Genomic DNA, 144179 nt, shown 5'->3' on the forward strand with positions numbered 1-144179 from the left:
ACTGCTCACCGTAGAGCTGGAATCACACATTTTCAGCATTAAATTATCTTTTCCTGTTGACCCAAGGTCAAAGGAAATACCATTTTGCTCATCTGACTGAGACATCAAACAGATAAAGCAGTCATTTTTTTCCAATGCGATTTCATTTAATTGTTTTGAAAATCTGCACTATTAACCATATTTAAAAAAAACTGTTAGAGGGTGCGAAGTAATGTTCGAAGAATAAATTGAGCAAAAAGTATAGATTCTACTTACATTGCTTATATTTAGCTCCCCTCCAAGAATAAAATCTGTAATATTTATAGCATGGAGGATAAGAAATAAATATCTTAGAAATATGAAAATATGCTAGTTTTAGAACACACTTACCATGGATTATGGTATGGTATACCAGTTCTACTTATAAGTAAAGGTCCAGATCTTCCAGATAGATCTGACTGTTATTCTAGGACTTTGTATTGACCAGAGCGATATGGCTAAAATTAATATCTAATAATAATAATCCTTGCATTTGATTTATATCATGTCTTCAAGACATCTCAAAGCACTTCACAGAATATACTATAAAGTGGATTGACTGTATGAGCCTCTTCACTAGTTGTTAACTCTTTGATATTATGAGTATAGAAAACTTTATAGGTAAGCTATGTATATTGCAGACCACATGTTAATTATTCATCTGATCCTTACAAAAATATATGTATACAATTACCATACTACTCCATATTTTGTTTCTAACCACTAAAGCCACGAACAGCTAAACTGACCAATCACTGTATACAGTCGATTGCAACTCAGATTTCCTTTTGTGAGGTTGTTGATGGGTTTCATAAAGTCCTTGTGAATATCAATATTTTTATTAGGCTGCATCTGTTCAGTGAGTCCACCTGAGCTTGGGTTCCCTTTGTGCAGGCTGTAATCTTTACAGAATAATGTCTAGCAGCAATAGCAACCTAATGAATGTAGTTAATGTAAACTGTATGGATAAACCTTGCAGTTGGATTCTAGCCTCACAGCCACCCATGTCTGTGGTTGTTTTTTTTTATCATATTGTGCTTTGAGGGTTTTTTGTAAAGTGAACTATTGCAGCCATAATCTCTTGCCTGTAGCACAATACAGGTAAGAAGGTAAAGCTGTACAGAGGCATACTGCAGCACACCTACATATATGTATAACTAGTTTAATGTGGTTTTTATGTTGATGAATAAAATATCTTATCTCTTCGTTCACGGTTATTACTTGAGCTGTGTGGTACTGTGCCGAGGTTTGAAGGCACAAGGTGGATCAATAGCACATCTTTGTCTATGATACTCGTTTCTTTGCAACGCTTCTCATAAAGTGCAGATGGACCACAGCTTAAGTGAATATCGCTTTACTGTGGGTTGGGATGTGGTGATTTCGCTAACACTTGAAAATACCTGCCTATTTGGACCACTTTTACTAATCTACCATCAACATCATGTGACACATCAACAGTAACTCCAAGTGTGGACCAACATGGATGATCTACGTTCAGCTTAAGCACTTTTAAAAAAAATTAACAACAACTTGTATTAACATAGAACCCTTTGTGTAGAGTGCTTGACACTCCCAACTAATAAGAGCAAGATACCAATTTGATACCCAGGCTTGTGCATCTCACTTAACAATCAATTAGTCGATTTCGCAATGCTAATAGATTCTTAGTGGACTCAGGATTCTCCGAGCCTCTGAAGACACCAATGTTGTCTCTTGGAAGAGATGTGTGATAATGGATATAAACCTGGAATCGGAGGATTCCATTCCCAATTTAAAGTACAAGTGGATAACTAGTGTGAGTATGAAGCAGCAACATCACCTTGAGATAGAATTTACTTGAATTCATATTATTATGACAGCAGAAGTATCCTCAGATAACAGACTGTAAAATCTGTAAGTTATTATAACAGCAGCAGTGTTACTGCATGACTGAGGAGAGTGAAAAGACACACTGATTTTAATACCCAGACACACCAAAGACCATCAAGTGATTCATATGGCGGTGGATCAATGATTTTTGAAGTGGTTTACCAAATTATTTTGCAGTTGGTATATGTTACAAAATCTTAGTTTCACTGTACAATATGCAAATACAGATTTTCCCTACACCCGCTAAGTAACAATGTTTAGGCACTTTTGAAAAAAATAAAAACTTGCATTAATATAGCACCCTTCATGTAGAGTGCTTGACACCCATAATTAAATTAGGAGCAAGTTCTGCCAATTTGATACCTTTAGGGACTTTCAACCAAAGAGATTTTGCTTGTGTATCTCACTTAAAATCAATTAGTCAATTTCATAGGACTAATAGAGTCATAGGGGACTCGGTCATAGTCAATAGCAGAGCTGAGGAGAGTGAAGAGACTTAGCTTAATGTCTAAATGTACATGAAGGTAAATTATAGCTTTGAAGATGCTTTATGATAGATCTTTCATAAGACCCCAAAACCCGAAAGTTAGGAAAGATGTGAAGGAAAAAAATCTTCTGTGGTAACACTCTCTATTCTAAAGAAGTGAATTTATTTTTATTATGTGGACATTCTTATTATATATGTTCTGGAGAATGTCATGTGATTCGAGTCATTATGTGATACTTGAGCGGCAGTCAGATGACACTTTTACTTTCACTGTAGTTATTTTACATTCTGGGTCAATGAGAGTATTAGCAGTACCCATATTCTAAATCTGTTGTCCTAAAACAGGTTTAATTAGCCACAGTAACTGTAACGTAAGCGTTCTGAGATGCCATCCAGCTGTATAAATGCAAGTTGTTGTAACCACCAACAGTATGTATCTCTCAGAGCTATTTTTAAAATGCATATTTTTAAATGCAAGGCTCAAAATTGAATCTTTATCAGATTTAAAGTAGCAAGCGAAACAAAAATGAAAACAGAATAGGTAAAGTGTCAAACCATACATCACAACAACAAACATAGTTATTGTTCTGGTGGTTTTGCAGCCATGTAGAGCCTTGTGCAACATTTGGGTGTAATTCTGCCTGCCTTTCTTGTAGAGTCTGTAAAATAACAACAAAACATACACTATTCACTTAATATATGTGATACAATCTCTGTGCCTTTTGATGACTGTTTACTGCAAGCTTATTATTCATCAGAACTGCACAAAAGCTGTCACACACGAATAGCTTGCCAAGCAGAAATCTTAAAAAAATGTGAGATCCACTTCAAAAACAAACTCCTGGAATAGGCAGACAAATAATCATTTACCTCAGCTGCACTTTCTGATAAACAGAGTAACTTCAGTAACACTATTCCTTCCCCATTTCTCTGACCTCCAAAGCCATTACTCTAATCCTGAAGCATGCAACAGTCTCATGTCACTGTGTATAAATATGCCAATATATACCACAAAAGCTGTTGGATTGAGATGAAAGCTCTGTGATACTATACAACAGAAATGTATAGGTACACTATTGTTCCGAAAATGCAATTTTTAAGAAAATTCTCAACCAGCAGCTTTATCACAGGATAAAGGCAGGTTAGACAGGAAGTATACATTAATCAGATTAAAATAGTCACAGACAGTCAGTGTCACAAAACAATAAAACTGATCATTGGAATAAAAGTTGTCAATCACGTTTATCGCCTATTGTAGTGTGTGTGCGTTTGTGTGTTGGGGGTGTGTTGGTGTGGGATGGGGAATGAAATAAAAACAATTATGATAGGAAATTAAGAGCTCCAACAAAGTTCTGTGGCAGCATCTACCGTACAAACCAACCAACACGAGGCATAGTTTCCAGGAAGTGGGGGTTCTGAGAAATCTGCTGTATAACAGATTGTTTTCTGAAAGGTGAATACTAACTGCGCTGCACTGGCTCCAGTGTGCAAACGAAGACCATGCTGACTGTATCTGGTTTGGTTGATAAAATGAGCGAAACATGCAACAAGTCAACGCACCAAGCCAAGAGCTGTGAGCACCAGCCCTCTTTATCTGTCAGAGTCTTAATATATTTTATTGCTGCAATGTTGCTGGCGCACATGATTGTGAGTGCCTTCCTTTATGTGTTCTTCTCCATGAAACTCAATCAAAAGGTAAGAAAACACCGGTAGCTTTCATGCCCTGTGTTTCATTTGCTATGCTTTGAAAATGAATTTAGAAATGTCTTTAGAAATGTCATGCGTTGCTTTATCCCCCCCCCCCAAAAAAAAAAATTGCCATAATTGTCATTTTGAAGGTCTGGTTGCTTGCAATGTTGAAATTAAGATCGTCAAAGATATCGCACTTAGGAATATGTGCAGAAAGAATAATAACAATGTATTTATTAAAGGTCGGTTGAAATTCAAAAGAAATGAATTTGAATTCAGCATAAAATAGCACTGTGGAGATGCTGTAATTTTAGAAATGCAAATACCTATGGGACCTAATTTAATGATAATGTTTGCAATCATTATAGTGCCTTTCATGTCCGGAGGATGTCTCAAACCTCTCCACAGGATATACAATAACACACAGTGACTGTGTATTGTGTAAGGGAATTTGTGATGATAAACTGGATTCCAGATACGTTTCTACTATTTTCACATCTATTTACATGCAACAGAGAAAACATTTTAAAGCAGGACTCGTGGTCCTGACTTTGGCATGTATTTATGCGTTTTTTTGTGTGCCTTTGTGTGTACCAAATATAGAGTAATATAATTGAATCCAATGTTTTGAATAGTTTCTTGGAATCCAGCTTAACACATAAAATGAACAACAAAGTGGGAATGGCTAAAATCCTGGTGTCACCAGATATTTGTACTTTCATTTCTCCTTTATAATGATGGATGGATACCCTGGATAGCCTTCCTCTGCTTTCTTGAAAAGTTCACGGAATGAATCCAACAACTGATCCAGACTATTATCTCCTTCAAATAATGCACAAAATGTAAAAGAGAAACAGGAATGCAAAATATTTTTTGCGATGAAAAAGAGCTGAACTGAAGCAATTGTTTCAAAAGTAACAGATTGAATCAGCTAACAGTTTTGTATCGTTCAGTACTAAGTATTAGTATAATTTCTGTGTTAACTGTAGTCATGTTCAAGCAACTAGACCCGTTAATTACAATTAATTCAATAATAATTGTTTTTTTCTCTGCAAAACAATGCTACAGTGTTACAGACCATATTGTTAAGTCCCAGTATTTTGTAAAGTTGAATAAATTCATAGAATCATAAAATTATACAGCACATCTAAAACGTTGAAGGACTATTTGAAATGAGAGTATTTTATTTCCCTAAAAGAGTAAGAAATACCTGGAATAGTCTCTCGCTAAAGTAGTTAATGCTCTTCTGATGAGCAGGATTTTTTTTAAAAAAAGTTGAACAAATATCCTGTTAGGATTGGAGGAAGGCATAAAAAAATAAGTGAAGAGCAAGGTCGCAAAATGATGTGTGAAATCCATTTTTTTTGGTCGAGTCCATATCTGCCATATGAAAGCTTGTTGCAATAAATAACCCTTTCTCATTGTGTGCTGCTGTCTTTGATTCTTATCCTGAGTTTAGATGTTAATTGTTTGACATTTTAATTTTTCAGTATCCAGGACAAGAAGGAAAAACTGACATGCATAAAGGTATGGTAACACATCATCTATTTATGTGTATTATTTTCCACATGTTTCGAAGTGGCTGCATTTGGACCTCATTTTCATAGACTGAATCCTGCACATAGTCTAAATGTGTCTTGTGTCAACCCGCCAGAACGCCACTGATTTCATTCCTGATTTCTATGAGATCAGATTGTGGCTGAAGGAGGTTCCCGATACCCAGCAGGGAATTGGCACAGATTGGCACCCAAACAAAGTTCTATCGGGTCAGTGTGAGACTGTCAGGTGTAGCTGTAGGGTTCGATATTTGTGAATCCTTCTACAAATCCCTATAAATAGATTGCATTTGCATGTAAAAGGAATGCAAAGCCAAATTCTTCAATACCAGTAGAGACAAAGATTAAGGCTTCTGTAGATTTTGGACAGATTACAGTTTTATTTTGAAGCTTAAAATCATGACGAAGATCCCTCTTTTGAAACTGTCCAAAAAATATTTGTGAAAATAAGAGTCTACTCTGCCGGAAGCCTTGCTTTGAACATGTGGACACTGTTCTTTTCATAGAAGCTTTAGAACATGACTTGGATGCTTTAACATCAAAATAACTATTGCAAATTAATCAAATTGCATTTATTTTATCAAACACAGTAAAGTCTTACATCACACATATAATAGAAATGGTGAGACAAAAATGATCACCGGTAATAACTAACACACCTCAAGTCTCAATTTTTTTTGGCATACCACTGGATTTTACAGAACAAATACGCCCATAAAATGCTAACCTGATTTCAGGCATTAATCTGACTGGCATTTTGCCCGAAGTATTTCATTACAGAACAATTAGCTGCAACCTAGATGTTAAAACAAAGTAAAAAGCCACATCCAGTTGTTTAAGATGCAGTTGAATAGACTTCAAAAAGATAAAGCAAATACCACAAAGCATTTTCGTATCTTCAGGAGAAACAAGATGCCCATAAATGGTTGTACCCTGACTTAAAACCACACTGAAACAAAGAAACACACTGCAACTAGATTGAACATGATACAAACAGATAAATGCAGGAAATATATTGTCCTGGGGTAGTTGTTATATCAAGAAGATCATTCATTTTTAGTAGCAAACAAACATGATTATCTACATAAACCGATGCAGAATGGAATATTTATACTTATTCAAAGAAAACTTGCAGGAGCAGATGGGAGCTATGTTACATACGTGCAGAACTTGTATTACCTAAGAATGATAAAGCCAAATGCTGGACATCCTTCCTATCTATTTATTCAAATTCTGGTACAATAATCTTCCAAACATTTAGAAAGGTTTTGATTAAATCTTTAACTGTGTCTTTAACTATTAGGTCACTTTGTAAACAACATTTCTACAATGTGCTTAACTTTGACATAGTCAGGTATAATCTGTAGCATATTTCTGACAGATATACAAAGGAGAAAAGTGCTGGGTTAATTTTCAATTTGTTAATTGATGTGTTTGAGTCAATTTCCTTCTGTAGTTATCTCCTACCTCCTTTCACAACATTACCGTTGCATGAATATTCTGTTACAACCCAGGATTCTTCCACTGTTATGCCACCACTTGCTGCCACTTGCTTCAGTTGGGAGGTCAGATCAGAGTAGGCCAAAGTGCTGTTGCACAATCAGCTGACAGCACTTGCACTTCTGTGGGAAGAGCTAATCAAGTGCAGAATGGTTTCCTCTACATGAGTTACAAGTACTTTGTTTAACAGAATAGTCAAATACTAATAAGTGTTACCATTCCAACATACTCCAAATGTTTTAAAATCAGTCAAAACAAAGTTCTGATCTTTGGTCCTCAGTTAACTAAATTATGTTTTGGTTTCTAAGTATTTTATGTAGACAAGTTCTGAATGGAGATTTAATAGAGAGTGTCTGTTTGTTGGCCATTTCCTCATTATGGTTGCACATTCTGCATAGCCCTGTTAATGTATTTACATCACCTGATCCTTGTGTTTCCACACTATGAGCTAAGCATTATACATTTCTGTGCTGGCTGAAATCAACTGGCTGTTCCAGTTATATACAGTAATTAAATAAGGTAAAAAATACTAATAATTCTTACATTTGGTATAGCATCTTATCACATTGGAGGGACAGCTCAAAAGCATTTCACAGGATTTACTGTGAAATGGAGTGACTGTGTATTTGTAGGAGAACGCGGCAGCCAAATGCGCACAGCAATGTCCCACAAAATGCTGTGGAGTGAGTGACCAATTTTATTTGGGGGATTTGTTTGCCACCCAAATAGTGACATGGGATCTTTAATGTCCACCTGAACAGGCAGATGGGACATTGGTTTATACGTCTAATCCAAAGGGCCATCGAGTGTGGATCTTCTGCTTAATATTGCATGAATATCTATTAATCCCGTGTTTTTTGATGTTCAGGTGACTGGCCTGGTTTGCCAACTAAAGGCAGAAACACCGTTCACCATGCAGCTCATCTTATTGCATGGCCACCGACAAAGAAAACTGCACATGAAAATGGACCAGGTAAATTCTAAATTGTGCAACGGTGATGACAATGGGAAAGGAATCGAATTACATCTAGGATAAGATTATAAATTAAAACAAGTTAAATATTTTTTTCCCTAAAACGGTAACATTTAGGCTAAAGTTGCAGGTTTGATCCTTGTACTGCAATAAAATATCTAATCTCAGCCAGGATTGCTACAATTAACTTCTTCCCTCTTGCCATCAATTTGAGAAAATGAATTATGTTTTCTGCACTTGAAATAACACCTGATGGAAGGTTCATACTGAGTGTACGAACAGGATTAGGTTGAATTGTGATCCCCACATAATTGAATAAATTGGTGATGATTCACTGTCTAAATTCATACATGATAAAAGGTCATTTGAGGAAAAAGTGCCTCAAGAAAAAGAATATAAAACAATACAACTGTGAGGTTATACCTATCAGGAAAGGCTGAACAAGCTTAGACTCTTCTCTTGAAAAGAGAAGGGGGGTGACCTAATAGGTCTTTAAAATTATGAAAGGTTTTGATAGGGTAGACATAGAGAAGATGTTTCCACTTGTGGACCAAAACCAGGGGCCATCAATATTGGCAGTCACCAATAAATCAAATCAAAGTCAGAAGAAACTCCTTTACCCAGAGAGTAGTGGGAGCGTGGAACTTGCTACCTCAAGGAGTAGTTAAGGCGAATAGCATAGATGCATTTAAGAGGAAGCTGGATAAGTACATGAGGGAGAAAAGAATAGAAGGTTATGCTGATAGGTTTAGTTGAGGCTCATGTGGTGCATAAACCCCAGCATAGACCAACTGGGCTGAACGGCCTGTTTCTGTGCTACATATTCTATGTGATTCTATATAGGGAAATATTAGGGAATGGGCTTATAGCAGATTTCTCCAGATCACCAGATATCTCTAATGTAGAGCTAGTACAAGCACAGGCACAATTATCTCCTTTTGCTGTAAAAGTTCTATGATGCTATGAGTCCAGATCTTCACAACGAGGTACAAAGAGCCAAACCTCAGAAGGAACACCTCGGACCACTGTGATTTTCAAAGAGTTGTCATCTGTGCAACCTCTGAGTGATTATCATTCTTAGTGGTGAATCAGGAGCAGTTTTCTGTTCTGAATCAACAGGCATTAAGCAATTGGATTCAAGAGTACACATTCACATCACAGGGGAGAATTGGATTCAACAGGAAATGGGGACTTGCATCCATTAGGTCTGGTCATAATTAGGACATAGATCCTATGAGAGAGGAGAAATCTGATCAAATGGCATCCAGACCGCTAAAGGGACATCAAGCATTTTGAAGTTTAATGTGTTTAAAGGTTCTGCGAAAAAAAACATTTTTTGGTATTAGTATAAGTCCTTAGTATAAGTCAATTAATGTTTCTGCTAGCTTCTGATTGTGACTTTTTGTTTACTGGTATTTTCTTGGATCAAATACAAATATGTTCTTAGTGGTCAAAAAAGGTCACTGTTATATTAATGCTTCTCTATAACGGCTGATTATTTTCTTTAACTAGGGAATAATTTTCCTTGTGAGAAAGGATCTCCGATAAAACAGTGGTCTACAGGATATCCTGCATTTACAAGGAACATGAATTACACCAGTGGCAAACTGGTCATTACCAAGCCTGGACTTTACTATGTTTACTGTCAGGTTAGTTTTCGACTGACCAGTGAGAAGAATTCCGACGGCAAAACCATAGTCCCATTTGTTCAATATATTTATATGCAAAGAATGGCCGATTTATCGACACTGCTGATGAAGGCATCAAAAACACCATTGGATACCAGCAAAAGATCAAGTTTCAACTCTGTCAATCAAGGCGGAGTATTTCAGCTCAAAAGAGGAGACCAGCTATTCGTATCTGTGACTGAACCAAAGGTTGTGAGCAATGATGAAGCAACGTACTTTGGTATTTTTGAGCTCTGATTTCAGCTCTTTAAACCTGAGTTAAGGGAACGAAGCGTCTGCTGTCAGATAGAAGAACAGTTCAATTTTTCAACAGATTTCCTAATCTTTTCACAAGAGCACATTTTTTTTGAATTGCTCTCCTGCAAACCAATCCCAGGACCCAGGATCATGAAAATCTTCAGCCTCGAAGCATTGCACATTTGCAAACGAAAATGTAGTTCAATTCACATTAAATTAACTAAATGCCAATATTTTGCAACTTTTATCTCAGATTTTAATTATTTATTTCATTGGCAAAGCAATAATATTTTAATATCCCAACAATTGAAAATATTTTATAATTTTATAATATTGTCTAAAAGATTGAGAAAGGACCAATGGAACAAGTTCAAACTCCTTGGGATTAGTTCAATAATGTACTCAGCTTTAATGATGAATACATTTCTCAAAATAATTGTGTAGATTTGCTTACAGTTAGTTTCCTCTTTGCAGGAAACTTGTTTGTGTGTAACTGTTTCCCTTACATTCTGTAAATTAGACTTGCTGTGGAAAAAAAAACTGTTCTATTTGTGATCAGACTGACATGTCTCACTTAAAGTTTAGATAGTGCTGACTTTTGATGATTTACAAATGCATCCTGTGTAGACCTACAGGAAGAGATCCTGCAGCTTGTAAACAGCAAACCACAGTGTGCAAGAGCCTGAGGCAAAGCTGGTTGTGAGTGAGTTAGCATCCCGTGCATGTATCCTCAGGTTTCTTTAACACTGATCTAATTATCAACCAAAAGCAGTTTTTTTTAAAAAAAAACTGAACATACACATTAAATGGAAGAGCAAATAATATCAGTGAGAAAACCAAAAGAAAATTGAGGCTGTTGGGAGTTTATCATGCAATGAATATTTTGGTCCTACCACAATGAGAATACAATTACCGCAGGGCCGATCTTGAAGCTGAAGTTTATAACATGAAGACCATTTCTAAAACTGGTTTAAAATCATATTTTATTATTTATGGCATTCATAAAATAATTGCAAAAAGTTAGTTTAACTTTCCTTTTAGTCATTTTGCAGTAAACTGTTTTTAAAGAGGTGCAATTCACTGCTCTCTCTCTCTCTGAAGTGGTTCAACAGCAAAAATACCAACTGGTGCTGAAGATTATATAGTTAAGAAGTGAGGCTTTTAAATCTTATAAACCATTTCAGTATTTGTGATAGTATTTGCAATTCAGCCGAAACCAAATTTTTTAATATTGCAAAAATATTTTTTCCTAGTAATGTTATTGACTTTATCGCATAATGAAAATCAAAGGTCAGTATTCTCATATAAAGCAGTACATTGTATTGAACCAGACCCTGTAAGTTCTCAGTATGCAAGGAGGGTTTGCACTAAGCAGTATTTATTTCCGATTAGCTCTTTCGGGGCAATGTGTGTTCTGTAGTAATAATTACAAGTGTTATTGTGAAACAAGCACAAATGTTTGGAAGAATGCTAAAATGATACTCGGATGCTATAGCTTGATGTTAATTTCTTAAAGTTTGTCTATATTATTTATCATATTGCAAAATAGGAGAACAAAATTGCACTTGTCAAGTTAGTAATTATCAATTTTAAATCAAACTACTTTTAAAATTGTTTGTTTTATCTGTTGTTTAATAATATTTCAGTTAAGCTATTTATTCTATTGAGTTGTTTATTGATGCATCCATATATTTAGAATTGTTTGAACTGTGACCTAAATAAAGGTTTTCTTTTTTTCTTGTATTTTTGTTTTCCTTTTTTTTGTGTTTTAGTAAAAGTAGAATGAGTTGAATCTATACAGCTAAACGTATACACAAGAGTCACTTGCAATGCATCAGTCACCTGCATATACAGGAAGTGTGTCTTCTTAGGGGTCAATCTATATTCAACAGCATGTCACTGAAGGGAGCACTTTCTTCTTTCCGCTGTGAATAGCATCTGTCATCTGACAATCAGATTAATGGACTGAAATTCTGGTTGGCATTACGCTTTGCTCCTTTGGAGAAGTACAATTATAATGTGGTTTACATCACAAAAAGGGCCTATGGTTCACAAACAGAAATGTCAGACGACAGTTTCGAGTGTATCTCTAATCTGTCCCTTTACTTGCATGCCCTAGATCCCGAATGTTCCTGCTCTGGACAATATATCAAGTGTTGGGACCACTGTTTTGACCAGCCAATTGATGGTAAGAAGTGGAAGTGCCTCATGCGAATGCCCTGATGTGCTTATCAAGCTCCAGCCAAGCTTCCTTGCAAGAGTAGAAACAATAGAATGGTAGCTTGTCAACATAAGTTATTAAACCTCAGAAATGATTTAATAGACTTTACACTTCCATCTATTCGTCTACTTCACCAGCTTGCTGTTGGAAGATAGTAACTTTCATCCCCTAAATAATAATTCTTACATTATAACGTTAAATTCCTACACAAGTAATTTCTGTCAAGTGTAGTGACTGTTTTTGTAGGCAAATACAGCAACCAGTTTACACAGAGTATGGCCCCACATTGGCCAAGAATAATCAATTATCTGGAGGATTGTTAGTCAAGACACCAAGAGAAATTTCCTTTGCTTTTCGAATAGTGTTACGAGTTCCCTAACATCCACCTATAAAGGTAAAAAAAATAACAGAATGAATAGGGAAGTGTTCAATGAAGCAAAGAAATGCAACAACAACAAAATTATATTTGTATAGCACCTTTCACATCAGGAGGACATCCCAAGGCGCTGGACAATCAGTGTTTCGGACCCGAGCTGGAGCTCGGGATCAAGGAGGGTGGAGGGAAGGAAGGTGATCGAAGGCACGGTCGAAGAGGAGAGTCTTGAAATGGGTCTTGAAGGAGGCAAGGGAGGGGTTGAGGTGGAGGGACTGCGAGATGGAATTCCAGAGGGTGGGGCAGAGTGGCTGAAGGCTCGCCTGCCAATGGTGGGGCAGGCGAGGCAGGGGACATGAAGCAGGCTGGAGCCTGCTAAGCGGAGGGAGAAGGCAGGTTGGTAGGGGGTTATAAGGTCGCAAAGGTAGGGGGGAGCAAGGCCATGGAGAGCTTTGAAGGTGAGGACCAGGATCTTGAACTGTATCCTTTGTGTGATGGGAAGCCAGTGGAGTCGGGCAAGGATAGGGGGATTAGGTCACGGAGTCTGGTGCGGGAGAGGACACGGACTGCAGAGTTTTGGATGATCTGCAGCCTGTGGAGGCAGGAATTGCAGAGGCTGACAAGCAATGAGTTTGCATAGTCAAGCCTGGATGTTATGAATGTGTGCATGAGGGTTTCAACAGCATGTGGTTTGAAACAGTGGTGGACCAGAGGATGTTGCAAAGGTTGGGGAAGGCAGAGTGAGTCACAGTATGGATGTGGGGGTAGAAAGGATAGTTGAGGGATGGGGTCGAGGGAGAAGGTGTTCGATTTCATGCGGGTTATAGTAGTGGTGAGAGAGGAATGGGAGACAGGTTCAAAGGTGTGGAGGGAGGGGTGGGTAGGGGCCGGGGTGTGAGGGGGAGATGGGGAAGGGGTAATAGTCGGAAGTGCAGAAGCAGCTGAGCAGATTTGGTTTTGAGGAAATCCAGCATTGCCTCGTAGTTGGCATTGGAGGAGAGGATGAGCAAGGCATGAGAGAGTGGGCGGTGGAGCTGGTTGGTGATGGAGAAGAGGAGCCTGGGGTTGTCCTTGGCCTCCAAGATTGTCTTGGGGTAGAACAACCATTTAGAGGAGGCCAGGGCGGTAAGATTTGATAAGGTCCAGCTAGATCTGCTGATGGATCATTAAATTGGATTTGAGCCAGGTGGGTTCAGCAGCACACAACTGAGCCTTAAGGGAGCAGAGATGGCTGGCAAACCAGCTTGAGTTTCGTGAGAAAGAAGCAGTTTGGGAAATGAGGGGAACAAGGGCAACGAGAATGGTGGGGAGGGAGTTGTGGAGGAGAGTGACCGAGGAGGATAGGTCATTGCGGGAGGAAGCCCAGAGGGGAGGGAGGAGTTCAGATGACTCAAAGGCAGCGGAGAGAGAGTGGAGTGGTGGTGGGGGGTGGGGGGGAGATTTTTTTTCAGGCAGCGGTAGGAGATGGAGGTGGATTGGATGGCAGTGTGGAGAGAGATTGAGGAGTTAAGGGAGATGAAGTAATGGTCTGAGATGGCTTTGTTGGTGATAGCAAGGTCTGAGACGGTGAGGCCCCGGGTGATCACAAGGTCGAGGGGGTGACTGCAGATGTGGGTGGCGGAGTGGATGTGGAGGAAAAGGTTGAGGGAGGAGAGGAGGGAGGGGGAGTCAGCAGAGGTAAAACAGGAGGGGGTGAAGTGAAGGTTGAAGTCACTTCAAATAGATAATTTCCTAGCTGAAGGCGGAATTAAGGCACGTCATCCACAATGGGTAATGGTGAGGCCACAGAAACTTACAAGCTTATCTGCCGATTGGTTCAGATTGTTTTTGTAACTGAACTGCATGCTTAAAAACGTGCTCGACATTAAAACTTGGCATAGCTGAGAAACTAGGACAGAGCAATGTTAACATGAGTAGAAAGAAAATTTTAAAGATCATGGATCTAGCACTGCAGAATATAGGAAATATTTCATGGCAAAAATAAAGTGATACTGTGCTATCCACTTATCTCAAACCCGTTTATATCGACATCCTGTGTATTGTCGACACAAATCAGAAGTCCTGTACCCTTCCCCGTATAGGAACACGTCAAACTTACCATGTATGTTGACATCAAATCTCAGAATGTTTATATGAACAAATTTTTCAAGTCCCCAACAACATTGTGTTCTTACCGCTTTTGTCAACAGGCAGGTTATTTTAAGAACAATAATAATAATCCTTGCAGTTAATATATTAAATCTTTATCACATCTTTGGGACGTCTCAAAGCACTTCATGGAATATACTGTAAAGTGAATTGACTGTATACTTTGTGGGTGAAACAACCTGAAGCCAGGTTATTTCAACCCTTGACTCCCCACGCTGAGCCTAGCTCTCTGATGTAGCTCCGTCTCAGCGATGGTGACATAAATGGATAGCACTTGTATACAATTTAATGCACAGAGCCACAAATCTCAGTTTATTAATGATGAGCGGCAGAATTGAGGTGCACTACTGGTGGAATAATAAGGAGATCCACTAAGATTATGTTCGAAAATGTGTGGGGTCTATCCACCCACGCCCGATTTATTTAAAATTGTTTTATTTAATTCCACTAAGTCTGAAAATATATTCTCGACTGTTGCTGTGTTTGTGTGTGTATAGAGAAGGTAGAGGGGGAGCATGACTCATATGTTTGTGGAATCTAAGTCACTAAGTTCAAAGTTTGTTGTTTTTCGAGTTATCATGACTGCAACTCGAAAATAAGTGCAACTGATTTTTCAATGCGTGTATTGAACAAATGTAAACTTTATTTCTTTGTCTGAGAATAAAAGAAATTGAAACTGTGAAGAAACAGTTACATGGATGCTTAGCAGCTACCTCAGTTTTGCTAACTAGGCAAGTCAAACTGGAGTTTGCTGCAAGTTGTGCACATGCACAAACTTGGACATGTGCCAACTAAGATTCTCCCTAACTAAACTGTGTGGGTTTAGGCAGAATCTTTGTGCACAACTTGCATTTTACATTACATCTTTCACATGAATCATTTAGATTGTCTCAAAGCTCTTGACAAACAGATGTGGAGCAGGGATACAAGAGATTTAAAGACATCAAAGGCATGGTCGAAGAGACATCTTTTTTGGGTGATTTTGAAGGTGGAAAAGTTAAAATAATTTTGGAAGAGTTACAAGATATGGGGGTGGGGTGGGGGTTGACAGGAAGATGATAACTGAAAGCTCTGCCTCGCTGGGGAGTGAGAGGGACTGAAGAGTGAGAAATACAGATTTGGAAAAGCAGAGGATACAAGCTAGAATGTAGGACAGGAAGAGATTGCATAAATAGGGTGCAGCAAGACAGTGGAGGAATTTGAAGATGAGCACACAGATTTTAAACTTGATCCTGTGAGATATTCTAATAATAATCCTTGCATTTGATGCAGCACCTTATCATGTCTTCGAGACATCTCAAAGCATTTCACAGAATATACTGTAAAGTGAATTGACTGCATATTTTGTGGGCAAAACGTGGCAACCAATTGCGCACAGCAATGTCCCACAAACAGTCGTGGATTGCGTGATCAATTTCTTCTTTTTTTTAATTATTATCCACAAAATAATGATCTGCCAATCGAATAACAACTGGGTTCCTACTTACTGCTAGGTAAATAAAGGTGTGTGGAGTAAGAAAACCTGCCCAAGGTTTCACCCTGCTGGGAATCGAACCCAGGTCTCACACTTGCGAGGGGAGTGCTCTAACCACTGAGCTACAGGACTCCAATTGGGAGTCAATGGAGCTTGGTGAGGCCATTGGTGATGGGGGTGTTGTGGATTCTTTTACTGGAGAGAACTTAAGCTACAGAATTCTGGATCAGCTGAATGTAGTGAGGAAAGTACTCAAAAATATATCCTTCAAGTGACAAAGCATAGATAAGCTTCCAACATATGGGCACCATAAATATTTCCTGAAAGGAACCTCCAAGTTTGGTGTTCATAATTTGTACAAATAAGAGGGGCATATAAATAATATACGATAAATCTCTCAATTGCAAGCTTTTTGTGTCACCTTTGTATTTCTAAAATAATGACATCTGTTTTTGAAGCAAAAAGCTGTATTGGGAGTAAAATCCTTCCCTGACACTTTTTCTGTTATTCGTTGCTTATTCCACACTGGTGAAGGTTACATAACCTCATTCTTGTTGGAAAAATTATTTTCACACATTTCACACATAAACCACAGGAACGAAAATACAAGTGTACAGTCTGCAACAGCAGCAATTTTTGTACAACCGGTTTGATTTTATTCAAGGAAGGGAAAAAAAAGTCGATGCACTGATACTGGGTGATTCACATGCTCCTGTTACTACTCATTGCTTTTTTCAATGGATTCTGAACCATTTGGATTTATAGTAACCGTTGCAGTTTAGAGACTATCAGGCATACACTTGAGGGGACTTTTGCAGTGAAGTACCCTATAAAAATCTGGAAACTAATAAAGAAACAAGATACGCAATGTAATCACTGACCTTTGTAGATTTTTAACATCCCTTTAGCAGGATTTCTACATTTCAGCACAATTACTCGCAATTAAAAGAAATGATGTTTTTTTTGACATTTTCACCTTCATGAGTGAATTATTCTGACCATATTTGTGGTAGAAAAATCAAAGAGGTAAGCCAAAGAAGTTCACTGAACTCAAAATGAGCTTTTAACACTTTTAACCCTCTGAACTATTTAAATTGCAAATTAAAGATTTTCTATTTATTTCAAAACCTTATGCTTTTGTTTAAAACAAACACATTGAACTGATGTCCATAATGCACGCTTAGTTATCGCATTACTACATTACAAGACAGATGCTTTAAATTTGTGATTCTGTACAGCTGGACCAAGTGTGGTGATTGTGGTTTTCTTCACACAACTTTCAAAGTAGGCCATTTGTCCATAAACGTACATAAGTTAGGATAAACAAAAGAGAATGCACCAATTTACTTTGCAATCAGAATGAAAAGATAATTAATGTAGAAGAAAACAGGTTGTTGACATTTTAAAAGCAAAGGTTTCAGTTCTGGACCATAATTGGAAAGCAGTTTCCATTAACATTGCAACAGCTGTTTGCTTGATTCTGTTTGAAGGCACTCTAATCTTTGGGTCCGAAAGTTGTGGGTTTAATCTCCACATTGGGACATTGAGGTCAAGGTGCAGACTGACTCCAGTGCAGTACTGAAGATGCACTGCATTCTGTCCCTAGATGAGACATGAAATTGAGACCTGTCTGCCTGCTCATGTTATAGATCAGCAAATTTAGGAAAGAGAAGGGAGTTTCTCTCTGTGTCTTGGTCAAAATCCTCTGGATAAATTGGTCATTCACTTTATGGCTGTTTGTGGGATATTTTTGTATGCAAAATGGCAACTACAATCGCTGCATTTACTGATTTTTGAGACATTTGAATCCTATCGCTGCAATATCAAATGCAAGCAATATTATCATAAAATTGTTTTTTTGTATTGCAATCTGCCTTTTACGTTGTATTTTGAATATGCTCATCAAAAAGAAAACTTGATGACAAATGAGACAAAATGGACTTCTAGTTTCATATGCAATTGAGTATCAACTATAATTTCCAGATGAATAATTTTACAATAAAATCAATGGGAAAATCTTATTGTTTTTTGCAGTGACATTTGCACTATTTTGAGAAATCTGAAGAGCGCTATGTAAATAGTTGATTCTCTCTGATCCTCAAACACAATCAAGCTAAAACGCCTCCAAAATTCTACGTGACTCGATTATAGCATCTAGCTTTTCCCTTACAAGTAGTTCATCTGTAATACTGCTTCTCAATACATACACATGCTTATGTTTTGAAGGATTCTTTTTTAAAAAAACTTGGTGTCAATAGGAAGATGGGTTGGCATTCTTGGAGGATGAGAATAAAAGGGCTAAATGAGACTTCTTCATCCAAACCTCTTGTGTATCCTGAGTTAATCAACTACTTTTGTTCCGAGTGTTCCACATATCCACTGCTCTGTTGGGCGGCGATCAGAGAGGGGGAGGTGGGGAAGAAAGGGAAAACAATCTTGCGAATCTCTGGTCTGGTTTCAGGTTTGTTCATTTTAAAACCTACCTCATCAGGTTCTACACTAGCAAGAGTCAAATAGCCTGCTCTCTGGACTACGCAGAAGAATTGCAAGAAAGCAATGTGCAGTTCAATTGGTCAATTACAAAAAAACCCAATTAGAATGTCACGGGTAAATAGAAACCATTTAAACAAAAAGATAAGGAATGAGAAGAAATAAGAAACGAGAAATGGAAATATTATATAAAGGTACAAGGGGTAGAAAGATAATAATTTGACTGCTTGGAGTCACACACAGGATTTTACGCGTCTTAGGGGAAAATGGCTCATCTCTTCCCATGTCAACGTCAAAGCTGCATCCCAGAAATTATGGATTTCAAATGCTGTCATTTCATTACTGATTAGAGCCTGGGTGGTTGCCCTCAATACACAAGTTCTTAGAACAGGAAGTCGCATTCATTACCATCTACGGCAAGCGGTAGTGACACCACCACCCAGAATACTAGGTAAGTATTCCTAGTAGAGCCTACAGCATTGCTGGTTGAAAGAAATATAAAAATAAATTACAATGGCAAACACTTTATGAGCAGGGCCAATAGAAAATAGCAGAAATATTTGCTAAAAAATCCAAGGGGAGTTGATTGGTGCTATTAAAAGGTACATTTCATTGTCAAATTACATTTTGACTTTATTGATAAAAACTAAACATAAAGAAATAACATCTTTGCAAAAAAAACGAATGCTTTCTTTAACATAAACTGGGTGGCCAACTCAGATGTGTGTGTGTGTGTATATAAACACCAGAGCAGGCCGAAAGGGCCGAATGGTTCGTTTCCACCACACATTACATTTAAAGGCCTGGAGTGTTCTGCCTGACAACACCTCCTGTCTCTTGGGGCGGTCACTACACACAGACAGAGACACACACTAACAGAGACACACTCACAGACATAGAGACACACTCACAGAGAGTGAGAGGTTGTAGCGGACGGGGGTGTTTGTAGCGGATTCCGCGGACAATTGCAGTTGCACTTCTCTATTGGTCATCTTATGATGACCAGTCTTACTAACCCATCTTATGAGTTAAGTTGCCAGTTGCCCTCAGGCAGCAGAATTCTACGTTTGTTTGCTCTTCATCATTTCATTTGTATTTCGAAAGAAAAAGGTGTATTTGCATAACGTTTTATTAATACAAAGGTCTTTGTTACTTGTTTTGAAATAGAAGCATTGTTCTGTATATCGGAGATTTCCTGCTGAAAAAGAGAGGCTGCTAACAGTATAACTAAAGTTGCTTGTGCTTATTTCTCAAACTGAAAGGGATTAAACTGACCTGGAGAGATTTACAGACAACTAAAGGGAATAACTTAATATGCCCCCAGACTAAAAATTTCCATGATTAGTTCTACGTGACAATTTTTTTGTGTCGTTGCTGGAATTTTTTGAAGTGTGTAGTTACAATAGATAAGCGTTCTTTTTCAAAAAAAACTTTCATATATACCAGCACATAAGATTTGCTACAGCAAAAAAAGTCCAGGTTGCCCGGAAATGACAACATCGAGAGAAATGATGAAGTTTAATCACCTGGTGTGACATTTCAGAGCCCAAATTCTGTGGAAAGAATTGACCACACATTTCAGTTTCACATGTAGAATTTTACCATACCTGTCTCCTGGCTCATCCTTGCACTTAACCTGAACCAAACATGGACAAACTACAGAGTATGATTTAAGTCATGATATAGTATGATTATTTTACATTATCCAGTTCATGGGATTTCACTACATTATGCAATCCCCATTTCCCGTCTGAAACCCTGCCAGAAATGAAGGTGAAATCACCTTTCACACCTCTATTGAGTTACTTAGAAACACAATATTCAAATGAATTCTCACACAGCTTATTAGTTTATTCAGCATCCAGCTGAATTGCTCCCGAGATGTTATCCTATGTGAAGGGGTTATATAAATTAAGTTGTTGCAGTTGTAATGAAATTCTCACACAATTGACCAGTTAGAAGATTAATTTAAACATCAGTTAGTCAGCTAAAATATAAGTAAATACTGCATATTGCTTACAACCATTACGATAAATAGGTTTTTGTACGGTTTGCTTACGAAAGTTGGTGATGACAAGAAGTAGAATGTGTGGCTGGGAACTTTTTTTCAAAAGGGTCTTTACATGAAATGGAAACAAAGTCGCAATGATGTCAGAGGTAAACTTATGAAATTTTCAGTCAGTATCCTGCATTCTCAATGGTTTGTTACTGTCCCACCAGCCTTCGCACAAAGTAAACTTGACTAAAATACATGGAATGGAGTATTAGTAATACATTTGCCTCAACTATCCTCACTGCAGGAAGAAAGATTTTGTACAATGCTACAATTTTCTTTGTAGGATCAGACTCCCTTCTCGAGTTTGCTGTTCAGATGTTGGACACTGGATCGATTGCAGCAATGCGTAACACCAGATTACATAACAGAAGGATGTAATTCAAAGTCCTGTCAGTTATATTTATCCAAAAAAGCATAACTGCTTAATGACTGAGTAACTATTACTTTTGCATGGTTTGGATAACTACAATATCACTTAAGACCATGACATGCTCTCTTGTAATTAATTTCAGTGGAGGGGTTGATTTATCCTTCACTAAACTAAGGCACTATGACCAATTATATTATCTCTACTGCAGGCCAGGTGAGATTAGCTAACCTCGCACAGAGCAGTGACCTTTGTGGTATGGATATCTTAGCTGCTCACCAGAAAGGATCATTGAGCCAACAAGTAAGTTCACTTTAATTTTATAGATTGGTCACAGTTCTTGCTCTTCAAGGATATTAATAAAAAACGTGATGTTTGGTGCCAACAAGTAGACCTCTGCAGTTATACTTAGTAGTACATGTGCCCCAAATGTGCCTCAATACGCAGAAAGTGAGATTTTGTACAACGAGCAGGTCAGTATAATCCAGATATTCTACTCTGGGTATCCCTACTGCTGAAAGTAATGTCTACTGCTGTAAATAAACTTGGGAGGGTGAAGTATTCTCAACTCACTTTAGCCTGAAATTTCTAGTTTATTATTACCAATATTGAAAATGCAGACACGTGGAAAACCAAGTGCCACATATAAATATCAAGTGGCAGCATCTGCTACTACAATAGCTGTGGAGTGCAAGAGGCTTTTGCTGAAAACTTTTTCACGCTCCCTACAAAAATCTTTACAAAGGTTCCATTTTCAACTTATTGTCCAGCACCCAGTCACGTGCCTGATGAAAAAAAATCATCCACTGCAAGACCTGCACTTTGTTATATCGTGCCAGAGGCTTCCTTTGCTTCAACCTAAAAATACGGTCAACCATGCAACAGAAAACTCTATGAAGTGTTGAGACCCTTTGACATGATAAGACACAAAATCAAAATGCAAGGATTATCTCATGGCAGGAACAATTGGACTTTGATCTACATGATCCCATGATTTCTAAAAGAAATGAAACGGACCCAACTTTCTGTAGCATTTCCATAACTTTGCTTCAAATGTCAAATCCATGTCACAAAGAGCAAACTAATTTTACATGGTCATCACAATCAGATACATACAACATTTTCCACAAATTGTGAAATTGGATTATGGTGGTTTGCAAATTAATACCACTCTTAGTGCTACTCAGTTAATGAGTCACATATAGGATAACAGTTGAATCAGAAAGAGCTACACAGCTGTAATAGTTCTAAGTATCCCAGACTCTTAGGTTCACACCGTCCAAGTATTAACGTTATTGAATTCAGCTTCAAAGTGGAAAAAACAGGACAACATCTAAAAATGTGTGAGCAGACAGGAGACTGTGATGGTCAAAACTCAATCTACAATTCCATTTCTGAGATAATGTGCTGAAGTTTGACATGGAAATGGTGGCAACCAATAAACCAAAGGACGAAACAATACAGGGATATGTTTCCTGAAGCTTCATGGGATTCAATATTCAACGGAGATACGCAACTACAACGGTGTAATATTTCCTTTCATGTTAGTTCTGATTTATACATATTCACAATTAGTTCTAAATTTATAAAAGGCTCATCAGCATAAATTGGAACTCTTAACAAATCTCGAATTTGGAAATATTTCACATTATACTTAAGAGCTGTTGAGAAAATCAATTTATTTGTATTGAAGCCAGCAGCACAAAAATACAGTCAACCATGTAATCATTTTCTACAGGTACAAGCTGAAGCACGATCCCTGCCAAAATATAGGAGCTGTTTATTTACAAGGGGATTGAAGTACAACATAAAGGAAGAGTAACTTTACAATACTTTTTAAAAACATTACTCATTGCTTATTTTTAAAAATAGTATCTTGTTCTTCTTGGTATCAATGTCCTGCATTTATAGGAGCAATTTTCCCCACAAATATCAGCTGCAGGAAAGAATAAATGACAGCAATAGTGATAGTTGAAGATAATCAGTTCTATCATTTAATCTGAGCCATGCTTATTTACAATTCAAAAAGTAGAGCAAAATCTCAAACAAGTATGTGCATTTTTTCCAGCTTGACCCACGGTAACATTCGGAAGTTGCTTTAGTAAATTTTTCATTACATTTTTGCTTCTGCAGTTATTACCAGGTAATTCAGTCAGTTGAATCCTATATTAGTTGCCAGGTGTCACTTTACTCATCAAAAACAAAGTGGTTCTCCCAAAAAATTATTCCAACAGTTTAGTTTCAATAAATGTTTCAAGAATATTTGTCGAGAAGATGTACCATGATAAAACAGAATCAGTGAACATTGTTTCGGTGATAATAAACAATACAGATTCCCTGCCCAATAATGTTAATATAAGCAGGAAATTCTGCTTTCTGTATCCTCGATATATTAAACAAAATCCTGTAATATACAGGAATGTACTTAAGCAATAACCAGTTTATAAAAAGGACAGCCTAATATGTACACACACTACTGTTAGAGACTACAAAAGAGCACCATGATAGCTTACATGCATTGGATGCAATATCAGGACATGACAACTATTGACTCAGCCAACAGTAGAGTATAGCAGGAAATGTTATTTGCATGCTACAGCAGGATGTATTAACATAGCAGAACATAAATAAAGTATTAATCGAGACTGGACCCTCTCTAGACCTGATTTACATTTGGAAATACAAGTATATTGTTCAAGGCTCTGTCACTTAAACAAAAACTATGGATAGTTTACATCTGAGTTACTTTCAGTTTTAAAAAAGACAGAAAATAGTCCTTGAATCTTATTTGTGCTACCTGGTACTCCCAAAGCAAGAACTCGCGTCTTCTTCTAAGATACAGAGGCGAAGACAAATGCTTTAGGATGCTTTAGGAAAAGGCAGAGCAATGCTTGTTTTTAATTAACAATCAAGAGGTCATTGATAGGCACCTTTTGCTGATGGAGTAATGACTGCGATGATGGATCTCCACTGTACCAAACAGCTGGACCAACAGCAAAATTGAGGTAATGTTTTAAAGGATTATTCCATGTAACAAGGGACCATCTCAGTCTTTGCTGTGGGTACATTTTCCCCCAGATTCATACATAAACTGGTCCTTCCCATCAAGTGTCCTCTATGCTGTTCATTGGTAACTTGCTTATCCACAGAAATTAACAGATTAGGTCATAAGACCCTGCGTGGTTGAGAATTTCTCCAGGAATACTTGCAGCATATTAGTCATGTAGGTCTGGAAGCAGTTTTCACCATGTTGTGAAAGCAGGAAGCTGATGAGCTAATGATTTGTATCATCCCACACAGACTCGTTCAATTGTTTTAGAACTTTTCTAATCATCTTCTCTAATTCTTTCCTTGATTTCTGCTCTTCTTCTAAACTTTGCTTCATTCTTTTGTTCTCCTAAAGAGATCAAACGTGCATAATTTATCACAAGTAGAGACTTCAAACATAATTAACTTTGTTCTGGTCCGTGAAAGAAAAAAAAAAGACTTGGCTTTGCTTGCACTTCTTACCTGTTTCAATTCTTGGACTTCATCTTTAAGTGCATAAACTGTGTCTACAAGGCTCCTTGGAAACAACAAAAGATTTTGTTATTCATATTATAAAGAAACCAAATAATTTAAAGCTGCTAAATATCTTCCCTTGATTTCTAATACATTTCAGTTCTGAAAGTTAAAAAGTCTTACTTTTCTTCTATTACAGTTTGACCATTACTTTTGGTTTCTTCAACAATTATTTTTTCCTCTTCAGGAAGCAAAACTTGTGGCGTTGACTCTTTTCTACAAACTGTAAAAAGAACAGAAGTAGTTATATATTCTCACACAAGCAGCACTTCCGACACGACGTCCACAAGTTCATGTCTGGGATTGAATTCTGGCAATTTGAACCAGGAGAACATCAATTATACCATTTTGCAAGCTTTTTTTTAAATGAAAGAAAACATTGCCTGATTAAGTCTGCCTTTTCAAAAGTGAAATGGTTTACCCAAACAATCACTCAATTAATTACAGGCATTTGTAAACGGATCATAATATTATGCCCAGAGATAGAGTGTGCTTCTGTATCCCCAAAAAAAATTCTGTACCCTATCTAAATATCTTTACTTGCAGTTATAGCATATATCTTACACAGAATCCAATAAGGTGTTTAAAATACGTTACAATCACAGGAATGCACGTAAGTTATCTAAATTTAAAGAATTAAATAAATCCTAACAGTTTCACAACCACTTTGTAATAACACAGTAATGAACAACAGGAAACACAATTATATAATCTCATGCCAAAAGCTTGGCCTACATCACTTAGGAGTCTGTAGTCTTAATTCTATCTCACATCAGTGTGTTTCAGAAATAGCAACATATCGTACAATGGTTTCCAATCAAAAATGATGGAAATATTTAACTCTCAACCAAATACCAACTGCGGCAAGGAAATGAGTACATGTCTAAGTCCTTAAGAGCCACACAAGCATAAATATCACATTTACATTGCATACTTACCCGATCTATGAGTTTGTTGTAAATTTGCACTTGTACAGTAGGCCTCTATAACTTTTAGTATTTGTGCATCTTCTTCCAGGGCTGCTGTACCTGTGAAAAACAAATAAAGTTACCAAGCAGCATATAATGGGTACCCAGATATAAGAACTCATATAAATGGTACAGAGTGAGACTGTTACTATTACCACTGCAGTTTAAGGAAAGGCTTACTTTTCCGCAGAATAAACTCGTCATCAGATGTTTTACGCTCAGTTTTTCTCTTAGGCAGAAACTTTTTCACTGTTCTGGGGCTCTTACTAGATTCCTATATCCGAGAAGAACAGATGATTAGCAACAGTTACAGGCTTTAATTAAGATTTCTGCTTAAGGATTCAGTAAAAACTGTTCGACACAAATGAGGAGCAAGCACGCCATAGATATGCCAGGTTGGAAACAGCACATTTTAGATGGTTAGTTGCAATGGGGATGAACCTGTCAAGTTTCTTCTTCAATCACAAGAATCATGTTGGCCCAAATGCTGGAACAAAAAGCAAGTGCAACTGAGTTTAAATATAAATGTTAAGGATTCTTTAAATGCAACAAGATATGCAAGAATAGGAAGTGGTTATATAATAATTGCACAATACATCTCAAGCATGCACACCACCATAAGCTAGTTGCAAAGTCGTTGGTCTACCCCTTACCTTAAAGATACAAGACATCCTCTACAGTGTAACAAATGGGGAAAGATAAGATGAAAGTGAAAGAAAAAAATGATGATTGATTATATGAAAAGTTCAAAAGTTCATTCATTAGAATAAAAGAATCATATTAAAATCTCTCTATATTAGTACTAATAGTTCTTCCAATGCACACTTCCAAGGTCACCCAGATTAGTTTCAAATGTTATTAACCATGCAAGTCCCTAGAATAACAGTATCATGCACATTTAAGGTAAATTTCAAGTTGCCACCTTTCGTGACTATTAAAATCAACATTTTTAAAAAAAAGATTCAATACATTGATTACAAGGTGTGAAATAGCCTTTACAGTAACATTTCGATAAACATATATACACTAGTAATTATCAATTTATTCAATTACTTATTACCTAAATGAATAAACCAGTCAAAATATGATAAACGATTAATCTGGTTAAATTTGCAATTATTCTACACAAATCAAAGACTTACCTCCTTATATCCTAATGCAGCAGAAGGCCTTAGTGGAGGTGCAGGCCTTAGGCAGCTCAGCGTCCACGGTTTGGAGATTTTGGGAGGTTCCAGCGGTCCTCGATTTTGCCCTGCGGTGTTGTAAGTCAGGGGTGGTGAATAGGGAGGTGTTTGATGTGATGGAGTTGCTGGAGGCTGTTTACTCTCTCCGTGCTGCTAGGTAGTAATGAGAGATGTGTTCCAATTACTTATAGTTTATGCAATGTATTGGAATACCCTCTTGGGGCAAAATATTCAAGTGTGTAAACTGAATCCAAGGGCAGTAAGGAGGAGGAGGGAAAAAAATAAATTGAGGAACACAGAAAAGCAGTTCTACTCTTAAACAGGATTCAGCTTTGAAAATAAATAGTTTTATTAAAATCTGGTAAACTCCAAATTAGAATGTGAATTTAATATTCAGACCACTAGGGGTTTAAAATGATCTTAACTTCAAAACAGTGATTGATTCTACAACAGAACACATGCACATCATTCGTGTAACTAGCTATTTCAGTAAGTACAATATTTAAGGAAGTGGCTACCACAACATGTCTACCATCCATACACCAAATAGAAGATCCTTACTGACTGTGATGTGCCAGACAGTGGTTTTGAGGTGGCAGTGCCAGATATTGTGCCTTTGGTCAGCATATGTAGGTTTTCAACCCAGTCCTGCAATTCCTGGATGCTATTACAGGATACCATAATGCGTTCTATCATGTTACCTGCATTGAAACAGCAGTGAAAAAAGTTTTTTTTTCCATATAAATAATCACAAAACTTTCAATATCTACATTTTGAGATGAGCATATTCCCATTTGAAGATGACTATGTACATATAACGTAATAATTAGCATGTTTTTTTAAATGTTACATTCACAAGAAAATATTTCATTTACATGATCTCAAAGCAATTTCTGCAGCAATTCTCTTAAATACAGGATACTTGCATTCTTTTCACAAAGGTCAGTGAATTATTTCAGTGCAGGAAAAGGCCATCGTAGCATGGTGACGTATATGCAGATTAAAGATTAATCATTATCCAGCTATTATTAAAGTGTAGAAGACAGAATTATTCTAAAGAACAATTTATACAGGGACAGATATTGCCTCCAATAATTCAAATAGATTAGTGAGGCATGACCTACTCCAATACAGCCTCAGTGCTCTCCAGATCCGTACTGATGGTAGTTCATACAAAGGGAGAAATTTCACCCTTGTCTAGATTTACATACCTGTGATTTCAAAGGCATAATGGAAGTTCTCACTATCTTCTAATTTTGTTACCGTCATTCCTGTCAACGGCAATTTCCCCTAAAATAAGAAAAGTGGTTAGAATTTAGATTTGCTACCAATTTTATGAAATTGGATTTAGGGTATATGTAAATAATTTTCAGACGTTCAATATATTGAACTATACACGACCTTATAAAAATCTAAATCTATTTTATAATTGTTCACTTTACACTCAGATTTACAGTTTCTTTCCTCACCTGATAGAGAAAGCCACTCATGCATGGGCTTGCCGAGAGCATTAGGAGGACAGTTGGAAACAGCATGAAGTACCGCTCATCCTTTTCCTAAGAATCAATTTTTAAAAAAAACAATCATCAGTTTACCAGATTATTGTTCCACATTTTGGTCTCTTAATCTTACTTGAGACTATGCAACACTCTTTTTTTTTAAAAAAACTCATGTTGTAGGTGAAGCTATACCTAAATATGTGTTCATCTGCACCACAACAAGTGGCAGCTGTATCAATGTAATTAGGATCAGGGGACAAAGTCCACAATTACCATTTCATCAAAATATTGTCTGAGTGCCTGGATGAGGATGTTTGAGAAATGTTCTGTACCTGATGCATTGGGTAAGTAACAGTCAGCACCACTGGAACAGGCTCAATGTTTAGTGATCCGTCTCATCTTTAATGACTCAAGTTTTATCTCAATTGCATGTATTAAATATAAAGTACATAATACAAGCTACCCTTACCCATTTCTATGCACCAAAGACATGCATACAATCCAATAAGCCACTCTGACAGTAGGGTTGGATTACTACTTTGCTTGTTGTATTTCTATTAATATTCTGTCATGATAGAGATATCAGTGAAGCTTGCTGGATAAAGTAAATTGAGCAGAACTAGAACCAACATGAGAACAGTTTACAAATAATTTATAATAATAATAATCCTTGCATTTGATATAGCGCTTTTCACATCTTCTCGACATCTCAAAGCGCTTCACAGAATAGACTGTAAAGTGAATTGACCGTATATTTGTGGGCGAAACATGGCAGCCAATTGCGCACAGCAGTGTCCCGTAAACAGTCATGGACTGAAAATGACCAATTTATTATTGCTTTGCTTTGTGGAGTGATTATTAGTAGGCGTTATTACAATGAAATTATTACAAATAATTTCTAAACAATTTAACAAGCAAGTGTAAAGCAGTGTCATGGAGTAGAGCACATTTTGGGCCAGTGTAGAAGAATGTTGATAGCTTGATAGCTGGACTGCCCACGGAGTTTCCAATTTGAGCTACGCTATTAGGAGTCACCAAAGGGAGGCAAAGAACTACCCCACGGAGGAGGAAGAGGAGAGTCGAGAACCATTTATCCTTCCATTTGAGATAAGAGAAGAATCTAAAGTTATATCTAAAACCATGACAAACATGATGTTTTTTTGTGCAATATAATAGTCACAATTTCCCCAGCAGAGCTCAAAAAGATGAATTTGTATAGGAATAGCACACTGCATTCCAAGTTCAATTTCCTTAAAATGTGCATAGTTTGTCGATAGGATTACAGGAAGGGGAGGGGAATGAGTAAGAATAGGGAAATGCCACAAGTGTTCAGAAATGCAGTTCACATGAATTAGCAACAGGAAGCATCCATTTAAGAAGCAAGCACCCAAAACCAGTAACAAACAGCTTGGGTGGTAACAGGAAACATGAACCTTTTGCAACTTTCAGTGTGAATGCGCAATAGTTTATTTTTGACACTTCATATGATCGAAAGCCTCTTACCTCACTTGCCCCACATTGCACCATGACCTGTGACATGTAAATAACTGTGCCTAGACTTTTGATATCTTCACCTTCCCAACCCTGAATGTGCTCTGACAGAATCTGAAGTTCCAGCAACTTCCGCTTTCGTAACTCCTCACACTGATCCTGGAAATACAGACATTTATACATTGCTTGTTTAAAATTGTTGCATACAGCATGGTCTTTAAAAACTGCAAAACGAAACCATAATCAACACTTTGATGTAGTGATTTGCATTAAACATTTCCTTTTTTTATTGCACAAAAATAACCCAGTCGCGATTAGGGCATTAGTTGATTCATGACAGTGTGACACTAATTATTCAATAGCAAGTATAAGCAAACTGGCTTAATATTCAGTTACTGGCAAAGTGGTCAAAACATCCTGAACTACAATTATTTTAGTGTTAGCTTTACTCATATAATGTTTTTCAGCGTCACATACCACCATTGTTAAGCATTGTGAGACACTACTCCACATGAAGTGTGCTTTATAAATGCATTTTATTAACACTCAAACTGATGATAACTATTATATCACAGTTTTCCTCCCTTTCTTCATATTAAGATTCTTTTTGTCCAGGAAGAAAGCTCAATGAATACTTTCATAGTTTGATACATCAAATAATCAGATTTACTGTAATACAGTTTAAAAACATTGCATTTGACCTCTCATGATTTTCACTCACCACTAGACTTTTGAATGATGTCATCGCTTTTAAAATATTTGAACGATCAGGATGCGATTCCTAAAATTAAAAAACATTTGACAAAATGTAGTGTCATTAAAATGATAAAATAAATTTGTATCAGTTTAATTAATATGGATTAACTGTACTCCTCGTGTTTATCCCAGATGCAAAATAAAGGACCAGACCATATCCATTCCAAGCAAGTTGATACAAATTGTTGGGGTAGTTTAAAAAAAATAACCTAGACCATCTAGGTTATATTGAGGGCTCCAGCCATCGCTCTCAAATCAGCATCAGGGACATTTGCTTCAGATTGCTTGTGCTACCTTGACCCACAATTTGCACATCTCTCTGCGGTGTAGAAACCCAACTCTGAAATCAATAACATTCTGCAAAGAATCAGATTATTGCATCATATCAGCTTTGTTGCGGTTGTAAAATGCCTACGGTAGTTGGACAGCGTACGTTTTGGGTACAGATCTAAAACCAAAAGAACCATTTTCATGCCAGTTAAAATAGACATTTCCTCATGTGTGAAGCTATGTCTTCCACAGCTTCACAATGTTAAGTACATAAGAAAAATGAGCTTCATTGTTTGTTATTACATCCCTTTGTACATATAACAGTGGCATTTATACATAATGTTCACTCTTTTTCTTTCTCCCCAGTGTATTTGGTTGTATGACTAATCCATGGCACCATTCAGCACTTTCTGTTAATTGTATTTCCATTGTATTTCTTTACTCCATACGCCTAATAATAATCCCTCCAAAACCAAAAACAATAATAAATTGGTCATTTTCAATGTACGACTGTTTGTGGGACATTGCTGTGCACAATTGGGTGCCGCTTTCCCCCACAAATATAGTCAATTCACTTTACAGTGTGTTCTGTGAAGCGCTTTGGTACGTCCTCCCGACGTGAAAAGCGCTATATCAAATGCAAGGATTATTATTATTATTATTATTCAGCTCCCTCAGTAAAGGATGCCCTTTGAACAGTGGCTTCAATCACCAATTGGAAGCATATTCAGGATATTAAAGGTACAATGGCATTGAGTGGGCTTTTAAGATAAAACTAAAAATACTCACATTTTACCAAACAAGCACCTACTCAATTAAAAACCTTACTAGGCTCAACTCTCAAAAACAGGGGGAGGCACATTGGAATGCAAAAACAAGTTATGATGATAGAACTGACATCATCATTAAGCTAACCAACTCATCTGCACAACAGGAGTCACACAATTGTACCAGTTCTCAAAAGCTGGAATCAAATTTTAGGAAGACATTACAAAAGCAGAGACAATGTTGTTCCCTTTTTGTCAATATAATCAGACACAACTGTGAATGAACAACCATTTAGGCTCCAAAAACAAATATTGTCACTTTCAGGACCCGAGTAGCCGAGGCATAGTGGGATTAACACTGGTGATATAAATGTGAGTTTAATTCTCAAAATATTTATGCTATAAATTCATTACTCTAAGTAATAATATTTAAATACACAAATTACAGAAAAATAAATCAAAATTTTTTTTTCAAAAATTTTTTTTTTTTTTTAAACTTCAGTGAAGTGGAAAGACTGCCATATTCATACTCAAATCAGTGCCAGTACCTCCACATGTCGTTCCAGTTCTTGTAGCAGTGCTGGGTACTTGCCCAGTCTCACAAAGGGTTTGCTGAGGCTTGTCGTTAGGATCAGACTACCAGGGCTGGCAGCACCTTGGCTTTCCATAAATTTATCCAACTCGTCTCTGTACAGCAGACAAAACAATTTGCAACACTTGGTAAAATTCACACAACTGGAATAGTCCACAATACCTCAGTCAAGTTCATTTTATTTATATGTAAATCTCTAGATTTGATTTTCTACTGATACAATTAGGTTGCCATTTGATGTTTTTGACCAATGATCGCATGAAGGCAACCTGCAATCATTAATCAACAACAAAAGTCTCCATTGAATGCCCTTAACTAATTCAACTATATTCAGTTGCCTCCCTTGTTGCCCAATGTAGGTCATGCAGCATCATCCCGCAAGTGTAGAACTGTGGTGGAGTTCAACAACTAACGCTAGAAAATAATGGTAATGAGTACCAAAATACATGCTGATGATGGATTTGGCATGTTCAGGCTAAGTTCCCAACTGACTATGAACAGGCATGCTTTGTCCATGTATGCCAGGGATGTGTTAAGCTAATGCACAAATACACAATAATGTCAGAGACTCTGAACACATGTGACATTGAAGCTGCAATCAAATATTTATGAAAGTGGGATCTGTACTAAAGGTTCTTGTTTGCAGGTTCAAATGAACATCTGCTCTGGTTATTTTTTAACACGGTGAATTAAAGAGTAGACATGCAGTTCATTTTATCATTCATCGATTCCTGCAGCGTATTGGTTAAGAGAACTCGCCTCGCAAGCAAAAGAATCCAGGTTCAATTCCCTGGTGTGGTGAAACCTTAGGCAAGTTTCCTTACTCCACGCTCCTCTGTTTACCTAGCAGTCAGTAGAAACCCGGTTGTTAGTCGATTGGCAGATGGCTTTTCCAAGGGTAATAATCGCTCCAAAAAGAAAAAGGTCACTCAATTTACGACTGTTTGTGGGACACTGTTGTGTGCAATTGGCCACAAAATATACAGTCAATTCATTTTATATTCTGTGAAGCACTTTGAGACGTCTCAATGACGTGATAAGGAACTATATCATATACAAGGATTATTATTATGTAATTATAACCCCTTACTAATGCAGTAAGTGGTTCACAGTCTGTTTGTGGAGAACTATTACCCAGAACTATTACTCATGTTTTTCTAGGAACCAAACATCACTACTGACAATTCTACTTGCCATCACAATTATACAAATGTCCATCCAAATCAATTAAGTCCCTCGTAGATGAGAAGTTCAGTCTGAGGTTCTTGGACATATTTGCCATTCTCGACCTTCTCAACAGCTGTGCTTTCAGCTATTTCTTTTTTCAAAAATCATATTAACAGGTACAAGTGGCAACAAAATATTCCTCCTTTCCTTAAGAAACTAATTCAACCCTCTTCGTCCTACTCCACAATTTTACCCATCTCACAATGAGTGTAGTCTATCCCATTGGCAAGTGATGCAGAACTGTACATCTTTCATTTACCACCCAGCTCTTTAGTCAACATAATGGTGCCAAACACAATTCCCACAGTACATAGACATGTACAAAAAACAGTTCCAATTCAATCAGCAATTTCACAACTGATTAAAATGCTAAAAAAGATATCCTGATCTCCAGATGTGTCTAAGATAATTTTTAATTACTGAAAGCAAATTAAAAGTTAATTAAACCCTAGCAGTCAATTTTTAAAAAATAATCTTACTTTTGTCTCATTTATTTCTCTGCAATGTATCAGTGTCATTTAGTGGTTACTCATCTTGTGTCACTTTGCTGTAGGATTTCTACGGGGATTTCAAATGACGACAGCCTTGCTTAACCTCAAGATTCTGAGCTTTAATACTCATTTTTATGTTAGACTACCACCACAAAAAGGGGGGAGAAAGAGAGGAAAAGATTCATACAATTGAAATGTTTTACTTCTTTATATAATGTCTTTCTCTGCTCCTTCATTAGTAACATCACAGGTAGACATTGAAACCCAATGGTCTGTGTCAGAATAACTAATTCCTGATAAGATGTCAAAGCAACATAACTAAGTAAGTATTCAGTCTTGAACCAGCAGTCCTGAAACAAACACGGTAGTGGAGTATGTTCACTATTACACACATTGGCTGAGATTATCAGAAAAATATAAAAAATACCCCAAAAATGCCCAACTACTAAAAAAAGTTATTTTATAACTGCAATGAAATGTATTACTTTTTGCGTGATACAGGCCTTGGATACTCTACAGCACCCTCTTGTGTGCAAATAATACAATCAACTCAGCAGAAACTAATGCATTATTTCCCAGTCCTAAGGCGTTTTGCACTTGATAGTAAAAATAACAATCCTTACACAAGATAATGAATTTCACAATAAAAGGTCTCACAGCACTTCATAAGATGTGTTGTGAATTGTAGTGACTGCATTTTTGTAGGCAAATAATTCCTATTCTTACAAACCCGAATATAACTTTCAAAACAACCACAGAATGAGGCCATTTCGGCTCATCATGCGTGTGCCGGCTCTTTGAAAGAGCTATCCAACTAGTCCCACTCCCCCTGTTCTTACCCCGTGAACCTGCAAATCATTCCTTTTCAATTACACATCCAATTCCCTTTTTAAACACAAACCAATATGAGCTGCATCAAATGTAAAACCTCTGTAAATATTTCTTGCTGATTTATAGCAGATCTTACCGATGTTGTGTGAGTACACCCACAGCTGCTGGGTGATTGGCGCAGTACGAAAGGTACAGAGATTTCATTTGAGGCATCAAGTTAAGAAAACAACCAGCAACTTTCTGCTGGGGCTCTGGCAACCTGCGAATTAAACAAATAAGAAGTTACCTTTAATAACGAATCTAAATTCAAATTAGACAGATAATGCTAATAGCAGTTCAAATATGATCTTAAAACCAAATAACTGGATGAAAGGAGCAATCTGTATAATAATTGTGACTTATGTCTTATGAGGGGAGGACATAAGCAGAGGATTGAGACTTATTGAAAGGGGAAAGTGCTCTGAATCACCGAGGCAACTCTGACACAGCTAAAGAGTAACATTTCATATGGATTTACCCAATATTTGTTACTAACCTGAAACCATGTAGAGGACTGTTTGTGGGGACACTGCTGTGCGTAATTTGTTACTGTGTTTCGCCCACAAAATATAGTCAATACACTTTACACTATATTCTGTGAAATGCTTTGACGCATCTCAAATATGTGATGAAGCGCTACATCAAATGCAAGAATTATTATTATGTTTAGATGTCCTTGATTCCACCTACATAGAATAGAAACATGCTCAAAATTTCAATAAACGATTATTTTCCAGTGTGAAAGACTTAACTACAATATCCTAAGACAAATGAATATGGGGTAACATTTCAGTCATTAATTTGTCAAAGGTTTGTTTATCTTCAGAGGTTTTCTCTTAAGTGTAGTAGTGACTGAATTTTTAAGGGAATGTGACACCCTATTTGCACACAGCAATGACAAATTAACAGCCATGAAGCGAATGACCATGGAATTAAGATCACTGACTGTAAGATACAGAAATAAAATCTGTGTGGCTGTCTTAAGGGGATCACGTATCACCAGCTCATGAATCCAAATGCAGCGCCGAATCTGAATGTTGCAGCTTTATACGAAAGTGCAGTATTCAAGCTGAATGTTCCTGAAGCAGACTAGCAGGGTTGGAAAATTGACCTGATTAGAACCCAGAACATCTAAAACGTAGATAAAGGTGGACAAGCACCATAAGTCTTACATACTATTATTATTCTACACATTTAAATTCTGATATTAAACTGAATGTAATGAAAATCTTTGGCAGTGATTCAATCTCTGTAGAACTTTTTAAAATCACTCTCTGTGATATTCTGCTATCTTGTCACGTAGGAACATATTTTTGAGGGCTATGGTTCCTATAGCCAGTCTCCTCTTTGCTCTAGTTTAATTGCTTTATCTTAAATGTTTCCTTCATAGTGAATTCAGTTCAATACCCTTTGGTCAGGCATGATTCAAAAGTCATTTATCTTCTAACAAATAATAATAGACAGTAGCAAATGCTTGGCGTTCTGCATATTTAGGGCCAAAGGCCTCTTGGCATTCAAATTAACTCAAGAGAAATGCTCTCTCAAACTTCCCAGTTAAATGTAGGGAACAACATTCCTTGACAACTTCCCTCATCCAAGTCGTTTGAGATGGAGTCCTCGATCATTTTCAAAGCATTGGACTTTTTCGATCAGATGAAATTTCCTCTAGTGTCCATATAAGTGAGGTCCGACAGTAAGGCAGGGGAAAGTGGAGGTGAAAGCAATTCACCCTTTTCATTGAACATGCACTTTTTCCATCCCCAAGTTTCTTAAATGTAGATTGAAGCCTCCCAGTAACAATGGGAACTATGCCTTTTATCTTCTCAGTGTACACTTTATTATGCGAACAGGAAAAGTGTCAGGCACCTTAGGAGCTCAACTTCTTGCTTGATAATTGTTTTAACTTCTTGGATTTTTCCCCTCCCATGTATTAAATCGGCAGATTCCTTTAATTCCTCCCCCCACAAGAAAACACAGCTCAGGTGCCCAGCCAGTTGAGTTGTGCTTTGAGACATCCTCCTGATGTTATATAAATGTAAATTGTATTGTTGCTGTATTGTAATAATGGCAATTTGTCTGCACACCACAAGGCGGCACTGCGTCTACATGCTACTTTACAATTATTTTAACAAACTCATGGAAGCAAACTGAAGACTGCTCTTGTTCATTTATTTCTGTGATTATTGTCAATATTTTCAATAGTCATTAAAATCTACTACACTTTCTATCCTCATGCAATGCAGTGATTCGTAGTTGCAATAGTACTTATTGAATTGTTCTTCCTGGAAGCAGTGACAGACCTCAACCATACACAACTATTCGAGAACCATACGTCAGTGTCAGTATTCAAATCAATGCCAAGATTTCTGCTGTGCGTCTATGTGGATGTCAAGCACAGATAGGATTTGTCTTGAGTATAATGTTCTTCCTCTCTTTTCTCTCCTCCCCCAATTAAATAATTGACTAGCACTCATTGTTTAGCATGAACAGATTAGGGCAAGATACCATTGGTAGTGTGCCCTTTGGTATTTATATTCCAAGATGAGTCAACACTTGGCAAAACTGATGCGGGACAAAAATAATGTCTCAACATTGAAAGACGTTTCAAACTTTGCTTTGGGTTTACTTCTGGACACCTTATCGATCTGCTTATATTGGTTCAATTTGGTTTTAAGTGCTTTATATAAATGCAGGGTGTAGATTGAAATGGCTAGGTGTAATTTAAATTGTGATTCTTACAGTGGAACTTCACCCCATTCAAAACAATTTATTCCATGAGGTTGCATATAACCTTTGCCTTGTTATGGTTACATTCAGCCCGTGTCAGTTTGCTAGTATCAAGAACACTTGCTCCCCTTGTGCTGGATTTATTGTGGAACAGTGGTCATATTTTAACTAGAGCATAATACAGAGAGCTACATTGCAAATAATAGTTCCAACCAACCAATGAAATGTAAAAAAAATACAGAATTTTGTAATCAACCACTTGTTTTCTCACCTAATGTTTATTTCACTGGCTAATTACTCAATAACTGTGAAAGCAACATTACCCTCCCAAGTGAGAAACCCATGTAATATAACTGGCTGACTTTATGCAGCAAATTCCACCTATTGTCAGAGGATTGTACTGGTGAATTTGCTGTCAAAATATTATCGCTTCACTGATAATTCTGAAGTTTTGCACAATGATAGGATTTTAATTCAATTAAGAGTACTTTGGATGTCCTACTCACCTCTTTTCAAGCTAACTCTGAAGTTCAAAATTCCTCAAATTACATTCATCCCATACCCTGCTCACAATTCTGTCACTGTGAAATGCATTTAATCAACAAGACATCCGGAAATGCACTTTGTGAATTCATAAATTCTTTCTAACACATTCCTTCATACCTCAAATAATATATTGTAAATGATTTTCCACTGACCGTCGACATTAATTCATTAGCAGTTAAGAACTATTTTAACGCCATCACACTTTGTCCCTTTTCCCTAAATAGCCAACCATCTGCTTTACACGGGAGAAATAGTAACGGTTTGAGAATCTCATGTGTCAAAATACATAGTCAAGCACATCAAGTACATCATCAATGACTCATAAAAATTTCCACCATTAAATTGCTCACAAACTAAATGATTTGATTGTTTATAACTTTTAAAATAATTCTTTGATAGTTTTAAAAATAGCTATCTGATAGCTTTAAAAATATCTATCCGGTGCCTTAATAAATTCATTGCAGAAAAGGGAATTATTTTAATTAAAACTGATGATGCATCAGTACGTACTGAAGAATCAAATGTTTCAGAGTGCCAGATTTAAAGTTACTCATACGGAAGCTACCGAGCAACTCCGTTATAATTGGGGATCTGGGTCCATAAACTCAGACCCCGGCATTAAAACAAAATGTGAAAAAGGGTCAACTTCCAGAATGTCAGGTCACTGCTGATGTCATTTCCATCATAAGAATCCCTATTGACAGATTGAAAAAGTAATCCCATAATAATACTTAAATTGACAGGAAGGATGGTTGAGGTCAGGACGCTGTACTCGTTCAAAAAAAAGAAAGAACAATAGGCGGACTGGGTTAGGTGCGTAATCTGGAAGGATGAGAACAGGTGGTCTGAATGGGCTCTTTCATCCAAACCAATCTTGTGACGTCCCTTCCTTCACAAAGTGATATCAGTCCTGCTTCCTATTCATAACTCACAAGGACAATTTGGAAGATAAACCGTTTTTAATAGTTGTGAAAATAGGCAGAAGATGATGTATTAAAGCAAAATTAAGGGTAAAATGGGATTAAGATACAAGGTAGGAGAAAGGATGGGAATATTTAGAAAATGGCAAGATAAAATATTAATAAAATAAATAATNAAAAATGTTTTATTATAATTATATTTTTATATTTTACGGTAAATATAACAACGATCAAAGCTATTTCAGATATCTGATTTTATAAAATGTCAGTGTCATAGTGAAATAGTTGAGAACTGAAACCTGGCCATATTTATACATCTTATCTATCATCAGTTCTTCATTTTATAGTGCTTCACAGGATCAGTTACTAAAGATAAGGTGTACAAAGACAGTAAAGTAATTCCGCATGTTTAAACTTACTTTGCACATTCCTCTAAAGCCTGGTAAAGTGTTTGTTGATAGGTGCAAATTTCCTCTAAGTTTCCTCTTAACGCAACAATATCAACAGCAGATAATCTAAAAAAATACAAATGAGCAATATTAGAATTTCCTTACATGGCTTGATTCTGGCTTGATTCCGACAAGATGCATTAGTCAAAATGATGATGATGCTTAACGATACGAAGTGTGGTGAAAGTCTTAAGTCAAAGGAAAAAAAGACTGCAGCCAAGTAACTGAAACCTATTAACCAAAACAGTTATCTAAAGAAACAGTAGACTCGACCAAACCTGGTTGAGCACCACAATTTCAAATTTGCAAATACATATGCAGGCAGATTTGCTCTAAAGATTTTTAGATTACGTTATACAACAATAATGCAAAGTATTCAGCTGGATTTAGTTTTTTGTCCACTTTAAGATGCATAACAAAGGATTTAAGAGATAGCTATTCTGTTTTAAAAATACATTGGCTAAGTGTTCAACTGAGAATCTCAAGATTTGATAACGTTCATGACAAAACCGTATATTGGATTTTCAACATTTTAGAAATGGTAGTTTCTTACTAACTTGTCATTGGCCTGCAATGACCGCAGGTATGTGCCAAGGAGATTTTGCAGCTCTTTTGAGTAATCTCGTTCATTTTCCACAATATTCTGTATAACCTTCAGAATGAGAAAAAAACATTTAAAATATTTACAGTAACCGAAGAAGTGGCACAAGTATGTTCTAGATAACTGATTTATTTAGATTTACAACTGTGAATAGCAGCTAAAGTCTTATTTATGCAAACCTAAAGATAAGAGTCAATATCTGATTGTACGCACTAACTTTGAGAGAAAAGGTTTGCTGATCCTTTCCATTATTTTGTCAATCTGGAACTGTGCCTAAGAAGTCATGATTATCCTGTGCTAGTTTATACTGAATTAAACTACATTTTTAACAGGTATATCATATAAAGGTAGGCGTTAGTCTTAAAAGTGTACTGTGTCCCCGATATGTTTGCCTTATACCCCAAAAAATAAACTTGCAGAATGTATTCTATTTTATTACTGGAAGATGTTTTGCAAATGGATTATAAAATAAATATTTTGGCACAGGAATTACTGAAATATCATAAGGCACAATTATTCTTCCACTAACTGGAATATGTAATGCCATTTCCTGTTAACATTCCCTGCAACAGTACATTGGTCTTTCTAAACCACTTAGACTATAAATAGAAATGATGCTTCAGCTGTGGCACATGAAAGAGCACAAAACCTATTTGAGACACTAAATCTATTCTATTATTTATGAAATGACATTGCTTTTTATATGTGAAATTACACTGCTAATCAAGAGAAGGATGCAAATGAGTTTAGCTGTATTGCAGCATGAAATATAAACAGCATTTCAGGTTTCTAATCTGTAAAACGTTCCCGTAGAACCAGAGAGAGAGAGAGATTAGGTCTAAATTCCTGTTCTACCAGACATTAATTTAGCATGTCCTGGTGATCTCAAACATGGAGGGGGAAGGGAAGGAATATCATCTCTTCCAACGATCAGCTCAAGAGGAATCAACAGTTGCCCATGTTAATTCATGGTCTAAACTGCCCTCTTTCCTTTCAGGCTTTCTTCTCAGCAGATCTCCAACAGCCTAATATCATCAGCATGTTGCACCAACACACTAAGTTACGTTTGATATAGGATGGCGATTAGAAAAGGCATCCGTAACAAATACATTGACCTTGTAGGTGCAGTAGTTTAAGCCAGGGGTAGCCAACCAATCGATCACCGGTGGCGCTGTTGAGCATGATCAAACAGAAAAGAGGAAGGAGTGATAGAATGGTGTAAATATTTAGCCCAATTGAAAAAAAAGACAGATGCACAAAGTATTTCATGCATCTGAAAATAAACTGTTTTTGTTTAAACTGCAGTAAATATCACTCCTAATTTTTAATTGAGCAGGAGTAAGATACCACAAAGCGGCAATCGACTGGTTGGAGACCCCTGGTTTAAGCAAATACAGCACACAGTTCATTTTGAGTTCATCCAACACAAACAGAACTGGGTCATAATCTGCTGTGGTCACCCCTTTAGAGGAAACCAGATGATGTCTGGAGGCTACTTACTGGTGTCAAACAGCTCAGAATCTAAGGTGTTAAGACAATGCAATGCATTTGCTCTGCAATGTTTCTCATCAAAATGAAGTTGAGCAAAGCACTTACCAAGCCGTAATAATTCTTGCAAACTGAAGGCGGTTCAAATCCTTTCGAACCCTTGGGAGAAACTGGCTTCTCTGTGAATACACAGTTATAAAATTGTTTAGGTTTCAAAGTGGAAATATGCAAAAGGCAAACAGGTAAATTGCTATAAATTGAGACACAAGCTGAAAACGGTGAATGCTAAAATGTACAAAAATCTAGCCAGAAGAATATATACGTAGCAAAGGGCAAAAGGGCAAAACATGGTGAAATCTACAATTAAATACAGATAGAGCTCTCCAGTGAATGAAAGTTGATTTAAATCTTAAAAGTAGATGGTTAATAGGTAATGCAAATCCCTCATTCCTCCAATGACAAACTGTAGTAGTTCCCTTTGCACTACTGGTGGCTTAAAGACTGATCTTTCTCAGTTAGAGTGTACACAACTGGATAGTACATCAGCAAACCTTCAGCAAAAAGTGCTCAAAAAGCTCAGTTTTTTGATTGCTCTATGCATTTTTTTTAAACTGATTAAATCCTGCTTAACACATGAATGGACATTTCAAACCATCACCTATTCTCAATCTTACTGTGCAAACTATCGAAAATACAACACAATAAAGCAAAGAGAACAGACTTGTCATCATTGAAACATTGGTGATTTGATGCCCACTGCTTATTTGAACAATCAGAGCTAAATATTTTTTAAACAAAGTTATTTTTTTTAAAAAACAACCTTCAACAAACATTTGGAATCTGAACTCCATGCAGCTGGACCATTCTAGACCTTCAACAGTGCACTGCAACAATTCTTTTTTAAACTGTGATCAATAAGGCTACAAAGTAAATGGATTGTACTTTTTTGAAAAACTAATGTCAGAAAAACACATATCAAGAGAATTGAGCAATTAATGCAATTGTAAGAAAAAATGTTTTGGATTGTACCTTTCCGTCGAGTAACAAAAGCAACTAAACAAGTTAGAAGAATAAAATGTTTAATTTGGCTAAATGCCATGGAGTATTCAAATGCAATATTATAGAAGTCAGTTTATCCACATGATACCAACATTCAGAGGGCATGAACATATTGTCAGAATTATTACTTCCAAATTATTTTATTTTTATAGTTCCAGTGTAATGATTTTCAGTTTGATAATCCCCCTCCCTCTTCCTCTGGTTCGGTGTCATACGCTATCACTGACTGTCAAGCGCTCCAGGATGCTAGCCCACGTGAAGGGCGCTATATAAATGCAAGTTGTTGTTCGTATTGATTTGTGATTTCTGGGCAATTTGGAAAACATACCTAGAACATTTATGAAGAAAATTAAATGTTTAAGATATCTTATAGACGAAAGAATCTTTACACCATTACAAGTTATTTTAAGAGTTAGGCAATAAAAATCTATTTCAACAGACTACTGAGGCACTAGTTCACAATTGACAATTGCATTCATTGTTCGAATTGCCTCGAGCCTCCTCAATGCTGATAGAGGGAATTTAATTTACAACCTTTTGAAGATCATTTGTAACTAAATCCAATGAAGATACTATTTATAGCAATAGAAAGACGTCAGCTTCAGACTCTGCCTTGATTTTCTGCGTGTTGTTAAGAGCATTGATTGCTGCTGTCTGAATTCCCTCCGATACACAAGCAGAGAGTGAAAATATTGTTTTTTGACAAGTACTTTTGAATGAAGAAACCCATGTGCAATGTTCAGCATATGGCGTGTCAACACTTTGTAATTGTTATTTCAGGAATATGATTTCCCTCCCTAAGTAATATTTAAAACTAAACATATGGATATCTTGGCAGACTCCTCATCACTATCACTGGCAAGTTCTTTTCGAATTCATTTTTAACATTCACCCTCAAGTACAGCAGTGCTTTAATCACAAGCCCAAAAGGAAGATTCCCACTTCAATGATAGAAAGGAAATAGAATGTGCAAACATTACCAAAATGAACGACACACTGTAGTTAAAGTATGAAAGGAAAAATATGGAGGGCAAATATAGGAGTCCTTCCACGGGGGGAAAAAAAGGCTGGTAAAAGAAAAATCAGCAACCTATGGCGCGGGGGGTTGCAGGGGATGATGAGAGCGAAAGAAGGCACACAATAATCTATTTTAGTTCTGATGGCCTGGGAAGATCAATTTAAATCTCTTTCATCAGCCCATATTTGCTACTATAATTGATGGATTGATTGAAGACTTAAAAGATCTGCTTACATACGAGTGGCAATTGTGGCACAAGGCCAGGTGCCAATCAAGACAATTCTGTAGATAATCCAAAACACCCGCAGCCATATCCTGGAGTAGATCAAACAATAGTCATCTTCTCGGAGCATGTCACTTTGGAGGTTAACAATGTTCAGGCGTTTGGGACAAAAGCAGCACAAAGGTCAGCATATGTCAGACATCCCAGTCATACATACAGCCCACCCTCATTGTAGATTAATCTTGTGACAGAGGACAGACATCTCCTATTCTGGAAGAGTGTAGATGCTTTTTACATTTTGAAATGTTGAGCAAAAATTCACTAAGAAAAGATCATCCTCTTGTGACAGGCCTGAAGGCAGAACACGCAGAATTTAAAGTCTAGTAAGGGAACATATTCTTAATTTGCAAGACATGCAAGGTACGTTTTCAACAAAAAACACAAAACAACGCCTTAATTTGAAGGTCGGTACATCTTAACACTGATGTACATACCTAACCTAATCAAGATCAAGAAGACAGTGGAAGTGCAAGTACACATCAAGTTCACAAATTCCATATTGAAAGAACATTAATGCTTTCCTATGTGAAAAGTAACTGATATGATTCTATGAAGAAAGAATTTCCCCTCCCCCTCCCGATCTGAGAAATGGTTTGCGGCTTTTCCTTGAAGTACAAAACTGGGCAAGTCTGCACGAGTCATTACAAAACTCCTGAATTCCTGATATCTCAACAATTTCACATGGTTGAACTGTGGATCAACCACATGGAATGAAATACATTCAACATGGTCTTCTGCAGCATAGTCAATAACCAAATACCAAGTTTATTATAACCAATCCACTCAGGATGAACAATTGGCATCCACAAATTCACTATAAAGTTGAAAAATGTGCCTGAACAATTGATGTTCCAACAAGCTTATTAGACCTTTGTAATTTTTCTTACAGAAATTTATATTCGCTTTAGCGTCTGCCTATCCTCCTTACGTCACATGGTGTGTGTCAACCTTGTGCAATGTTATATGCAATTAGCTCAGGGATTCAGCAGAAACGTACACTCTTTCTCCAAGTTAGCTTTCTAAAACAAATGACAAATGGGTAGTACGTACCACTTGTTTTGAACTCTCTGACATAGTTGCTTGGGAACCAGCCCGTTTTGCCTTTACATGTGCCTTCCCACCATCCTCCATCTTCAACTCTTGTGACATAAACAATATCGCCTTTTGAAAAGGACAGCTCATCCTCATTGGTTTGCTTGAATTGAAACCTTGCCTTCACCACCAGTTGATAACCACAGCTTTCAGTCATGTCCTAACAAACCAGATTTAATACAGAACAATTTAGTTATTATGAATATTTTGCAAAATATTTCAGGAAAGATTTACATAATAACAAAGAATACTATCACTCAATAAAGTAAAACATATTTGAAAGTTCTGGTATTTAAAAGTACATTAGTGGCCTAGCTGATAGTTAAACTTCCAGATTATCAATAAACTTTGAATATACACCTATATGTCCATTTATTTGCCTCAGCAAAGGATTTCAATCAAGATAATACAACCGAGTGTTATACAATGCTACAAATCCTCAGGAAAATGTAAGTATTCAAAACCACTCCGCATTATTTCTGGAGTACAAGCACTTCTAGAAATATTGTAATTCTGTTACACATTCAATTTTATTTTAATTTCTTTAACTAGCTTGACAGATCTTTTTTTTTATTCTTCCCCTCTCGCTAATCAGAACCAATTTTTTCTACATTGATGCCAAGACTTAAGTAAAAAGGTGTGACAGACTAAAACTGTAACACCCAGGAAATACACTGGAGGGGGCAATGGTGGATTAGTCAAAAGGTAGATAATGTACAGCTGTCTCAAATAAGAACTGAGGTCAAAAGGATCGGTAAACAGGTACAACTAAGACAAATACAAGCTGGAGAAAATGCCTAAGGTCCATTGCCAAACATATTTGTCTTTCTGGAGAGTCCTTTTTTTTCTCCTTTTCTAGCAATCAACTAAATTGTGCAACGAAAGAGGTGGAGAGATTGAAAAATTCTAAATGGCTGCAATACTTTGACATGTCAAAACAAGTATAAACTTTTAAGTTTAAAATAGCTTTTGTTAGTCAATGGGTGTTGCCTTAGTTCTCAAATTTGAACGTCCAGGAGTCATTTTTGAAGTACTACCAGGATATAGTCAACAAAAATACAATTTCTTCAAAGACATTTTTAAAAAATTAATATTCCTTGGAATACGTTACCAAATTTTTTGACTGCCTCTGCAAACGTCTTGATGGTTTTCTGCCGAGTGCTTGTGAAGCGCTCAGGGAATCCGCAGAATTATGGGATGAGAAAGTTGAGCATGTCCTTCCACTTCCACGCTCTGTTTAAAATAAATTCTCACATTTATTATGTCATCTTCACTCATCATTAAGTAGAACAATTTTCAAAGCTTCTTATTTTCTCCAGTACAATATCAGACAAGAAAAGATGCAAAAGGCATGCATATCTAGAGCAGCAGCCTAAAAAGTAAATGCGGTTAGGTTTTTTTTGGTAGCTTAAGTGAAAAAGTGCTGGGCAAAAAGAAAAAACAAACAACCTCATGAGAATCTATCATTTCATATCTCAAATTCACCAAACAGCTTCTAAGCTAAGACCACCTGCCATACTAGGCTATGAGTTTCCCAATTAGGATCCAGGAACTGAGAGGATAATATTGTAATACACACAATTCCTACAAATTTCTGCACTGGCTCTTCCAACTGAGTGGCTCTTGAGGGTTTAGAAAAAAACAAACAAATGGTGGTTCTTTACATTGAGGATAAATGACCCAAACTTCAAAGTATGATTTTTACAAGAGATGAATATGTCGTACTAAAATACCCTTCTTCTGCTCCAGACACCAATGCCAATGGCAATACCACCAACAACTTGCATTTATATAACACTTTTCACATGGGGTAGTGTCTTGGAGTGATTAAATACACATTTATACACAGACACACAAATTCTCTCTCTTTGAAGGAGATTGTAATCAACATATCTCCTTTTCCTCTTTTGAATTTTTTTACAAAGCAGTTTATCTTCAAATTAAAAATGTTCTACGATTCCCATAGTATACTAGAATTCCAAGCAACTAAACATCATGCTCTCCTTGAAGCTGAGATGCTTTTACATATACAGTTACTACATTATCCATAGTCTTCATTGGAGCAAATGAATACCATCTCTGAGCAACAATATGGTCTACTAATTTAATTCCAGAACAGTATCAACTGACAAAACAGCTTGGTCTCAGGACTTTGCTTTTGTCAATGGCAATGATGTGGTTTATAAACATAAAAGAACAGCTGTGTTCAGAAGAACATTGCAGCCTTTGTGTTATCAATGTTCCAGTAGTTCTCTGCACTGAGGGTATTCAGTAACTTTTGATCAAGAGCCATAATCCCAACCAGTGACTTTCCATGGACAGCTCATATTCACCATCAGATAACTTGACATAGCTGATCATTGACATTTGCTCTCAAATTACCGCCCCATCTCCAACCTCCCTTTCCAAGGTCCTGGAACGAGTCATTGCTTCATAGCTTCACTCCTTACTCTCCCGCCACTCCCTTCACGAACCCCTCCTCTTGGGTTTCCGTGCCGCCCACAGGACAGAAACAGCTTTGGCCAAAGTGACAAATTACATTTTAGTCGTTTGCAACCAAAGCTCCCTCTGCTTCTCATCCTCCTTGACCTGTCTCCGATACCGTTGACCACTCTATTCTCTTCCACTGCCTCTCCTCTCACCTCAACAACAAAATTACATTTATATAACGCCTTTCACGTTGGGAGGATGTCCCAAGGCACTGGACAGACAAGAGTTACGGACCTGAGCTGAGGGTTGGGGTGGGGAAGTGGGAAGGCAGGGGGGAAATCGAAAGCACGGTCGAAGAGGAGGGACTTGAGGTGGGTCTTGAAGGTGGTGAGGGAGGGGGCGAGACGGAGGGACTGTGGGATGGAGTTCCAGAGGGTGGGTGCAGAGTAGCGAAAGGTCCGCTCGCCAATAGTGGGGCAAGCAAGGCAGGGGATGTGAAGTAGGCTAAAGCCCGCTGAGCGGAGGAAGCGAACAGGATGGTAGGGGGTTAAAAGATCGGAGAGGTAGGGGGGAGCAAGACCACGGAAGGTTTTGAAGGTGAGGACCAGGATCTCGAATTGTATCCTCTGTGTGATGGGAAGCCAGTGGAGTTGGGCAAGGATGGGGGTAAAAGTTCTGGATGATCTGCAGCCTGTGGAGGGAGGAGTTGTGGAGGCCGACAAACAGTGAGTTTGCATAGTCGAACCTCGATGTAATGAAGGCGTGTATGAGGGTTTTGGCAGCCTGCGGTGTGAGATAGTGTCAGAGCCAGGCGACACTGCGGAGGTGGGGGAAGGCAGAGTGGATCATGGCGCGGATGTACGGTAGAAAGGATTTGCGATGAAGCAAAGTAAGAGCTATTAAACTGCCTAGAGGTTTTACCAAAAGTTTTATTTGAGTGCCTGCTGTATTTGGGAATTCAGTCACACAAATCTTCATTACCTCTGCCCTGACTCTTGCCTCATGCAATAAACATTTTCATGCACTGTAAGTAAAAGACGGTAGAAAGTATAGGCTACAAAAATAGTACAACGCATCTATAAAACCATTCATAGGATAGGATCAAGGAAAGTCCTTCCTTTGTCATTTGCTGAAAGTCTGTTGAGCACCCACTCATGTTTTTCTCTTGACTTTCTACAGCCCGTACACCTCAAGTCAGCTGAGATCAATACCATTCATTCAAAGGCTGTTTGTGGGACATTACTATGTGAAAATTGGTTGCCTCATTTACCCACAAAATACACAAACTACACAAACTTGTTAGCACGCAATTAGCAGCACTCCCATCGAAAGGCACTATCACGTGGGCCCCTGTATACATTTTTAAAACGCCCTTTCTCTGTGTCGTTGCCAACTGCTCACTGTATGATTGAACCCATAGTTAACCTCGCATAGTATTTCAGGAAAAAATTAAAGATAACTAGCAACAAACCTCCAAACGCACAGCCATTTTTGAAACAATTAGCACAGTTTTAGCCTTGAAACAAACAGTGTGTGCACCACAAGTCTTTCATTTCCTACATTATATTAAAGATGCCAAGATGCAAGCCCACGTGGGCAACCACTTCTTCCTGAAGGGAAACAAATATACATTTGAAGGCAAAGTTTCACTAAGAGAACACCTTTCCAATATGGAAAATTGTCGTTAATTACACAAAACATTCTTTGAAGCTAAAAGTGTGAAGGAGCTGAATTACTAGCAGTCATTATTAAGCTTCACCATCAACTAAGTTAATAATAATATATTATAACTAAGTTAATTTAGTTCTTTCACCTCATTTAGACTTTTCTGTGTGTCTTATTGTGAAACTGTGCCAATAATCATCTGACAAAGTTCTGGATGGCAGTTGGCCTCAATGGCAATCACTGCCAATGATACAAAACAAATCATTGCTTTGAAAATCCAGATTCTAATATTCTACCTGCTTGAATCTGCTTAATAAATCCAAGTAATGGCTTGACCTCACTCACTTACATTGCACTAGTTGCAGGTTTATCCACGTCCTCTAGGTTTAGTAATTTATTGTTTATTATGAATATCTTCCTCCTGACCACTGGTATCTACTGTTATATGATCAGAATATTATCACGGTATTTTTCCCTGAAAATATAAGTCAGGTCTTCAGAAACGGTGGTGCGGATCTTGAATAACTCCAAAGAAAGTGTTATTTTAATGATTTTACATCAAAATCAGCCTTAAAATACTGATGATCTAGGATGAAATGTTGTGTTGAATGGATTTGAACATTTATTAGTTATTTCAGTTCACTGTGTCTTCTTTCCCGAGTCAGATTTGTAACTATTTTAGTTGCAATGTAGAATGTGAATTAGTTGAGATACTGCCTTCAAATATCTGCACTCCTGCTGATGTTTCTATTGTTACAGTTATTCCTTAGGTAATATGAATACAATACATGCTTTTGGAGCCAACGTGGAGTTACACTGGCCAATCTGCACTGCTGTCATCGGGAAGATCTTTGCCAAAGTAATCAAATGCGGGTGACATTTCAATGTTAAGTAAACAATGAACAGTCCAATCAGCACCTCATGATGACTATTTAAAAACAGAAACATGGTCCAGCAGGGTCCCTGAGCCTTTTAAAAACATTAACAATACATTTTAAAAAACGTTTTGCTGGTTGTGATTGTACTGCAGATGCTGTGAAGTCAAAGTAGCACAAGATCTGCTCCTCAAAATGATCGCACACCGAAAATCTAAGATTATTTCTCAATAGATACCAAATACATTATTATTATATAGTATTCAGATGATTTCAGTCAAGCCGGCCTTTTGACTAACTCACTCATCTTTCCCACAAACCCTTAAATTCCTTTTCATATGAGTTACTTCAGCAGCTCTTAGAATCTGGTAGTGAACAATTGATAATAATGTATCACCTAAAAATACATTTCAATATTTTTTTGCCACAGATCAAGCTCAAATGTGAGGCTCCTTCTGGTTCATGTTGACGCATTACAATGTAAGATACTGGTTGAATTCACAATTAACTCAGGAAATGGCACATCCGAGGCTTTTCACAGAAGCTTGTGTCAGGTTTTCCAGCTAATAATTTAACACCTAAAAATACATTTCAGCATTTTATCCCCACAATGACATCAGTAACCATTTGAATAACAAATTCAGAACACAATTGCAATACTGTCTTGTGTTAATATGAGTCAACTTAAAATGCCAAAATATTTGTCAGTACTGGTCATTTAAAAATGTTACTAGGATAAATTGTTATTTTACAGAAGAAAACATCATGACAGTCCTTGATGGAAAGCTTATAGGAGCCAGATTGCATCAGGCACGTTATAAGTTTACTAGAAAGCAATGTGCAGCGATCTAATATTTCATTTTTATATACATTTCTCCCTCCCGCCCATCTCAACATCTTTTTCCCCCAGTAACAATTCACAGCTCCCCCTTGGATCGTTAACATTCAAGTAACAAAATTGTTACGGTCTGAGATGAGTTCACACAGGTACTGTGAGTCTGATGTTAACTCTTAGCAGAAAAATGTGCAATAGAACTTAAGTGGTCTAAATACAACAATAAACAGTGCATGTACTAACAGAAGAAAATTACCATCAAAGCACTCAATTAACTACCATCACAGGAGATAATTTTACCCAGCTTCTGCCTTACACCTGCCTCCATGGCTCTGCTCCTCCTTCATTCTTGTAAACATTATAAGGTAACCTTGATAATCTGTCAATTTTTCATTATCCGTCATTGGGTGGATCCTCTCCATTACTGTAATGAACTCAAAGTTACAACTTCAGGTCTAGGGTTTACTTCACACTACAGTAAATGGAACAAACTACTTGTATTTCTTTCAATATTGTTCGAAAACATTAGAACGGTATAAACTGTGGTAGAAATAACCAAAATCATCCATGTACTATCCAATCTACATCTAAATGATTTTATGACAAAACACCACAACAAATAACATTTGTACAGCGCCTTTCAGGTCAAGAAAACACACATACCTTCTCGTGAGATTTCCACAACAAAACCTAAGTTAATATTGAACCAACCAAGTTGTAGGAGCTAAAATGGTGACGGTGTTTACTCATGGAATCACCACAGCTCCGAGGTGTGCAGTCAAGCTTATACAACTTATTGGTTTGCAAAAGCTTTGCAAGTTTTTTTGGAGGGAGAACAAGTGAAGGCACTGACCATTTTAAACAAGCAGGTTTAATTGTGCATGCAATCTTGAAAAAATGCAAACCAAAACCAAGCAGCAAATTTGCTTCATGTAAACACATGATGACAGATTGTGTATAAAAGGCAAATAGCCAATTCTTTATTCAGCCCAACTCCTTTCTTTAAATTCAGCAATTTACTTTAAAGTAAGTCAAATATCTTCTCATTTTAAATGTGTGATTCTCGACTCAGCCGGTGTAAGTTTTGACAAGGAGATCTTCAAACTGTAATCTACTAGCAAAATGCAGAGGTGGACGATTCCTACTACCAATTAACTTATTTCTTCACAACAAAAAGCACCTAAACTATGGAGCTGAATTCTTCAGAATGATACAGGTAATCACATCTTACCCTCAGTTGCTTTGTTAAATGCTGAAAGAGTATTCAGAACCTTGCTAATATTCTGTCCTCTGTACAGGTCATAGACCTCAAATGTTTCCTAAAAAAAGGATGGAAAAAAAACGTAAATCAAGGTCAAACTCAAAAAGCAGTATCATATTTAGAAACAAAGTAATTAATTTAATTGCTAATACAGTAATCACATTAATTCTTGCACTGACTCGACAGTCAGAATAGTAAAAGTAAAAAATCAGTCACAATAACATTTTAAAACATTATTTACAGGCTTGAAATAGTTCAACATCTTATCCCAGAAAAAAAGATCTCTTGCTTCTTCAGACAGTTGGTGTATTCCTCATTAGAAGAAAAAAGGGTATATTAAGTTAATACCAATTGCTAAAATAAGAACTTAAGCATCAAGTATTTAAGCATATTTACTTAAATATAAATAATTGATGAGAAGGTACAAGGGTTCCTGTACATTGAACAGAAGTTTCAAGGATGACTGTCTGACAACTTTACAAAATATATGTCAAAGATGCATTGCGTAATAATAATTAGCACTCAATTGTTTGTGTAAAACAAGAACGTTGAACTGCCCTAACTCAGAATTTAAAACTTCAATCTATTTATCTGACAGTGCGTAACCAAATAGCACCACCATTTTGAAGGGTTTTATGCCAATTTTTGAACAAAACATAAGATTAGAAGTTTGGATTTTATAACATTAGAATATTTGACCACAATTATTTTTCAAATAGTTTTCGTGGGTTTTACCACATGGCTTCAAACTCACTGCTCCATGATCTTGATTAATAAAGTTAGTTGTGGGCGCTATCTCAAAACAAGTGCATTGGAGGTGGGGAAAGAAGACATGAAGGGAAGAAGCCTAAAAAAGATTGAGAAGCAAAAAGGTGGCTGGAACCTTTAGTGCTGATTAGGCCAAAAGAATATCTCAAATTTTGAAGATTATGAACGGGGTTATTAAAGCAGACAAATTGTAGCAAAGTGTTTGAATCTGCTGGGGAGGCAGAAGGAGAACACAAAATTAGGAAGTTAATAGTAAGGAGGAAAGTCAAGCAATTTCACACAAGAAGAGTCACACTGAACTTGCGCAATCTGTCAACAGGGAACTTCTCTGAAATAAATGGCTTAAATGAGTTCAAGAGGCAACCAAATTCAAAGCTACATGTTAGGGAATTGAGAAGTAGGATAAAATGGCAATTAATAAGGTTTAGCGTTCTGCAAAAAAAAATAAGAATCAAGCTTGTTCAGACCAAAGGCCATGTTTTTGGAAGGTGGTTCCAGAATGCACAAGCTGAATGCTTTGCATATTAGTCACCCAAACTCCTACGGCTCTTGTTCAACTGAAATTGGTCAATGATTAAAGAGCTATTCAAGAACAACCAAATCATTTTGCTAGGCTTTTTATGACGAGAATCGTGCTCTCCTGCAACTAATCCTAGAAAGCCACTTCCAACCAGTTTCGTAAAGCAGGAGATGTCCTTATTAAAATGCTTTAATTCAAGGAAATCTGGTCTTTCTGCCTCTCTTCCCCTCAACCAAATATATAGTGGAGTTCTGTAGCTCTGTGGTTAGAGCATGCACCTCGCAAGGAGAGACCTAAGTTCATTTCCCGACAGGGCGAAATGTTAGGCAAGTTTCCTTACTCCACACCTCTCTTTAGCTAGTAGTAAGTAGGAACTTGGCTGTTAGTCGATTGGTGGATAGCTTTTCCAGGGGTAATAATTCCTTCAAAAAAATAGTTACCGGTCACTTCAATCCACGATTCTTTGTGGGACACTGCTGTGCACAATTCGCCACCCCATTTCTCCCACAAAATATACAGTCAATGAACTTTACAGTATATTCTGTGAAGCTCTTTGAGATGTCTTGAAGATGTGATAAGGTGCTATATCAAATGTAAGGATGATTATTATAAATATTGAATTTCATTTTTGAAATACTCCTTAGTTCTAAATAAGCTCCATGCAATGATCTAACTACTTTGTGCTCTAAAAATATTTTTTAGTCTCATTCTTCTAAAAAACAACACAGGAAAAAATACACATCTAGTTCAACTAAGAGATCAAACAGAGTTAAAAGGCTTTGCCTGCCTGGTGCAGTTTTACTGTGCTACAGACGTGTAAACAGAAGCACAGGATAAACAATTAGAAACCTCATGAAGCAGGTTATCAAAAATTGCAATTTCTGCTATACTAAAAATCATTCACCGACAAATACATACTGAACACTATATAAAAAAAGCGGGGGGGGGGGGAACCTAAAAGGATTTTTTTTTAAAAAGTTCTCCACTACTTACTGATAAATTGAAAACACACTTAGCTTAGAAAAGCATAGAATAGAACAAAACCCTTTTAGCTCTGGACCAGATAACACAAACTAAATGTAACCCATGAAGCATTCAGGAGCCTTCTCGGGTCATATTTATGAGATATTAAATTGCCTGCTCAACCTAAATACAGAGTTTGCAAAAACTAAAATCCAATATTCATCGGATCTATTTAGTCTGGTACCAATCTCCGACCTTACATTCGGTGGGTTTTTTGTGGGTCAAAATATATCGGACTTACTCACTCTATTTCCTTCCAATGGTTATTTCTGAGATGGACTAATGTAAATAGTTTGTATTTTTAAATATTATATCAGCAGCTTACCTGTTTCTGCATTCTATAACTGCAATGACTGAGAATGAAACATTTTCAACTTCTGCACCGCATAAATGTAAACTTGTATTGTTCTATTGTATTATTTTGTTAGAGCTTATAATGCTGCATATTTTTTTTAGTGGAGGAAATTTTTTGTTTGTAGCAGTCAGTATTGCCCTTATCCTTGAACCACAATGTTCACACAAAGGATTAATTTTTAATGACAAGAAAATCTGCAGATGATTACCAAGAAATTCTAATGCATTAGAAACCCATAAAAACTGACAATGGATAATCTTCAAAGGCTTACCATTAGGACACAACGACTAAATACAGAGGTAAGCTGCTGATATAATATTTAAAAATACAAACCATCTCAGGAATAACTGTCACCTTAAGAAAAATAACTCAACCATGATAAAAAAATATAAATTGATGTTTTTCAATGCTACCCTGGCTCATTGCCAATTACATTCTGAAATGTATTTGAATTCAGCCTGTGGGCTTAAATTGCAATGTCAGTAACAGCCAAGTAAATTGCTTTGACATGTTGGAGCTTTTCGCAGTCTAAGGACTTGCTCAGTATTGTTTAGAATTTTTTTTTAAAAAATCAGTAGGAATTATAAATAAAAGGAAATCTACAATGAGTTCCTAATGTTTCCCTACCCCCCATGATTCACAACTACAATTTCAGCAAATGTTACCACATACTTTTAAGCATCCCAATATATCATCAGAAGCTAAACACAGTCAAAAAAAAATCTACTCTATTGTTTAGCAAAACAGCACCAAACGTAACTTTTCAGCTAATTTACAATAGAAAATACAACAAACTACAAAGAAGCTCCAAAGTAAAATTAATACACCCAAAACTTTATCTTCCTCCCACCCCCACCCCTTGCTGAAATTAAAATGTATTGTTTGATGTCTTGACTTGATGGAAGGTTACTGTGTTGCACAACTGAATCACATTTATTTCAGGTCTGTCACATGCCACAGATATCTCTATTCATTTGCACAGGAAATCTCCCCTCCCCTCAAACATTCAAAGTTTGCTCAGCACAAGGATTTTTCCCTAAAATAGACCTAAAATAGACAAAGAATAAAAACAATTGTTTCCTTTTCCTGATCTCTCCAAACTTCCTCACAATACTTGCCTTTGTATTGGTACACACTCTATGCACATTAGACGTTATGTAGGTTTTTAAGTATACCATACTCCAGGCAACAGAATACTGTATAACTTCAGCATGACTTCTAGAGCATTGGATTAAATCGATGCAGCAATTTAACCCAACATGCTGTTCATTTTGTTGACTGCTTCCTCACACTATTTGGACATGGAGGGTCACATAAGTCAACAAATATCCCTAGATCTTTTAACTTTCCCTTTGGCAAATTAAATACAACAATTACACGTGCAACCACCCTCCATTTTTCACTCGCATTAACTTGCATTTTGTCTATCCTGAACTTCATTTGCCAGTGATCAGCCCAGGACCTATCACTGTATAAGTTAATTTCATCATCACATTCTTTAGTGTTATGGGGAGTCTTTCTCGAATTCAGCCATCGAGACTCCGAAGCTGTCTGTGTTCAATACATCGTTTAACATTAAACAAATGTGTAATCTAACTTGAAAGACAATGTTTCACAATGTGTTGTTCTTTTCTCCTCCAATCCTTCCCTGAAGATTCTTCCCATATAACAGAACTGCCCTTTAGTACTTCATCTGAAATAACTATTCCTCTGTGTCTTTTAAAAAAACATATAGAAGATTATAAACATTTTGTTTATTACAGACGGAGACATTGAATCCAGTCACCCCACAGCTTGAAGATCCCCTATGGAGACCATCAGCAGAGGAAAAGAACACAGTGAGGAAATGGGAACAAAGTGCATCCAATTGCTTCTAGGCTGGAGCACTCACATTCTGACATAGAAAGGATTCAGAGCGAGAACTAAACTCCAGCAACTCAAACAAGGATAAAAAGAGTGAGAGAAAAAGAAACAAAATCCTCACAAACCTTTCTTTTGTGCTCCTCAGAGGCCTACTTTAACATTCAGGCACTATGGTCACAAGAACTGCACAATTCATACACAACTGAGACAGGAATTTTGCTAAAAAATAATCACCCCAGGTTACTGTCAGCTGCTTATTACAAAACATCCCTTGCCCGAGGCTTAACTATCTCTCTCTGTTCCACAGAACAGTCTTGGGTGAGTTACGTGAATGAAAAGAGAATCAAAGGTTTTTATGTAGATTTCTCGTCCAAAAATGTATCGATGTTTGAAGTCATACTAAGAAAACTCAAGTATAAACACAAATGACAAAGATTCAACTAAGGCACAGACTGGATCTGTTCCAGCATTGACCAAGACGTTTGGCAGTTCTGTACACCAGAACACAGAAGCAAAGCTCAGGAGGAGGAACTTAACAAGCTCATCAGAAGTTCAATTCTCTTTTTCAGTGGGAGTCAAAGTGTTGAGTGGATTTAATATTCATAAAAATCTCCAGGGAGATACTTTGTAATGTGAGTGACTGCAAAGTCCAGTTCCTCTCGTCTCTCTCTTTCCCCACTGCCCACGCCCCAACCCTACAAACGTCACAAAAGATCTCCTAATACTAATACTTGAAAAATTCATACAAAAGCAAACTGGGGGTGACTCAGACTCGCTTCCTTTCCTGGATGCCCTTGGTCACCCAGCTTAGTCAGCAATTCCGAGATGTGGGGCAAATCAAAGCATACTCCTACTCCCAACCCTCTTCAGCTACCAACCCTTGGCTCAGGTGCCCAGACGACAATGTAAAGAGCTTTGCGACACACTCTCAATGTGAAAGGCAATATATAAATTGTATTGTATTGAACGGCGGGGATGTCAAATCAGCTGGATGTTTGTTTCACCACAATTAACTCAGTTGCTTATGTTTTTCTTAGTGGAGGGAACAAAACATTAATGACAGTCACCAGCAAGCATCTCCCATGAAATTATGTTTCATTCGAATATTGCTACTCTAGAATATACAGGAACAGTGCATGCTTACACTGGTCAAATCAGAATAAATATTTGGTAAATTGCCAGCAAAACATTCTACTCCCCAGAACAATTTCTATAGTTCAGACGAAAACACTTCTAAAAACAAAATGTTGAAGTCCGTTGTTCAACAAGGGTATGCTTAATTTTGTATAATAATAATAATCCTTGCATTTGATAAAGTGCCTTATCACATCTTCTAGATGTCTCAAAAAATACTGTAAAGTGAATTAACTGTATATTTTGTGAGTGAAACACGGCAGCCAATTGCGTATAGCAGTATCCCACAAACAGTCGTGGATTGAGTATTTTTTTAAGGGATTATTACCCCTAGAAAAGCAATCCACAATCAACAAACAACTGGGTTCCTACTTACTGCTAGGTAAACAGAGGCGTGTGGAGTAAGGAAACTTTCCCAACATTTCTCCCTGCCCGGGAATCGAACCAAAGGTCCTCTCACTAGCAAAGCGAGTGCTCTATCCACTAAGCTACAGGACTCTCCAATCGATCATGATTATCACGCTTTTTTAAAAAAAAACTGGACACTTAATAACCAATTTTGAACACAAGTTCAAAAACAATTCCTATTAAATATAAATTATGCAAGAGTTGCTTACAGCTTTTAATTTACACACACCATCATTTGTGTGCATACATCTTTCCTCGTGTATTTGAGTTGAATCGGTGTTATAGGAATGCAGGGTAACAAGAACCACCTTAACCAATTACATCTCCCATGTGTCCAATTTTAAAGCAAAGGAGTAAAATGCTTTACAAAGGAGATCACATCAATGATGAGCCTCATCAGGAAGCACTTCCTTGTAACTGCAGAGTTCAAATTTTAGGAGTCACTAAGCTTCTTCAAAATCAGTAGCAGATGAAGTCTAGTTCAACAAAGTGAACAGAGCTTCCAGATAGCATGGAAAAACAAAGAATTTCATAGGTTAATGTGCACGCACTCAAGAAAAATGAAATGACCACACGGATTTGTCTCAAACGCTGATCTTTTCTGTATGAGATTGTCCAACAAAATCCAACAAAATGAAGATAAGTCTTTAAATCGAATGAATAAAACAAAGCATCTTCTTCTTCTTCTTCTTCTACTTCTTCTTTTAAACATAACTTAACAGGCATTTTAAACCCTTGGCGTCACCGAACCAACCACCACTTCTTGCTTTTAGCTGTGTTTTTCTCTGCTCCGGTGCACTTCTCCACTGCGGCGGCGGCGGCGGTGGTGGTAGTGGGCTCCTGCCCTGCACCCAAGTTCCCATCGCTACATAAAGTGCTGCTGAAGGCTCCCAACTGTATGCACAGTTTGTTAACCACCGCCAACCCAACCACCATCCCCCCCCCCCCCCCCCACCACCCCCACCACCCACCCCCATCAACCCCAACCCCTCACCCAGGGATCTAGAGGTTGGAAGGTGGAGGGTTGGGAACCAGAGGTCAGAGCAGGAGCCACACACACACACACACACAGTAACTCCCAACAACTCCACCGGGTGGGGACAAAGGAAGAGGCGCCGACTGTCACCCCCTCACCCTCACATACACCCCCTTCCCCCCAACCCCACACACAGCCCGACAGAACAGCGACCCCCCCACACCCCCCACCCACACCCTTCTCCCCTCTCCCCGGCCTGAGACTCGCCCCCTTCGCCCTCTGAGGGCAACCTTTGCCTCTGGGCAAGTCAGACCAAAGCCCCCGGAGCAGCACAGCCGAGGCCGGGCCTGGGGGGCGCTGTGCAGAGGGAAATGGGGGGTGTGTGTGTGTGTGGTTGTGGGGGGGGGGGGCAGTGTCTATGTGTGTGTTGAGGGGAGGGGGGGGATGGTGGTGGTGGTGGAGGGGGGTCGGGGGGGGGGGTTAAGGAGTCAAGACTCACCTCGATCTGAAACGCCGCACATCCTTTGAGGAACTCCCTGATGTTGCCGCAACACTCGCTCTCGCTCTTCGGCTCCTGACAAACCTGTGGCGGAACGAAAGGATCAGTGAGCGGCGGCCAGTCCCCGCTTCACACCGGGGGCGGGAGGTTTACCCGGGCCCTAAAGGCGGTGACACCGCGCTCGGGCTCGGGCTCGGCTCGCGTTCGGGCTCGGGCTCGGGTTCGGCTCGCGCTCGGGTTCGGGTTCGCGCTCGGGCTCGACTCGGACACTCCACCGTCACACACACACACACACACACACACCAGGAAGCAGCGGCGCTGCGCTGCTGTTGCAGGGAAGTGACAACACACACACACACTGCGCACCGGCCCACAGCGCCCACTGAGCTCTGTGGACTGCAGTGACAAGAGCTCAGCTCCCTCCCACCCACCCACCCACCCAGGCATTTGCAAATCAGAGATAAATAGTAATGATAGCAATAATCGTCATCATCCTTGCATTTGATTCAATGCAGCGCCTTATCAGGTCATCGAGACGGCTCCAAGCGCTTCTCAGAAATATACCGTACAGTGAACTGACCGTCTATTTTGTGCGCCAAACGCAGCCCATGGCGCCCAGCGGTAGCCCACAAACGGTTGTGGATTGCAATGCAGTCGCTCACTTCACGCCAGCAATGCATTGCACGTTAATCGTTGCAATGAAAAAAATAACTCACTCTATGTCACCTGCGTTCTATAACGAGAATAATCGATTGCAATGAGTGCGACTGGTACTTGTGGCACATTTTGTTCTGCTGCAGCTGGTGAAGGATTACATCAATAACTTGTTTAGTATCTTTCAATGCCCTTCACTGAAAATCACAAAGTAACAATAAACGGATTTGTGCACGTTTGGGGATTTTCATGACAAAGTTATCATACGAAAGGTCGTGTATGATGCTGACGTGAAGATTTACGCATACCATAATATTACACAGAACTCAGGAGTGGACATAGGGATAGAATCATTTCCCTGATTTGTCGCATTTCTTTGGTTTCAATTCTTTTCACCTACACCAGCCACAAAATATACAGTCAGTTCACTTTACAGTATAATCTGTGAAATGCTTTGAGATGTCTCGAACACATGATGAGATGCTATATCAAATGCAATGATTATTATTATTATTGCCAGCTGTATCTCAAACTCTGTTCAGTGACGGACTTTATTTTGTCCTACAGGCAACTTGTTTATTTTTATTGTTTAAGAGCTGTTACAACTGTACGTTTGTTGTGAAAATTTCATCATGTTGATTTCCAAACAAATGATATTCAGGTGACGCGTTACTGCTAATGATGTCATTCCAAATATTGCAGGAGCGACTTCAGTATTTGACAATTTGAATAATAAACATTTGAATGTTTATCAAAACATTGTGACTGTTGATCATTTCTACCATATTATCCAAAGTTATTTTTAAAACAGGCAGTATGACCTCATTTGAAAGAGATATTCCCATCACCACCCTGAATTTGCTAATCACAGCCTGGATAGCAGTGATAAATTGCAATGTAAATCAGATTTAATATCTTCAGGCTAGTGAGTGGGAAACAATTTGCAAATGAAGGATGATTTAACCATTATCCAATGACCCCTGCAGAAGATAGTTACTGAGTGGGAATAACACTTATTTTCAGATGTGATTTTCTTCCTTATAGAATAAAATGTGAGCTACTGTATCACTGTCTTGAGTTAAACATCACAAGATCTGTTCATATGATGAAGCCCATTTCATGTAATTCTTCCAGCAAGAAAGGATAGTTTATGTTAGGTACTGCAGTACTAGCCCTTGCTGAACAACAAATGTATATTTATAGAGAACCTTTCATGTGGGGAGGATGTCCCAAGGCGATGGGACATCCCAAGCTGAACTGGACCTCTCCAGGAGTTGGCACATCATGAAAAGAATGGGAAAAAGTGGACACTTTAGAAAGAATTTAAAAAATGCATATAAAAATATGCATAGAAGGATTTATCGATGCATAATTTCTGAAAGACACCGCACATATTTGCTATTTTATAAGCAATATGTACAGAATGATGGGAGTCAGGATTTGAATTCTCCACTCTATCTGATGCCCAAGTTCAAGTCACGTTGCTGCAGTGACATAAATAACTTAAGACAAGACCTCTTGTGTTAATTCAATTTGTAGTACAGTATTTATTCCTCCAATAATTCCAATGCAAGGAATAGTGCATTCCTATAAACACCTCTGGAATTTCCACATGTAGGTGGGATGCATGGAGCTCTAAATTTGGTTTGGATTCTCTTTAGCATGATGTGAGCTATCTGCATATGTCAGACACCCAACTGATCAAAAAAATGGTCAGCCGTGTAGACTCTTGTTTAGAAGGATGTTGGTTTAAGACCCACATCAGGACTCAGAGTCATAGTCCAGGTTGATACTAGCCAGGCGGGTCGGCAGTATACCAGGGCATTATTGATGACAGCACAGATCAGCCTGGCTGATTGGCAGGACCTGGAAGGACAGACTAGTCACTGGGGGCAGGGAGACATCCCACTCCGCGCCTGTTAGCCCCGCAAACCAATGCCCCAAAGGATAGAATGGTCCTAGCTGGCAAGCAATGAGAAAGCTTGCCAGACAGCGATATCAATGGCTACCTATGCGGTTTTATCTGGTAAGACTCCAGTAGTACCCCAACACACACTGTAGGGTCCTCAACCTTTGGCTTTTGCCAACCTGTGTCTAATATTTTCCAGAATTAGGTGATCAGGATGCATCCCTCCAGGGAAAGAGTGCATTCCAATAAACATCTCTGGAATTTCCACATGGATGAAGAATGCATGGACCTCTAAGTTTGGTTTGGATACTCTTAAGCATCAGGTTGGGTTTCCTCATGTGTCAGACATCTGGCTGACCAAAAAATAGGCTGATGCTATGAGAGGGTGTGCTGCATTATTGGAAATCTTGTCTGATATAAAATTTGTTAAAGATCCCTTGACATTATTTGAAAAGAGAGGGAGTTTCTGCTGGCCAGCAATACTTCAAATAAATTGTTCACTTTCTTGTGCACAAAATGGCTGTCAAATTTACCTACCGAAACAGTGTGAGATGTTTTGACATAAAAATGCAATTTTTTTTTCTTTTGCTGCATATCTCGAACCAAGACAGAATGAGTTATTGTCTGTGCAACTGTTAAAACCTTTAAAGGTTCAAACAGCTTAACTCACAGGAAGTCGATATGGAGAGTATTTGCATTAGATTTGGATTTATATGGTTTAACGGAGATAATGAATCGAAGCTCGACATGAAAGATCCAACAGATGTAGCACTTAAAAAAAAACACGAAACGAGAAAGCAGACGTGAAACTGTTGTGCAAAGTGCGGTTCAAGAGAAACTCCGGATTGAAACGATAGTTAACGCTGTACAACGTTTGCGTTCTGCTTTCAAACCTACACAAATTCTCCCTTCCCAAAAGAAAACCCAAAATGAAGGAATCTGCCCGTTCCCGTTATTAACAGCAATTATTATATGCAAAAAAATTGAAAGCGCAGTTGGTTGAAGTGGAGTCATATATATATCCATTGATCAATCCAACCAATTCTGTGGCAGAATTCCAGAACGGATACTGTGTGTGGTTCACCCCACCTTATTTCTCCTACATTTGTGACACAGTGCAATTAATACTTATTTCCTACCTCAATGCGACAATCTATGAATTCTGATGGCAATGAAGGAATTCTAATAACACAAGTATACAATGCAGAAGAGTAAAGAGAGAGAGGGAGGGAGAGGGGGAAAAAAAAAGCAGGCGATTGATTCAGTGTTTTTGCAAACTTTGGGACAGAGAAAGAGAGAGAGAGAGAGACAGACAGAGAGAGAGAAAAAAAACACCCTGTTTTAGTTGTTTGCCACTCAAGGGATATTTTGTTGAGTGCAGCTTTTTTTTCACACACACAGGTCAGATTATCTTTTAAAAAAAAACAGCAAATAACTTGGCAGGGCAGCAGCAATGGCGTTACAGCTCGAAATTCACCCCCCCCCCCCCCAAAAAAAAAAATTTGCAAAAAAAAAAAAAAAATGCGATTTCCTGTGTTAAGAAGTTATTATCTCGGTTTACCTTTTCGACTGATCCGGGCAGAAAGCGTTCGAGCAGTTTGCAGAGGACCATCCCATCTTTGAGAGACGCCTTCAAAAACTCTTCTGGGTCGGAGACGGTCTTTTTAGGAGAGTCCAAGACGCCGAGTGATATTAGCCATGTTACGTTTTGCTCTGCGGGCGTCATTGTCGGACCTGTACAGCTGCAATTAAGAAACTGGCTGCTAAATTTCGGCGCTGGCTTGTGCTAAACGCGCCCACATCCGCAAACCCCTTCCTTTTCCGCAGTGTAGCACACGAACGGTTCGCTCCGTCTCGCTTGCAAAAGGAAGTCTAGATTTCTGGTGGATTTCAGCATGATTCAGTAGCTCAGTTGTGTATTATATTGCATATATATATTATATATATGTGTGTGTGTGTGTGTGTTTATATATTGCACACCAATGCAGAAGGATAAATCTGCAAACCCACCCCCCCAAAAATGGTAGCTGTTGAAACTGAAATAAAAACGCATTACGGTTCGATACGGTTACGTCGATTGGGTTTTCCAGTGGTGCGATTGGTATTCGGACTCGTGCATTCATCGATGCACTGGCGACCTCTTGGGAGCATCTGGTATCAGCGTTTGCTGAGTGTTTCAATTAACTTTAAAAGCCTGAGCGTACTGTAAGGCGAAGCCAATTCTGAATTCAGGCCGATGTTATAGCTTTGTGCATATTCCTTCAGCACACGAGACATGATGAGCGCCACCTCAAGCTTTTCTTAAGTAATGTGCAAAATGCAACTTATATTCGCGCCAGTTGTAAAGTATAAATAGGGGGAAGAGTTGGAAAGACGTCTGCTTTTAACTTGAGTTCAACCCACAGCACACGAGGTGCTACAAAAGATTCAAGTTCCCAACTACAAGTCTTTCTAATTCAGAGCCTCCATATTGCATAAGAATGTTCCCTCTGCAGGGGAAAGGACTGATTCCTTTATAATAATAATAATAATCTTTGCATTTGATATAGCGCTTTTCACGTCGGGAGGACGTCCCAAAGCGCTTCACAGAACACACTAAAGTGAATTGACTGTATATTTGTGGGCGAACGCGGCAGCCAATTGCGCACAGCAATGTCCCACAAACAGTCGTAGATTGAAAAATTACCAATTTTATTATTGTTTTTTTTTGGAGGGATTATTATTAGGCTCTGTGTGGAGTAAGGAAACTTGCCCAAGGTTTCGCCCTGTCTGGAATTGAACTCAGGTCTCTCGCTTGCAAAGCGAGTGCTCTAACCACTGAGCTATAGGACTCCACATGGGCCAAGCTATCAGTTTGTGCAGGTTGGGGGAATAGGATAAGTAAGTAGGGACACCTTGAGGCTCAGCTGGGTTCAAGATGCTATCCTAATCGGGTCAATTCTGGGGCGATTTCAGTCGTCAAGTTACTGCCCCAGTAGGAATACTGCAGTACTCAAAAGGATACTTACTGTTGAGACATGCCAGGTAGCTTGGTTTTTCAGCAGAACTCTTTTGAGGGTCTGGGATGCTTCCCACTGAGCTATTAAGCCTAAACGTGCCAAACCCCGATGAATAGGGGTATTCCTAGCTACAAGTAGCAGGATGCTTGTCAGACAGTTTTCACAATGTCAAACTATATGGATATGGTACGGTATTAGCTAGTTAAAATTCCAATGCTCTTGGTTCTTGCCACCCTGTATCCAGGTCTTCCCAGAATATGTACAGGAATCAAAAGCAGTGGGAAAGTGCAAATTAGAGGAATCTTGGGACTTCTAACGGTTGGGGGCAAAACGTTCATTTGGTAAGAGGAAAGGGCGGACGACCCTCAAGCAGGCTAGAGAGAGCAGAGAGCAAGTAGGATCTTTTATTACTGGACAAATGCTGCATGGAAACCTACAGTTATTAGGCTATCAACAGCAACAATAAGATTTAATTTATAGAGCGCCTTTCACATCGGGAGGACATCCCAAGGCGCTGGACAATTGGGTCAGGACCCGAGCAGGGGGGGAATGGTCAGGGTGAGGGGAGGGAAGGGAGGGAGCGCGGAGGGGGTAGGGAGTCGAGAGGGGAACTGAAGGCACGATCAGAGAAAGGTCTTGAGACCGGCCTTGAAGGAGGAAAGGGAAGAAGCAAGGCTAAGGAACTGGGGAATGGAGTTCCAGAGCCTAGGGGCTGAGAGGCTGAATGCCTGGCCACCGATGGTAGAGCGGGGGATGTGGAGCAGACCGAAGCCAGAGGAACGGAGGGTACGGGCAGGTAAGTAGGGGGATAGTAGGTCGGAGAGGTAGGAGGGAGCAAGGCCGTGAATGGCCTTGTAGGTGAGGATGAGGATCTTGAATTCGATCCTCTGGGGGATGGGGAGCCAGTGGAGGCGAGCGAGGGTGGGAGTGATGTGGTCCCGAAGCCTGGTGCAGGACAGTACACGAGCTGCAGAGTTCTGAATGACCTGCAGCTTGTGGAGGGAGGCGCCGGGAAGGCCGGTGAAGAGAGAGTTCCCATAGTCCAGCCTTGAGGTGATAATCCTGCAGGCACATTTTCGCATTTTCAACTCTACAGTAATATAAATCATTGTATGTGATTATAGTGCTTTATCATATTGTTATTTTAATGCACAATTTAGCATAAAGTGCAGTGATGGTTTTGCGAATGCAACCACAAATGTGCACAGCTGTAGACACACACAAGATATCAAAGCAAATGACTCATTTTGTTTGGGAGACTGATAGTTAGGAAATAAACATACCACACAAGTGTTAAACAATAAGGTTTTATTTTCAATGGTTCACTGTTGCAGCTGACTTATAAAAGTGCACAAAACAGAACATCCTGTGAGCTAGTTTCCTTAAATATTTGCTACATGTAGCACTCTAAGAATAATGATCATCATGCCAGCCACCAACATTTTATAACATGCTTAAACTCCATGATTAGTAACAAGCAGTGTAGTTAACCTTGTATGTTAAGGTCACCAACCACAGTACAACCATCATATATGGCCCAGGGTGAAAATCAACGCATTGTATAAAAATGCACAGAAGTCTACAAAAAAAGTAAGTGCCCCAGACCTGCAGATTTGATTTTCTATGGAATTAAATTACATAGCAACAGCTTACTGTTTAAGCGAAGCAATCAAATATGTATACTATACCCACACTGTTCACTTGCTTGTACACCTTTAAATGACATATTTGAAAAAATGAAAGGAGTGCAAGATACCTTTCAATATGGGGCCCTTAAATTTTTCAATACTATTTATATAGCGCCCTCCACGCCAGACGACGCCTCAAGTGCACTCCACGTCAGCATGAGACTTCATTCATGTGTAACATTCTGGTTACCTACTTGCAAATACCAACCATATCCCTTAGTTACTCCCATTGGTTCTCCAATTTGAGTTTGAAAACATGAACTAAAAAAACTTTGGAATCTGAAGTCATTCCATCTTTGTTCAAGTACTACAACACTTACTGTCTTGATCATCTTTAATGCACCAATTCATGTGGCTGTAAAAGCCACATGAATTTGCTCAATTCCATAATGTCATGCAAGTCAGAAAGAAGCCACAGAATCTAGATTTTATTTTTAGATACAGCAAAACTTGATAACCCACTCCTGGGATAAGTTATCACCCCACACAACTGGTCACTCAAGATCCTGGCTATTTCCCATAACAAGTCATCCTTTACAGGATCTTGTAAATTCATCAGGTTTTCACTTTTCAGAAAGTGGTGCCATGTAAAATACTTCATAATAATCCTTGTATTTGATTGAGTGCTTTTCACGTCTTCTCGACATCTCAAAGCGCTTCACAGAATATGCTGTAAAATGAATTGACGGTACATTTGTGGACGAAACACTGCAGCCAATTGCGCACAGCAGTGTCCCACAAACAGTTGTGGGCTGAAAATGACCAAATTATTATTGTTTTGGAGGGATTATTATTAGGTGCATGGAGTAAGGAAACTTGCCCAAGGTTTTGCCCTGCCTGGAATTGAGGTGTCTCACTTGCAAGGTGAGTGCTCTAACCAGTGAGCTACAGGACTCGCACTACTTCTGATAACCTGGTATTTGATTGAGACAGTAACCTGTATGTGTTTTCAGTTATATATTTGTGAATACCTGTTTGTGTATAGATATTTTAAGACTTGAGCATGCATTTTGAAAATAAAAAAATGTAAAAGCTTCTTTCCCATCCTGATAAAAGTACCCACACATGTGGTTGGTGAGGGAGTGGACTGGTTGATATCTAATTTTATATTCAATGAAATATCTTACGCTACTGAATTGGCTATTCAAATCAGTATCTTCACCCTCTTAATTTATAAGAGACAAAATGTCTTATTGCCAAGAACGCAATAACCAATTGATGTAGACATGATTTATAGCTCATCGCAAAGGTCTTTCATGGGGGAGTGTCGTGGGTATACTTTTTCCAGGGATCTCCTATCGTTGATAAGCTGTATTTAAAACATGTTTAAATTAAGCCCCAAAAAGGTATGCATGGTATTCAGCAACAAAGTAGCAACAGAGGTCATACACCCTTCGAGAGATACATCTATGATACTAATAAATATGAAATGTCCATCTGTGTGTGTCTACCTGATTGACAAAGACATCAACAGCAGTCTTCCCAAAAGGATGTGTGCAAATATGTGAACAGGGGATGCTAATGAGTTGAACAGCACATTTTCTTAATCTTCATCAACGATAAATAAAAATTCCAGTCAAAATTGAGAAGGCTGATTAAATGAAAGTGGTTGCAAATGTAGCTGCAATGGATATAGCTAGTACAGTATACAACACTAAAATAACAGCATGTGTGCTAATTATTAAATAAAGCACTGCTACAGAGTGGCCTATATAGTATGGCTAATAGCAATATGTTGGGTAACTCGTCAACTCTGATAATTTGTTATTTGAGCTATCCACTGCCCTCCACCCCTCGATTCCAACCCCCAGATTGGGCACAAATCTGAGTGTCCAGCGCCTTACAAGATCCCCCTGATGCAAAATGCACTATATAAATACACTTTATTATTTCCCTTGGGGGTAACAAGTTATCAGAATTTCACTGTGGGTACTTTATAGTATTTAGTAATGCACTGAAAAGGCTAGACAGAAAACAAATCTTAAAAACCCTTGCATCTGTTGTACATAATCAAACAGGATTTTGACTTCTCCACTCAGCTTCTTTGTTCTTTGACATCTACCTCGTTAACATTCAGACATTGTGACCTGGAAAAAACAAATATACTAGTTTAATTCGACTTTCTCCAATGGATCAGTGAGTTGATGCATTGCACAGCCAAGCTTCAAGTTGATTCAATACGCCTGTTTACTGAGAGTTCAACCAGGGAACCAATGGGAGTGTGATTAATTCACTTCAGCTTTGTGGATTGGTGGGTGGGGTGGGGGGAGAGAGTAAGTGACAAAAATATTTTAAAAAAACCAAACATTCCTCTTTACTGCTATGTAGCAACCCAGGCAGGATATTGTTTGGTTATGATGTCCCGATAGTCATATAACCCTGCCAACACTAGTAGCAAGCAGCAAGCCTTACACATTGAAAATGATCTCTTGGGTGAAAATACTAGAGGCTATCCAGGGAAGGAAAAAGGAGGTAACAATTCTAGCTTTCTGGCGGGGAAAGAAAAGGTTGCAATCTAAATGAAACAAAGTCTGCTAAACAATGGACAACAGCCTTTCTGCTACCAGAAGTATGAGTCAATCTCCTATTAGCAGGACTTATCTGGTCTGGCCTCATCCTTTTCCAGCATTCCATAATTCAAAAAGTTACAACAGTATTACTAAAGCCAAGGTAACAGAGCTGATGTTTTAATTCACCAAAAATTTATGGAAGAACTCAAATTGTGGACAAAAATCTAAGAAGGATAGGTTCATTTATTCTGATTAATCCAAACTTATTTTCTCGTGGGCAGACCAACTCATATATTGATTTCTAATGTCCTTATAAAACAATGGCATCAGTCTCAAAATTACAAAAATTAAACCAAGTGAATCTTAACATGCAAGAGCTAAACCAAAATAGGAAGTAAACGTGTACCGTTTTAGAAGGTCATTGCTGAAACTTGTACACTTGATGCCCAACTTGTAGATCTTTAATATCTCCCAAAAGCAAAAGTTTACTGCCTCATCCTGCAAAAAATATAAGTCTCAGTTTATACTGTTAAAGTAGATTTTATCAGGTTTAACATTAATGCTTAAAATTTCTATAATATTTTGACTTTATAATCATTGGCAAAAAAGACATTACATTTTTTCTGCAGGTCATCCAGTCCAGACGTTGTTGAAAGTTCATTTGTCCAACAGGGTGCTTGAGAAGGTTTGCTTTGCAGGTAGTTTGTGAGTTTCGATATTGTACAGTATTCCATTGCAATTTTTATTGAAACATGAAGGATATAACCGGTGATCGTTGGACTTCTTTATGGAAGTTCATTAGGATAAATAAAAAGGCGTTTTTGCTGCTTACCTACACAATTCCATTGCATTTTTTAAAAAAAATATGAGGAAGATTATATCTGATGATCGACGCACTTCTTTATAAGCAACGGGTTTCATTTAGTAAGCAACTTAGGCTGTTGCTTACATACATAATCTCTTGTTTTAAAAATATGAACATGAGGAAAGCTATATTTGCTGATCGATGCGTTTCCTTACACAATCAGGTTTCATTTAGAAGGTAACATAACATTTACGTTGCTTACCGGAGTTGTTCTTTTCGCATAAAAGCCCCTTTCAATCGGTTGCGATTGTCCTAGATTCAACTGCCTTGCCTAAGGCTCTGGCCTTTGAACACTGACAGGCCATTGCAAGAAGATTCTTTGTACGTCTTTTGATGCTTAATTCTTTAAGCCATAGTGATTTCCTTTTAAGGTGAGACACTACACTTGCAGAACACTGAGTCACAAAAGTGCTTTAATGACATTTGGGAAATTAAGATTTGTATCCATTTAAGTGAGAACTTAAAACAAATCACTTTAAAGATACTCACTGCTGAAGATTGATTATTTTTTTATCTGCTTGCTTCAGCGTCAGCTGTGACTGGAGCCTTAAAGTTGAATGTTGATCTGTAACTGGACGAGACTGAAACACAACTGGTATATTTTGAAATTGTAAAGGTTTCATTGGGCAGTGTACGAATGCTCATCTCCATTGGTTGCTGTTAGGTGAATTCAGGAGCCTGGACTCTTTTTTTCCTCCCATTTTGTAATGAAAACTAGGCTAAAAGATTTGTTTCGCACTCTCCCCAAAGCAGTTTTGTTAAACAACATACATTTTCACTGAAAACGTTTTAAGTCTTTATTTCACAATAGCACTGGTGCAACAAAGTAAAATCTAGCTCTATGTATCCATATGTACATATGGAAAAAAAGCCACAGACAGTAGCACTGTTATACCAACATTAACTTTTAAACATTTACCAGTCTCTGCACCATTCCCATTAGAATGTACAAATGGAGTTTTTTTTAAAAAAAACAAACCCAAAACCTCTAACAATAAAACAGCAAACCAAAAACTTTGTTGTCCTCTTGCAATGACAAGTACTTGGCAGTCCTTTCACCTCAGTTAGTTTGTTGTAATTTCAGTAGGGTAAAACAGCACTAAGAGCAAGGGTGTTTTGGTCCAAGTTTATATCAAGTTCAGCTTTAGTATCTGCTTCGGCCACTGCCCCTGTCAGAGCGGTTTCCTCCACGCCCTGATCCACGAGTACCCCCACGGCTGGAGTTGTTGTATGAATCTCGTGGAGGATAGCCTCTATCCATCTGAAGAGCTGGCCCTCTATCCTGTCTGCCAATACGATCACTGCGGCTACTAGAGTAAGTATCGCTTCTGCTGGAGTAGGTATCGCGGCTTCCACTATATCCATCACGAGAGCTGGTACTGTAGTCATCATAACGACCATTTCCACCGTAAGATGGTGGTGGCCCTCGTGCAGGTGGAGCACCACGTGAATTACCTGCAGGGTCAATTGTCAGGTCACATGGAACGTTTTGAAATATTCCTTACATTTTAAAAGATTTTACTCACTTACTGCAGCTTGGTTGAAATTTGCATTTTTTTAAAAAAAAACGACTGCAGTTGCAGCATTGAGAGATGTCCCCATCTTTGGAGGGGAGATCGTTTGAGCAAGGAGTGAAGTGTTTTTTTTTTGAAATGCAAGACTTAACTCATTTTGGTAGTGTCTCACATTGCCATCTTTCCAGCAACGAATGGGGAGGTTATGCAGCAATGTTTCCAGCCTATAGGTTTTGGTTGTGCACATGTATCTTATTATGACTTTAAAGTTGAATAGACATTTTCTTAAATGGCTAGGCATTTTGTTTGAAGGATGCTGCTCGTCAGCAAGTTTGCTCGATTTTTGAGGTTGATTTGCTTTGCTGTGGAATTCAATTGTCATTTGCATTCAACTGGCTTTATCACTGTAGAAACAACTTTGTGAAATTCAAAAGCATTCAATGAACATTTTATGCACAACGTTAGAAAAAGTGCATCCTATGGTCTCAATACTTATTTTCTTACCTAGTAAAAAAATGAATGAGAAGGTTGATAAATTAACATAAAACCTGAAACTATATAATTGAGATTTGACTTACCATAGCCGTCATACGATTCTCTGTAGGATCCACCACTTGGACGATCTCCAGAATAGTCTCGAGCATCCCGCCCCCCACCATATCCATCACGATCACTGAAATTGAAGTCAGCAGTTAAAGTGTGTACTAGGATTCTAAAACCAATCCATAAATTATGGCATAGATTAAACAACTATCCATACCTATATCCCCGTGATCCATATTCATCACGTCCACCATAGTGAGAATATTCACGAGAACTGTAGGAATCTCTTGGAGGTGGACCATAATCCCTGGTGTCCCTGGAGCTTGGATAGTCTCTGACAGAGTAACTACAATATGAAAAAAAGATTAGAATCAAGTTGCTAGGGAATCTAGTCCAAGAGAAGTAAACTCAGCAACAGAAATACCAAATAGACGTTTCCCACCATACTTTAACGAGAATTTTCTTAAATGTTGTTCTTCCCCACACCCCTCAAAGGATATGGATATGAATGTACCCGTCTCTGCTGCTGTAGTAATCATCTCTTGGAATATAATCATCTCTCCTAGATGGCATGATATCCCTGCGAGATGGAGGTGAACCGTAACTGTCTCTTTCACGCGAGGGAGGTCCTAGAATCAAAACATTATGATCACTTAAATACCAAAACTGAACAGGTATTCAAAACTGAAAATTATGAAGCATTACAATAATTATCTTACCTCTTGAGCCTCTTCCGCCCATTCGCATTAATCCTGAGGGAACAGGTCTTTTAGGTGGTGGGGGCCCTTCATTTCGCTCTGGGGGCCCCCTTTTCATTGGTGGTCCTCTGGATGAGCCTTCTTAACAAAAATAATAGCTTCTCTAATTATACATTCATTGCAACTGAACACACACAAAAATTATTTTAAATATATCTTCAAATGGTACAAACATTTGCGTTGCTTCCTGAAGAGGTGCAGCATTTTATAAAGGAATTAGTGTTAAAACAGAGTCAAAATGTGCTTTTTGTTATTTGAAATCTAATCATATTCTGTAGCTTTTACAATAAGGGATACAAATTCTCAAATATTGAGAACATTCAAACTAGATTGAGAGACCATCTTAAGAGACATGCTTTAAGCAAATTTTCTGGATTGCCAAATAAATTAAGATACTTGACTTTAAACTGAACATGCTTTATCATTCAGTGGTTTATCAAGTTTTACATTTTCATATTCTACATCGCATTACCATGATGCTTGCCAATAACACGTTTAAAAAAACAGCCCTTCTTGCCCTCCAATTCTCCCCTTAGTTTAGAATCACAAAACAAGGGAAAAGATGCTATATTTCATGGAATATAATCTTCCACCCCGACCCCCAGCTTGGGTCCAAATCCGACTGTCCAGCGCCTTGGGACGTCCTCCTGAAGTGAAAGGCGCTATACAAATGTATTTTTTTATTGTATATAAATAACTGGTGTACACGTACAAAATTCAGACCCCCCCCCAAAAGCTATGAAACACAGCCCCTGGAATTGTGTCTTCTGTGACTGCTCAATTTGCTTCTTATGTCAGCTTCAATTTTTGACAGATCAGTTTAANTTTTTTATGTTTCATGACAAGGGTATATTTAATTGTCACCATTTTCTTCCCATGCTTTATCACTGACAAAATATCAATGGTATACAAAACTTTTTTTTGCAAAATGTAACTAGTAGTTTAGATATAATTAGACAAATTAGACAAGTTTTCTTTTAGGAAATAACATTGTGGGATATAGCACATAGGTAGTAATTCGGGCCATATATGTGCATGGGACCACCAGGAAGATGGAAGGCAAGCTAAATGAACCTTGGTCTTCTTTCATCTATCATTTCTTATGTTCTTATATTGTACTTTGAAGCCTTACAAAAGAGTTAGAATATACCTGTATAATTCCTCTTATGGTATTGAATATCATGCATTAGATTCCTCCAATAAATATGCAATAAAACCTCATAGAATGCCAGTGACTGTAATAGACAATTAATGCAGCTTCCAAAGCCATCAGAGAATCCAATATATAAAAGAAATATAGTAAAAGTACATAGCACTATCAAGAACTAAATGCACAAATTAGTACCGAAGTACAAATAACACCAACTTGAAATACTCTGAACTCAAATCAGTTGACGTGCTGAATTCCTGGGACTGAACCCTATATGCTCTTGCTCCTCTCTCCTCTCCATACCCCACCCCCCACTCAGGACCAGTGCATTATGTTCCAACCTCATCCAATCTACATTTTTATTTGCCCAGGGCAGTCGTGTGAAGCACCTCAAGATGTCCTCCCAGCCTGAGAAGTATTATAAATATAATAGTGTTGTACTGGTACAAAATTCAGACCCTTTCCCTGCCTTCATCAAAAAATGCAATTCATCAAGATTGCCCCCCGGCCTGACGTCTTCTGTGATTGCTGAGATATGGGGTAGCACAACTTTGCTTCTTTTATGGCAGTTTCAATTTTTTGACAGATCAGTCAGTTGTTTCAGGCAGTTACCTTTTGGAGGTGGCCCTCTCATTCCTCCACTACTGCCTCTTCCACCTCGAATCCCCCTAGGAGGACCACGGCTTCTTGGGAGTGGGGGTGGTCCACGGCGTCCACTATTTTCAAATGCTGGTTTAGTAGCTTGCTCTACTTTAATAGGCTTTCCATCCAAGGACTTTAAAAAAATTGAGACGGAGTAATAAAAATGTTTGTAGTGCACTGGATTCAACTTCAAGGGCTTGTTAGCTTTATTAAGGTTTTACTATCAATTGGGTTGAGGGGACAAGGTACAAAGAGTCCTAGGTTGGATCTCCCTTTTCAAGGTTTCAATAGCGTCATACACATGTACGACATGTCATTTTCCATGCAATTACCTATTTAATTTAAAATACAACCACTCGTGTTCAACACCATCACTTATAAAAAGTGATACTCGTATGGAATTGAACTCAAAAAAGTTTCAGCTTCATAAGCAACTCCGATTCCAAACAATTCAGCAATGAGAAGATTTAAACTGTGGGTACCATTGCTGTCATATTTTACTTAGATCAGCATCTTCTTCTGGATTGTTGCTTTGTTTTAAAAAATATAATAGCATAGCTATACAATGTAGGAAATCTTGCATCAAAATAATAACTCAGTTTAACTCAAATACTTTCAAAAAACCTACAAAAGATCTCAAACTCAAGTCCAGTTGTACAATAAAAGCTCAGAACTTCTTAGAGGAAAATAAGGCAAAATCAGTTCAAAGTGTCAGTGCCAGTGAAGTCATCATTGCTTAAAATTATACAAAATGTATTCCTGTAATGTTAATGTTCCTTCAGTGTATACATATATATGATATATAGTACACTTACTTATGCAAACATTAATTGTTGGTATTACTCACTGTATTGCATTGTGATATTAACAGCACTACAGGCTGTACTGGAAAAGATTTTCAGACGTATCGTAAGAACAGCAGCACAGCTCATTAAAATGCCAACTCCTGTCACTGCAGATAGGTTCAGATCTGAAGACTATAATGCTGAGTTCTTGATCTCAGCTAAGGAGATGTAATGAGATGTAGTGGGAAGAGCGGAGAAACAACCGAACACAAGGCGTCACCTTCAGGCCATTTACACTGCAATGACCAGTTATAAGAACATAGCTTTAGAGGATTCACAACCCTAACAATGCCGCCCTGCCATCTAGATATTTTCCAAACATTTGGTTCAATATTAGACATCCATTCAAATTAATGTTCCAGGAACAAAAATCTTGTTATTGGGGGATGAAGTCATTACTGTACCAGCTATAAAAAAACATTACTATCATCAATATCAGTTAAGTTTCTACCCCCCTCCCCCAAACACACACATAAATCTAAATGGTTTTCTTAACAAACGGCATCTTACCTTCCCATTCATATCCCTGGCAGCATCTCTGGCATCTGCTGGGCTTTCAAATGTAACAAAAGCAAACCCCCTCGATTTGTTTGTTTCTCGATCTTTCATTAGAAGAACTGCCAAAGAGACAAATGATTAACAGATGTTCTACCTCAAATGTGTATTCTCTGCAATTTGAAAAATGAGCTCAGAACTTCTTAGAGGACAATGAGGCTAAATCATTTTATAAGGTTCACTGCCAGCAAAGTCATCACTGCCCAGACCAATTACATAAAAGATAATCCTGCAACATTCCCTCTATGCATATACAACGTGCATAATTTCTGCACATCAACTTGGGGCCTAGCCTAACCATTACAAATATTTAGTAAATGGTTGATTCAAGGAAATAGTTAGCACTCTCCCTAAATCACTTATGACATCCATTTTCTCCTTGTAGGGCACATACTTCCCATTCATATTTTATTAAATGCTTAGAGGGAATGTCCGTCGCACCATTACTTTTAACATACCTTCTACTATTCTGCCATATTTTCCAAACACTGACTCAAGTGCCTTTTCATTGGTTTCGGTATTTAGTCCACCGATGAACAGCTTCCCAGGACGATCTGCTTCCACCATTTTGATTATAAAATTACCTACAGAAGTTATATTTACATTAATCTAAAGCTTGCATTAAACAAAATGTGTTCATTTCATGGTTACAAGATGCAACGCAATAAGCAAGAGTTTATAGGTCAAATGAATATTGTACATGCATTTTAAAAAAAAATAATAATATTTGTTCCCTGAAGGCAGAAGAATCTAGGGTGGGTCAACAGATGAATTCCTGATTACTTGCAGAGCAACCAGGGCACTCCTAGCAAACCCACCTGAAAGAATTTCTTCAGTTTCCATCTTTATTCTCAACTTTAGAATGGTAATTAGGGCAATAACAAAGTTACAAACTTAGTGATGTTCTTACAACCTGCAATGATGCTCGTGTGCAAAGACAATGTTATATTTTTAAAAGATTTTTTTTAAATGCCCAGTTTGAGCAAGTCCTTGCTATTTTGGTAGATTTTGGTAAATCAAGCTAGACGAACAGATGGGGCCAATAATCGAGCATCGTCCAAGTATCTCTGTAGCAGTCAGGAAAGTGCTGTGACTAAATCATGAATTCTAGCCACGAGCGCCAAAAATTATTTTGTGAAAAGCAATTTTTCTCAATCTCTATGACTTCCAGCAGTTACGCTCTCGGACAAAGGGGCAAAGCAAGTTCGGTCACCAACCAACCGCACGTGGTCATCAGGGCACACGTTGTACGTAGTTCACGTTTTATCAATTGTTTTGGTGCAGTCAATGAATATGACCGTGTGCTTATGTGTTGGGGAGATAAAAGGCGGAATAGGTTCCTTGCATACACAGTAGAATGCAACCTTGAGCTCCAGCCTCTCGCCTAAACATAAAAATCTCTGGCTCTTGTGGACGAATCCCATTCACTGCCTCCAAAAGCCCTCCACCTCATCTCCCTGCACACTTTCCATGACATTACTCTCACCACGTCACGAGAATAGCGCGTGCAGAAAAAATTAGGGAGTTCAAACGAGGTGTTTTCTCTCCCCCCCCCCCCCCACACACAAAAAAAAATTAAAAATCACTCGCCGAAAACTGAAGGCAGTGGGGGGGGGGGGGGGGGGGGGAGTTGTCAGCCCCGTCCAAAAAAAAAACCCACACACACACACACATCGACCGCAGATTTTTCTGGGCTTCGGTGTGGGTTACACCCCATGTGCACCCCGAATAAAGGAGGGTCCGTTGTTCGGGTGAGAAATTTGCGTGCGTTAAGCAGCACGCGTTTTGAATCATTTGCTGGTTTCATTTCAACTCTCCTCACTCTCTCTCTCTCCCCCCCCCTCCGCCGCACCACCCACCCAACCCCCCGAACTCAAGAGGGACCCTCTCCTTCTCCCCCAACACGATGCCGCCACTCACAAAATGGCGGCCTTCACCTCACTGAATGGCGCACCGCTCCAGAAGCGCGAATGAAAAAAAACAGTCGCGACGGCAGTTATTCAAAGCCTACAATTCCCCCATCTCCCCCTCCTCTTCCTCCTCCTCCCCACCCCACCAACAGTCTCGCGGCCTTATTCCCCCCCCCCCCACCCGGCGCCACCGCCGAGCTCTTCTGGGTGCGGAGCCGCGGGTTTTTAAAAAAAATGCAAACCCCCCCCCCCACCCCACCTCCTCTCCCTCCTAACAAAACCTATCCTAACATGGCGACGGGGGGGGGGGGTTACTGCGCCCCCGCCCCCGAAAACCGAATGAATTAGAAAGCCCTCACCTCACCTCACACGCAGTGGCACACCCGCACGTCGAGAACGCAACTTAGAAATAAAAACTCCCGTCACGAATCGCAAGCGCTGTCGCCCGTGGGGTGGGGGGGGGCGGGAGAGGTGGGGGGGGGGGGCGGGAGAGGTGGGGTGGGGGGGGGCGGGAGAGGTGGGGGGGGGGGGGCGGAGAGGTGGGGTGGGGGGGGCGGGAGAGGTCGGGGGGGGGTGGGGGGGGAGAGGCCGCGTGAGAGACAATAGGCGAGAGGCCAACTACAACGGTCATACCTACCGACCGACCGAACAGACGCCGCCCGCACCACAGAAGCAAATGAGCGACCCGCGCCCGCCCGCCCGCCTTTTATTATACCGTCAGCGGCCAGAGCGAGGCTGCGAGCCCCGGATGTCGGTGTCCAACAGCGCCCCCCACCGCCACTAACCGCACACCTCCCCTCCCCCATCTCCCCCCCCCCCACCCTCACACAACCCCTGCCCCCCCCCCCGCCACACCTACCCCAACCCCCCCCCACCCACCACCTGAACACCTACCTCCACCCCACAGACACACACACACACATACACGTGGGGCTCAGTGCCATTCGTCCCCCACCAAATGACTGTCAATGTTCCCCTCCTGCAACCAGCTCAGGTAGTAATAAATCCTTGCAATTTTTGGTGATTTTTTTTTTGTACTCAATTTATGACTTCAAGTCTTCTAAATATCTTTCCGGGGGTGTGTGTGTGTGTGTGTGTGTGTGTGAAGCGTAAAGCGCTTTTGAGATGTCTCAATTACGCGATAAGGCGCTATACCAAAATGCAAGGATTATTATTATTTTTGGCTGCTACCTTTGCCCTCCTGTGTGCGTTTGCACCGTTTCTGTTCAATTGCCCAAGAGCAAAGCACAGACTTCCATAATAATAATCCTTACATTTGATATAGCGCCTTATCACGTCTTCCAGACGTCTCAAAGCGTTTCACAGAATATAATGTAAAGTGAATTGATTGTATATTTTGTGGGCGAAACGCAGCAGCCAATGGCGCACAGCAGTGTCCCACAAACAGTCGTGGATTGAAGTGACCAAATTATTATTTTTTTCTTGAGGGATTATTATCAGGTGTGTGGAGTAAGGAAACTTGCCCAAGGTTTCGCCCTGACCATCCATAAGCTCCATCTCATCCACAATTTGGTTGCTCGTGCTTACTCATACTAACCATATTACCACTGCAATTGCCAGGCTCCACTGTATTCCAGAGGATCCACTTTTAAGATCCTCATCTTCACCTACTTTCCTTTGCCCCTCTCTAATGTTGTGACTTTCTCCTGCTTGTCTCTCTCCACTTTGGCAAACTTCAGTCTACTGTATATTCCTTACCTTGCCTTCAGTCAATATCCTCTGATACATTATGACATTTCTTCACTAAACACCTTAGCATGACCCCCTTTCTGTCCAACACAGTCCCCTGTGCAAAACACTGCATACTGCTTCTTGTCAACCTCTTGAGAAGATACCCTTCGCTCCTACCCTTTGCTTTCAGTTTCCTTTCCATTCTTTAATCCATTTTGCTACCTCTGCCAATGATTCTAAATGCTAACTTCTAGTCAGGAGATGTCTTTCAAAGCCTCCTGAAAACCAACCTTTTCAACTATGCCAATAATCATTGCCCTCGTGTCCCATGCTCGTTGACTAGCACAGTCTCTGGAAAGGTGTTTTGAGACCCGAATCAACAAGGAGTTGACATCATCTTTTATCATCTTCTATACTAATAAAACGACAATGTGTGTCTGTGTGTCAGCCAATATCTCAATAACCAATTCAGTAGAGGCACGATTTATACCTTGCAATTGGGACTGTCCTGGGCATATTCCTTTCTGGGGATCTCCTATTGCTGATGAGTTATGACCTCAACAAGCTCATCACACATGTATGGCAGTTTTATACTGCAGTTACACCTGGTGGCCGTGCTGACTCCCAGTGGTGCTGTGGCATGCATCACAGAACACATACATACACATGCACGCAGCGCGCATACATTCAGACGAAGCCAAGCACCGGGAACAAGCTAAAGATGCCTAAGTGAACATCAAGCCTTTCAAGTACAAATACAAATGCCAGACAAAAGAAAGAAAGCCAATTAAGTGAAACTGAAGAACAAAGAACAGCACGGCTGCATTGCAGTAACTCGAGGACCTGCCGGATCACACAGTAAACCCTTTCGGTTAGCATAGCTTTGAAAAGATCTATCATTCATGAGCTATGACCCTTTGATAGGATCTTCTATCTTTCACAAGCTATGACTCAAACAACAACAACAAGATTACATTCGTATAGCGCCTTTCACATCGGGAGGACGTCCCAAGGTGCTGGACAGAGTACGGCATTTCAGATCGAGCTGGGGTTGTGGGGGTAAGGGAGGGGAGGGGAAGTGGCCGATGGCATGGTTGAAGAAGAGGGTCTTGAGGCGGGACTTGAAGGAGGCTAAGGAGGGGGCGAGACAGAGTGACTGGGGGATGGAATTCCAGAGGTTGGGGGTAGAGTGGCTGAAGGCTCTCCCGCCAATGGTGGGGCGGGTGGGTGGGGGGGACGTGGAGCAGGCCAGAGCCAGCTGAACGGAGGGAACGGGTGGGTTGGTGGGGGGTTAGGAGGTCGCAGAGGTAGGGTGGGGCAAGGTCATGGAGAACCACGATTTTGAACTGGATCCTCTGAAAGATAGGGAGCCAGTGGAGTCGGGCGAGAGTGGGGGAGATGACGTCACGGAGTTTGGTGCGGGAGAGGATACGGGCTGCCGAGTTCTGGATTATCTGCAGCTTGTGGAGGCAGGAGTTGGAAGGCCGAAAAGCAGGCCATTTGCATAGTCGAGCCTGGAGGTGATGAAGGCATGAACAAAAGTTTCAGCGGCCTGAGGGGTGAGGTAGTGGCGGAGTCAGACGATGTTACGGAGGTGAGGGAAGGCAGAAAAAACAAGCTCATTGCACATGTGGCAGTTTTGCTTAGGGTTTATAAGTTAAATGGTTTGTGAGTGGTATGACTGAAATCTACATTACATATTGGATCCTTTGGTAGCAAGTATAGCTGCAATGGTTACAGCTAGTACACTATACAAATACAAGTCGCTAATGTTACCACCATCCCTTTGCATAAAATGGCAGAGCCAGCAAACCGCATGGGAAGCGAAAAGCCCAGGATAGCTAGAAAGTGGGCTGGTTACCTGTTTCATCTGAATGACTTTCAACCCATTGAAGATGAAGAGTACCAGTGACTCCACTGCACTCACTTGCCCCTGCGGCAACCTAAAATAAAACTCCACAAGCGCTCTGCACTCTCCTCTCCCCACAGCTTGAGTAGTGTGAGCAACCAGGAAGCGGTGAGCGGCCGCCTCCAGATCAATTCATTCCGATTGCCATCTGCATCAGCTAATCAATCAGTCACAGTTCAACAGGCCAAATGCTCCCACGGACTACTCAGAGCAGCGACAAACATTTCAATGGAGCAATTAATCGTTAGACAGGGTTTTTCTTTGTGGAGGGAAGTTGGATGGTGCCAAATCTAAAAATGGCGCAAGACACAACTCTGCCTTGATAGTTAAAACATGGGACTGGCCTACAACAACAACTTGCATTCATATAGAGTCTTTCACGCGGGGTAGAGTCCCGGAGAGCTTGGCAGTGGCAGAGTCTGATGAGGAGGAGAGGGTTTGGGAAGAATTGAAGTTCCATGTTTCAGGAAGCCTATACAATTGATGTCATTGTCAATAAAGATTATGAACTTTATGTGTACAGTAATAATAATCCTTGCATTTGATATAGTGCTTTTCATGTGTTCTAGATGTCTCAAAGTGTTTCACGGAATATACTGTAAAGTGAATTGACTGCAGCCAAATTGCGCACAGCAGTGTCCCACAGTCGTGGATTGAAGTGACCAATTTTTTATTGTTTTTTTGCAGTAAGTGATTTCCATTAGATTTTAATGAGGACATATATTGAACAGAAAGATGTTGGTTCCCATTCAATTTGCAAAACTCTACCATTGTTTGTAATAACATTTTAAAAACATTTGACAGATTAAATTTATCCATTTTCTTTAAGAGAAATACAGATGCAGAGTTTGGCTCAATAGGTACTTTTGTTATTCTGGGTTCCAAATTCCACTTTGGAAATTGAGCTCACTGTCCAGGGTGTCATTCCTGTGCTGTATGTGGTGCTGTGTATTGAGCCCTGTGCTGTATGTAGTACTGTGTACTGAGCGCTGTGCTGTATGTGGTGCTATGTATTGAGCCCTGTGCTGTATGTAGTGCTGTGTACTGAGCCCCGTCGCTGTATGTGGTGCTGTGTATTGAGCCCTGTGGCTGTATGTGGTGCTGTGTATTGAGCCCTGTGGCTGTATGTGGTGCTGTGTATTGAGCCCTGTGGCTGTATGTGGTGCTGTGTACTGAGCGCTGTGCTGCATGCGGTGCTGTGTATTGAGCCCTGTGGCTGTATGTGGTGCTGTGTATTGAGCCCTGTGGCTGTACGTGGTGCTGTGTATTGAGCCCTGTGGCTGTATGTGGTGCTGTGTATTGAGCCCTGTGGCTGTACGTGGTGCTGTGTATTGAGCCCTGTCGCTGTACGTGGTGCTGTGTATTGAGCCCTGTGGCTGTATGTGGTGCTGTGTATTGAACCCTGTGGCTGTATGTGGTGCTGTGTATTGAGCCCTGTGGCTGTATGTGGTGCTGTGTATTGAACCCTGTGGCTGTATGTGGTGCTGTGTATTGAGCCCTGTGGCTGTATGTGGTGCTGTGTACTGAGCGCTGTGCTGCATGTGGTGCTGTGTATCGAGCCCTGTGGCTGTACGTGGTGCTGTGTATTGAGCCCTGTGGCTGTACGCGGTGCTGTGTATTGAGCCCTGTGGCTGTACGCGGTGCTGTGTATTGAGCCCTGTGGCTGTATGTGGTGCTGTGTACTGAGCGCTGTGCTGCATGCGGTGCTGTGTATTGAGCCCTGTGGCTGTACGCGGTGCTGTGTATTGAACCCTGTGGCTGTATGTGGTGCTGTGTATTGAGCCCTGTGGCTGTATGTGGTGCTGTGTATTGAGCCCTGTGCTGTGTTTCGAGCCCTGTGGCTGTATGTGGTGCTGTGTATTGAGCCCTGTGCTGTGTATCGAGCCCTGTGGCTGTATGTGGTGCTGTGTATTGAGCCCTGTGCTGTGTATTGAGCCCTGTGGCTGTATGTGGTGCTGTGTACTGAGCGCTGTGCTGCATGCGGTGCTGTGTATTGAGCCCTGTGGCTGTACGTGGTGCTGTGTATTGAGCCCTGTGGCTGTACGCGGTGCTGTGTACTGAGCGCTGCGCTGTGTACTGAGCCCCGTGCGGTGGGAGCTCCCATAAGGCAGCGCGAGGCAGGCGCACGTCACGTCACGGCTCGGCCCTGACCGCCCGCCGCCGCCGCCACCGCCGCCGCCCGGATACTCGAGGCTGCGACATCCGCCAGAGGAGCCGTCGCCGCCGCCGCCGCCGCCAACGGACGCGGGAAGAAGCGATGAAGGCCGGAGGCGCTCGGCGGGGTTGGGGCGTCGTCTGCCCTCTCTTGGCGCTCGCGTTCGGGCTGGCCACAGGCTTCTACCTCCCGGGGTTAGCGCCCGTCAGCTTCTGCGAACAGGCGAGCCTCTCGTGCAAGGTAAAGGCCGCGCTCCCTGCCCGCGGGCGCCGTCGGTCTCTCTCCCGCCCGAGACCGGTTGTTTCCCCCCCCCCCCCCATCCCCACCCCACCCCACCCCATCCCGGTCGGGCTGAGGCGGCCTGGGCCTGACGAGAGGTACCGGGCTCTGCCCTACCCCCCCACCCACCCACCAGCACCGCCCAGTCCCCGGTGGAAGGTTCTGGTCCGTCGGGGGCAGCTCTGGCCTCTGGCGTTGATGTACCGAACGGCACATAGAAATGAGAGCAAAATGAAGCGTTCATTTCTGGGGGGGAGAGGGGGAGAGGGGCTGGACTGCGAAAAGCAGAAAATCCTCCGAAATCTAATAATAATAATAATAATAATCATCATCATCGTCATCATTAGTGTTTGACACAGCGCCCTGTCAAGCGGTTGAGGCGCCTCGAAGCGCTTCACGGGCTATGCCGTCGTCAGGCGAACTAATCGGCTGTGTGTTTTTGCGGGCGGAACGCGGCAATCAATTAATTGCACGCAGCGGTGCCCCACAAACAGTTGTGGATTGAGCCACCAGACTATTGTTGGTATAATGAGAATCCTCGCATTTGATGCAGTGCCCTTATCACGTCTTCGAGACGTCTCAAAGTGCTTCACCGAATATACCGTAAAGTGAAAGTGACTGTATATTTGGTGGGCGAAACGCGGCAGCCAATTGCGCGCACACGAATGATATGTAATAAGGTATTCTCCATTTTATTTAGCAAATTAATGTTGCGTCAAGGTTCCTCCATCAACTTTGATCAATTCTTTAGCTGTATGTGGAAAGTTTCTATGTCTTATTTCATTTTTTCATTTTTCAGTCGGATATAGAAGTGTTTGTAAACAGATTGGACTCAGTAGAATCCGTCCTTCCTTATGAATATGATGCGTAAGTATTATAAATATTTCAGTGTCATTATCCCTGGTGTACCAGCAGTGAAGGTAAAGTTAGTGCCTTATTTTAATGCTCCAGGATGCTGCAATCGAGTGTTAGGATATTACAATACAAAATTATATTTGTATAGCGCCTTTATATTATTACAAATTATATTTGTATAGCGAAGGCTACGTCAAAGAGGAGGGTTTTGAGATGTGCCTTGAAGAAGGCAAGGGAAGGAGCGAGGCGTGGGATGGAACTCCATAGGGTGGGGCAGAAAGGCTGAAGGCCTGACCACCAATGGTGGGGCAGGGGGAGCAGGGGGACTTGGAGCAGGCCAGAGTCTGCTGAGCGGAGAGGGCGGACGGTAGGATATAGGGTCAGCAGATCGCAGAGGTAGGGAGGGGCAAGGCTGTGGAAGGCCTTAAAGGCGAGGACAAGGATTTTGAACTCTATCCTCTAGGGCTTGGGGAGCCAGTGGAGCCGGGTGGGGGTGATGAGGTCATGGAGTCTGGTGCGAGAGAGGACATGAGCTGCAGAGATCTGGGTGATCTTCAGCTTGTGGAGAGAAGAGTTGGGAAGGCTGACAAACAAGGAGTCGGCGAAGTTGAACCTAGATGTTATGAATGCGTGGATGATGTTATGAATTCGGAGGCCTGAGGGGTGAGGCAGTGGCGTAGCTGGGCGATGTTGCAGAGGTGGGGGAAAGGCAGAGCGGGTCTTGGCACGGATGTGGTGTAAAAAGGACAGTTAAGGGTCAAAAAATACGCCAAGGTTCTGGACTGGCTCAGTGAGGTGGGGTGTGCATTCTTGGATGGTGATGCTGCAGTGCCTGAGGTGTGAAGACGCTGACGGGAGCCAATCAGGAGGGCCTTGGTCTTGTTGATGTTGAACTGTAGAAAGTTAGCTCTCATCTTGATATCTGACAGACATTCTGTCAGGACAGCGTGGTCCTAGAGTCGAGGGTGGAGGCAGAAGATAGAGTTGGGTGTTATCCGCATATATTTGGAGCCCATGTCCATGATGTCACCAAAAGGGAGCATGTAGATATTGAACAGGAGGAGACCAAGGACAGAGTCCTGAGGAATGCTGCACAAGGTTGTGCGGGGCTAGTGGACATGAAGTGGAGATGGTGTGGGAGATAGGATCTGTACCACTCTGGGACAGAACCATGAAGTTGAGGTGAGAGGAGGCGGTGGAGGAGGATAGAGTGGTCAACGGATCGAAGGCAGCCGAGAGGTCAAGGAGCCCTGGTCACAGATGGACAAAATGTCATTTGTCACTTGAACCAAAGCTGTTTCTGTGATATATTTGGTTCCAGGTCCAGTAAGCCCCAGGTTGGTGTCCATTTTTTCCCCAGAGAAAAGGAGGTAGTGGAAGATCAATCTCTCCTGTTTGATACCTATGGAATAACTCAAGACTGACATTTTCTGTTAATAATTGCTGCATTTCATCATTGATATAAGGAGCTAACTATGACATCATGCTGGAAACTCAATTTTAGTTGGTTTGAGAAATGTAATGACCGAGGAATTGTTAGGCATTTTATTTGAAAGGAAGATTGTGTCATTTTATTACATTCTAACTTATTAGGGCTCTCTTACAGTTAAAAATAAGAAAGTGAAATATTTGTCTTTCCTGAAGCCACATTTAATATTTGTTTAGAATATAAACACTTTGACCATGCTTTTGTGTGTGTGTCTGCTGGGTAGTTAAATTTCCTATTTCTGTTTTTTTGAAGGTTTGACTTTTGTCAGAATGATACTGAGAGACGACCCTCTGAAAACTTGGGACAGGTATTGTTTGGAGAGAGGATAGAATCATCCCCTTATAAGGTACTGCACGTAAAGTTTAAAAAATATATAATAAATAGAATTGTTTTCATTCTAAATCAGACGATGCATAGTTGAAAAGTTGTATAGAGTTGAAATTTGATTAACATTATTGGGATAAAAACATATTGTGCTGCTTGTGAAATTGTATTTGTCCCTTTGTTACTGTTATATAAATTTACAGCATAGAGAGAGGCCATTCATCCCATCAAGTCTTGTCATGTGTTTTACTTAAAGTAACTTTTCCATTAACATAATATTTCTTGTTTTCAACTTTCTGGAATTGATCGCTCTTTTTCTGTTGAGAGCAATTGTATTTTTGTCAGTATTTGCCTAAATTTCAAATGTATTCAGATATAACAGTTGTGATTTTATAATATTGCAATGTTGTATTTTGTAGAAGTGTACACAATCAAATGAGAAGATATGCATATTTATTAAGAGAAATTAGGTTCATGTTGATTGGTGGAGCACCTAAGTGGTGGTTGTCAATTTTGATTCTTGAACCTAAATGTTGTTTTGTTCTTGCAGTTTGCATTTAACAAACATGAAGCATGTACAGCAGTTTGTATGAAACCCTATGATCCAAAAGATAAATCTTCTGTAGACAAGCTTTCTTTTATAAAGAAAGGAATTCTTCTGAATTACCAACACCACTGGTAAGTGAACTGGCTCCCCAATGCCCTGAATCTATTATTTGATAATAATAATAACCCTTGCATTTGATATAGTGCCTTATCATTGAGATGTCTCAAAGAGCTTCACAGGATATACTGTAAAGTGAATTACTGTGTATTATTTGGGCGAAACACAGCAGCCAATTGCGCACAGCAGTGTTCCACAAATAGCTGTGGGTTGATTGACCAACTTATTTTTTTGAAGGGATTATCACCCCCAGAAAAGTGATCCACCAATCGACTAACAACTGGGTCCCCACTTACATCAGGGTAAACAGTAAGAGTGTGGAGTAAGAAAACCTGCCTAAGGTTTCGCCTTGCCTGAGAATTTAACCCGGGTCCTCTTGCTTGCGAGACGAGTGCCCTAACCACTGAACTACAGGACTCCACGGTGTCCGTGCAGACAAACACAGTTTAATGCTGCTTCTGCCTGGTGTAGCATTGAGCGATATAGATCAAAAGGTTGCAGGTGCAATGACTTGTCAGCCCTGAGTAATTTGCGTTGCAAATGTTCTGAACCCCCTGGAATGGGTAGTGAAACATCATCTACGTTTCCCACTTTGATCATTATTCAATGACTCCTGTTGTTTACCAAGTGAGAGCCGTGTGGGCTTGGATATGATGAATAGCCTGCTGACACTTGTCTAAGATTGTACTCTGATGAGGTATCAGAAGGGATAATACCTCTCATTGAGAGGAGTGGAGAAAAAGGACAAAATTAACTTTTTTAAAAAAAAAACTATAGAGAACCTGTTGTCTACTGCACAGTAATGTTAGTTATTTGATACTTGACAGTTATTTAATATAAAGGCCTGCACTGTAAGATCACAAGAACAATTGTGTTCAATCCTCCCATCTCCCATTGCCAGGTTTTATTAAACAGAAATTGTTTCTAAGAACAAAATGCTGCGAAATTAAAATTTGAAAGGTCAGACTTACAAGGTGACTGAGTGTTCACAGATGAAGATTGAAAGGAACATAGTATTTGCTTCTGTCTTTACGCTGCCAGCACTCTTTCACCCCGTACTTGTGAAGCTGAACTCTGGCACTAATTTCAGTTATGTCCCCCCTCCCCCCACAAAAGATGGCGAATGTGGTTGATGACCAGTTTCCTGAGGATAAAAAATATTAAAATATTCAAGTTCAAGTTTTGATCACATCAGTTAACTTAAAAGCACTGAACCATGTTGGTCAGGCAATAGTACAGTTTGGGGAAGGTTTAAAGAAGATTTTTTTCCATAAAATCACTTCAGCAAAATATTAATTGACATTCATTTAAAGTAGTATGTGAAACCTTTGTGATTAACGTGCCATTTATGGTCATTTGTGCCTTTGCTCTAATACAATGCTTGCTAGGTTGGAAACAGCATTTTACAGTAAAGATATTTTGCTTAAACATAAATTAGCGCTTTCTCAATAGCTCAGTTGACAAAACATACTGTTTAGTGTGTAACTGAGGCATAGAACAAAGATCTGTGTTTGATTCCTTTGCAATCTAAATGTCTTTATTTTCTTGTTGTGGTACAACTGTAGGATCATTGATAACATGCCTGTCACGTGGTGCTACGATGTTGAAGATGGTCAAAAGTTTTGTAATCCTGGATTTCCAATAGGATGCTTTGTAACTCAAGATGGTCACCCAAAAGATGCCTGTGTGATCAATGTAAGTTGTGAGTCTTTAAAATGGCTATATGAGTTGAATCTGTCTACAATTTGTTTTCAATTTACAGTTAGCCCAAATAACTTAAGTTCAATACCATGTCCGTCATTGTGTCATACAGAGACTGTTGAATGTAGAATTGTGGGTGTAAATCTTTGTCTTGCCACTTGGTGGCACAGTACCTCAGTACTCCAGTCTGCAACTCCCATCATGACACGTGTACAACGGGTAACTTAAATTAAACAAATAATCAAATAATCCTGTGGCTCAGTTTGAAGGAAGGTTTCTTCTTTCTAGAAAGTTGCAACTTTTCTTCTCGTGTATTTTGTTATGACACTGCTGTGGTTTCCTTCTCTTCACTTGGGTCCAAAATATTTTAGGTTGCATTTGGACATTTTTTGGTTGTGATTTATTATATAAATAATATATAGCAACATCACGTATGTTGTTTTCACAGGCTATGAATTTATGATGGGTCTATATTAATGGTTCAAGGGAATTTGTAATTGCTAATTGGGAATTCAAACGACCGAGTAGATTGGATTGTGATACAATGTGTTTAGATCACAAAGCCTAATTTGTTTAAAATCTGTAGAGGAACTTTTAAGGTTTTTCTTAGAACACCTTTTGTATTTTTCAGTCTGAATTCAATAAAAAAAACACCTACTACGTCTTCAATCATGTGGACATCTTGATTACATATCACAGTGGAAATAAGGAGGAATGGGAAGGTGCGAGACTGGTTGCAGCAAAATTGGAACCAAAAAGGTATCATCAACAACAGCAACAACTACTTGCATTTATATAGCGTCCTCCATGCTGGGTGGCATCCCAGAGCACTTAACAATGGTGGATCCCGATGCTAAGCCAGCGGGAGGGGGAAGGTGACCATAGGCGTGGTCGAAGAGGAAGGTCTTCAGGCGCAACCTGAAAATGGGGAAAGAGGGGGCAAGATTTGAGAGGGGGAGCTCCATAGCTTCAGGGCGTAGGGGCTGAAGGCACGGCTGCTGATGGTGGAGGTCCAATTATCGTTGGTGGTGCTATATTTAAAAAAAAAAGTTTTGTTTGAATGTGGCATTGAATGAATGTTTTTCAGGTTTGAAACTGGTATTGTTCATCAAAATTTTGTGACTTGGCAGATCTTTTCCTCTCCATTTTAATGTTGCCTGCTTACCAATTTTGTTCTCCCTCTATAGTTGTAATTAAACGCTAAGGAAATAAATCATCCAAATGGTTTATTTGAATATCTATTCTAAAATGGTGAAAATTACAATTTTCAGCAGTATAGTGCTTCATTTCTGAAATGCAATACCTTTACTAGGGATGGAAGTCTGGCAAACTGATGTTTTCTACTACTGTACTTCTCTGATTCCATTTTTTTTTCTTTCCGAGTTAGCTGAGTCTAGTTAATTTTAAACGTTTAAAAAAGATAGAGCGTAGGCGCTACTGTTTTATTTTTTTTGAAAAAGTTGTACTTTTTCTTCAGTTACAACCATGCTGATTTAACCCATCTGAATTGTGGGGGACCTCCAATGGAAATTCCTGCTGAAGACAAAGAGAAGAAAGTGAATATTATATATACTTATTCTGTCACATTTGCTGTAAGTAACATTTCTTTTAAATCCTTTAAAAATGCTTGCATTTTGCAATCAATAATGCTCTTTGTGTGTTTAGAACATTGATTTTCTTGCAGTGTGTTTTGGAGATGTAGTCAATCTTGTATAAATCTTTGCTTTTGATCCATTTGTTCTAAGTGCTCTGATACTTTACACAAGATGTTGCTTCAGGTTTTATTTGTAGAAAAGAATAAAGAGAAAATTGTTGCAGTTGCATCATATTCTAAAATGCTACATATTAGTCACTCACTCTTTGGCTGTTTGTGCGATATTGCTGTATGCAAATCAATTGCCATGTTTGCCCCAAAAAATACACAGTCATTCTACTTTATAATACGTCTTATTAAGCGTTTTGAGTGGCCTCAAAAACGTTTGAAGGCATTACATCAAATGCAACAATTTTTATTATTCTTTCTAGAATTAATTTTCCGGAGGAGAAGCAGTAAGAGGAAGTAACAGCTTTGCAGAATAGGTTTTGCAACCCCTAATCAATTCATTTAGCAGAGATTGCTTTTGAATAAATTATTAGAGTTAAAATATGTCTTTCAGGAGTTTCCAGGTTTTAACTATATCTTTGCTAATGGGTTACAAACTGAGGAAGGAGAGGATTCTAATTTTCATTTTCTACTCTATACACTTTTAACATATTTTTAATACAGGCAATTTAATTTTATAATTAAACAACATGCATGATGTAGCTATATATTATAATAAATCACAACCAAAAAATGTCCAACGTAACACTGATGGTGTCACAACACATTTTAGTGGAATATTGTAATCATTGTCAGCCTATTTACCTTTTTGGGTTACATATTTGAACAGTGATACAGATCAGTAGCATTATAAGTACAGATTTTAATGGCAGTATGAGAAATTAGTCCTGAGTTTTTGATTAATTTTGTTTTTGTTATCTCTGTCCTGCTCTTCTTCCTCCCCCACCCCCTCCCCCCCACCACACAGGAAGACCACAAAGTAAAATGGGCCTCCAGATGGGATTACATATTAGAATCAATGCCACATACAAATATTCAGTGGTTCAGGTATGCTATTTCTCATGCTATATACAACCACCTTTTCATTTTTACTTTTTTGGGGAAGTTTTAATTTTATCACATTTTTGTTTATGTATAGTTTGATACTTATGCATTGATTATTCTAAAGAGAACTTCTCTCCCATGTTTCTCTCAGTATTATGAATTCCCTTGTGATTGTCCTCTTCCTTTCTGGTATGGTGGCAATGATTATGCTTCGAACCCTACACAAGGACATTGCTAGATACAACCAGATCGATTCTGCTGTAAGTACGTTTGTTGAATGTGGGTTAGAAAGATTTAGTCTTGATTACTGTTGAATTTACTTTGTTCTTGAGTAAACTTGCATGTTGCCACCAAGAACTGGATAAAATACATCGCAACTCTTTCAATTAGTCATTTTAATAATTATAATAATTCTTGCATTTGATATTGCGCTTTTCACATCTTCTAGACGTCTCAAAGCGTTTCACAGAATATACTGTAAAGTGAATTGACTGTATGTTTGTGGGCGAAATGAGGCAGCCAAATTGTGCACAGCAGTGTCCCACAAACAGTCGTGGATTGAAGTGACCAATTTATTATTTTGTTTCTTGAGGAATTATTATTAGGCGTGTGGGGTAAGGAAACTTGCCCAAGGTTTCGCTCTGCCAGGAATCGAACCCAGATCTCTCCTTTGAGAGGCGAGTGCTCTAACCCTGAGCTACAGGACTCCACTAATGGACTTTTTGATTAATCTTTATTAATGATTCAGTTCAAATACATATTGACTATTTGTTTCTTTACTGATGATTCAGTTCAAATATATATTGAATATTTGTTTTACAACTTTTCACTTAACTCTTGTTTTATAACTATGCTACGCATCACTTGTATGATTTTAAACAATTTTTTGCAGGAGGATGCTCAAGAGGAATTTGGTTGGAAGCTGGTGCATGGAGATGTCTTCAGGCCTCCAAGGAAGGGGATGCTTTTGTCAGTTTTCTTGGGTCAAGGAACACAAATCTTCATAATGACCTTTATTACGCTTTGTAAGTTGGATTTGGTACAGTAGTTTAAGCTAAGTTCCTTTTATCAGCTAGTTTTTTTAAGTTGACTTTTAGCCTTTGAATGTTTTCTGTGCTAGTTTTAAGCTGTCCTTGGAACAGTGTGAGCACCCTCAAATTGGCCTTTTTTGCTAGTTTTAGAGTTCTTGAACTCATCCAGTACGAGTGGCGCTGCACAGTTGCGTGTCTAATTACAGCTAATGTAGAACAAGATTTTTTTTCAGTTTGATGATGCAACATGGAGAATGACAAAAAGATTAAAAAAAAATCTACCTAGATTAATTTCAGGGAAAGGTCAGGTTTAATAGTCTTTAATACAAGATTGTACCTTGTAAAGCAGTATTTAGTTTAAAAAGATATGCCAACACGATAACGCTCTTGTAATATATAAGTAGTTAAGAAATATTTAACCCTACACAGATGTATTAACTGAACCAAGTGCAATTATGCTCCAAGGGAGGAAAAGGTGGATTGTCAGTCATCTGGCTAGCCTTTTTTTATACATCAACAATTGATTATGTTGATCTTCACATTTTGGTCTTTTGAAGCCAATTTTTGAGGCAGTTTAAGTTCTAAAATTTTGGAAGCTGCTCCCATCTCCAGTCCCTGTGGAACCACCAACCCTTGGTAATCAAGAATTAGAAAAGGGAGATTGAGTTAGAAAGTTATAATAGCATAAAATAGGAGAGAATGAGACATTTTTTATTTAATCCTTTTTGGAAGTTTAGAGTTCAGTGTACAGTAATAAATCTACTGATATTTGAGAGTAGGATATCAGATGCTGTTTATTTCAGGAGGGTTGTTAATTTTAAAACTCGAAAGATGAATTGTATTGTTCTTTGTTCTGCAATATTAGCATGTGATGATTCTTCATTCATAGTTGGAAGACATCATCTTTTCAGCTTCCTTACAATCAGCTAGTGCTATAATCTTTAATTTAAAAATTAAGTGTGTGTATAGAACATGCAGACTGGAGCCATGAACTGATTGCAAGATTCATAAACCTAAACCTTTTATGTATTACGTATTGCAGAGTTGAATGCAAGTCTGCAGAAAATTAGCAGTTTGAGGAGGCATAAATTTGTGCTCCATATGACCTAATTATTTTAACGGTGCAGGAATATAGTTTATTTTAAAAAGCCTTATCTTTCAACTGATGAAAAGCCAGTATGTGGAATATTATATTACATATTACAGTACTTACCAAACTTATTTATTTTCTTTTTTGTAGTCCTAGCATGTCTTGGGTTCCTTTCACCTGCCAACCGGGGAGCATTGATGACGTGTGCTGTTGTTCTCTGGGTCTTGTTGGGGACGCCGGCAGGATATGTTTCTGCTAGAATGTATAAGAGTAAGTAATAAGGAGAATGGATTTTTAAGGTGTAAAATGAATCTTACTGCTGATAATGACACAAACATGTGGCGTAGCATTCTGCTAATATTGTTCTTTAAAGATTTTTTGCAACCAATGAATGGTGACATACATTGTTTATTTGTATCATAGCCCTAGAATTAAAATAAATAGGCCTTTAGAGCAGGAGAAATGCATGACACCATTGAAGACCATTCAGTCCATTGTTTCATATCTGTAGACTCTGATAAGCATCCCAATTCCCTGCTCATTCTGTGTACCCTACAGTATCCTTCCTCTACATGTGCGTATCCTTTTTTTAACATTCTCCAATCAACTCTTGACAGCCACACCTACCAAATCATTCCATACTCTTTAACAAACCTAAAGGAGAAGTTCTTCTGAATCTCTCCCTTTATTCGCCAATCACAATTTTGAATTTGTGCTCTTCTTCCTTAAATTCCCAGTGACAGATGAATCTTTGACGGTTAAGTCTCTCAATCCTTTTCCTTGTCTTTTTTTAAATCTTGCAGTCCTTAATCTTTACTGCTACAACATAAAATTCTAACCTCTCTATTGACTCTTCTCATAGCTATATCTGTTCTTCTCCAGTATCATTCTCATGAACCAACGCTGCACCCTCTCCATAGCTCTAATATCCTTTCTGTAATGTGCCCAAAGCAGCACACAATATTCTAACTGCCTCATTTTAATGTCTCATACATATTCATCATCACCTCCTTTTGTGTTCAATAGATCTATATGTATTTATATATGTAATGTATAAAAAGCTCAGAATACTGTTAGCCCTTCTATCGCCTTTCTCTACCTGCCATCCCACTTTTAACAAACTCTATATTTGTACCCTGAGATCATTCTGTTCCTCCACAGCATTGAAATTTCTACCATCCATGGTATAAATTTTGCTTACTATTCTTTGTCTCAAAATGTGCCACTTCACATTTTTCTATATTTAACTTTTCTTCTCTGTGCTGGGTAACTCTTATTAGTTCCATCTTTTCGAAAAGGTTTTCAACAACATCTCTTGGTCTCTGAGCAGCTTTCCTACAACTAATATGAGACACCGATCTAGTTGATTCTTTTTCCCTTAAACAACTTGATGACATTTGCCTTTCTTCAGCTGTCTGAGACAATGCCTGTATCAATAGACTTCTGGAAAATGCCAGTCAGAGCCTCTTTCATCATTGACCTCCTTCAGAATTCTTGAATACATCCCATCGAGACTTGGAGATTTATCTAATTTCACCCTATTCTCAGTATCTCTATTTGTTTTTCAATTGCTCATGCCTCCCACAGTTCAATTTCAAATGTTTATCACTGCTGATTTGCCATTGTATCTGCTAATGTTTCTAAATGTAAATGCCCATTATTAGCTTGTTGCATTTCAGTTTTGTTACTTTTCAAAGTTTCATATAGCTGTTAAAGATATTCAGAACTCATAAAATTGACAGTTTTTAAGGTTATCTAGATTGGTATTTGGGTTAATTGTTGTTCTTTTCATAGCATTTGGAGGGGAGAAGTGGAAGACCAATGTTCTGCTGACCTGTTTTCTTTGTCCTGGGTTAGTGCTTTTTTTCTTGTTTTTGTAGTGGTTTGTAGATTCTGCTAGGGTACAGCACTTTTTATACTTGGATTAACACAGATTTGTTTTCATCTGGAACTAAAAGGGAGATTGACTTGATGTACACAGTAAAATGTTAATTTTGTCAGGTTCACCTTTGGAGTTGACATATTGTTTTCTGGCTCACCCATCTGAGTGCAGGTCAACAATGTAGATTTGCACACACTGAGAGAGATGGCAGCCAGAACAGCTTCTCTGTTTTACTGCTGCAAAATCTGCTCTGTTATTTAAACCATAAATTCCACATGATCCACATCCTCAAACACATATCTACAATCTAAATATCACAAGTGAATTTGCTCTGGAAATCTGACTGGAAAGACAAATGATAGATGAATAGTTTTGTGGTGGACTCATTTTAGTTGGCTGATTCTAGACTTCCTGTTGGACCCATTTTAGCTTTTTATTTAGTGATGTTTCCTGTTTATTTGAAGCTGCATGTTAGCAAAGATCCACTGTATTTAATTCAATAACCAGTATTTTTTAAATTATTGTCTGATGCACTACCACTTTGTAACCATTTTTGTTATATAAAGCTTTTTTATGGTGTCTTTCCCCCCTCCCTTTTTTCTATTTCCAGTTAAATGAAAATTAGTTATGCTACAAAGTGAATCCAAGTTTTTAAAGGACTCAACACTGCAAAAACATATTTGGCATCTTTTTAGAATTTATTTTCATTTGACGTAACCATAGTACTGGGCTAGTTTGGCTCTATTGTACCTACTGGGATTCATTTGGTTTATTCATCGCAGTATTACAGTGAAAGAAAAAACACTATAAATGATTGTAGATAGTCAATTTGTATTTTAGTTAAGGTGTTACTGTCAAATAATATTGTGGAATAAATTATCTTTATTTTTATTCACAGGATTGTTTTTATTGATTTCTTTCTCACAAATCTCATCCTTTGGGCAGAGGGATCATCTGCTGCCATGCCTTTTGGTACACTGGTAGCAATATTAGCAATGTGGTTTGGAATTTCAGTGCCATTGACATTTGTTGGTGCTTATTTTGGATTTAAGAAAAGGGTGAGTTCTGCCAAATAGCTATTATTCATAGACTCAAACAAAAGTGGGAACATTGATATGTACGTGCCAAATTGTGCGAAATCCATTCCTGTGCTTCCACCTATTGTAGTTTATATACAGTACAAGAATATATTACTGTTGTATAATATATTTATATATTTGTTATATATAAAATTGTTAAAATAAAGAATACTGTTAGAATAAATCATTCAAGTAACTTCTAAAATTGGTAATGTACTATTTGCTGTTTGATTAAATGTTTGTGGCAAAAATTGTTAAACAGATGTAACAGGATAAATATTAACTTCACAGTTTATCAAAGTATATCTTAGAAATTGTTGTATGGAATAATCTTCAAATTAGTAGATTTTCCTATATATGCAGAGTGATTCAAAAAAATTATAGATCTGATATATGATGTTTTGCGTTAATGTTAATTTTTAATGCATCTAATTAATATGTGTTTCTTTTCAGCCTATTGATCATCCTGTCCGCACAAATCAAATTCCACGTCAAATCCCAGAGCAGTCTTTCTTCACAAAACCTTTACCTGGCATAGTCATGGGTGGCATCCTGCCTTTTGGCTGCATTTTCATACAGCTGTTTTTTATTCTGAACAGCATCTGGTAGGTTGCGATGAATTAGCAAATTCATTAACTTTGGCTTCTAGTACTTAAATAACACTTTTTCTCAAAACTCTTAACTGATATTTAGAAGAAAATACTTTTTTGTATTGCAACACTTAGTACAAATAACATATCTGTCGTTTCATGCATTTTGTAGGTTACATACAATTTGTTACAAGTTATACTAAGTGGGTCATGTGTCACTGGCTCAGTTGGTAGCACTCTTGCTTCTTGTGTCCGAAGGTTGATCAAGCATCATGCTGGGACTTGGAACCCATATAATCTATGTTGATACTCCAGTGCATTGCTGGGGATGTGCTGCATTGCCTGAGGTGCTGTCCTACAGATTAGACAATAAACTGAGGTCCTGTCTACCTGTCCAGGTGGACAATAAGTTTCCCATGGCATGATTTGAAAGGAGAAGGAATTTATTCCTGGTGACCGCCAATCAAACCCCCAGATAAAATTGGTCACTCAAAAAATACACACGGACACATTATTTTAACGTATGCCTTATGATGCGCTTTGAGATGTCCTGACGATGTGATAAATGCAAGGATTATTATTTATCATTAAGAGTACCTAATGACTCAGTTTGCACTGTTGGTGCTGTGTCAAACTTGTATTTAGTAAAAAATCATCAAGTAAAATCTGCTCATTTTACCAGGGTCTGCCTGGAAAGTATACCAGTTTTATAGCAGCATTCCTTGCAATTTTGAAATGCTCAATTTGGCTGTATTGTTATATAGTAGGTCAATGGCTTCAGTTGGACGTTTTATAAACTTTAAGGATTGCAGTGTCCTGTCTTAATTTGTATTTACTGTATTTTAGGTCTCATCAGATGTATTATATGTTTGGTTTCCTGTTCTTGGTGTTCATCATTCTCCTCATCACTTGTTCAGAAGCTACCATTCTACTGTGTTATTTCCACCTCTGTGCAGAGGTTTGTACAACACACTTCATGGCTTTATAATGTAATCAATGTTAAAATAATGCAGAATTAATTTATTTTGTGTAGTTATTGCACAGAAATGGTTTACAACAGTGAAGCTAAAAGCCTTTTTAAAATTGTGTTAATGTTATGACTTTTTTGTATTAAGAACCTTTTAACAAAACTTATTAGGATTTTTTTGTGTGAGATACATTGTATGGCTATTATCAGTTGAGTAATTTTGCTTCCACCCTCAGTGCCCTTCAAATGATTGGCAGTTTATTGGTTGTTTAATAAAGGAACCTGCAGCTTTCCATTTAAATAGTATAATATTTGTAGAACTTTTTTTGTTTATCTTTGAATTGAATCATTACTGTTCTGATTTTTGTTTGTTTGTTTCAAAGCATCCCAGGCAAATCTAACAAATGTATTTTTCTTTTGTAGGATTATCACTGGTGGTGGAGATCATTTTTGACTAGCGGTTTTACAGCTGTCTACTTTTTTGTGTATGCTGTTCATTACTTCTTCTCTAAGCTCCAGATTTCAGGGGCTGCAAGCACCATTTTGTATTTTGGATACACCCTCATAATGGTCTTGATCTTTTTCCTTTTTACAGGTAGGTTTGAAATCCTTTACTTGTAACATTACCATATCCCATTAAGTATAGTAGTTGGAGAAAAGATAATACTTTCAAATTTTATTTATTGAGAGGGGAGGAAGGGGAAAACTAGTGATATGAGGCATTCTACTTATAGAGGATCTTAACAAATGGTGGTCTTGACATTCACTGCTGCATGCTGCCAGAAATGTATCTAATAAGAAGCTTGGTGGGATATAATACGCTTTAGTTAGATTTTTACAAATTAAGTGAAGTCTCCCCAGACATTTCTCTGCATTCATGTAATTGGATCTTCCTGATTTATTTTTGAGATTCTATTTTGATGGATTCAGTTGGAAACACCAATGTGGTCACATTTGGCTCAGGTGTCCGAAGGGACTGTCTCTGTTTATTTAAATGCCACCCTGTATGTTTTCTTCCTAGTGATGAATTCGACATTGAGTTTGTGTTGTGCTATTTGAGGCTTTTTCCTTCCTTGTGCCTGTATTAGCAATGCCTCAGGCAAAAGAACGCCAGGAATAGACACCACAAGTCGTGTGATTAATGCTGTCTTGAGAAATGTATCCTGTCAAGTAACCATTATGTTTATGTAAAGCCTTTGTATGGCTTGCTTTTAATTAGGTAATTATATTTTACCTAAGGTCGGTGAATATTACAAATGTGCATGTTCCAAGTTGTCTCAGAACTTGGGTTTAATTTATCAGAAATTAGAAGCAAATTTCAGCTCATTGAACTTTATTTTCCAACTTGATTAAAAGCTGGAATGTTTATTTGGTAAAGTTCATTGTAAATTTTATCAAATACACTGAGGTTCAAATATAAAATTATTTTTTGGAGTCAGATTCCTTTTCCAATTTGTGTTCTTGCTATTTTCTAAAATCAACGCTATTTGATATAGTGGTGATCAATAACGTGGCTATAACCATCTGGGCTACCATAGCATACTTCTTACACCTGCCTGGTGATTTACTATATGGGAACCAACTGAAAAAATTAGTTTTTAAATTTGTTTTGTGTTAGCTTCCTTTTCTTGTAATAGGTCTATGTTGGCCTGTATTAATAGACACACTCGAGATTTTTGAAACTTGATTGTGGCATGCGAGTGTTTCATGATTAAAGAAGCCGGTAGCATGTATCCAAACTAGTCGCTCTGGTTTGAATGTTTTTAGCCATCTCAGACCAACTGCTTCTTTAAAGACTTGTGCTTTTAAGACCCTATGGCTCAATCCACTAAAAGATACAGCACCAAAGTAGGGTGTTTTTACATAGAATCATTTATTAATTATGTGAAAGTGTTATCAGCTGTAAGATTACATCATTGATTTTATAAGTGATGGGAGCGGCTGGAATTGGTAGTTGATAAGAGCTGAATGCGAACCAAAATGGGGGAAAAAGCAGAACTGGGACATAAATCAAATGGAATTTGTAAAGAAAACTGAGCTGGGTAGTAAACTGATTGTATGGCTCCAGCTTATAGCTAGAAAATGAAAGGATAGTTGACTACAGACCCTGTTGAAGTGTACATAGACAAAAATCACCATTTAAAATGGAAACTACATGAAATTATGATGACCAAAGTTGATTTTGGTTATCACTCATGAAAGCATGAGTTATTACAAAGGAAAATGCAGTTTCTGAAATTAGTCTGCTTTCCATTCTGTAACCGTGGTCACGATCATTTCAGTGCTGGTTTCAATGATAGATAAACATCTTAATATTGCAGTCAAGTGCAGACACATGTGAATTACAAAAATGAACATTTTATCAAAATGAATTTAATAGTGATTACTCTGTAGAATTGTTCAAGCATTTATAAATTGGATAGTTTTAGTAATTACCATACAGACTATACAATTATGGCCTTTCTTGACCTACTAAAATGTTTTTCTGTTTAAGTATCTTGAATCTCATGTAAACATCATTGAAATTGAGCAAAGATTGGAGATTGCTTTGCTGAACATCTCTCTTCTGTCCATAAATGTGATCGAGATGTCTCTGTGGCGTCTCATTTAAATTTTCCTTCCACTTGTAACCTCTTTACTTTACAAAGAGAGTGTTTCATGTTTGATGGAGAGCTCTACCTGAATATCTTTAAGATGCTGACTGATCAGCTGCACATTTCAACTTTTATGAAAATACAGGGTGTTTTTTCTGAACAAAGACAAATACATGTCCATTGGCAGCTCATCAACAAGGTTTTCATTTGTCAGAGCTCACTGCCAAGCAAGTGGAAACTTGTATTAAATTTAAAGGTTTTATGTTCCAGAGGCAACCTCCAGAGATGCTCATCTGAGCTTAATGCTAATATGAGGTGCTAAAGGTGTCCCATATTTTCCGTTAACGTACCTCACTTTGAGCATTGTATTTAAATCTGAATAGTTACCATAATCTAGAGTCCCTGATTTTAAACATGATTGGGGGTTAAAGACCAGGTTCTAGTCAAATTAGAATGTGGCGCATTATTGATGCCTTATGATTTTTAATGAAGTAAATTGCAGATTTTAGCGTAGGCGTACTTTAGCACATTTTAATGAAGTAAACCTAAGGAACAATACTATAAAGATGAAGTTGCAAGCTTATTATGCAAGTAGAGTAAATAATGACTCATAAAATGAAGGGGAAAATATGAAGGGTTTTGTACCTGGAAAATTAGCATTCATTTTTCGAATATCAATATGCATTGTTAGATGTAATTTAAGTTGCTATGGAGCGTAATAGTTACTTCAAAAGCCCTGGTTACTGCTGTTATGGCAACTTTTGAACTTCAGATGGTAGCCAAGTTGATAAGCAGGTCAGCATTTGGAAATGAAAATTGGTTCACATGAAGAGATGTTTGTCAAAAAATGGAAAAAATAGAATTCTTTCAGTTCCTTCTAATTGACTTGGGAGTGTTAAAATGGGAAGTCGTGAATTTCAAATGCTCCAAACAACATTTTGAAGTCAGAACCGTTTTAATTCTCCTTTTTAAAATGCAGTTGCCTTCAAATTTATATGTATTTTTAGCTATAAACTTCCGAACCTGTTGATAATTCGGTAATTAATATGCTTGAAAAGTGATTGACAATTCTGTTTAGCCAGGCCCACCATATCTTGAAGAAAAAAAGCCTTTTTTGATATTTCCCAAGGATCATATCAGGTCATTGCTTATGTGAAAATATTATTGCAAATTAGTTATGTAAGTGACTCTTGTTACATTAATATTAGACTTCTTGCATAGAATAAATGATTTGCACCATAGTAGTTCAATTAGCAGATCTATAAATCTCAATATAAATTCATGGAAATTACAATTCTTTCTTGCTTCCATTAGTGATCTTTAACCAGAACTGCCAAACCTATTATAATAATGATCCTTGCATTTGATAGAGCGCCTTAAATCATCTTCGAGAGGTCTCAAAGCGCTTCACAGAATATAATGTAAAGTGAATTGACTGTATATTTTGTGGGCGAAATGCGGCAGCCAATTGCGCATGGCAGTGTCCCACAAACAGTCGTGGATTGAATTGACCAATTTATCATTATTTTTTGACGGAATTATTACCCCCGGAAAAGCGATACGCCAATCGACTAACAACCAGGTTACTACTTACTGCTAGGTAAACAGAGGTGGAGTAAGGAAACTTGCCCAACATTTCGCCCTTTTGGGAATTGAACCTAGGTCTCTCACTTGCGAGGCAAAAGCTCTAACCACTGAGCTACAGGACTCATTATGTGACGTTTTGGATACAAAATATAACATTGTTTATTTAAAACAGTTAAATAATTGTGTAACTGACACCCATCCTGGAGACCGTAGTTTTCACTTTCAGTGGAACTTTTTCTGCCTTCTGCATGGCAAAGAAAAGTTATAAGAGAATTATGTTTTTTTTAAATACAGAACATAAAGCAGCATAAACTGGTATTTGCCTTCAGATTTGTCTAATAGAATGAAACAGTTGCACTATAAGCTTCCAATTTGTGTCAGATATTATAGTTTCACTTGGCTACATTGTGAAAAAATACTCATGTGGCAGCACCTTATTTGCGTGCATTAAAACGGGTGGAAATATTTATTAGGGATGAAATTATGAAATCCAGAGCAAAGAATTGTAAAACTAAACTCTATTATAATAGTAATTCTTCAGAGAAATGCCTGATTGGTTTCAATTTTAGAAATTTTCAACTTGCCATTTTCAGAATGTGTGATTTTAATAATAATAATCCTTGCATTTGATATAGCGCTTTTCACGTCTTCTAGACGTCCCAAAGCGCTTCACAGAATATACTGTAAAGTGAATTGACTGTATATTTGTGGACGAACGCAGCAGCCAATTGCGCACAGCAATGTCCCACAAACAGTCGTAGATTGAAAATGACCAATTTATTGTTTTTTGTTTTGGAGGGATTCAATGACTAACCATTTTTTGATTGATATATATATATGTATAATACTTGAATTTATAATGACTTATTTTGTTTTCCAGGAACTATTGGATTCTTTGCCTGTTTCTGGTTTGTCAACAAGATTTATAGTGTTGTGAAGGTGGATTAACAATGGCTTGCACGTGGAACAGCACTGTTTGCATTTTTCTTTCCATTTAAGTATTTATCATAAAGCTTTATTTCCTGAACATTTCTGCAAACCGTTGTTCAATTCTAATTGCAAATCTAAGATAATGGCAAAAATCAAAATTTTAGTTAATGACTACTATGTAATCGAGTAATCATGTATTTCAGGGGAAAGTAAACAGTCAAGAAACACTGTTGGCTCAGTAGATGGATGTTCAACAATAAACCAGCCAATTTCAGAAAGTCCTTAGTCCAACATAGATTTTTTTTAAATGTGTATTTTGGGTTGTAGAATGTGCAGTGTTTATTCCAAAGAACGTTGTGCTCCATTCTTTATCTTTTGGCTCCAAAGCTTGTGCTTGAAGGATTATACTTGGATCTACAGATGAGCTAATAATTTTACTAAAATCTTTTAATTTCTCTATTCAAAATATTTGCAATAATTTGAGATTGTACATACAGTCCATAGTTTCCTTTCTAATGTAAATAGGTTGCAGTAACTTGTTTGATATAATCTTTCTGTTTGAAGTTAGAATCTCTTCCAAACAGCAAAGATTTGACACTATTTTCTGTGTAATCTCTTGTACTGTGATATTTTGTAAATAGACATGAAATTCAAATTAATTGAACAATGAGTTTGTGTAATTATCCTGTTATGTAGTACAGGTTGGTGGCTTTGTTATCTATCCGCAGTGCCTGATTATGTCTTGAACATATATCTGTTCAATAAACTTAAAATTAATCTTTTTTCCCCATAGTAAATTTTTAGCAAACCTTCATAGTAAATGTTTATTCTCTGTAAGACTTTTTCAGGATCCACTAACACTGAATTTTATGTTTGCAACTCACAAGGTGGAACATGTAAATAAATTTATTTAAAACTCCACTATTCCTTTAATTAAGGTGAACGACACAGGTGAAAATTATTTTGTTTCTCAATGCAGTCAGTTCCAGCATTCAGCTCCCAGCACAATATAGAGTGGATGCTTGGTAACATTTCTTCTGTTTCTTCTTCCCCCAACAAACTGCCTTAGGTACCAAACCTTAAAGTACTTGATGAGATGCAGCCTTTGTAGATGGAAAATGGGTTATTTAACTTTAGGTCTATCAGAAACAAGGGAACATGAATATGAAATATAAAAAATGTCTGATTCAGTATTAGATTTTCTCTCCCACATTGTGGTAAATGTGGAGATGCCTTTCATTAGAAATAATTAATGCTAAGCAATTAACCTTTCCTTTAAAAAAAGCTGCGTAAATATCACCTGGTTAAAAGTGGAATCCAAAGTGGCACGGATAGATCTGGTTCAACAAATCTTTTTCAGGGATGATTGTTCATGTGTTGTAGGATTTTGGAAATATTATCTATGAAATATAACCTGGTACAGTTTAAATAGGGTACATTACCTTGTTAGATAATATTGGAAAAAATCCAATCTGAGTAAAGGAACATTTTTTTGTAACTTGTAGAGAGCCTAAGGTAATTTTATGTGATGTATGCAAGGAACAGTCTTGACTGGCTGAATTGTCTTTCTCTTCACCCCCCCCCCCCCCCCCCCCCACGCACACACACACACACTCGTTCTCTCTTGTGCCACCACCTTCACTCCTTCACTACACCAAAGTAAATCCATAAAGAGCCAATTGTGTAATAAACTTAAGTAGACTTCAAAGAACATTACAAACATACGATTTTGGTGTTCTATGCTTTTTTTCCCCCCACCCCTGCTGGTTGAATGTAATCTGGAACCAGCAGTATAAATCTGGCTTTCTGTTCCATTTCACTCCCAGTAACATAAACACAGCATGGGTCTTGTCAATCTGGTTTGAATTTGACCCCCAGATCCCTCTACTAACCCTGCAGCATCTTGTATGCTATGTCAGCTTTTTAAGTCTGTATTAACGTAAATGTTATTCTAAAACTGCAATAAAGGTTAAACTTTAGATTTATGCATTATTTGAATGTATTTCACTTGATGGTGAAATGTTTGATATCTCTATACATGTGAACTACATTATTCATGAGTTAAATCGAGAGTATGCAGTGAAGAATTGAGGTACTTTTTCAACAAGTAAGATCCGATAATCTGCAGTAATGTTCCCAATTAACCAAATATAAATTCTTAGTATATGGTTAATTTTACAGTAATATCTCCTGCCTGATATCAGAGTATTTGTTCCTTGCATAATACAGCAGTGGATAAACTGAAAATTGAATATCCTTTAAAACTACTGTCAGACAGAATACAGGAATGAAATGCACTGGCTAATCTTTTTTTAACATTAGTTATAATGATGCCCAATAACAACCCAGATTATCACTATCCACGGACTGTGAAGCAAGTAGTCAAACTCGCGTGGCTGCATTCCACTGAACGGGGTACGTTTTTTTTAAATGGTGGGTTTCACAGATTGGTTAGTGTGCCACTCAATGCTAATCAATTTATAATAGAATCCAACCCAAAATGTTTTTCGATCGGCAGATTAATGGTAGAATAACTAACTAACTGCCAATTAAGTTTATCAACAATTTTGCCAGTTAAGGCATACTAGTTGTTTCTAATTTAGATCTTCAGTAACTTTTCCAACTTGAACAGAAACCCATCAATGTTTTTGAAATGCAAAAATGTGTGAAAATCGAGAATGAAGCCAAGTGAGCGGTGTGTTTGTCTTCCAAGATTAGCGGCGAGAGGCTTGCAAATTACACTGAGCCAGAATACTTTAATTCTGAACATATTCTGCTGTAAAGTACAGTCAAAACAGACAACACATTCGATCAGAGTGACTGTTCATGGAAAAAAAATCAAACTGCAACTTCAAACTGAGAATGGTAAGGTCTGGGGAGGAGGAATGACCAAATGCAAGCATTCTCTTATTTATTTGGGAGTATGACAATGTACAGTAAAACCCTTTTCATCCGCTTAGGAAACAAAAACCTCCTCCAACCCATTTTTAAAAAAAATACAAAATGATTCCACTTACAAACGAGTTACAAATGTTGCAGATAACTTTTCGTTCGCACGAACAAATCAACATGCTATATATAATAAAATAAAAGGTATAAACAAAACCGAAACTGCCTGGGCGGTAAAGCACACGGTTAATTTTTTTTTGTTGTTGTTGGGGCTTTTAGTTTTGTTATAATAATTAATTAATTAATAATTTAAAAAAGAAAGTGCTCCTGGATCATTCCTCTATCCGGCTGCTGGTGGGCAACAAATGCAATTCTTTCTCGGAGCTGCAACTGGTTGAGAGCGTTTCCCTGCGGCAAGGGTGCGACTTGGCGTGGCCGGTAACGGTGCCGGTGGTGCTGGAGCCGGTGACCGAGGCACACGTGGCTCCTTCCCCCCAAAACTTGCGGGCGCGGACCTGACCAGAGCTGCCCGCGGAGAGCTGCCTGCGCACGGTCCTCCGCCTCCCGTCGGTCGCCATGAAGCAGCTGTCCGGCTCAGAGTGCCGCCGGGCGTGGCACGAGTCACACAGCAGCGACAGGAACTCGCGCCGGACGCTCCGGTGCATGTAGCCGTAGATGTACGGGTGGAGGCAGCACTGGAAGAAGAACAGGACCAGCGACGAGGTGGTCAGCCACTGGGGCGGGGGCGCAGGGCTGCGGATGGTCACAGTGCTCAGGATGCTGTAGGGTCCCATGCTGAGGATGTAGGACGACACGATGACGAAGACCACCCGGGCGGCTTTGCAGTGGTTGTGGAGGCGCCGGTGGCGAGCTCTGAGCCCCGAGCTGGACACCGAGGCGCTTGGCGCCTTGGGGGTTGGGGTGGGCATTGGCGTTGGGGTGGGCTGGGAGGAGGTGGTGGTGATGATGGTAGTGGTGAGTTGGGTGGACCAAAGCGTTCTGCCTGCGAGCGGCTCTGAAGACCATCCAGTAGCAGCCCAGCATGATCGCCACCGGCAACCAGAAGGTCAGGAGGGCGATGACCACCGTGTAAGAGTGACTGGCTGACCAGAACAGGCTGCAAAGGTGGTGACGGTCGAAGCCGATCTGACCCCAACCGAACAGCGGCGGCGCGCTCTGGGCGGCGCCCAGGAACCAGGTGAGAAGGATCAGGCTACTGCCCCGGCGGGGGGTCATCCGGGCGGGGTAGGACAGGGGGTGGATGATGGCCAGGTACCTGTCGATGGAGACCACCACGATGGTGTTGACTCCGGCAAACGCGAACAGGTGCATGAGCACCACCAGAGCCTTGCAGCACAGCCCCGTGTCCAGGAAGGGCCAGGCCTCGGGCAGGCTGCCCGCGATCACCAGGGGCATGACCAGCACGGTCTGGAACAGGTCGGCCAGCAGCAGATTGAACACGAAGCGGTTGGCCACGTGCAGCAGCTGGGGCTTGCGGTGGAAGACCATCAGCACCAGCACGTTGCCGAAGAGCGACGTGCACACGATGGCGGAGATCAGGGCGGCCCTGGCGATGTTGTTGGCCAGCAGGGTCTTCGTGCCGCTCTCGTCGGGACTCCACGGGAGAGTCGAGTTGCTGGTCTTGTTGTTGTTGTTGTTGCTGTTGTTGCTGCTGTTGTTGTTGTTGTTGTGGTGGTGCTGATGGTGGTGCTGATGGTGGTGGTGCTGATGGTGGTGATGGTTGAAGACTGTGAACCCAGACATTTTTTTTACCCACACAAACGCGCTCACCGATTGATGGATTGATTCCTCGTGTCTCTCTGGTTTTGGGGCTGAAATGGATACTGCAGTGTGTGTCTCTCTCTGTGCATTCTTCTTATTGAATCTCTCTTCCCCCCCTCCCCTCCCCCCCACCCACCCCCCCCCCCCCCCCCCCCACACACACACACACAGACCACCCCCAAATAATCCACCAGAGAGACGCAGTCGAGATTTGTGCAGAGAGAGAAAGAAAGAGAGAAAGAGAGATGGAGAGAAAAAAAAATCCCCCTCTCCACCAGGCGTTATCGTTTGCAAAACAGTCAATAAATCCTTCTCGATATTTTCGATTCCAGGCACTGAAACAGGAGCTGCTTCAGTGGCACTTGTCCATCACCGCTTTTTTGCTGATCTCCTCTGCAAATCTGTCCCCCAAAACGCTTTCGTGCGACACTTGTTTTAATGTTGTTGCTCTGACCACGGTTCATCTAGGGATTTTTTTTTTTTTTTTTGCAAAAAAAAAACGAGAAGAGACCCATTTTACATTGAAACGTGTGGCATTGTAAGAAAATCCTCTTCCTGCCCTGTCTGCAAAACCCTCCTGTGGCAGACGATTGCTGGACTGGACTGACTCGAATCCTTGTCCCATCCATCCCTAAGTGCCAAACAGTCTGCAGTAGTTATTGCATCCCATTTAAACACTTTATTAAACACCGTGTGTGTGTGTGTGCGTGTGTGTGCAAAACACACACACACACGAGCACAGATACTGTAGCAGTTGCGACAACTCGATTTTAATAACAAATCAATAACCTGAAGTCAACTAAGTCGATCCTGCGTTTTGAAACCCTATTCTCCAACCTCCAGCAATGGGAGGGTGAGCTTTAATTTCAATTAATGTGGGGTTTCTTTTTTTTTGGGGGGTGGGGGGGTTAAGAAAAAAAAAAGAAGCACATTATTTACCTGCCAGCCACCCAGAGACTGTCCCTCCAGCACCTTCCTCGTTGCCAGCCACCCGCCTCTCCGGCTTGAGATGGAGCTACACAGATTGGACCACCATCCCCTTCCCCCTTCGAGGGACCATTCAAGCAGTCGCCACCGAGAGGAGCGGCGCATCTACACTCTCAGTGCAACTGCAGCTGCGTCTTCATAACTCTCGAAATAACACACCGAATCGCTCTCATGTATATACACACACACACACACACCACACACACGCACATACATGCACGCACGCACACATGCATGTGCAGACTGCGCGGATAGCAGCTGTCATGATTGCACCGTCTGATTCGAAGTGGTCCGATCTATTCCCAGAGGTTAGTCGATGTGAAACGGGGGATAGGTTGCACTTCCATTCCGGTGATGGGAGATGCTTTCTGTCGCCCTTGTTGTCTGTCGTGGGTGGCGACGTGCCCTGGTGGATCCACTCGCCAATAATGTCCTCTGGCCACAGGTTATGCCCAACCTGGCAGTGGGGAGGGGTAAGGTGTGTGTGTGTGTGTGTGTGTGTGGTGGGGGGGGGTAAGGGTACAATACCCTGGTTTGTTTCCCTGTATTCCTGCTCGTTACATTCACACTGTTGTCCACCCTGCACAAGCCTGTAGCAAAATACCATAGAGAATATAATTCATGGATACACAGGCGAGGGAGGGAAAATTCTACAAATCACCATCAAGTTCCAGAACAATGTTGAATGATTCGTTTCATATCATCTCATATGTTTCTTTGCAAGAATGCTATTCTTCCCTCCCCTCAAGCGTTCATGTGATCGTTTTTTTTTTTGACCCTGATAAATTTGATACGAGTGGTGATAATGTAAGTAATCAAATTTCTGATTGAAGGGGTCCAAAAGTCTGGTGACATATCAGGTGCAAACATTGGAGGCACCAATGAATGGAAAGGATTTCTTGCAGCGTTGGGTAATAGTTGTTTGAATGAACCCTTTTCCTAAACAGTATCTCGCTCATCAATGCTGATCAATCAAAGGAAGAAGTAATATCTTAGAATAGAACACAGCTGACGTGTCTCCTTTCAAATCTCTGTCTCTTCTACCCTTACACCCACACACACTTCATCTCTGTGCCAGTAAAGACTGGTAAATAGAGACTGCATACATTCATTTATCATTGTCACTACCCACTACTCTTAGTTGCTTAACTTAATTAATTGAGGTGTGAAATGTCATTAGAAATTCTCAAAGTGTTGCTGATGATTCTTCAGATAACAGTTGCATTTGATGTTGCACTGTATCATATCTCAAGCTCTCAAAGCACTTCATACAATGAGTTAATTTGTAGAGCAGTGACTGCAGCAGCCAAAGTCCACGAGCAATATTTAACAGCATATATAAATGACCAATTAAATCTATGAAGTTTGATGAGGGAAGAATATTGGTTCAGAATGTAGTGCTCTCTGCTCCTTTGGGGGTCAATCTGGCTGAGTTGTTAGCGCTCTCATGTCTGAGTTGCAAGGTTGTGGGTTCAAGATCCATGTCGAGTCTTTGAGCTCATAGTCTAGGCCAGTTGTGGCCAACCCATGGCCCAAAAGACCGTCAAGAAGTGGCCTGCTGAGTATTCACACTAGTCATGGTGAGTTTGTTTTAAATCAGCATTTTGTTCCCAGTTTTTTATTGATTGAATATTTCTTGATTTATGGCATAAATCAAGTCATATTCAATTAAGAAAATTAATTTTGTTGGCCGACCAAAAGGGTTGGCCAACATTGCTCCAGACTGACACTCCAATGCTCCAATGCATTGATGGAGTTGCTGTCCTTTGGATAAGCTGTTAAACCAAGGTCCTTTCTGTCTGTTCAGATTGGTGTGTAAGGTCCCAAACTATTGAAGAGAAGAAGGAACTTTCTCCAGGTGTCTTGGCTAACAATGCCCTTATTTTATCTGTGGGTAGCCACCTGTCAAGTAACTACTGTATGTTCATACAGCTGGAAGCAAATTAATGTTGCTTCCAGCAATAAAGGAGGAGAAAGCCTGATGTACATTTCCTATGCCTAATTGCATTGAGGAGAGTTCTCCACATGTACAACTAGGCTCATATGCATATGTTCCAATGAACATCGCCAGTTTTTTAATGTTACATATGAGCTGGTTTTGTAACTTTCTTTAATATTTTTTAGAAAATGATCCCTTGTTATGAGTGAAGCTTGAATTGATTCAAATGATACATTACCCATCAAGGTGCTTCTGAAACCACCTCCTCAACTTGATCTTAGCAGATAAGCTCCAGCATGATTTGTTTTCAGATCACTGTGCTGAAAGATGATTCTACTGTGCAATAACACCAGGAAAATCAGAGTATAAAACAAACATTAAATTCCACAGTTTGCTTCTAATCTGAGATTTTTTTTTCCTCTCCATGTCTCTGAGACCTATTCTACCCTTGCCACATGCCTGTGATTTCCCTTCTCCATTCAATTGTTACTTTACACCCTTTTGTTCTATTTCTCTAATGCTATATTAAATACAGGCAACAACAACAACCTGCATTGCAGTGCAAGAAGTACTGTCATGTAATCTCCTCTCCCCTTCATTTGCAAGAGGCTCTTGCCCTCTACAGCACCAAGACCCTCTTTGCGTCTTGAAATTTCTTGCACTATCTTCTGTTCCTACAATACTTCCCATTATGCTTCTGAAATACCTCTCCCATCCATTTCCAATCTAGATCTTCAGTATGCCTCCTTGGCAACAACGACAACAACAACATGCGCCTCCCACCAGAGTAGCATCTCAGAGCGCCGAATAGTGGGGGAGCCTGACTCTGAGCCTGGGGGAGGAAATCTTCCCACCCATGCCTCTCAATGTCACTGTATGGTCCTCCCACTTTCCATGAGCTGGGACCTCCCCCCCCACCAAAACTGCATTCGCTGATTCAGATTCCTAAACTAAACTAATATTTGCAAAAGGTCCATGTTACTCAATGACAGCAATTATGTTGCAAATTTTTTTCCAACCACATTTTGCTTAACTGTAATATTTCTCCACAAATGTAACTGAAACCCTCATCGATGCCCTTGAACCACTTTCCATTACCAAGTTCAGATGGAGTGTTGGACAAAACTGCTTAGAACAAGAACACTTCATTGGGATACAGAAAAACAAGTTAGCAATAAAAGGAGAGAATAAAAAGTTTTAAAAAAAAAACATGTTTATCAATCGGCACGGGCAGAGCACATGCCATGCCTGAAGGAATCTCAACATGTGTAATTCTTCTGCAACACTTCCAATTCATGCATAGTGATGTCTTACGTTAGTGGCAGGCAGATTAGGTTACAGAAGTTACATGTCATTGTATGAATAAACAGAACCTTCTCTGACATTGAAATACCAAACCTAATTATTCATAATTTATTATTCATAATTAATTATTAAAACTTTTTGCCCCTTCGGTTTATAACATAAAACTGGCCTGTTCTGTTATTTTCTCAATGCACAATAATTCCAAACTATACAACTCACTAATACCATCTAGTGGCGACTAGGCTTTATCATAATCTATTAATTCTTGAAGAACATTGTTCATATTCTGCTCCAATTGGAGTAGTTAAACAGTAATAATAAGAGCAATAGTAATCCTTGCATTTGATATAGCACCTTATCACATCTTTGAGACTTTGCAAAGCTCTTCACAGAATATACTGTTAATTGAATTGACCGTATATTTTGTGGGCGAAACGGGGCAGCCAATTGCGCACATCAGTGTCCCACAAACAGTCATAATTGAGATTTTCAACTAATATATATGTTGGTGCTTCTGCAACTTGTGCTGTTCGGACTCTGTCGCAATCTCAAATTGTGTCACCCTAGCAGTGTATGTTGAAACACGGTTATATTATCTGTTGCCACTATAAATGGGAAATTTGAACTAAGCTACTTTTGAGTTGGTGTGCTCAGATATATCAGGGCCGGCTGGTGCTATCTGTGCCTTATATAGCCAATTTAATTCTTACTTTCTTGACATCATGGAAAAACAGTAGTCAACTTCTTTCTAACTCTCCATGGCTGTGTTGGTGATGTGAATATTGTAAGAATGAGAATTGTTTTCATGAAAAGGCTTCGAGGAAGAATGAAAAGAATGAAAAAACATAACAATCAAATAAAAAATGCCATTCTGTATGATTAAGTACATAGTGATACCCAAACAAACAGACTGGGGCATGTTAGCAGTGAGCTCTTTGAAATCTTACTGAGAACTGCAGTGCAGTTTTCTAAATCTCTTGATGGATGATTGATGGATTGACAGTGTTTGAAGCTATTTTGGCACAGCACTGCCACCTGCTGGACATTGCATCCCTCCACACTTTGTTTCCTTCTCATGGGTATCTTATACAAATCAATTCAAGAAAAGGAAAGCATGAAGCCAGTCTATAAAGTCAGGTGAGCAATATCCACATTAATAGTTTTATAGTTACAACTAAGTGCCAAATGTTTACTTTTATTCCACCATGCTGAGAGAGTATTTTATGATGGGAGCAAGAAGTGAACCAGGATGTTTTTACTATTATCTCTGTTTATAATAGCAATAAACATATCTCAGTACACTGTATAATAAGCTCTGAGAGCCATACAAACTAGCTTGCAGATATTAAGAAGCTATTGTATATATATATATGGTATAGAAAGGAAAATTCTTCCCCTGTGTAAGTTACTTTCCATATCTGGTTAGCTGAAACACAAATTTTGTTTACAGCGTGTAAATATATCTATTTCTTGCCTTATTTCTTTCCTGATTTATGATCATTTTCAGCATTTTGCAGCACCCCTTGTACAAAAGTGTACATTATTCTTTTTTATGGGTTACTTAGTTCAATTAATAAATAAACCAAGAGATTTTGGTAAAGAAAAAGTTAATTTCAGTACTTTTTTAAAAAAGGGTTCCACTCACTAACTTTTGAGATATTTTTCCAGCAATGCTGCAATTTAAAATCTAATTGACAGACAGGAATTTAATAGATAAACCAATTTAACAAATTATTAGTATTCTCCCTAATTGTTTCCCTGGTGTACTTTATTATACATTAATAGCTCATCCAAAGTTTTATAAATCATTTACATCAACTGTGAGTAGAAACAGTAGGAGTTTCAATAATACAAAGCTAAATGGTATTTCTCATCACTGTAAAGTTATTTTAATCAGTTGCACACAGAAATTGTGAGAGTTGTTTTATGCAAATCCTCCCTGTCCATTACTCTTTTAGAAACATGTGATGGTCACGCTTTTATTTTTGTCATTGAATGGCCTGAAAGTATTTTGTAGCTTTATTTTATAGCAAGTACGTTACCAATGGTGAAAGCATGATTCAAAGTATATCTACCAGATTGATCGAAATGCAGCCTTACTGTCTCTTTAGACTTTCTTTCTGGGAAAACAAATTACAGTTAGAAAAGACGTATAATATGACGATGTAAAAAGTCAGAGATATTTAAGCCATGGAGTTGTGAAAAGACATATTTAATCTTCTTGGCTAGGCTTCCCAAAGGGCATTGTTGTGCTATCAAGTTCAAAGACTGTTGTATATCAACTAACATAATGGCCAAGAGGAACACCAAATGGTATTGGTATGTTTCAGAAGTTTTTATATTGTTTGATACATTTTTCTGCACTAAAATCTTTACATCGTCAATGAGTTTTCCATCCTTTTTGCCATTTGCCTTTATTATTTTCTCTTGTAGAATATATTTTGCAGTGAGATGTGGGACATTGTGGCAGCCACCTAGTGGGGCAGACAACAGCACTCTCCATTCATCATCATTGAAGAGTTAGGTTCAATCCAAATTGTCTGCTCACAGGCAGCTCCTGAGCATAGTTTTATATTCTATTGCAAATCAACAAAGGATAAGTGACAAACCTCAATCCTAACATTTAGGATTATGTGACAATTCTAATAAATCAACTTGTTCTTCAATGGGAGTCTGATCCACAGATGTTTTCTAGAGTCAAAATCTTGAGGTACTAAATAGCACATTGTTTTTATGCCAGTCAGGAATAGCTAGTTAATATGATCTGGGAAGGATTATGCTCATGATCTTTATGTGAGAAATTGGATATTAGAGATGAGGTGTGGGCAGCCCCCATTCTGAATAGAATAGAACTGAGAGGATTGTTCTTAAAAGAATCAGACATGATGGACCAAATGGCCTTCTTCTGTGCTATAAATTTCTATGGTTTTATAGAAGCAAGCAAATATGTGTTGAAGGCATCTCACTTTGGAATTTATAGTGGCCAGCAGTTAATCTTTTTCTGTTTTCTGCTATCTTCAGTTATTTTTATCTTTCAAAGTGATTTAACTGACAGGTGTCCTTTAAACTGTGCGTTAACTTGAAAATCATTATTAAAATGATTTTCAAAAATGACAGAGTTCCCTTTTAATTTATCTCTACAGAATCTAACATTACAATGACTAAAATAATTATGAAAATATTAAAGCAGTTACTAAAAATTACAATCATATAACAGTTAAAGTAGTAGTTCACTTAAATTACTTAGTCAGCGATCTTTCAATGGCCTGTTGATAAAGGCAGTACCGAATGAAATATTAAGCCATAGAAATCAGATTACAGTAGCAATATGTTTAATTCCTGATCTTGGATGACTTAGTTAATTGAAGACTGGGATCAATATCCAGTAATTGGTCTCAGTGCCTCTGAGATAAGGATGGGAAAATCAACTAGTGTTCCCGTTTTAATAGTTATCTAATGAGTAGTAATGACTCAGTGTGGATTTGGGGTGAGAATAGGACTAGGTTTGGTCTGCCATTCAACATCAAATTCAGAAGAGTAGAAATTAAGTTAAGTAAAAGAAGGCGGTGTTCAGCGACAAGAAATGTCACATTTAAAGCAGATGTGTTCAGCTTTAAAGAATTATGAACAAGAGACAAGATGCAAATAACCTGTAACCTGGAAGCAGTGGAATCAACTGCAGAGGAGGAATTGCATTGGAATATCAGGGTACTGTATTGTGTTGCATGTTTGCATTTTATGAGTAACTTTTAGAGCTAACAAAATCTCAATTATTTGCAGTTAATTGAGGGTTTTTTTGTGGGAAGGCTTAGCTTTTTCTGTGTACATCAATGAAAATAATAAGCTGGCACTCATTGAATTTTTGTTGCATTTTTAAAGAAAATCCTGGAAATACTAAGATCATTAATAAAATGAAGAGAATTAAAAGCTTGTAAGATGCAATTTCTTACCTTGGGAAATGGTTTCAAATTGAAACTGATACATAAGATGGAGTGATTATTGTTGAATTATTTATGAATCTTAAAACATATGTATAAAACATATATATCTTAAAACCTGCAATATAAATGGGTATTGACTTTGTTAAAAAAATCTATGTATCAATCCAAAAATATTGTTGTAGTAAATCAAAAAAAGGATATTGCAATACTTTCAGGCAAATGATTCCTTATGTCAATTTTACCAAAGACACTTTTTTTTATTTCGAGTTGCGAATATGTGAAGCTTGCTTCAACAGTGATTCAGAATCAGGTATTAATGGGATCTTCTCAAGTGGTCTTAAGCTTGCAGGAACGGACAAGTCATGCTATTAGTGATGTATACTGTGTTTTCATTATCACCACTTTACAGACTTAGGTAGAATCAAGGCTTGATTTTATATTCAGTGAGAGACAGAACAGTCTAGGTGCCTACTGTGTAAAATTGCATTTACGTTGAAAAACTGAGTGCAGACAATTTTATGCAAATGTAACTTGTGCTGCTAATGGACCCTGAAGCTGCCACTTTGCGTTAGGTTTGGGGAGGAGGCGAGAGGGGCCTACAAAACGTTATTCACTGTTTGCGCTTGGATTGTTTTGCTTTTTTTTAAAGAAAAATTGATCAAGACTATATTCAAGTTGTAGGATTGGGAGCCAGGTGGAGGAAATTCATAAGTGCCAGGCATTAAAAAAATGAACCTTTTAAGACATGTTCACATTTCAAAGTAAATCTCCCACATACTGCCAATTATGAAGAAAAACGATAAAACGTTTGGAACAATCTATCGGGTGAGGTAGGGGAGGCTAAATATGAAGGATGATCAAAAAGAAAACTGGATACAATGGATAATGTAGGGTTGTTAAGGGCTGAGCATCACTATATCTTACATTTTATAATTCTTTGTGTCTCATAAGTGTCTACTTTTTTGTCCCCTGTATTAAACCATTGCCTATATACAATATCAGGTGTTAACCTAGTTCAGTTGGCAGCACTCTGAACTTTGAGGGGAAAAAAGGCTGTGGATTCAAGAGTCACGTTGGAACTTTGAGTTCATAGGCTCGGCTGACACTCCAATGCAGTGCTTGGGGTGTACTGCATTGTCAGAGGTGCTGCCCTACAGATGAAATGTTAAACCATGGTCCAGTCTGCCTATTCAGGTGGACGCTAAAGATCCCATGGCACTATTTGAAAAGAAGGTATTTTTTTTCCCAGTGTCTGATTCCTAGACATAAAAAAATGGTCATTTATTTCATGGCTCTTTGTGGGAAATTGCTATGTGCAAATTAGCTACACATTCGCCTACAGTCACTAAAGTGGAGTCCTGTAGCTCAGTGGTTAGAGCACTCGCTTTGCAAGTGAGAGACCTGAGTTCAATTCCAGGCAGGGCGAAACCTTGGGCAAGTTTCCTTACTCCACACGCCTAATAATAATCCCTCCAAAAAAACAAAACAATAATAGATTGGTCATTTTCAATCCATGACTGTTTGTGGGACATTGCTGTGCGCAATTGGTTGCCGCGTTCGCCCACAAATATAGTCAATTCACTTTACAGTATATTCTGTGAAGCGCTTTGGGACGTCTAGAAGACGTGAAAAGTGCTATATCAAATGCAAGGATTATTATTATTATTAATGTTTACAGTAAATTCTGCGAAGTGCTTTGAGACATCCTCCTTATGTGAAAAAGCTCCATATCCCAGCTTATCCTTTTTTTGTCATTTATTCACAATATTAAAAATGTTTCACAAATTAATTTTGCTGGAATGATTACAGTATGGTACTTGGCTCCAGATCAAATTTTGGACAGATGCAAATCACTCTTCTATAATATACCCTTGTCATAATTTGTCGCTTCATCAACTGTAATTTGTGGTCATGGTGAGAGTGCTAGCTGCTGGCCATTTTATGACAAGTATTTCATGTATTTCATTATTTTTTAGTACAAAATGTGCAGTGATCTTATCAAATTCTGAACAAAACCACCATTTTGCAAACTAAGATTAGTGAAATGACACTGCCTATTCAGTTTTTATACCTTGTAGAGCAAAAAATCGAAATGGTGAAAATTAATTATATCACTTTTTTCAATTAATCAATTTCTGAGTGCAACAGGAACTCACCGTGAGTTACGATTATGAATATATTTCAGAATAATTCAGAAATCGTAAGGAATAAAATGCAGCACAAAAATCTGAGTTGTGAATATTAATCGCATATAGATATCAAATACATTTTTCAAATCAATAATTCTTTATGTGGAATGGTCTACCCTGGACTGAAGGTACAGAGATTTCTTACCACTACACATGATTTTAGAGCAATGATTTGTGCTTGTCTAAGATTTGCTACAGTGCCTTAAAGCTGTGCTCTAATTACTGAATGCAATATTAACTCATTTGCGAGGCACTCCAAAAGTGATTGTGAATAACTTGCAGAAATGAAGGAGGGACAATCAAGGGCTGGCCATAGATTTAATACTGCTGCACGCTGGCTATTGTCTGCTACCTGGAGTGTAAAGCTGATTGTCATTACTCCACGCTTCCTCATACCCAAATGCTGGGCAATCCAATTTGATATATCATTTAGCGAGTGTTGGTGATCACCCTGTCACTCCATGAAAGTTTTCCTCCTGTGAGGACAACATTCTTCTTCTATTTGGAACTTTTTCTACTTAGTCCAGGCCTTTGTATTTAAGAAAAAACTTGACAAGACATAAAAAGAAAAGAGGGGTGAGGCTGAGGGGAATTCAAGGATTGTGGGCTTATGTGGAGTATAAACACTGGTTATGGACCAGTTGAGCCAAATGGCCTCTTTCTGTGTCATACCAGCTATCCATGTGACTGTGCTAGTCAGGGACACATTGTGGGCAGTTTTGAAAATAATGTTATAATATTAATAATAATCCTTGCATTTGATATCGCACCTTATCACACTGTTGACTTGAAGTGCTTCACAGGATATACTGTGAAGTGATGTGACTGTGTGTATTTTGTGGCAAACTCAGCAGCCAATTTGTGTACTGCAGTGTCCCACAAACAGCCATGGAGTGAATGACCAATTTTATTTATTTTTTGGCCAGGAGACAGGGGGAAACTCTGTTCTCTTTTTGAATAGTATAATGGGATCTTTAACGTCCAACTGAAAATGCAAACATAACCGTGCTTTAACTTCTCATCCGAAGAATGTCACCATCAAAAGTGCAGTTATTCTCTGTCTCTGCAGTGATGTGGCACTACACCATGTTGTCAAACAATCAATATCTCAAACAATATTGTTATTCCTATGTGACATGCATGGTACAGTTGTGTTAGATCTTTGCTACAATCGTGTTTTCCTGCATTATTTGCACTTCTAGCAGCATAAAAGCTGAGGAACAATGCCCGAATAGAGCTGCCAAGTATAAGACTATTACCAAATGGTTCCTGTTAAGCTTTTGTTTCTTTTAAATCAAAATTGCCCCCTTCACTGGCACATCCAAGAGCTGTCAACATCAGGAATGACATTTTATGATTTGAAATAGTGGCACAGCTTGCAAACCCATTTACACTATGAATCTGTTTTTATTTTAAGAGTGACATGCTGTTAAATAGGGCACATTTTTAAACAAAAAAATAGCTATTGTCATTTCTCATGAATGACACGTGGCAGGTCTGACAAACCTACATTTATGGATAATTTTCCCAGTGCTCTCTAAACAGTATTACATATGTAAATTTTAATGCCACTATAATGCACCTACATCAGCAAATATTACTTGCTCATGACGAAACCCGTGCAGGCTGCTGACAGGGTTAATTGTTTGGGTAGAGTCATCTTTCCTAAAGCTGCAGCTTTAAATGGTTAAATATTACGAGGAAGTTGATGGAAACCATTTAAGGCAGCTGGACAGACTCTTCCAAATGTATACAGTGCTATCTACATTTGGTCAGTAGAGGGCAAGAAGATTCAACTTTCAGACATTATAATAAGTTTTAAAGTACTGGTAATCCTACAGCATGTACTAAGCCTGAAATCTTGCAAAGTGATCGTTTCTTTCTCTGATTCATCTATAAACAAACAAACCACAATTATATTTTATAGCTGGCATTGGGCCAGTGTGAAACTGCATTAAATCAGCTCAAACTAACATTTATCATTTCAACATTAACATAACATACAATTAACATTTACAATAAACTGTGTGGTACGGCTGGGAGGTAAGTGTCCCTTGTAAATGGCTGGGATCTTGTCCCTAGCAGCGCAGGGTTCCAGCTGTGTATTGTCTGCAGTTAGGAAAGGTTTTCTTTTAAGTCACATTTGGTCCCTGTTTACCTGGCTGTCCATATGTCACTACTTACCCTTTCCACTGGGGTAACTTATTTCAGGCATAACGTAGCTCATTACAACCTGTGATAAATCTGAACATTTAAAGTTGACACTTACTGGCCAGACTCAAAAATAGCTGGGATGGAAATCCTGATTATTTGCTACACTTTTAGGGTTAGACCTGCACACTCAATAGCATTCCTTTGAATAACTTTTCAACAGACAAAGATATAGTAAATGCACGAAAAGTAGTCTATTTATTCAGGAAACGTTGCAATCCTATGACATTTAAATATTCCTGTCTAATTTTATTTGTTGATTTCTGGACATTTTTAAATTTTACTTGTCCGTTCTAAGTATCGTAAGATCCAACATGACAATTTTAAGTTAAATAGGTATTCTCCAGAATGAAGGTTAATTCAAATGGGAGCCAATAAGAAAACTAAGTGTCTAGAATCACATGGAGGATAATAGCGAGAAATCTCTTGGAGGAGAATGGACTGTTGATAAAATGGTTTTAATAAATTATAGATGTGTAAAGAGTACCTTAGACATGTGTAGAGGTGAACATACCTGAACATACCGTGATGCCAAAGCATTCTTCCAGTAAAAGAGCAGTTATAGAAACTTATAACTCTGAAAGATGAAAGTGGTGGTGAAGTTAAAGAGGTTAAAATAGCTGAAATAGAAGTGTTCACTGGAGAGGATAATAATCTGCCATTGAATTTCTGTAGTACACCCATTATCTTGGAGGATTTTGAATTCAGTGTGGTAGAGGTACTTGATAGATTAGAAACATTTACAATTATAATAATCCTTGCATTTGATATAGCGCTTTTCATGTCTTCTAGACATCCCAAAGCGCTTCACAGAATATACTGTAAAGTGAATTGACTGTATATTTGTGGGCGAGCGCGGCAACCAATTGCACACAGCAATGTCCCACAAACAGTCATGGATTGAAAATGACCAATTTATTATTGTTTCTTTTTTGGAGGGATTATTATTAGGCGTGTGGAGTAAGGAAACTTGCCCAAGGTTTTGCCCTGCCTGGAATTGAACTCAGGTCTCTCACTTGCAAAGCGAGTGCTCTAACCACTGAGCTACAGGACTCCACACAATTAACTAATCCCTGACCAGATGGATCATATCCTAGGGTGTTGAAGATCAGGAAGGAAATTTACGGAGCACTGGTTACCATCATGGAAGAATGACTTAAATACTGGTGAAATTCCACAGGAGTACAAGCAGCAAGTCTATCACCCATTATGGGGCAGCAATCTTCTTACTCCCACAGCTTTACTTAAGTTTTCAGCTTTATGTAATGCATTTATCATACAGTAATTCATCTGGGCATATTTATAGTCTTTGCAAAACTTTTTGTCTACACAGGGGCAGGACATTTGTGAATGACATTGTTTCAGAAAGCAAAAACCACAAGGACATGGATGCTAATCCTCACCAATCATTGACTTGATCCATTGCAAAAAGAATGGCTGCTTTGGTGGAAAAAAATTGCGCAAAATATTTATTTAATAATAGAACTAGTTCAAACATGTAAAATGCAAAATTTCTTCAGTCCAAAGAGGCGTGCTTAATATCATCATACTGGTACCATTTATAATTGGTTAATTATGCATGTCAAACTGTCTGTATTTCACTAGTAATAGTGAATTATAAGCATTTTGGCATTCTCATGCTAAGGAAAGAAAAGCATAACTCATTTGTGTCTGAATCTCTTGCTTATGGTTTCAACACTTGTGAAAGGTTGATTTCAATTCTGATCACTGAAGTGATATCCTCCATACTTCAAACCCAGAAGATTGTATCAGATATCCAGCATGAAAACTGGTGCCACCAAGGCATCTCTTTGTCATTGAAAATACACAAACACTGACCATATTAAAGTGCCAAAGGCATTCGGGCTCCAAAGCTTTACTTCTTTAATGCTGTGGGTTCTTAATTCAATTTTGGGAAAACGCCCATGAAGAACAGATTGAATTTTACCAGTCTGTTTTTCATGGATGTTAAGGACAGCCCTGCATGCAATCAGACCGTTAAAATTAAAGAGATACAGCATTGTGATTGCTATCAGTGTAGAACATTGACTGCTCTCAAGTTTTACTAACCATCTATTCTATTATATCTATTAACATATTCTCAGCAAACCTCATACAACAATGGAATGCATGATCATTGAAATTGAAAACAGCCTTTTCTTTGCTGATAATGATGATAGGACTACAGTATATGTATGCCATCACATGTTGTGTTTTGAACCCTTGATATTTTTATAGTTTCTAAAATGATATTTGTAACCATATTTGGGGATTTGGAACAGAATAAGTGTCCAAAACTGCCATGAATTGTTTGTGCTAAAATGCTGTAGTATTGTTATGATTTATTGCACAATCTGCTATATTTAGAATAGTTTTTTTGAATTCTTAAAGAGAAAATGTTTATTGAGGTAGGTCTAGACCAGTTGTGGCCAACCTTTATGGTCAGCCAACAAAATGAGTTTTTTTGATGAATATTTCTTGATTTATCAAATACTGACTTACCTAGACTTGCGCGAATGTTCTTGACAATCAGTGAAACAATGATAGTGTTGTGTCATTGAGCAGTATCATATACATACCTCTAATTCATTCCAGGACCTCTTGTCAAATGACAACCACTCCCCTACCCTCTTTTAATGTTATGTAGATTGTAGTGATGTTGTTTGAGAAATTAGCAGCAATGGTTAGTGAGGTCATATTGAAACATGTTCAATAAGATATTTTTCTGCAAAATGGGGAATTTATGGGGTGGGGGGTGGGAGTGGATGGAACTTTCTGAGCAGAAGCAGTATTGTGCTCCAGAAGTTAATTTCCACAATTAGAAAGGCACACTCTGAAACTTCAACAGTGTGGGGAGGGCAGAAATTAGTTTTGGGGGTTATTGGTCGAGGCCTATGCTTAGAAAAAGCCCTCCCCACATTAGTGTAAATATTGTCATCACGAGGGGGATGGGGGCCACTGGCCTTTCACGTGAGTGTGTGGTCGACATTCTTTTTCAACTTTTCTATTTTAATAATAAAATAATCCTTTCATTCGATATAGCGCCTTATCATATCTTTGAGACGTCTCAATGCGCTTCACAGAATATACTGTAACAATGAATTGACTGCATTTTGTGGGCTATTTTGTCATGTTCAAGAGGATTTTTCACTTACCTCTTTTTTAAAATCTGTCTCCATTTACACTTTGAGGGATTTGTTATCCCACTGACCTAATAATAAAAACCTCTAGCATTCCCAGACCTTAGATCAGTTGAATTTTGACCGTGGCACATGATGTCACCAAGAAACTATCAGAGGTTTAATATCCTCCCAAAGCCACTCAGAACATCAGTTCCTTTGGTTTATATTGAACCCTCAATCGGTCATTGGAACATGGCACTGGATTTCTTCTGTTCATATATGACCGTTACAATTTTTTTAAGATTAAACTTGGTCACAAGAAGTGTAGGAATGAGAGAATTCCATTCACTCATCTATCTTGTTTCATTGTCTCGCTCATGCTTCAGTTTTTCTGGTCATGACCCATATTTTTCGAACTATCCTTCAGTCGTTCACCTCATGACAGTTTGTGAGACTTTGTCAGCACAAATGGTTGCCTTGTTTGCCTACAAAGATAGCTTCTATGCTTGACAGTGATTACCAGAGATTACACTTTGAGACATTTCAACATAAGGTGTTAAAAAGACACAATTATTTTTAACTCCTTGATGAATCAGAAATGGAGTCAATTCCCTTTTGATAGGTCTGAGTCAGTACTCGTTGCACTAGATGGCAGTCTACTCCATAAGTTGATAATTCTAAGTGTGGAGTGTCTTAAGCTATGCTCATTGTTGCTTTAGCTTGTGTAATAAGGTTGACTCATTACAGTTCATGCCAGAAATCTGTTCAATGGACTACTTTTGTGTTTGCCATAAGACTTTCCTTCCTTTCAATACCCAGTCAGTCAGGGGCAGTGCTGAACAGAATGTGAAATGAACAAAAGCACTTTAATAAAATATAAACCAATTGTTCAGACTGACTTGAGCTGGTGGATCAAATTATTCTGCCATTCTTTCATATAAACCATGATGGGTCTTAACCATTAACACGTGTTGTTACCACAAGCAAATATATTCTATTTATAGCATGTTAACACAATCCTGATTTCATATCCAACCCATAATCATCCCATTATCGTTTTACACATGATTACTTATGACATAACTTCATATAACCTGGACAAAAAGTGGAGGGAAGGTACTCCTGTTTCAGCAAACATAACGCAAGATATCACAACTGGAAGTAATACAGCCAGTTCATAGAATGCATCTTCTAACTTATCATTCCTAGTACACGGCTGCATATAGCAATGTGACTGACACAATGTAGATCACCAACAATGTAGATGGATATCACATTAGGTCTGGTTAAAGAGAGGTAGATTTTGGAAATCCATACTAAATTCTCACTGACTGCACTAGACTCTACCTGAAGCTAAAGGATAGTATCTGATTGTCCAGGCTCCCAAACAAACTTTGCTAGAGAATTCATTCCAATATAATCATAATTCTTGCATTTGATATAGCGCCTTATCACATCTTTGAGACGTCTCAAAGCTCTTCCTCCATTATTAACTGTTCCAAAGCCCTTCACATTGGTTTTTAGCAAGGAGGTTTTTTTTTTGAGGAGAAGACACTTAACTTTCACTATCAACCATGTTGACTGTGAAGTTCTTCCTGTTTATAATCAGCTACTGTTCTTTCCATTTGATAATATTAGCAGACGTTTACATACAGTATTGTTTTCAGCATCTTATTCTCCGAGATTCTTTTTCCCGGTGACTTATCTCAACACACTCAGGAAAGTTGGAATATTAAATTTCTTACTGCTCCTAAAATTGAAACTTATCTAAGGCAGTTCAATAAAATTGTGTCCTCCTTGAGCTTCATGCCTATGGATGAGGAACCACCAGTTTCCCCACATGTGTTGAAGTTCAGGCTGTAAAGTAAATGCAGAATAAGTGATGATCCATATTGCTGGTTATCATCAGTGCATCAATGTGTCATGTTGCTGAACTGCCCACTTGTTTGCCATTACAGAAGTGGTACATCTGATCTATGCTTTTACTATTAAATTGTGCTGTGAAAATGCATATTTTGGTGCAGATATACAAGAGGCACCGATTTGATGCTGTGCCCATAGTAGAGAGATGTAAAATTTCAGCCTGGACTTTACTGTCAGCTCTGCATCACTCTGGCCTTAGTAAAGTGCAGCAGAATTGTTCACATATGCAGAACTCTGCTAAATGCCAGTTCAAATTTTACATTATTAAAGAACTGGAGTCCTTCTTACTCTGTGTTCATTTCTTAAGAATTTTAAGGGCAATCCATCAGGAGCTCGTCAACTCTTATGCTTAATATTTTTTAGTTTAAAAGTTCAGTTTTCGCCTGGTATAGCAACGGTCTGCAGTTGTGCTACAGCTATTGGAAAGCCTAAGTGATGTGAAACTAACTCCCTGCGGTGTCTTGGACATCTGAAATTGGAGTTACACCACAGTTTGGGTGCACTTGATGGGAAAATTCGTAAACTGCACCATTAAATGTCTTAACTAAACAAATTTTGTTTCACACTATAAATTTTACTACTCCTATAACCTCACATTGACATTTTGGTGGAGGTGTGCATGACAGTATGGTTCCACTGTATAAAGACCGTCAGAAGGAGACTGAAGAAATGTAAAGAATTGTGATGCATGGAGTCCAGCTTTGATGAATTTGTAGCTGCAGGCAACTGCCCACGTTTCTGTCAGATTCTTTTGTCAAGTAGACACTGTTAAGAACTTTAATTGAGTTACAAGCATTTAGCTGATCAGTCACAGAATTAATTCAGCCAGCAGGCTTTCTGAAAACTTTGTTCTATCTCAATCCAATAAAATGTTTGATTGATTGATGTGCGGAGCTGACAGTTGGTAACAACTCGTTACCAAGACTTTGTGCAGTGTTTGACCCATCTGTGCAGTGCAGATTCCAAGATATTTGTTCTGAATTTAGAACAAACCAATGGTGCAAAAAATCTAATGAACTGTAGACTATATTCAAGAGAACAAAAACAGTGCCACTGCAATTGGAATCCGAAACCAGAGTTTGAATTTGGTTTTCTTCTAGCACCTTTCTGTATCGGAAATGCCAGACCTATATTGCAACCTGGTTGATGTAAGTACGCCCATTAATGGTACAAACAGATATGCAGGTACCTTCAAGGTTTGACAATTTGAATCGGGAAAATAATTTACGAATGAACAATGAATGAATAATTATAATTAATTCCCCAATTATTGATATTGTAAGCTCTACAGACAAATTGCAAATACATTTTGCATAGTGCATCCATTACCATCCACATACCACATAATAAGGTACCTCACACAGTGCCCTCATTGACAGCTGGCTCTATCTGATAATGCTGGTCTCATGCCAAACCTTAACTACTGCTTGAACTGAGTATTTATTTGGAGCTCCCCATTACACAATATTGGGATTTGGGATAATGTCCTTTTGACGTTGGTGTATTTGCCAGATAGGAGGAGGGCGATTTTTGCTTTGGACAGTGTAGCAGTTAATGTTATCCTCAGAAAACTGAACTTATTCCTGAACTGGCAAAGGAATAGGATTGACGTGTACTTTTAAATTCAATTTAGTTGCTAGACGGCCTTTTCTGGCACTCTAGGTCATTATAAATTGTCATGGTGGACTTGGCCAATCAAGGTTAGTTGTTCGAGAAGATAATCTTGCTGGAGAGGACCTGTAGTGTAGACTTGTACTCAGTTTCCATGGCACCTCTCTTTAGTGCTTTTTGGCTGATTTATAAAAATGTCATAACAGCACTTACCTCTGGGCTGTCTTTGTGAGATTCCCTCCCAAGTGCCGGAACTGATTATCTAACAAAATCACCATTGTTCTGGTGAAAAAAGAGGGAGTCCTGCAAAGGCACTCTAAATGTAAAAGTCTGTACTTTGTTACATGCTCACGCTATTGAGAAGGTGTATCAGAGGCAGAAGAGTCTTACTCCTGTTGTTTTGTTGTCCTCTGAAATGCATGAAGACATAGATTCTATCCTGGAGCCTTGAAAACAAAACCCAAGTTTTAGAAGAGGGAAAGAAAAATTAACCAGGGTTTTAATTTCTTTATATATGATGACCATTTAATGAACGTATATTTTATCATATAAAATGTGATAAAGATGAACTATCTCGCATAGTTTTTCTACTACTAATCTGGAGAATTCTGGCTCAGAAAAAGTATCATAATGATAGTAGTTATCCTTACATTTGGAATAGTGCCTTTCACCTCATGAGGATGTCCTAAAGTGCTTCACAGGACACACTGGAAAACATGGTGACTGTTTTTTGTAGGCGAACATAATGGTATCATGATTAGTTGAGTCGACAGAAATTCCAATGTAGACTCTTTCATAAACTTTATGGATTACAAAAGATGCTTCTCTCTGCAGCTGGGCAGCCTACATAGAGGTGAACTGGGTACAAAGTACGTGGAACCCATACCAATCCATAACAGAACTTACAGAACATTGAAACACACTTGACCATCACAACAGAGCCGTTCTGTTCTTCTGTGAACTCCCAACATTACTGTGGTAAAACACATTTATAACTATGGAGGAAAAAGGCCCAGAGGTCTTATATTTGATCTAAAATTATCCTATAATAATAACAACATTATTTCACATTTTTATTGGACCTTACTTTTTATAGCTACTCTGGTAGCTCTGAAATATGCACAACTTTTTGATGTAATCGTCTAAGGAATACAAAACTTAAATTGGCATAATTTTCCCAAACGTTTACTCCATATTTAACTCTTCTGGATTGTATTTAATCCTTTTGTATAATATTAAAAAATCCTACAAACTAAAAGTAAAATTATCGATGGCTCTGCCCATGCAGTGTTAAATTCATTCTACACGGAAATTAACACAGCCAGGGAAAACTTTGTTGGTTGAAAGCAGTATTTAGTTATCAGTTGGCAATACACATCTGTAGTCATTTACTGTTGCATTGTATATCTTGGCAGAGAAATCAGCTGGCAGCATTATTCTGCTTGGTTTATGAGAAATCTGATTCCACATATGGTAAAACACTGGTTACACAGAAACGCACATAGAATGCATGTGGAACTTTCAAGCCAGGAGCATCTATTAAGAGATATTTTTCCCTTTAATTTAAAAAATAAAATTCAAAATAATATTTTATACATTCTTGAAAATGGCCAACTAGCTCATAAAAATGACATTTTCAGATTATCTCATTTTATGATATATACCGTGGGACCAAATACCCACTTTTCCTGAGGATTAAAATGGTGATACTCAGAGGATAATTGTGTACCACAGGGTTACAAGATACCAGGGTTCTGTCATATACAATGCACTCTGGATCTCACCAGTCTAAATTTAAGGAAAATGCTATGTTTGACTCCTAAAAGCAAAAATGTTTGATTTCAATAGCAAAGTAAAAGCAGTGGTACCAGCCGTTTTGAATATACAAACGCAGCAAGCTTTATTGTGGTTCCTAAATTATTCTGCTGTTAGGAATTATTATTCAAGAATTTGGCAACACCCTCAATGCCTTGTAAAATGTCACTATGCAGAAAGATCCACTTGTGTGCATCTTTGATGTGTGCAAACATCTGATGTATGCAACTTTACTTAATGTCTTCATTTACTTACCATAATTTGTAGAATGTGGGGAACATGGAACAATCAGGCTCATGAACCATGCTGGGAACGTGCTGTTAGAAATCATACTGGAAAGAATAAAAAGGAAGCTGGATTGTGAAGTAAGCAACGAATGGTTTGGTATTAGAAATGGGAAAGGGAAATGAAGACGTGAAAAATATTTGACTTGAGAATGATCTGAGCGGGCAAGAGAATTGAAGAGAGAATATCCATTTTTTTCACAGATCACAACAACATGCTTGACAGGGTGAAGAACAAAAGATTAATAGATATCCTGCAAAATGTTAGAGTTGATGGGAAATGGCAAGAGATGTATTAGGAAGTTTACTGGAAACAAAAACAGCAGCAAGATTTAATAATGAGATAACCAAATGGACAAAGATCAAAAGAAAAATGAGACAAGGATACATTATGTCATCAAATCTTTTTAACCCATTAATCGGAATTTATTATGAGAGACAATCCTAATAACATAGAGGCTGTTTTTTAAAATCAATGTAAAAATGATAACCAATGACAGTATAGTGAGACAAAGAGATATTATAGGAGATGTGTGAGAAGGTAAACCAGACAAATAACTGCTGAGAAGAGAAAGACAGTAGGAAGAGGATAATGCAAAAACTGACCTTAGTGTGAAAAATGTGGCACTAAAGCAACTGGAAAATACATTTTAGTTGAAAAATTCTCTCGGGTTTGAATGGCAGCTCTGAGTGACATTCAAAAATGACTAGATTAATGGTGGAGGAACATCATTTTTCGTTGGGCCCAGATAAAGCATGTTGGTTGGTGAAGAGCTCAATTTTGGAAGGGGCAGGAAACGTTAATAGAAGCCATGTGCTTAATCAGGAAAAATATTGACAAAATGCCCAGACTGATTCTCAGAGTGCGATTGGACACCCTTCATCACAAAGTACTCTGAGACCCTTGCATAAGGGGCAAATGCAAGTTGTTGTTGTCACATACTTCCAATGCATCATCTTGTATTCGTCTATATTAAAATCCATCTGCCGTTCCTTAAACCATCTCCTTACATTCATCTATAATTCCTTTGTGGAACAGATTTGCCACTGATGGTTGTGAACAAAGTCACATTCTAAACTAAGTGACTCAATGAGTCAAGTTATACAGCTTCACTTCAGGAGGTGTTTTGAACCATACCTCAAAAGACAGTGCTGCCTGTTTCTTAGAATGAAATAATTGACACTATCTCTGCTGCCTTCTAGCAACATAAAAGAATGTAGCACTCAGTATTACATACAACAACAACAACAAAATTACATTTATAAAGTGCCTTTCACGTCAGGAGGCGGTCCCAATACATTGTGTTGTTAAATGGCAGGTAAATCTGATGGAGTCAGAGAAACTCAGGGTGTTCAGACACCAGTTGCTACTGCTTTTGTGCTACTGGCTGAGTGGCATAAATGGCATCTTGGATAACAGTGATGAGAACACTAAGGACACAATTCTCAATTTGTTGGCACAGTTGGTACATGTGCTGTTTCTGGAGGAGCAGTAGTTTGAACATGGTAGCCCCAGTATAAAGAACTTTTGCTTTTTAGCCTGTTGCTGATAACTGCTACTGAAGCACATAAAAAGAGATTTCGGACAAGACTCTAGGTAAAAAGAACGGTTTACATTTAGGTGAAAGTGGCCTTGCTTCACTATCTTTACTATCTCCCTACTTTGCCGCCTTCAAGGCATGTCTCAAGACCCTCCTCTTCGACTGTGCCTTCGGTCACCCTCCTACTCTCCATGCCCTCCAGCCTCCCTTTTCCCCAACTCTCCCCCCACACTTGGGTCCAAATGCCTGACTGTCCAATGCCTAGGGACGTCCTCTCGATGTGAAAGGCACTATACAAATGTTATTTTGTATGGTATTGTCTATTGTTTATTATTTTTCACAATATTTTACATTTTAAGGAAAATATACCTGTCCCAACAATGACAGAAGTCTATTGAGCAAGTCATATCTTTTATAATATGAAAGAGCAGATACAGGGAAAGCAAGTGGCCCTGATTCTTACCTGGCATTCGCTCCCTGCAGCCTTTCCTTTCTGGCCCATACTCAGACATACATAAAACTGGTGGCACAGAAAAGAAATAAATGAGCAGAGTTTTTATTTGGCTATAGCTCAGCTCTGTGCTGTTGCTGCACAATGATGAATCTAGCTTGTCAACACCCAGATACAGCTGAGTACCCAATAGACCTGGCTATTTGCATGTGCCAGTGCTTAGGAAAATCAACTTTTATTTGCCTTAGAGTTAAAAGAATTCTCATTTATGATAAATGTTGGAGTCTTTTTGTTTGAATATGCATTGCATAGAGGTGCTTAGATGAGGAGAGTTTATCAATTGAGCTATGTTTGAGTGGAAGTAATATATATGACAATTAGACAGTTTTATTTGTTTTATGTCTTCTTCATCTGTTGATATCAAACCACATTCACCCTTTTTTCTCACAGGGAAAGAAAAGTTTTGTCAGCACTCCTGTTTCCTTTGGTGCTTTCTTTCTCTCAGAAGTCCATTTTTCTTTTATCCTAATCCCAGTCATGCATGAGGGAACAGTTGCGCTCAGTTGTTGTCTGTTCTGCTAGTTTTGAATCAGTTGGGTTTCGTCTTTGTTCTTTTTCTGAACAGACTAAGGTGAAGGAGAATGAGCCACAATGGCATGCACTCTAAAGAAGAGATGCAGTATGTATTTGAAGATCTTTTGATGATTATTTCTTACCCTCTTTCATGCCTAATGATTCATAGCCTTTTCAGTTAGCCCGTGCTGTAGCACTATTTATTTAAATATTTCTTTGAATTTTGGTCAATTATTTTCCCTCATTTTTTAGCTTTTTGGCTCAGCCAAAAGGACATAAGTCCTTTCAGCTTGCAGCCAGGTGAATGTTATGGCCTCTCCTTGTAGAGTTGTAGCAAGGGTGAAGTGTTGTACATGAGGGCAAATAAAGACAAATCACTCAGGGAAATATCATAGTACCCTTACCAAGCAGATGTTATAATGCAGCATTTTGCTTTGGTTGCTAACATTCTATTAAAACAATGTTGTTTTGACTAAAATCACCATGTCATTACAATCGGATACAGTCAGTGGTTAGATATACCTGTATAGTATACTTGTCCCTTGGTCACTATAGGGCTGTCTTCATAACTAAGATGTTACTCATAAAGTTCGTAATTTTTCCCAACCCAGGAGGAATAGAGTGCAATTGTTTCCATAATATTATCCCACTTCAGAGTCTGAATTCAGAAGTATTTTACAAGTGTGGTAAGGGTGTGGGATTCATTTAACTGCTCCTACACAGTTGCCAATATTTCTTTTCAAGAGTTCCCAACAGAATGGAAGATCTGAATCAAAACTAATGACAGAAATGTTTATGGTGTGTGGCATGTCATGTGGTAGAGAGCTGAACGCAGAGACTGGAAATCTGGGTTTCTATAGCAGTTTTGACTAACATTTGAACTTGACTGCCATCTAGGGTGAATATCTACATCTTGTTTGACTTCCAGGATGAAGTGGTGGAGCACTCCATAGGGGACGGGTGTAATCATTCAAACTGACATAGAGCTGGATAAACGGCAGCTGTGAAAACTTTGTATATTTTTACCCTCTTAATTAAAAGGGAACATTATTGGGTAAATCAGAACTCAGAAGCTTTACAGTGTTTCAATATCAAAGCCACTATAGGATAGTTTTTCCTTTACCGAGTTGCATTGAGTGTACAATCTGTCATTCGAAATCTGATATAATGTAGAATACAGTAGCGTTTTCAGCAATCTCCGCGTTGTTTTCAACAAGTGATCTTGGACATGGACCTTTGTTTTGTGGCTAAGTTCAAGTCTTTATAACAACCACAACAACTTGCCTTGAATAGCACCCTTTACGCAGGATAGTGTCTTGGAACGAAGCAAGAGAGGAAGGGGAGTGGGAGGAGACCAGAGGCGCGGTCAAAGAGGTAATTCTTAAGGTGGTCTTTATTGTACTCTATCTTTTCTACATTTTTTTCTGGATGCGGTGCCATAGCTAACAGTGATGCTAAAACAATGTAGGTCAATGGCAGTATTTGTACTGCATTATGGACATCAGATCAAGAGAGAATAGGCCCTGATTCTAATAATAATAATAATAATAATAATAATCCTTGCATTTGATATAGCGCTTTTCACGTCGGGAGGACGTCCCAAAGCGCTTCACAGAATATACTGTAAAGTGAATTGACTGTATATTTGTGGGCGAACGCGGCAGCCAATTGCGCACAGCAATGTCCCACAAACAGTCGTAGATTGAAAATGACCAATTTATTATTGTTTTTGGTTTTTGGAGGGATTATTATTAGGCGTGTGGAGTAAGGAAACTTGCCCAAGGTTTCGCCCTGCCTGGAATTGAACTCAGGTCTCTCACTTGCAAAGCGAGTGCTCTAACCACTGAGCTACAGGACTCCTCTACTGTCCTTTGCACAATTCTATGAAATCAAATGTAATCTCAAGAAGAGAAATAACGATTATTTGAATTGCAGTTAAATACTTAGAGAATTTTTTTTGTGTTCTGGACCCTGAGTAACTTACTCCCTACATTGAACACAATCCTTGATGCTGTTTGTAACTTTAACACATTTTGTGTTCTCTCAGAGACGCATAACGCTGAATGGAATTTGTACTCTCCTTTTTGCTGGGATCATTTTACAGTGTAAATTAGGGTTACCAGTACTGAGTACTGAGAACATATTCAGAAGGTAGTTTCAGTAGCACTTCAATTTGTACCACTCCTACATAACACCTTGAAAGCTCTTTGGGTGGTCCAACATTAAAGGGAGNTTTTTTTGATATTATTAACACTAAAAAACTAACAGCCAATTTTGGATTTCCTCATCTGTGCAATTAAGCTTAGCTCACAACTTTAATATCCTGTTTTAGTGTTACAGCCATGATGCAATGAGAACCTGGAAGTATAAATGCAGCTTTTTGTTCCATATCACTACTGTTAGAAGCGATACCACTTTGCATCCAAGAGTATGAACAAAGCATAATACTAAGCCATACAGATTGAAAGTTCCAGTTTCAAGCTCTGGTCTGTGCTGAATTAGCTATACTCATATGTGGGTACTGAGGATACAACAATCAATCTTGGTGTTTGTGGGATCAAAAGGGGATACTAGTTGAAGGTCCTGCTCCTGGTAAGTATCCAGCGACACCTGTCAGAGGATATATGTGAAAGGATGTCATATGAGGAGAGGATAGGGCTTGGCTATACTGTCCGCATGGTCTGATGATGTTCACAGCCTCGACTCATAATGAAGAATGGTCACTTCGGTAAGGTTTTGGAGGGCTGTCGTCACCTGGAAACAGTCCTCCTTCTTGAGTTATTACCTTGAGAAGTTGAGAAGTGGAGGAGAAAAAGGAGGAAATTGAAGAAACAATGTACAGCGTGAATTGGACATTAACAAAACGTGCCCTAAGTGGTATTACTTGGACATGCGCAACAAATAATTGCAGTAAGTTCATCCTCTCGCTTTGACGTACAGTTGCTGCACAACTGGTTATTTTAAAGGAATTAAATCATCATCACAATTTAGAAAATATGTTGATAACCGTTTGATTTATAAATGTAGGGCGAATAGTTCTGATGACCGTGTTCTACCAATGAGTATTAAATTGAGTTGCTCTCTGATTCCTTATTCCCACGCTGTTTTGCGTGAGATTTCCTCCCCATTTCCTCCTGCTTTAATTTTTCCCCTTGTTCGCTTTGTTATTTCATTGGAAAGGTCACATTGCACAAGGTAACAGAATAGCACAAAGAATTGTCATCAAATAGAACCGTCTAATAATAGAAATGCTACAACTGCTCATTCCTGTTTAGTTATATATTGTAAGCTCAACATATCCTTATCTATTTCTTCTTCAGAATTAAATCTGGCTATTTTAGTGCAATGTATTTGCCTATGCTTGTTGCTATGGTGATGCAATCCTGACATCTATCCAGACATTGCCTATGAAGTTTTTGAAACTATTTTTAATTTATTTTTTTCAACTCCACTCCTTCTTCACATAAAGTATTTTCTCCCTTTGTTTGACAATTGATTTATAGCAAGTTGCTGTCATTTGAATAGATGTTCGTTTTGCAATTCCTCCTATCTTTATTCTGCAAAAGAAAAAAGGCCCATACATACTCTGTTCAAAGAGTTAGTTATTGTTACTGGCTGAATTTCTACTCTCTGTGGTTGTCTGGCCTAATTAAAAGTAATTCAGAGTACTCAGTGGGAGAAATGCATAGCTCACCAGGAAATTATGATAGCAAAAGTCTTCCTGTAGAGCTATGCACTTGGCACTACAAAGTGCCCTGAGTTGCAGTTACCTGAATGGTGTTGAATTAGACCAGACAACCGCATCATCCCAGTTCTTAATCTATTAGAGCGATACACAAGTGGCAATTGTTGATTGGAAGGATGGGATTAAGTGCCTCTTCAAGGAACTTGATTTGCCTCTGGGACCAAAAAGAGGAAAAGAAGCTCAGCTTGAGTCACACAGCCAGAAAGGACATGAATGGCTTCTTCTCTACACATTAAGACAAAAGCAATCCCACGTTTCCTCAGGGTGGGTATACAGGTGAGTTTTTTTAAAAGAATGCACCAAAAGAAAACTGAATTACATTCAACCACCACTTTAGCCCATTTAAAAGAAAAAAATGTAATGTATGTGGCAATTCAGTCAGCGTGACTGAGGCTGTGCTTTTGTAGGTAGGATCACAGTGCTGGTAGCACTTGTTAGGAGTACTTGTGAATGAATCGGTGAGTATTTTTAATGATAATTTGTGAATTCATTGTTAATTGATTGTGTCAGATCCATTCAATATTTCAAGTTTAATGATGTCACAACAGATTTTTCCCTTTCTTTGGGATTTACTGTGTGTCATTGTTTAAAATCTGTTTCCCTTGCTTGACTGTTCTGACTCTGAACTGGTTGATTCAGCTGTTGCCTGCTAAGCCCCACAGAAGAGAACAATGGCATCAGATCTGCCTTTTATAGTTTATTGGAAACTGCTGGTCTGCACTACAGATTTGGTCAGTGATTAACTGTAGTGAAAACAAACTACACAAGGCAGAGGTGATGTTGGAGGAGGAATGAACCCATTTTATCAACAGCTTTACGAGGAAACCTCTTTAGAGATTGCTCAAAACTTTTCTTTTAGGTCTACAGTTAATCATGTCTCTTCAAGTGTTCAGTGCAGCTTACTACGCAGCAAGATGTCTTTTTTTGCACCATGATGACTTTGAAAGATAAATTATATATTAAAAGTATCTTCATGAATTATGTGCACAAGAAAGGGAATATTGTATTATATACCAGAGCAATTTACCAACTCTGCAATACTTAACAGCTGGATACTTCAATTGTTGCTTCAGGGTATCAAAGGATTCGATTGATTTTCTTGGGTTATCAAGTTGGATATTTTTCAGATTCCCCTTATTCCCCCATTTTGGACTCTTTCACATCTTTTCTTGATGTCTGGCCTCTGTTTGCAAGATCCCCACAACCAGGATAAGGGGAGAGAGTATAAACTGCATGTTCCTCGACGGTTTTGATCTGAGTGGTGTTTGAGGAACTAAATAGTTAAAGAAACAAATAAAAAATTCTCTTTCAAAATCTGACACAGTTAAGGGTGACGACTATCACAGTTAACCAGTGGAAGTTCACCCTCGCAATCAGTGGTGAATGAGCACCAAGAAAAGATACAGTATAAGCACACATCAGCTCCGAAACTCTTCAAGTATGGCAATAAAAGAATCTGCTTTGTGGTTTGCTGGTTTTGTCTTTCATACCTGCATTCCAGACTGGCAGATAATCGTACAGTCTAAATTTCAGAAGCTCCGTGAGTAGCCAACTTACAAAAACTGAAAGACGACAACTTATAATTTATAGAGAGAAAACCTCAGTATGAACAAACTAGTGAATGTTTTAAAATTTCTAGCATTCAACACGTGAAAACCTGGAGTCAGCGCTGTGGTGTCACTATGTGTTACAGCAACAATGTGTAGCTCTTCAATTGGCAGAGGTTTGATTCGCTGCTCTGCTGAGTTTTTAATCTCAGTGCTGCTGGGTGGAGGGGAGATGCTGAGTAGAGGATGGGGGATGGGAGAGAAAATCAAATGGTGACTTTTCAATAGACTGCGGTCACGTGCCTTCTCACACTGCCAGCTTGTGCCTGGTTTGTACTACTGGAAGTGAAGTGATATTGATATCTACCAGCAATTGAGTGATTCAGAGTGGGGGGACTGCAATTATAATTCTTGTACCCAGTCACTCTCCCCAGGGGATGAGGAGACTTCTGCGAACTAAACTCAGTACATTTGGAGAGCTGCTGAAGGTGTTGACATTTTAATAAAGGGTCAGCCATACTTAAAATAAATGTATTCCTTTATACGTCAATGATGCAAATTGGTGTCCAACTGAAACCATCTCCTCAAGGTGATTTTGGCAGTCCGTTTTTAGTGTGAATCTCACAAATGGGATGAGAATTGTTAGAAAGGAACTTGGTAAGTTGTTATGTCTTTAAAGGCTAATAAGGAGGAATTCCTGCAACTTTATGCAGCTGCGAAGGTACAGTAACCTCCTGATATATAAAAAAAAATCCTTCTGAGTACTTACAATGTAAAATTCATTGGATAACTTGCATCGCAGAGATGCCATTCTGTGACTGGTGCGAGTGCTCTGGAGGTTGGCCACGTATGCTCAGATGCATCACGGGAAGCTACGGTATAGCCCTCCAATACAACAAGAGAAAATTTCATTTGTATAGCACCTTTCAAGTCAGGAGGAGGTCCCAAGATACTGGACAGTCAGGGATTTCGATACGAGCAGTTGGATTAGGATCTGGAGGGGTGATGTGGAGGGAAGCTAGGAGTAGGATGGTGACCAAAGGTGCGGTTGAAGAGGAGGGTCTTGAGATGTGCCTTGAAGGAGGAAAGGGAGGGAGTGAGGCAAAGGAATTGTGGGATAGAGTTCCAAAGGCTGAAGGCCTGACTGCCGATGATGGGGTGTGGTAGGCTTGGGGCATGGAACAAGCTTGCTGAGTGGTGGGAGCGGACAGGTTGATATGGCCAATAGACCAGCGGCCTCTGCGATGCATCTGAGCATGTGTGCCCAACCTCCACCGAGTGCCTACATCAGTTACAATGCCCCATGTGGCCTGGGAGGACCTATGCCTAACTAGCCACTGTGGATAACTACTCGCTGAGCCCTTTTCCCTTTGAATGAGAATTAGCAGGAGTTTATTGTGCATTGAAAAGTGAGTATTCAAGCCTAGGGTGAGACCTGCCATTGATGAGTTCAGTGAAAGGGAAGAATTGAATTACTGTATCGTCACAGCAGTGAGAGCAGTAAATAGCACAGAGAAGTTTGTGCCTGAAGGCAGGGGTGTAGAGATCATCGAAGGTATATCACAATGGAGGAGTAAAGATTGGAAAGAGTGCAGAGAAAGTAGGAAGTGCACAACTCACAACAGACACTAATTCTGAGCTACCTCAGGCATGACTGAGGAGCAGTGCATGAGAATACTGGCATTCACCAAGGAGACTGCAATTGATTACAGTACAATTCCTTTCCTACAGTGTAGTAGTATGTCACTGTTAGTTTCCACCATCTACAGGAGATATCTCGTGAGTCACTTGGCTTAATGTGCCCCACTCAGTAAGGAGGCAATTGAAGCAATGTATTGATTGACATTTTGATTGCACGCGTTTCAGCAGCTATAAGGATCAGACCAACCACTGAGGGCAGGGAGATAGGTGGCTAGCAAGCTCATTACCCCGTTCCATTGAGCCCAGCAATATGAACATATTTAGAAGCACAACTGCTGTTGAATATCCCTGTTTCAATTTTATTTACATAAGCATGTTATTTTCATTCCTTTGCTTTCTCCTTAACTCTAACATTTCTCTCTGTCAACGCACCTTTTGAGTCGACAGTTGAAGAAGCCAATCTGAAAACCAAGCTGCTGAGCTGACAGCAACCCATGGTGCAAAAGAACGGTGGGGCTGAAATTCCTTTTTGTGTAATTTGAAACTTCAATTTTCCCTTTTACACATTCATGTACTGTCATGCCACTGAGCAACATTTTACCGAACTGCTTTTCTTTTAGTCAAGTAGCTTCTTGCGTATCCTGGGCCAGATCCTTTAAGTGGCACAGACAGTGTGAGCTGTCTGTTGTATAGGAATAACATTTTCGCAATTCCTACATTTCTAAGTTAAATAAGTTTTATTTTAGGAATACATTTAGGAGCAGCAGCAGTGGCGCTTTTCAACCCCCCCACCCCCGCAGTTAAGCAGTTTGCACCACTCCAGGTCTAAGGCCTGTTATTATTCTTAAACTCCAAGGGGAGCAATTCTATTTTGCAAATTGTATAGTCTGCATCGAGCCGAGTGTTACTTCTTTGTTCCATATTAATTTCCTGTTTTTCTTTAACTATCTCTGCTTTCCTCGATCAAAAACATGAACTTTTATCAATTGGGTCAGAGTCTTCAGGCTTGAATGTTCAATCGAGAAAGCTTCTTTGACTATAGGCCCTCATTCACACATTGACCTTTCTAAATTTGTTATATGGATATTTTCACTCGTAATTGCAGAATTTTTCAATGTTATGTGTGTTATGGTCAATGTGTACCTTGGTTGCTTTCAGAAGTGCCAAATACACATTCAAGCAAATGCATTGTCGTTTTGTCCATAACGCTCAACAAAACTGCTTGTCTCACAAAAGCACTTAGGAATGTTGAAGCACTAAAATAATTTTACTTGTGGTTCATTAAAAAAATGAACCCTGCTTTGTTCCCATTTTGAATGAAAACGTAACATTGCAGAGCAGCTTTCTGTTCACAACCATATCTGGATGATTGATACCGAGGAGGTTTCCGGTCCACGAAATATGTAGGTAGATGAGGTCAAATTACAAACCTAGCTTCTAGTAATCAGCTGTAATGCTACTGAATAGACAGCACCACTTATCTGCTCAATGCAGCATCGTCTGGAAATCTTTATTTATCTGAGAAGCTACCTCATGATCCCAATGGGTTACAATAGTTTAATGCAGAATCATCTGTCATTTGCAACAAGATCAATCTCTAATTATTTGCCCCAAATCTTTAATGAAAATTGGAAAGAAGAGAGGGTCAAGGACCATGCCTTAGGGGACCACAGCATGAACGTGTGCTGTAGTTGAAGATTATTGTCTGGTGCTGTCAACCCTCTTGATGAAAGCTAATTGTTATTCAAGGAAATATCCTCTAAAATTGCAAGCCTGTAACTTTCTTATCAAACTTTGCACCATGCATCATTGTTGACCCTCTTATATCAAGTGGTACTGCTCTAATAACTCTAGATTTGTCTTGTAATTTCTCTCTAGCAAACGCAGAGATGAGCTCGAAAGTCAGGGGTTCAAGAGCTCATGTGAAAAACAAGTTTGTGCATGAGCGATCCTCGGCGTTGAGGATGGGATGAAATTTCTCCTCCAAAAATATTGTGTTTTGATCGTAACCACAGCCTTTTGTATCACTTGATAACGGCATCTCACTTGTGTCTGAAGGTAACCATTCCTGAATATGACAAATAGGCTGCCATTAATGCTAATGTTTAACATGAATTAAACAATGTTAACAATAACTTTTAATGCCAGATTAGGACATAAGTGCAATGTAGATTGAGACAGGATGAATGAGGAATGTGGGCATTAAATTATTGTGCAAAGCAGTTCTTCAGGAAATAGCCGTAGAAAATCACAGTGCACATGTAATGGTGGCAGAGCTAATATGCTTCCTCAACAAGAAGTCAGATCACTTTCCCTTAACCGAAACCGCTTCTATATTCTGAGGCTTCTTCTGTTATTGTATGCATTGCACCATGTCATTGAAAAACATATCCTTACACAGTGGTTTGCACAAGTGTATCTGAGTAAATGTAATGACAACCTTGCAGTTTTATCAGAGCAGTATAGAAACGTAAGGTAGTGGCAAAATGGACATGCATCTGTGCTGAAACTATTCCATCTGCTCTCTCCACAGAGAAAGGAGAAAGCAATGAAGTGCCTTAATAATAATAATAATCCTTGCATTTGATAAAGCGCTTTTCACGTCTTCTAGACATCTCCAAGTACTTCACAGAATATACTGTAAAGTGAATTGACTGTATATACGGCAGCCAATTGAGCACAGCAGTGTCCCACAAACAGTGGTGGATTGAGTGACCAAATGTTATTGCTTCTTTTTCTTGAGGGATTATTATCAGGCGTGTGGAGTAAGGAAACTTGCCCAAGGTTTCGCCCTGCCGGGAATCAAACACAGGTCTCTCACTTGCAAGGTTAGTGCTCTAACCACTGAGCTACAGGACTCGACTACAAGTCTTCTGTATATCAAAAGCATCCTGCACCCAAGCATGAACCATCACCATCCAGAACGAAACAAACGACCAGCTTAGTGATATCCACTGTGGGAGATTTGGATATTACTCATGAAACTTGTAGTAAGAAGCTGGACATTGGAGAGGGAAGGAATAGGAGTAGTGTAGAGGGCCACCTGGCATAGAGCAAAGGCCTAGAGAGATTGTAGCTTCCACTGACTTCCCATTCTGCTTGCGTAATGACCATTGGCAAGATAAAGTGATGTGATTTCAGCTTTTGCCATTAACACGATTTAATCCAATTGGTTGTTATTGGAATATCAACAACAACTTGCATTTAATTAGCACCCTTCACACGGGAGGCGTCTCATACTGCTTGGAAATATCAGGTGAGAATAACAGCTCTGTTCACAGCACGGATATTCTGCACTTGTTTATGCACAGGGGCACAATTGCTGCCTTCAGTGACTTCGGAATTTATTGCAGATGACTATTAACAGATGATATTCCTTACAATTTTGATGCCATTTGTAGAGGTCAGGTTTTTTTTAGGCTCAGCTCTGAAAACTCAGAATGAGTGGTACTGATTTAGGTGAACACATCTTGAGCAGCTTGGCAGTGTTTTTCTCTGGCTTTGTTTTCTTTCTGCATCAAGAGAGTGTGCATTTCACCTTATGAACTCTCATGTTAACACTGCTAAAGTGTTGTCTTTTATTTGAACATCTGGGGCTGTCTCACTTTCAACATTCGGTCGAGACTTAAAGCCAATGAATACTGTTCAAAATCTTAATTTTAGACTTTACTGAGTTGTGTTATTCTCGGACAAGGTAATGATCACCACTAACTTAGGAGTCCCAGCAGATGTCCTCGGTGGAGTCGGTTATGTATGCTTTGATGTGCAGCCATTACTACAAATGTCAACAGTCAATGATTTCAGATAGTCCTGCCTAGCTTGACTGCGTCCTTCCTTGTTCACTGTCAAGTCACTTTAAAGATGTGGCGAGTCTTTTCAGATGTTCTCTGCTGCTCGTGCTGCCAAGTTACTTTTTTGTGATCTTCAGTTTGTCTGTGGATATATGCAGATAAAGATATTAGACCAAGGACTAGTGCCACTCTAAATTTAATCACATTTTGGAAATCTATTTTGCATCGGCTGTATTGATAAACTGGACCCATTTATCTCAGATTTCATCAATAATGTCAGAGTTGGAATTGTGAGATCATTCGATCTCGCCAAGATCCCAACAATGTAATATTCTGTTTACTCCACAAGACCACTGAGAAAGTATACCCACCAACTGTGTTTTATATGTTAGACTCGTCTCAAGACCTTCCTCATCGACCGTGCTTTCGGTCACCCTCCTTCTCTCCCGTGCCCCCCATCCTGTCTGATCCCGACCCCCAGCACGGGTCCGAAACACTGATTATCTAGCGCCTTGGGACGTCCTCCCGACGTGAAAGGTGCTATACAACTATAATCTTGTTGTTGGTGTTAAATTATATACGCACACGTGCACACACAGGCAACATGTCACACACACACACAGGCAGCTTGTGTCTTTTTTTATTAAGTTTTAAAAGCTGCTTTTTTATTGGTATAAATAGTGTGCTGGAAAGCTCGCAAAACATTTTGGGACATACACCAGTACTGAGAAACAGCCAGCAGTTTTTACTGCAGACAGTTTCTATGGAAACTGGGAGTAGACCAGCAAGGAATGCAGATCTGCTAGAAACCAGTTGAGGCTGCATTAGGAAGGGTCTGAACCAGTTGTGCTGTGCTTTAGGGAAGCAGAATGTGGGAAATAGACGTCTTGTCATGGTATAGGACGAGTGGGGTAATTTCAAGTGTAACTGTCCATGTTCATTTATGGCAGAGTAGACGGCAGCTATCTTTTGATGTCTCCTAGACTTTCTAAAGCATGAAGAGTTTAACATGAAGCAGATTATTTAACAACATTTATTGATCCTATGTATAATGTATGCTTTCCATTTCACCTTCTGATGCAAAGGATTGCAGAATTTAGTGAAATAAACTTTATGGAATATGCTCAACCATATAAATGTGGCTTAAATATACTATTCACCAAGAATAGCTATTTGCATAATATTGTGATGTTTATGTTCCACTGACTATTGATGGGGGAAGGGGGAAAGAGAAGAAAGAATTGAAACAAGATTCAAAAAATGACCAT

General features: G+C 38.8%; 5 protein-coding genes and 2 non-coding genes across 11 annotated transcripts; 2 read left to right on the forward strand and 5 right to left on the reverse strand.

The window, feature by feature from the left end:
• Positions 1–3746: 3746 nt before the first annotated feature.
• Positions 3747–10369, forward strand: LOC103178144 (tumor necrosis factor ligand superfamily member 10). Its single transcript, XM_007892719.1, has 4 exons — positions 3747–4069; positions 5554–5590; positions 7988–8092; positions 9605–10369. The coding sequence occupies exons 1-4, from the start codon at positions 3875–3877 to the stop codon at positions 10015–10017; spliced, it is 750 nt and encodes a 249-aa protein (XP_007890910.1). The 5' UTR covers positions 3747–3874; the 3' UTR covers positions 10018–10369.
• Positions 10370–22811: 12442 nt separating this feature from the next.
• On the reverse strand, positions 22812–64003 carry arhgef6 (Rac/Cdc42 guanine nucleotide exchange factor (GEF) 6). 3 transcript variants are annotated; one of them, XM_042340664.1, is made up of 22 exons: positions 63742–64003; positions 59618–59701; positions 52042–52129; positions 46117–46238; positions 44964–45165; positions 41662–41732; positions 40022–40116; positions 39435–39530; positions 34920–35042; positions 32191–32329; positions 30571–30630; positions 29862–30008; positions 28329–28415; positions 28071–28149; positions 27421–27560; positions 26818–27009; positions 26329–26349; positions 25856–25949; positions 25646–25735; positions 24831–24930; positions 24657–24711; positions 22812–24543 (listed from the first exon to the last, which is right to left on the reverse strand). In XM_042340664.1, exons 1-22 carry the CDS (start codon positions 63904–63906, stop codon positions 24421–24423), a joined length of 2373 nt encoding a protein of 790 aa, XP_042196598.1. In that variant the 5' UTR covers positions 63907–64003; the 3' UTR covers positions 22812–24420. The 3 variants fall into 3 exon arrangements, with proteins under 3 accessions (XP_042196598.1, XP_042196597.1, XP_042196599.1); XM_042340663.1 differs by having other exon boundaries at positions 26818–27012; XM_042340665.1 differs by lacking the exon at positions 26329–26349 and having other exon boundaries at positions 26818–27012.
• Positions 64004–69811: 5808 nt separating this feature from the next.
• rbmx (RNA binding motif protein X-linked) lies at positions 69812–78877 on the reverse strand. Of its 3 annotated transcripts, none has more exons than XM_042340610.1 (9): positions 78797–78877; positions 76708–76833; positions 76205–76311; positions 74820–74982; positions 73019–73138; positions 72814–72928; positions 72517–72645; positions 72335–72429; positions 69812–69875 (listed from the first exon to the last, which is right to left on the reverse strand). In XM_042340610.1, the coding sequence occupies exons 2-9, from the start codon at positions 76814–76816 to the stop codon at positions 69871–69873; spliced, it is 843 nt and encodes a 280-aa protein (XP_042196544.1). In that variant the 5' UTR covers positions 76817–76833; positions 78797–78877; the 3' UTR covers positions 69812–69870. The 3 variants fall into 3 exon arrangements, with proteins under 3 accessions (XP_042196544.1, XP_042196542.1, XP_042196543.1); XM_042340608.1 differs by lacking the exon at positions 69812–69875 and adding an exon at positions 71015–71697; XM_042340609.1 differs by lacking the exon at positions 69812–69875 and adding an exon at positions 71015–71697 and having other exon boundaries at positions 78801–78873.
• On the reverse strand, positions 75513–75585 carry LOC121850228. The gene has a single exon (XR_006085518.1). It is a non-coding gene; the product is annotated as a small nucleolar RNA SNORD61 (small nucleolar RNA).
• On the reverse strand, positions 76379–76452 carry LOC121850229. The gene has a single exon (XR_006085519.1). It is a non-coding gene; the product is annotated as a small nucleolar RNA SNORD61 (small nucleolar RNA).
• A 5063-nt stretch (positions 78878–83940) lies between the features above and the next one.
• Positions 83941–104406, forward strand: LOC103178165 (transmembrane 9 superfamily member 2). Its single transcript, XM_042340667.1, has 17 exons — positions 83941–84155; positions 84994–85061; positions 86791–86884; positions 87413–87540; positions 89092–89221; positions 89859–89986; positions 90705–90819; positions 91798–91877; positions 92026–92134; positions 92767–92899; positions 94146–94265; positions 95790–95847; positions 96776–96935; positions 97410–97561; positions 98393–98504; positions 98937–99108; positions 103575–104406. Exons 1-17 carry the CDS (start codon positions 84018–84020, stop codon positions 103640–103642), a joined length of 1965 nt encoding a protein of 654 aa, XP_042196601.1. The 5' UTR covers positions 83941–84017; the 3' UTR covers positions 103643–104406.
• Positions 104407–106845: 2439 nt separating this feature from the next.
• Positions 106846–108384, reverse strand: LOC103179420 (probable G-protein coupled receptor 101). Its single transcript, XM_042340820.1, has 3 exons — positions 108305–108384; positions 107491–108128; positions 106846–107423 (listed from the first exon to the last, which is right to left on the reverse strand). Exons 1-3 carry the CDS (start codon positions 108382–108384, stop codon positions 106846–106848), a joined length of 1296 nt encoding a protein of 431 aa, XP_042196754.1.
• Positions 108385–144179: the final 35795 nt, after the last annotated feature.

The sequence above is a fragment of the Callorhinchus milii genome, unplaced genomic scaffold (assembly GCF_018977255.1).
Source record: "Callorhinchus milii isolate IMCB2004 unplaced genomic scaffold, IMCB_Cmil_1.0 Scaffold15, whole genome shotgun sequence".
Taxonomy (NCBI): domain Eukaryota; kingdom Metazoa; phylum Chordata; class Chondrichthyes; order Chimaeriformes; family Callorhinchidae; genus Callorhinchus; species Callorhinchus milii.

What these genes read in the sequence shown, in the direction of transcription:
- LOC103178144 (XM_007892719.1), top strand. Translation starts at nt 3,875, where the DNA reads ATGCTGACTGTATCTGGTTTGGTTGATAAAATGAGCGAAACATGCAAC. An exon ending in CCATGAAACTCAATCAAAAG is followed by an intron (nt 4,070 to 5,553) that starts GTAAGAAAACAC and finishes TTAATTTTTCAG; the next exon opens with TATCCAGGACAAGAAGGAAA. An exon ending in TGCACATGAAAATGGACCAG is followed by an intron (nt 8,093 to 9,604) that starts GTAAATTCTAAA and finishes TTCTTTAACTAG; the next exon opens with GGAATAATTTTCCTTGTGAG.
- arhgef6 (XM_042340663.1), bottom strand. Translation starts at nt 63,906, where the DNA reads ATGACGCCCGCAGAGCAAAACGTAACATGGCTAATATCACTCGGCGTC. An exon ending in TGCCCGGATCAGTCGAAAAG is followed by an intron (nt 59,702 to 63,741) that starts GTAAACCGAGAT and finishes GTTCCGCCACAG; the next exon opens with GTTTGTCAGGAGCCGAAGAG. An exon ending in AAGTCCAAGAATTGAAACAG is followed by an intron (nt 24,544 to 24,656) that starts GTAAGAAGTGCA and finishes TGATCTCTTTAG; the next exon opens with GAGAACAAAAGAATGAAGCA.
- rbmx (XM_042340608.1), bottom strand. Translation starts at nt 76,816, where the DNA reads ATGGTGGAAGCAGATCGTCCTGGGAAGCTGTTCATCGGTGGACTAAAT. An exon ending in CCAGGGATATGAATGGGAAG is followed by an intron (nt 74,983 to 76,204) that starts GTAAGATGCCGT and finishes ATTTTTTTAAAG; the next exon opens with TCCTTGGATGGAAAGCCTAT. An exon ending in TACTACAGCAGCAGAGACGG is followed by an intron (nt 72,646 to 72,813) that starts GTACATTCATAT and finishes TTCATATTGTAG; the next exon opens with TTACTCTGTCAGAGACTATC.
- LOC103178165 (XM_042340667.1), top strand. Translation starts at nt 84,018, where the DNA reads ATGAAGGCCGGAGGCGCTCGGCGGGGTTGGGGCGTCGTCTGCCCTCTC. An exon ending in CTGAATTACCAACACCACTG is followed by an intron (nt 87,541 to 89,091) that starts GTAAGTGAACTG and finishes GTACAACTGTAG; the next exon opens with GATCATTGATAACATGCCTG. An exon ending in ATTTTGGATTTAAGAAAAGG is followed by an intron (nt 96,936 to 97,409) that starts GTGAGTTCTGCC and finishes GTTTCTTTTCAG; the next exon opens with CCTATTGATCATCCTGTCCG.
- LOC103179420 (XM_042340820.1), bottom strand. Translation starts at nt 108,384, where the DNA reads ATGCACAGAGAGAGACACACACTGCAGTATCCATTTCAGCCCCAAAAC. An exon ending in AGGAATCAATCCATCAATCG is followed by an intron (nt 108,129 to 108,304) that starts GTGAGCGCGTTT and finishes TCTCCCGTGGAG; the next exon opens with TCCCGACGAGAGCGGCACGA. An exon ending in CGCTTTGGTCCACCCAACTC is followed by an intron (nt 107,424 to 107,490) that starts ACCACTACCATC and finishes CCCCAACCCCCA; the next exon opens with AGGCGCCAAGCGCCTCGGTG.